At 37.3% G+C, this 123404-nt stretch overlaps 5 protein-coding genes and 1 long non-coding RNA gene across 17 annotated transcripts in view; 2 read left to right on the forward strand and 4 right to left on the reverse strand.

The window, feature by feature from the left end:
* The window catches only part of LOC127946553 (protein disulfide-isomerase A4), a 4659-nt gene extending 3315 nt beyond the window's left edge, over positions 1-1344 (reverse strand). The window contains exons 1-4 of the mRNA XM_052543211.1: positions 1024-1344; positions 650-821; positions 361-566; positions 86-224 (exon numbers count right to left, since the gene is read on the reverse strand). Of these exons, the coding sequence (XP_052399171.1) occupies positions 86-224; positions 361-566; positions 650-821; positions 1024-1114 (608 nt within the window). The 5' untranslated portion in view covers positions 1115-1344. The remainder of the gene's footprint in view (positions 1-85; positions 225-360; positions 567-649; positions 822-1023) is intronic.
* A 13929-nt stretch (positions 1345-15273) lies between these two features.
* On the reverse strand, positions 15274-21007 carry LOC127946040 (sperm-associated antigen 6). Of its 2 annotated transcripts, none has more exons than XM_052542322.1 (11): positions 20175-21007; positions 19872-19967; positions 19124-19290; positions 17834-18023; positions 17542-17747; positions 17303-17476; positions 16826-16978; positions 16019-16210; positions 15770-15886; positions 15518-15663; positions 15274-15404 (listed from the first exon to the last, which is right to left on the reverse strand). In XM_052542322.1, exons 1-11 carry the CDS (start codon positions 20197-20199, stop codon positions 15341-15343), a joined length of 1530 nt encoding a protein of 509 aa, XP_052398282.1. In that variant the 5' UTR covers positions 20200-21007; the 3' UTR covers positions 15274-15340. The 2 variants fall into 2 exon arrangements, with proteins under 2 accessions (XP_052398282.1, XP_052398283.1); XM_052542323.1 differs by having other exon boundaries at positions 17834-18017; positions 20175-20942.
* Positions 21008-22020: 1013 nt separating this feature from the next.
* LOC127946577 (polycomb complex protein BMI-1-A-like) lies at positions 22021-28139 on the reverse strand. 2 transcript variants are annotated; one of them, XM_052543248.1, is made up of 10 exons: positions 27752-28139; positions 25007-25139; positions 24810-24906; positions 24586-24641; positions 24450-24500; positions 24223-24328; positions 23958-24000; positions 23725-23823; positions 23424-23504; positions 22021-23207 (listed from the first exon to the last, which is right to left on the reverse strand). In XM_052543248.1, the coding sequence occupies exons 2-10, from the start codon at positions 25122-25124 to the stop codon at positions 22887-22889; spliced, it is 972 nt and encodes a 323-aa protein (XP_052399208.1). In that variant the 5' UTR covers positions 25125-25139; positions 27752-28139; the 3' UTR covers positions 22021-22886. The 2 variants fall into 2 exon arrangements, with proteins under 2 accessions (XP_052399208.1, XP_052399209.1); XM_052543249.1 differs by lacking the exon at positions 27752-28139 and adding an exon at positions 27131-27199.
* An 8091-nt stretch (positions 28140-36230) lies between these two features.
* Positions 36231-40883, forward strand: LOC127945986 (uncharacterized). 3 transcript variants are annotated; one of them, XR_008150988.1, is made up of 6 exons: positions 36231-36533; positions 37309-37357; positions 37836-37983; positions 38072-38207; positions 38499-38626; positions 39443-40574. It is a non-coding gene; the product is annotated as an uncharacterized LOC127945986 (long non-coding RNA). The 3 variants fall into 3 exon arrangements; XR_008150989.1 differs by having other exon boundaries at positions 37839-37983; XR_008150990.1 differs by lacking the exon at positions 38072-38207 and having other exon boundaries at positions 39443-40883.
* A 14514-nt stretch (positions 40884-55397) lies between these two features.
* LOC127945982 (protein AF-10) lies at positions 55398-104495 on the reverse strand. 8 transcript variants are annotated; one of them, XM_052542208.1, is made up of 22 exons: positions 103439-103811; positions 98848-98927; positions 93759-93884; positions 93167-93221; positions 90577-90686; positions 89482-89585; positions 88270-88363; positions 85287-85376; positions 81874-81969; positions 80583-80895; positions 76918-77568; positions 72140-72312; positions 65880-65994; positions 63693-63765; positions 62162-62334; positions 60556-60747; positions 60211-60284; positions 59565-59896; positions 58608-58631; positions 57698-57788; positions 57162-57383; positions 55398-57074 (listed from the first exon to the last, which is right to left on the reverse strand). In XM_052542208.1, exons 1-22 carry the CDS (start codon positions 103599-103601, stop codon positions 57027-57029), a joined length of 3399 nt encoding a protein of 1132 aa, XP_052398168.1. In that variant the 5' UTR covers positions 103602-103811; the 3' UTR covers positions 55398-57026. The 8 variants fall into 8 exon arrangements, with proteins under 8 accessions (XP_052398168.1, XP_052398169.1, XP_052398170.1 ...); XM_052542209.1 differs by lacking the exon at positions 58608-58631 and having other exon boundaries at positions 103439-103805; XM_052542210.1 differs by lacking the exon at positions 85287-85376 and having other exon boundaries at positions 103439-103804.
* Positions 104496-109063: 4568 nt separating this feature from the next.
* On the forward strand, positions 109064-115149 carry LOC127945983 (SKI/DACH domain-containing protein 1-like). The gene has a single exon (XM_052542217.1). It carries the CDS (start codon positions 111854-111856, stop codon positions 114230-114232), a length of 2379 nt encoding a protein of 792 aa, XP_052398177.1. The 5' UTR covers positions 109064-111853; the 3' UTR covers positions 114233-115149.
* Positions 115150-123404: the final 8255 nt, after the last annotated feature.

Consider the following 123404-nt stretch of genomic DNA (forward strand, 5'->3'; position numbering starts at 1 on the left):
ACACACTGATGCTTCAGAAAGAATGCAAAGAGGTTACATCATGGGGTTGATAAAAATAGCAGCACAGAAATCTAAATGTACAAACCAGGGCGCATAGAACTCCACTAGAATGATATCTGCATTGTCCACCACATCATCAAAATTATCCTTTGTCAAGACTAGGGTGGCCTCTGGAGGAGGTTTCCAGTCTGGCTGGGCAACTTCTTTAACTCGTTCCACAATGGCTGAAAAGTGAAAGTTAAAACCATGCTTGATTAACAATGCACCAGGAAGTCAACTAATGAGTACTTGTTACAAATTCACAGCAAACTGATGGAAATGATACATAATGGCATTGAAATCTATTTTAAGTGCACTCACCATGCTCACTTCGGTCCCCATCATAGTCCACCGGCTCCCCCTTTTTGAGTATTTTGAATGTGGGATATCCAGACACTTCATATTTACTGCTCAGTGCACTAGCCTTAGTGGCATCAACCTTTGCCACAGGAATCGGTGGGTCGTTCTCCTTTAGAGTCCGAGCAATCTTCTCATATTCGGGAGCGAACTGTTTGCAGTGGCCACACCTGAAAAGAGTAATATTTGCATGACCGAGATCTTTGACAGTTGATGACGCATCTCCTACAGTTGAAGAGCAAAGGAAACATACCATGGTGCATAGAACTCCACCAGTACGGTGTCTTTGCCCTCTATGAAGGTGTCAAAGTTTTCATCTGTCAGAACCAGCACTCCATTCTCCTCCTTTACTTCTGTGTCATCTGCATCATCATCATCATCATCATCATCATCATCATCCTCCTCTCCAAGATCATCTGCTGAATCTAAATGTTAACAAATATGAAATGCATAAATCTAAACTTATATTTCATGTTTTCTTGATAATTGTTTTATATAAATATCTCTGTGGTCTCCACAACAGTCTAACATGCAGTGCTGTCCTAAACTAGAATAATGCATCCAGCTAGCTAGCAAGTCCAACACACCAGCATGTCAAATATCAACAACCAGCAGCAGATATCTTACCATCTTTGGCATCTTCTTCTTCGCATCGGCTTGGCAATATGAAATGTGTCAATCCAAGCAGCACAATCAACAGAAGGGTTATCTTCTTCATGATATCTTATCTAATACTTAAGCCTCCTTTAGATAGCTTGATTAGTTAAACCGAGATTCATACACTGCTACCGGTATTCAAATGAATAAATACTGTGCTCGTTATAGAAACGTTTGCATTAAATGATTTGCACAGCTCATCACAAGTCACGCATTATTCTCTAAATGTTTTTTTTTCTTACTTCGCTTCTACACTCCTTTACTTGAACTTGACTGACTTGCCACGTTCTGGTTGGCTGGTAGAGTAAGGACTCGGCCAATCATCGATCGCCACTCAAGTCCGCAGTTCATGCACGTTCAAAACCGCGATTGGGTGGGCTGCCGTGGGCTACAAGCTGATTGGATGGTTAGTGAAAGAGATAAGACGTCTAGGAAGTGTAACTAACTAGGAGAAAGTTATTGCTTTGCTTTCACTATTGAAGTTAAAACGATACAAGTTGTTGTTAATAGGACGTTGTTGAAGTTACGAAATTCACACGTACCTGAATTACGACAGCATAGGTGTTGAAATATAGTAAAAGAGAAAAAGGGGTAGCTATATAAAACTTTTCTTTACTAAAAGTGTTGTTTTGGCAAAAGAAAGTTTACTTTTTAACTGCAAAATTAAAGAAGGTGTCATCCTCATAAATGTCACAATACAAATAATACCCCAAACGTGAATTATAAAACTGCTATAGCATGTCTTTGTGATAGTGGTATTTTAGCAACTTTACACGTTTAATTTCAAATCAAATATCAAGTTTGAGGTATGTAATCAGACTGTGTAATTAATGAACAAAACGCTGAAGTTTCAAAAAATATAATAATTGCCTTAAACACATTTGACTGTCTAGCTCCCTTGCCATGCACTGTATGACTATGTTCACTTTGAAAAGTTATGAGGTTAGAAGAGTGTGCCTTTTCATTTGTGTACTGATTTGAGTATTGAGTATTCATTTATTAGCACATCTATTAATGCTATATAAATATAACAAAATACATACATAGGTTGTATGAATATTTGCTTGTACAATACGGCTTGAATAATTTGAACATGTCCACATAAATATGTCCAGAAAGAGAAATTACTCTGTTTTAAATAGATTTTCTTTTGTTGGCAGGATGAAACAACAGTTAATTTATGAGATCCTCAAACTCTGCAAAGTAAAACCTCTGTGAATAGAAAATAAGATTTTTCCTTAAATGAGTAAAAATGATGAAGTCAAGAGTATTTCTATATTTAATCTGACTTTGTGATTACAGACTGCTTACATTAATGTGGTAATGATGGTCAGTTGACTTGTTGACCGGCTTTGCCAATAATGATTAAAGCCATGTCTTTGACATTAGATATCAGTTCAATGTCAGTCAGCAAATGTTTTCTTTTTTTAGTTTTCTTTGTTACTCTCACAGAAAAAGGTATATTACCTGAAATAATATAAAAAAAGAATCACATCAATGTAAATCAATGAAGATCAGCTTCCAAGTAGAAACAGCTGCTGCCACTGCTTTGTTTAGCCGTAAGGACACATTTCAGGAAAAGCAAATTCACAACAACACCAAGGAGTGATTGAGAAAGCTGTGAATATGTCCATGTTAAAAAAAATTATCTGTTTGCCAATAAACATTATGTTTTTAAATTAAAAAAGCTGGCAGGAAGTCTGAACAAATTTGTTCAATTAAGCCATGTAATTGCATGCAGTGCCATTGTATTGCTCCTGAAATGTGCATCTGCAATTGATTCACATTATAATAGGAATACAATACAGTTAATGTCATAAAGAACTAAACTGCATCGTCCTAGCTGCTCACAAAAGAAGATGTTCATTTAAATTCTTCCTTCTGCAGGAAATCAATCATCTCTGTTTTTAACATAAAGGCATACAAAAGCAGATAAACCACAAAAAAATTGCAGATGAAAACTGTCACCTGTGTAAAAATGTATTTAAAGGTGCTGTATGTAGGATTGACACCGAGTGGTTGAACTACGTATATTGCAGTCCAAATTCCAAATATCGGAAAGGGTTTTTCTTTTTCACCAGGCCCCTCGTCCATCCTCAGATTTGATGCAGGTTGCCAGATTGATGACACCAACAGAAAGGAGCTCACTTCACGATGAATAAAATTCAATACGCTGTGTTTTCCGCCAAATGGCAACCCAGGGTGCTGAAATACAATTGGGCAATTGCTTCCTTTAAAGACACTGTACAGACTCAGGAAAATCTATATAGCCATATTTAACTAGTTGCATGTCACTAACAACACTGGAGTTCACCTGTTTAAATGTCAGGCTGCATTCAGAAGCAACTTAACTCCTCTCCACCCTCCATCTCCCTCATACACCAGCCAACACTGGCCCGGGAAGAACCAGCAGGACCCCTGCACACGGCACAGGAACCAGCTGGGAGATGAACCTCAATTATCATGCCAAAGATGCACCCTATGTACTCGACCCAGACTCTCTGGAGAACTTATTCATTTCAAGGTCAATGTCAAGTTTATTTATATACTGTAGCACCTTAAGAGCAATGTGTGCTGAGCAAGGAGACACTATTATCTCTATACAGAACAGTATTGACCTGCTGATATTATTCACAGAATCATGCAATATATGCAGCAATGGCTCTGATAAGGATTACACTTTCATTCTCATTACTCATGACAATGATTAATACCTTTGCTGTCATTCTGGTTCTAGATCTCATTCCTGTGTGACAGCATATAGAGGAATTGGTCTGTTTTCTCGTTGCAGGAACGAAGCCTGTAGTTTCTGTAAGGAAATATCAGGCTTTTTACAGATGATCAGCACCGCCACATAAAGAGCCAGGAATATTACTGTCAAAATGATTAGTGTAGTTGGTTTTGGAGCTGCAAGACAGGAAGTAAGTTGAAAAACAGCCATACACAGATCTGATAAATGTGGAGAAAGGCACTGCAGGTGTACTGGATAAACTGTGAAACTTCTGCAGATTTCTAGCTGCTTATGATGTTCTCATGTGATACTGCAAATGATGCCAGGTGGTTCCAACTGAAAAAAAAGGACAAAACCCATTAAACAGATTTTTTGTGTTTTTATTATTGCATGGTGCCAGACAATATGGGCCCACAGAACAAATGATTGACACAGTAATAGATATTAAGCAACATTATTAAGGATTAATTTAAAAACTATATGTAAGACCCTCTGAAGCAATTACTAAAACATTTGAAGTAAATAAATATACAAGATTTAAATACATTAAACTTTAGGTTGTTGTTGTTTTTTTTACCACTAGGTGGAGCATTTATTGTATAATCTGTATTAATTTATAAAATGAGTATTTTCAGTTGTATATAAAGATATCAAGAAATGTTGTCTTAAGTTACTGTTTTGGCTTGATATATTTTATATGGATTAAATTTTGTCATGCCAGTAACACACATTTATAAAAAGAAAAAGAAAAAACAGGTTAGATAAATTAAGCTATGGCTTAACCCTACTTTTTTTTTTTTTTTTGGTATGTAAAATTATTTCTAATTTTTCTGTAATTGTGAGGATCATAAAAATTATATTATTTTATTAAGTATATATATATATATATATATATATATATATATATATATATATATATATATATATATATATATATATATATATATATATATATATATATATATATACATACATACACTTTTTAATGTTTTATTTTAACATGTGAAAAATGTATGGACACAACAGTTTGTATGTATGGACACAAATATGGACTAAAATGTTTGGATGTATGCACACAATCCATGGACATAAAAATATTTCACCATACCATGTAAATAGGATTGAGGGAGGAAGATGTGAGCTGTCTGTCCTGTCCAGTGATATATTTTCTGTTTGTTGTATGGATAAGGTGCTCATACATCCTGCAAACAAATATTATAGTTCATATTCAGGCTGACTAAAACACTAAAGACTATCACTGAAATGCAGCTGGCCTGTTAAATTGCACAGTGATGTGTAGGGCTCTCTGAAGGGTCTGTGACATGATGTTTAACTGATGAGTGTTCACCAGACCGTGCAGAATAGTGAACCGTGTATGTAGACTCTGCTGGAACAAAGATAAACACAAATGAGGGTAAACAAATAAAAGGGAAAAGCACATGTTTTTTTGTTTTTCTAATTCAGTCATGCATTTATAGTGTACCTGCACATGTCTGGACCATCGGTGTGGGCCCTGAGCCAGGTAATGATGCAGGGCTTGTGCTGGCTGTTGCTGCTCCATTGCTGAAATTGCATCTCCAGAAAACCAGTCAGGTGGAACACAGTGAGGCCACGTGTTTTCACCACAAAATGAGACCTGTCATCCTTCAAGACTAACACTTCCATAGACTAACACTTCCATGCAAGACACTGCTGCAGCATACACAAAATAATACTATAACAAAATGTATCATTGAACTTACAATCTGCAAAGAGGTGGAAAATATGTTCAAATACTCAATTTAAAAAAATGACTTTATGTAAACATGTTTATAAATACGATTATTTCACTAAATATGTAATTTTTCTTTTAGCAGAACACCCACAGATGTAGCAGAAAACCCCTTCAGTCACTTCAGGCTCAGAGGAAGATATGAATCATGTCATGGCAGGTTGTCTGGTGATTAATACGGAATAATATAGGAATTATTTGCCTTATAATTGGTTGTCGAAAATAAATGAAAATGAAAATATAATGCAGAAATGAACTGATCACATGATAGTTCAGAGATATATTTTAAAGTGAACTTTTTAAAGGGCTTAATTCATAAAAATGTCCTGCTTTTCAACTTCTCAAACAGGAAAGAGATCAGCAGGGCATGTTAATTTCATTTTGTAAATCAGTGATGGTGTAAAGCACTTTGTTTATGAGTTGGTGTCCTTGTCTGGAAGAGAGCTCTGAAGCCTCCAAAACAGCAGACAGGAGAGATACCAGAATATGGGCTACTGGAGGCTTGGACTCATGTCAGAAGAATAAGATGTCGTGAACACGCTGGATTACTTGTTTGGCAATATGAAATGTCACCTAAATCAGATTGACTGTCCCATAGACTGCCAAGTAAGTTAAACTGTCAAAGTCCAGAAAAGTATGAAAGACGTCGCCAGAATAGTCCATCTGCCATCAGTGGTTCAAACATAACGTTTAAAGCGACAAGAATACTGTTTGAATTCAACAAACTCTTGCCCACACTAAAACTATATTCATACAAGAGATCCTGAACACAGGAACACAATTACATCAAGATCAATTACACTATACTTAAAAAAAAAATATATATATACGATTTGCTGAAATGAGTGTGGATTCCCGATCCTGCACTTGGCAGCTGATTCCTTCAGGAACAGCTTGAGTGTGGAAGAACAGCTGGCTTTTCCTTTCCAGCCGCTCCTCAGAAACTGACAAGGAACGTGACAAATTTAGTAATGAAATAAAAAAAAAAGTAAAAATGCAAGTAGCTCATTTAACACTTAAAGCATTATTATTTGTTTGTTATTTCCATTTGTAAAATGAATTTTGATTATGAATTACCAAATCAAGATGGAAAACTCACTTGCAGACACTTCAAGCTAATAAAGACTCTTCAGTTTAAGCATGAAGTCATTTAAATGTGACAACCAAAGAGGATAATTCTGAAGGGAAAAAAAGACAACCAAAGGTTATTTTTATAGTCGTATGTAAAAAGTGTGATCAGGAAAGTTAAGACACAGTTAAATACACTACAACATTAAAATACTAGCAATTAGATCATTATTGCTTTTTTATGCAGAATATAAAAATGTCTACCTGTAGATCTGCCGAATGGGACACCATGATCAGTAATCATACTCTATAAACAGCACCAAAAATCTAATATGAGTGTCATGCTAATCATAGCCTACTGTTCATTATTATAAAAGTTGTCATTTCAGGATGGAGTCATGAACATCTGCAAATGTAGTTCACAAGGTTAGTATTTTATATATTCATTTGTATTATTAGATTCTATTTTATTGCTTTAAGTTGCCAAGGCAGCAGTTCTCAAATTTTTGTTTAGTTTAACTACAATATTGTTTAGTAAAAATACAAAGCACTAAAATAACTAAAACTAAATAAACTGAAACTAATAATATAAAACAGAAGTAGAATAATAGTAATAATAATAATAATAATAATAATAATAATAATAATAATATCACAATAAAAAAAATTACAAATAATGCAACTGAAATGAAAGTGAAATCAGAAAATATAAAAATAAAGTTTAATTCAAAATATTAGCAAAAATTATTGTGGTGTATGTATGATACTAAAATAACACCGGTTACAAGTACTTTAGAATATTGCATTTCATAACAATAATAATAATAATCAGAACATATTATCATACGTCATTATTTTTATTTTATTTATTTATTTATTTTTTTTTTTACCAGTGGCAATCCTGGTGCTGTAAGATTAAAAATAACCAAATAAATATTTTATTATCATTATTAGATTGCCATAAGGCTCTCATTAAGTTAGATAACTAATATATTACCTAAAATATCTATAAAAAAATATATAAATATATCATATATAATATAATATAATATAATATAATATATATATATATATATATATATATATATATATATATATATATATATATATATTGCTTTTGCCTTCAGCGGTGTTTTCCCCAATAATTATTGTGATTATCTAAAAAAACACAATAAATGTTGATGATCTAAAAACAATGAACACCAGGGGGTGTCTAATCTCATTTTACTATACTCGAAATCATCAAATATCAATGCTGTACAGAGCTAATTTTGTAAAATAATAATTATAATAATGACAATATTTTATTATAATAGATAATCTTATTCAAGCTTTAAATCTTTTACATAATTCATTCATTCACATGGTTCTGACTTTAAGACACTGTCACTCTCACCACAGTATCTTACCTGAGGTCGTATCAGTCAATGACACCCTATCTGGGGCTGGTTAAGACCCCTGATACTCCCACTGATCCCCGGACGACTCTGTTTCCCCGTGGAAAGATGGAAGGAAGGGTGCGAAGATGTGATAGTTGGAACTGCTGCGTGGTGGTACGTGTTTGTGCTAGCCTAGGACTTTTCATAACTAATATTATGGTGTTTTCTTGTGTATTATTGAAGTCAGAGTATCTTGTGTAACTGGGGCTGTAAGGTCAATATCATCAGATAAAAGATAAGGAGCTACAGATTCTGGAACAGAAGGCTCAGTCAAATTGGCTGGAGTCTAGGGTGTCAAAGCAAGCTGGGAGAAATGTAAGCTCTCTGCCATTTTGGAGGCTAAACCGAGATCCATACTGCTGCAGAACAGAACTGAGAGAAGAAATAAGAGCAGTTGACTTCAAATCGACCCAAAAGCAAAAACTAAACAATTGTCTTGGTAAATATTAGATGGCTGTGCACTATTCAGTTCCTTCAGTGATACACACTTTTTCAACCTTGATAATAACAAGTAGGTTTCTCAAGCTTTAAATCAGCATATAAGAATGTTTTCTGAGGGATCATGTGACACTGAAGACTGAAATCGGCACAAGATTAAATAATATTTTCAAATATATTAAAAACAGAAAGCTGTTTTTTTAGACTAAACAGTTTTTATTCAAGTTTTATTTTAAAAAAAGTTTTTATTCAAGTAAATGCAGACTTGACTCTTTCAAAAACATTGTAGAAGTATAAATATTTGAATATATTCAGATTATGTCAGTAATTTAAATGTTACCATCAAGTACTTTTATAGCTTATCTGACAGAACAATTAAGCAAAACTGTGAAGTGACAAAAAGATATTACCTTTGCTATAGCTTATGTTCCATAATGAAGGAGGTATTTTGGAAGATCAGTATACAGCCGTCCCATGTCTATGTGTGGGAGGAGCAGTTGTTGTCATATATAGTCTACACAGCAAACCTCTGGAAATGTTTCACTGAATCTGTGCCTCAAACGTCACAGCGAGATGGACAGTTTGATACTGCCACACCTGAAAGTAGCCTATGCAAGCAAAAACTATGGTACATTTATAGAGAGCTAGTTTTTGTTAGTCACATCTTCTAGTGTAATTGTTGGAGTTTAGATGTCTAATGGCATATAGATAACCTGTACCTGTATTTTCTTAGGAGGCGGCTGACATGATAGTTCAACAACAAAGATGCGCTTTGTTAAAGATGCTGAACTCGCCAGGTTGGGCATAATAACCTCTTCTATGTACTCTGCAGTTCTATAGAAAATTGTAAAAAATACATGTACAATAAATGAAAAAAAATAAAATAAATAAATAATAAAACATTCAATGCCATAAGTGACCAACTATTACAACTGGGGGCAAGATTTTGTTAAAAATAACAAAAAACAAGATATAATAAAAATACAAAACCTTATTTATATATATATATATATATATATATATATATATATATATATATATATATATAAATACAAGCCAGGAGGATACATTTTTTACCTGTTATAGACATGATGTTCAGTAAAATAAAGTGCCATTTTTCTCAATACAAAGCAGTTAAACAGAAACGTGAATCAATGAGTGATAATCAAAATTAGATTATATTTATAAAACAATAATAAATATAAAAATTAAATAAATATTACAGATTCAGTAAATAGACACATGTAAAGTATTGACTCAGTCTGCATGAAATATGTTATAATTGAAAGCTCTTTAGCTAGTGGATGGTTTTGATGAAACAAAAACAAAAAGCATTTGTGTGGTGGGAGATATCTCTTTTTGTAGATTCTGGATGTTATTTTTATTTCTGGTCCTTTCCCAAATTGCCAATGAATATATAGAGGATCAGGCCCTTCTGTTACTGCAACTATTTGATGTCTGTCTCTGCTGCATATGCCATGTTTATCAGAAAAAATCCAAACAGCTGTAATACACAGCACACATTCAGAGCAGAAAAGTATAAAAAGCAATGATAAGTTTGTGAGTAGCTTTCCTTTGCAAATGCATGGACCTCCCACCTCGCTTGTGACTGTCTGTAGATGTTGTTGAGGCTTTACCCCGCTGCTTGTCCTCTGTCTCTGTGGGCAGAGGGGCACAAGATGGGATATCCTGATCTGTCTTGGACAACATGAGATTTAAATACTCAGTCCCAGAGGGACACGCTCTAATCTTCCAGCTGGCAGAATGAGAGTAGATTCTGTTCGTCACGGTCGCATTAAAAAATACAAAGGCATATGGTGGGCTATTTTATTCCTCTATTTGTTCCTTTGCAGTTAGTAAGCAATCCAGCAGCAGATAACATTGCATCTATGAAGCAGGTGAGGTATCCCTTGGCCATAACAGATATTATATATAGACCCTGAGGACCAGAGTTCCTGCTAAATGTAATGAAAACCATAGAAAAGTTTTCTTTGCTCAGATTCGGTATGCCTGGAACAAAATACAATACATCTTTTCATATAATGAAAAATGTGAGAATTTACTTAATCTATGTAATTTTATATTAAATAATACACTTCATAATATGCATTATGCATTATATTTTCCAATATATATTTATATATTGTATATTATGTTTTTTTCTTGCTATAAGGGTCTTTATTTAAGATGTGTCCAATTCGGTTTAAATAAATGTAATTAAAAACCCAACTGAATTACAAGTAAGTTAGATTACACAAGGGTTGCTATGGTAAGGCTGACAATAACATGAGACTTCCAGGAGGAGGGGCTTCCCAATCTGGACCCTGTCAGTCAAAGCAGCAAAAGTGTCATCATGAACAGAAGGCCTTCTGCTGCTGTGCACTGCATGCCAGCCAGAGGAGAAGCATCTGTAAGCAAATAATAATAATAATAATAAAACTAAACTAGACATGCTTCTCGACAGGTCTTGAATCAGTGAGTGAGCAAACTCAATCAAAATGATTTATGCTTAAATCTATATGATAAACTCAGATGCTGACATGCATTGAATAAATTATTCTAATTTTCTTGGATGGTCTAAACTAGATTGTAAAAATGGAACTGAAACAGGAATATGTTTGTGTTAAACTAGTGAAATAGAATACAGTGAAGAAATACCACACCACAAAGACTGCTCACTTCTGATTATAGTTTTGCCTTATTGTTTATGCCCACATATTGTTTTGCTGTTGTTAGACAATAAAAGATAAGAGTATTCTTATCTTTACACACATGACAAAAAAAAAAAAACATTTCTAAAAAGCATCCTCACAACTAGGGAATACAATCGTTTAGAGAATAAAATTAAAATTCATTTTTGCATGTTCAGAAACAATGGGGCTGATATTGTAGCTCAAGGGAATATCATATGCATTATTATTATTATGTCATGATTCTATTATTCATTGTTTTAGGTTACCTCACAAAACATTGTAATTTAATTTGAAGTGTAGATTAAAAAGTAAAAAAAAGAAAAAGAAAGAAAGAAAAGAAAAAAAAAGTGGAGGTTCTGTTTGTTGACACTGCGTCGTATCCCATGATGCTGAAATATATTTACCACTGAAAAATCGTGAAAATCTGAATGTCTCTCGTCATTAGTGCGAATGATTTCTTTGTCTGAAGTCGCAGTGAGCAGGTGAATAGGAGGCGTGGCTTGATTGACAGCGTTTCCAAATTATCGATTGTATTGCGTTCATCCCAACCACAACTTTTTTCCTTCTCCTTTTTTTCTGGTCTACAAATATGTTGATTGCTGGAACTTCATCGTTAATCAGTTGCATAGCTTTTGTAAAATCCTCAGCTTGCGAAGGTCCGTATTTCTACCTTTGAATCGCTGTAAGAAGGTTGACACCTTCAAACTGCAAATTCTGCGACTTTAACTTTATGCAAACAACAACGACTGCAAGTTTCACACAGGATAAACAACTTCTGTATCACATGCCGTCACTGTATTCAACAGGAAACCGAAGAGAGTGAAAGAAGACAGAACGAAACAAATTCTCTCTAAATAATCCGAAATACTCCAAAAACTATGTTCGTCTAATAATCATATTCACCAGAAAACGGATGGATGAGCGATTAAACACAGCTACACGCAGAATATAGCCTAAACAAGTAAATGCCGCATATGCTTCTCTCAGTCCATCTTAGCACTTGGTAAAATACTTGGATGGTGTTATGCATCATGAGATTACATTTTGTATTCATACACTGTGTCTGTTTTATAGGGAAATGCCCCTTTGTTTACACATGCTTTCTTGTAGTTGAGACAGAGGATGTGAAAATAGCCTATCTCAGGTGAATGCATGTGTAGAGCCTTCTGATCACTGCCTGTGTGATGTTTTTAGCTTCAAAGACTTTTCTGAGATGGACAATGTCAGTATTAAGTGAGACACAGATGTTTATAGGTGAGGTATGAACACATTGTTAGTGACCCACAACAGTGCTGACCAAGCCAATGGCTACATCCCCCTGAGAAAACAGGAGCTGCCACTTCAAACATCAGCTATGGGGGATTCGTTTCCATGTTCCACAGTGATGAATGAGAGCTGAAGCGGGCCATTGACGGCCAGATTCATTGACGCCCAAGGGCTCAATGGATGACGGGGTTGAATAAAACCAGCTTTCTCTTGTGCTATTACACACTAAATAAGATGTGGTTTGGGGCTGTGTGGGGCCAGCACGGGCAGTGTTTACATGGGGACATGGCAAATTATCAAATCGACAAAGATAAGCACATTTTTTATGAACTCCTCTTTTGTTGTTCCAATTAATTCTACTATTTCCAATTAAATATATCTGCTTATATTGTGTGCAGCAAATCTATTCATCTTACAGAAGCCACTCACATATGTTAATAAGGCAAATTGATATTTTAAATGTATTTTGAATATTATAAGTTAATTTAAAAAGCTTAAAATCAAACAACACAAAAAATAAATGATATAAAAGATGTAACACATTATATATATATATATATATATATATATATATATATATATATATATATATATATATATATATATATATATATATAAATAAAATTGTATAGTCTATTAGTTAAAAAATAAATAAATAAAAATGAAACAATTAAAAATAACCCAAATATAATATAAACTGAGAGCTGTCCTTTAAGTTTTATCTTCTGTTTACAAACTGAGAACTTCCTTTAGACTTTATAAAAATTTAATTTGCATAACTAAGCAGAGACGTAATGGAACAATATCTACCCTGATAGCACAATCTCGTAGACGTCTATTTGACATCTGCATTTACATCTGCAAGATGTATTTTTTAACCCGATCTCATCAACGTTTCTAGAGGCCCAATATGGCATACAGGACAAAAGCGCTGCTCATCTTTGAATGATTTTCTGTTAAATATGCCTACCTCTTAGACTCTTTTTTTTTTTTTTTTTTTTTTTTTTTAAATAATCGGAGGACATTCATATCACGGACAGACTGTCTTAAATTTACATTTATTAATTTAGCTGACACTTTTATCCAAAGCAACTTACAATTGCTATATATATGTCAGAGGTCGCATGCCTCTGGAGCAACTAGGCATTGTTTTGCTCAGGAACACATTGGTGTCTCACAATGAATTCGAACCCGGGTCTCTCACACCAAAGGCATGTGTTTCATCCACTGCGCCAACACCACCCCAGAAGAGGCAGATATAGAAGAGAAGAAGAGGCAGAAGGAAAACTTCTGTTGTCAGTTTCCACTGAATCTACATAGGCTATAGCAGCTTGCAATCTGGCGCACATGAAGGTTTGTGGGTACAGCCTTCTCATTTAAAGCCGCAAGCATATATTATTTCAAGGTTTCATCCTTTTGGCGGTGGCTGAAAGCGCGATGCAATACTGATATTAGTTTGTTCTGATTTTGGGGTAAAAGAGGCAAGTCGTAGATGATAGCCTAGCCTATACTTAGTTTGAAGAAAATAACTATGACAAACCATTCCCTACATTAGATAATATTAAAATTATTTAATTATATTTAAGTTGAAAAATGAATGTCCTGCAAGCAGCTTCTGAATTAGTAGCCTACACATTCAAATAGGCCCGAAGTGATCTGGCATTCTGATTTAGTAATAGTGAATTGGACAAAGCTGTGGGATGGAGACCATGCATAACCAAACTGCCTCAATTGAAAGGTAATCTGACTGAAACCAGAACAAAGAATGAGCTGCCATATGTGTAACAGCTGTTCTTTAATGTGCACATTATATGCACAAATCAGACACCAGGGGCCGTTAATATGTGAATGTGTAATTACCGATGAAAATCAAATTTTCTAGTCCCAGTTTCTCAGTAACGACGATAAGTATTCCCTATACCAATCTTTTATTTTTGCATTTTCATGGGGTAAAATTCTACACAAGTGGAGACATAGACGTAGGCAGCGTTCACACCTAGTGAAGCTCTGTGCTGAATGATCCTGCCAATGAGAATGGTATTAAGTCCCTTGGCTTGAGTCGAGGTTCTTCATGTTGCCAGTGGCCTACAGCAGTTTGAAACTGAGCAGTCTGCTTTTTAGCTCCATGAAGCGATAAAGATGACAGCAATATGCACGACCCTGTGAAGCGTTGTTGGGTATGAATAATTAGTTCCATAATAATAATTACTGTATTAAGCTGACGTGTAGTTTAGGTGCAGGTGAGTCCGTCTGCTAGCGATGCGTTTAGTACTCTACAATTACCTTAGAGCACTCGTAGATCCACGGTGATTATTGAGGTCTGTTGAAGTTAAAATGTTTTTTGGAAAGAGCCCATAATTCTAATAGAAGACAGATCCTTCTCCATAGTTTTAGTAGCCTAGCAATTGTCTTGTTTGTTTCTGGGAAACTCGGCCTTGCGCTGTAAGAGATAGGCTCTTGGGTAGACCTTCGACCTCATTTAAAATGCCTGATAGTATGGTAATTCCTACACTCAACACCAGAACTGAGCAAGTGTCTCAGTAATCAGTCAGACTCAAATGGTTGTGTACAACTGACAAGAGTTTACATAGAAGTATACCTCAAGGAGGTAGCAGGTTCATAATCAATTAATATTATTTTTATTTTTGTTGTTGTTGTTGTTGTTAAACAACTACTACCAAATATACCAAGGATTTTATGCAACTAGACAGATGTTTAAAATATAAAGGTTTGGTTGTCAAAAACAGCAAAGCTCTGAATCCAGAATCCTGTACCACAAATAAATGTAACAAAATAAGATATTTCAGATGAGATTATTGGTATGGTAATTTTATTTTTCACAACTTTTTAAAAAGCATTCATAGTGTTTCAGTCAAGGAAATCACACTGGCTGATAGTTATCAATCCTTTCCAGCAAGATCTCAGAGTAACCAGGTGAATAATACCTGTGAAAGAAGGGCCGGTCAGTGGAACAACAAAAACCATACAGATAAAGTTCATAGCATTATGAATGCACTTTGGTTGGTACTGTTTATTATTCATATAAATGTGTATGAACCTGACAATCTCTTCGGGGTAGCAGCTGTTGATTGCATTGATATATTCCTGAATTGCAGAGCCAGGTTCTGCTTTGATCTCCTGTACTTTCTTCAGACCACCACTGGTGACAAACAATCGGCGTGCCTTACTGTCATGAGGAAGAACCTGTAAGATTGGTAGGAAATAGAAAAGTTTCCTGAATAGTTCTTATAATGATTAACAAATGCTGATCTCATCAAATGTGCTGATGAAAACAATAAGTTCCCGCTACCTTACTGAACTGGCAGATGACATGTTTAAGAACGTTGCTGGGAGCTTCATAGAGAAGAGGCTCCAGTGCTGGGAGATAAGTGCACTTCTGAAGGATGCTCTTCAATGCCTTCTTGGCCTTTTTGAGTACATAAAAACAAATGAGAGAAACTGTTACAGTTACTAAACATTTGACATTAGCAAAAATCATTTTCACCACAATGAGAAACAGTACCTGCTTCAGACATTTTACATATGGGCTGTTGCTTACCTTAACCTGCAGGTCTTCAGAACTTTCAGAGTCCAAATAGAGATTTAGGAGTTTAGGGAACACGTTGGCCACAGCTATAGCTTTTGCATGCTCAGGTGTGTGTCTGCCAATCTGGCCAAATGCCCAAGCTGTGGCTGCTTTGATGTGATCTTCTTGCTCTTCCTCCAGACAGATAGCCAACTGCGGAACTCCCTACAGGAGTGGAAACAAATATGGAATATGGTAATAAAATACAATAATCAAATATGATTCAAATCAGTATTATGAGAGAAGTACACTACTGTTCAAAAGTCTGGGTTTGGTAAATATATTTATTATTTATTTTATTTTATTTTATTAAGTTTCTTATGCTCGCCAAGGGTGCATATATTTGTAAATAATAAAAAATGGTCTATTTTAATATTTACAAAAATGAAATGTATTCCTGTGATGCCAAAGTAACATTTTCAGCATCATTACTCCAGTCTTCAGTGTCACATGATTAGAAATCATTCTATGCTGATGTGAGGCTCAAGAAACATTTCTTCAATTATTATTAAAGCTAAAATGATTGTGCTGCTTAATATTTATATGAAAACCATGACACTTTTTCAGGATTATTTGATGATTAGAAAACAGAATTTATTTGAAAAATATATTTTTAACATCATTACTGTCACTTTGAATCAACTGAATGTATCAGATGAATGTAAAGGTATACATTTCTGCTTAAAAAATCATCCTGACCCCAAACCTTTAAATGGTACTGTACATATGTAGTCAAAATCTACATGAAGTCAAGGTTTAAGAAAAGATGCTATAACAGACTTTAGATACGATCACAGCCATGGCTAGGTTCTCGGAGTGTGTAGCCACATAGCCCAGCATCATGATCCCCGGCAGGCGTACATTCCCTCTGGAGTCCCCGAGGTAGTCAATCACAGCTGCTACGCCCCCCACATTCACTATCATCTGGGAGAGCTGAGTAGGAAACACACAATGCAAACAAGCAAACACGTAAGCCAGTGTGACATTATGATAAACAATAAGTGATGCAGACCAGAAAAGCAAAACAGTTTTGGGCAGGTGAAAAAAATGGGTGATGTATTGTCGTTTCCAATTGTCTGTTTCCTGTGTTGCACTGGTGATAAATAACAGACCCACATTCTCCATGTTTTACAGACTAGCTGCCTCACACCATGTTATTTAAACAGGGGGTGTCAAAGAGCTGACAAAGTGGAGATTCCAGACTTACCCAAGCATCTTGAAATCATTTAGTGGCTATGTTATGTATGTGGTAGGTACCTCGGGGGTGTGTTTTGTGATTTCCCGAATAAGAGTGGCGACATTCTTCCGAACATATTCATCCGGGTCCTTTAGGCAAACCAGTGCGGCAGGGAATATTTCAGCCTCCACCACCATCTCAGCTACGTCTACGGAGTGCTTGGCGATTTGGCTTAGAGCTGAAAAAACCTGCCTCTGTAAAGAGGAGAATCAGATTAAGTCTGCATGTCATTGATTACAATATCTGTAGGCTGCGTCACCTTCAATTTGGCATCTGGGTTAAGGATCATCTGTGCTAGGTGGGCGATCGCCCCTGTGTCCACCACGGTTTGAGCCAGCTCTGGGGAGTGTTTGGCTATGTCGCTTAGAGCGGAAGCAGCAACCCTCTTCAGGGCAATTTCAGGCTCCTGCATGCATAACACGAGCAGAGGCACAACTCCAGCATCAACCACTGCCTGAGACAGCTCTGCACAGCAGGAGAGGAAATGAACGAAAGGAACATTAACGAATTTAGAGAAAGCATTATAAAACGACAGCTTTATGCAAACTTACGTGCATTATGTCTGGCAATGTAGCATATTGCCCATGCAGCAGCCTCTTTGACCCCAGGATCAAACTCCTCCAGGGAGATGACGAGAGCGTCCAGTGCTCCACAGTCCACCACGGCCTGGGCCAGTTCAGGGGAGTGCTTAGCAACAGCCCGAAGCACGAATGCGGCAGCTTTCTTATAGAAACGCTGTGTCTTTCATATCCCAGCAATCCAGAGGGAAAAGGACAAAGCAATTGACCAATAAATACACTCGAATGTTCATGAATCACCAGCAAATCTGCCTTTAATAAACAATTATTAATATATCACATTCTATATCCTTCAGTTACATCAAAGGACCTTCTATGGAAAGTGTTTTATACATATGATGAGGCTTCTCTGACAGTGAATAGCATTCTAACAATGAGTTTTCGGACAGAGGAGAACTGGACCCTGAAGGAGCCTGGTTTCTCCAAAGTTTTTTTTTTGTTTTTTTAATTCCATTTCTGCCACCTGATGGAGTTAGTGTTTTGTCTTGCTACTGTTGTCTTTGGCTTGATTATCTGGGGTCTAAAAGACATCCGTTTGACAGCACTGACACTGTCGTATAAGCACAAAAATAACTTGAACTGAACTTTGTTGAATAATGACACTATCAAAGTGTTCATAATTCATGAATTATTCTGTTATTGAACTGAAATGAAACTGAATAACCACATTATTGTCTTCTTATCACTGAATTGTACTTGTTTCATAACGAATGAACTTATTCCAGTTAACTAAACCAACACAGAACCAACACTTTTGTCTTGCTACAACTGCTTTATAGCAAACTTAGATTTGCCTTATTTGCATCCATTCTGTTATTTTCCTGTTTAATACTGTGAAGCGACCTTGAAACAATCTCTTTTGTATTAAAGTGCTATAAAAATAAATTGATGGCAAAAGAAAGATGTGGTCTGATATCTGGACAAGTTGTACTACCATGAACGTAAAACCTTCCTGATGACACAAAATGTAAATTTTCAGTACCTGTTAATAGTAATAAGTACAGTTGCTGTTTAAAGTCATAGAATTAAAACCAAAAAAACAACAACAGTTTTTTCTTATTCTTTAAATGTTTTGTGAGAAGTATAATGACAAACAGCTCAAAAATATGGAAATTATATAAGCACGGATTGCTTGGCTGACAGTGTCAGTAGTCAGTAGTACGAATATTTGTATTGTGAAAAAGCTCATTTAAGCATGAAGGTTCGACACTTTAACACAAACCTATTCATTCAAATTATAGAGGCTCAGCTAAAGAAACTCACGTTTTGCTCAGCCAGGGAGAACACAAGCTGAGGAAGAATGTCTCCCTTTACTACAGCCTCAGCCAGGTCATCGTTGTAGTTGGCAAGCCTTCCGAGAGCCAGAGCTGCTGTCTGCTGAATAGTTGGGACTGCATCCAAAAGGAGAGGCCTCAAAAGGGACATTACACCTAAGCCAAAGAGAGTGAGCACATTTGTGCCGGGAAGAAAACAGGAGTGGAAAGACACTTGAGAGCAGATGAGGGGAGGATATACTTTCAAAGGTTCAAATCATATAATAAAATATATCTCAATAAAATGTTCTTGTAATCTCCAAAAGAGATCAGGTTAAGCATGAGCATGTGTAGGCTATTCCTGATTTATGAATACTAATTAAAAATGTTAACTTGTTAACTTATTTTGAAAGAAATGTTGTCTGGGAACATTCATTGTACTGTGTTCGGGAGAAAATGAAAGATTTTGATTCAGATCCTTGCACAAAGAAACATTTGCTATGACTTCTTTTCCCCACATTGGTCCTGAGTTTTCAAAGGGTTTAAATAAAAATGCTTCTACTCTACATAGTAGGCAAGGATAAAGCAATCAATCAATCCATTTTGAATTTAGATGAATTTTGTTAAGATTGGAGTTGTAAATAATGTACAATTATATATTTAAATGATTAAATTCGAAATAGTATAAGTATATAGATACAAGCAAATGCCATAACAAACATGCAGAAACCTCCATTAATCAAATTTTATAAACTCACCAGCATTTTGAAGTGTTTCAGTATTTTGTGGTCTTGCTGCAAGATCTGCTACAGTTTGCACAAACTGTGTTCTTGCCTTCTGGTATTGCTCAAACACTGCATAATAATAATAATAATAATAATAATAATAATAATAATAATAATAATAATAATAGTAACGTTATTAGTAATAGAAATAAATTCAATTTAAATCAATTATGTCAAAAAACTGCAAAAGTAAGAAAAGTAAGTCACCACAAGCAGTTTTAATTCGTTTTTAATTTTTAACGTAACAGGCTACCTTAACGGATCTTACTTTCTCACCTTGCAAAATCTGTCGTTGACTCATAGTAATAGGAGTAACCCAAATTGGAGCAAAAACGACAAAAGCAGCGTGAATGCGGCAAAAAAAAAAAGTACGTTTAAGCTTCCATTAAGAAACAGCGTTTGTTGTGACTTTGAGTTTAGAGGAGGCGTGCAACTGTTGTCTTGGCAACAAACCGGAAGTGATAGGCACTGCGTTCGGTCGGTGCGTTTGTTGTCAATGCTTATCTAATGTTTCGTGCTGAAACACATATATGTTCAAATCAGGACCAGTATCGCATGCAGTTTATGCCCAGATGTAATAGCGGGGATTGGATTATTAAACAAGATTCAAAAACGGTCGATGAATGTGGGATACTGGGACAGAGAAGCTGCGAGGGCGAACAGAAGCTGCAGTCACAGATATTAACTAACTACTAGTCTTTTTCTTTCGGAAATCTTCTTTAAATAAGTTTCATAACAGCAAAGAAACTAGCTTGCATCATATAGGTAAAAATTAGTTTTTCGTTGAACAGAATACAAACTTTCCGTTGCGTGATTTACCATTTGAAAGTTGTCGCTCTAGTTTATTATTGTTTAATCCCCATTTTTGGTTGTTGCCAAATAGTTATAAATTCATAATTTTCTGACGGTAAACTGACATATCAAACAAACCGGTTTTTCATTAACTTTAATGCCACGTCTGCCAAAGACATAATGAGCAAGTCTTTTCAACTAATTAGTGTTTGAACACTGTTGAATTTAAATTAAGAACCTGTGGGGCTACAAAGTTTCATCATGACATCACCAGGACAGGGTGACGTGAGGTGAGATTATTACACATTTCGAAAAAGAAACATTCCCAATTTCCACCTCTAAATTCAATCCTAAATTCAGTCAACATCACTGTTATGGATTTTCTTGATTTATGTTTATTCTAGAATAATTTATGGAATTTATAATATTATTAAAGGTCCAACATATTTTTAGCTATTAGCTATTACTAGCTATTATCTTCCTATAACTCTGAGTGGGCAAAAAAAAAAAACCTTGCTAAAAATTCATTCGGACTATACTCATGGAAGTCCCGACACCGGCTAAATGTGCCCACTGAGATATTGCCTTTTTCTACAACATTTCTAAAGTCTTCTAAAGACCATCTCGTCGTAACAGTTTAATGCTGAAACTGTCTACTAACCTATAGTAAATCTGTAACAGATAAACTACATACCCCGTAAAAATAAAGTTGTCATTACATCAGTGTGGCTACATATCAAGTCAAACTTTCCTCGCCTCAATGAGAAAATCACCGGCAAATTCTCCGTTTCTAACGACTGACTGGGTACTTTGCACAAAAAAAGGTCTGACTGGGTACTTTGCACAGACTATAGGTTATAAACTTGTCATCTGTTTGAGATACAATTCGTCAAGTCTGTAGCACCTGCCTCACAATACCTTCTTCACAACAAATGACAACATGAGGTTAAATGTATTAGACCGTGAACAAACCAGATCAACTAGGCGACTTATCAGTTTATCGCGCAAGCATTTAATACACTGCAATCCGCGATAACGTATGTAGGCTGTCTTTATTTGTCAATATAAAAAAAAACTGCTATTCTGTACTGCACCACACTTTCATGTTTATTTCTTGAGGTTTATTCTGCTGAGAGATGAGCCAATACTGGAAAGGAAAAAGGTACCATTGAATACTAAAACGTCAACCTTTTGCACCATAATAGCCATTGTAGCTATAAAATAAATATATTCGGATATTGTGCAAATCCATGAAGATTTTTTGGTTTATATAGATTTCTCTCTCTTTGTAGGCTATGATTCGAAGCAGCATTGAAACGCAAGAAGGCGATTTGAAAGTGTAAAATGTTTTATTTAGATGTTTTACTGTGCAACAGTCACAATACAATAGATGTCAATAGTCTACAATCGACCAATAAGACAATGAACACTGAAGACATCAAAATATTGTCCAGAATGAGAGGTTGGGGGTATAACAGTGCTGTTTGTCTTCTGACAAATTCGTTTATGTAGCTTGCAAGCAGTCTGAGAAATATAGGCTATGTGCATGCTATACAGGACTGGAGCATGACCTCGAGACCAAACTGAGGAACCTGAACCGGCAAAGAGGAGCAAATCACTTGAATTTCCAAGAACTTTGAGTAATAAAAATTAATACGGAGACTACAACTTAACGTTGCATTTCTTCATCCCTTTTAACACGCTGTCCTAATATAGTATTTTGTCCTTTAATTTTGAACTATTATATATATGCATTTTGATACATTATCAAAGGCCAGAATATACTAGGAACGTTTACTACCCCAGAAAAGTAAATGCTTTTTTTAATCATGATTTTAAAGAAAATTATAATACACATGTAAAATACAAGCAACAGATAACGTAACTCGTTTAGGAAAACTGTAGAGCGAAAGTAAAAACATATTAAAAGGTAGGTATAATTCAGTCATTTCTGCATTCTGAACATGCCTCAACCGTCGCTCTGCGCTCCACTTTGCGATCAAATGGGCCTCTAACGTTCTCAGGCAAACCGATATTCCAGCAATGTGTTGAATGAAGCGCGTAATTTTCACTACGTTAAAGTTACATGTAGAATATAACGATAATAATGCGGAAAGAAATGGAACTACATGACACTACGTTGGCATGGAATTAGCTGGATTATATCTGGCGTTGGCTTCATCGTGTAGTCCCTCATCATCCTGACGATGTGGAAGATCCGTTGAGCGCTGTCTTTCGCACTTTGTTACCAAAGCTGAACTGACGATTTGGGCTTGTCATCGTCGTGCCGTTAATAGGATTGGAGATATGGGTGAAATGAGGTTGTGAAGGCTGAACCAGTGTGCTTGGACTCGGTAGTGGTGAGGAGGTGGATGGAACTCCAGCGGGACTGCTAGCTTTCTCGCTGGCTGAGTCGCTTTCAGAGCGGTTTGTATTGTTCACGCCATCTTGTGGATGGGAAATCTTCATTTTTTTACAGCTGGGCCGCACGCGGTACTTCAGAGGCAGCGGTCCATTCTATGTAATGTGCGAAAATAACAGAAGGCACCTTGTTATTGAACGGTGGATGCTGAGCAACGAAAATCCTCATTCCACAAATGAACCAAAAAAAAAAAAAGAGATAAATAAATTACCTGCTTGAATAAAACACTTACCTTGAGATTTAAGACCAAGTGTGTAAAGTAAAGATTCAGCAGTCAGATTTGACAGTCAGAAAAACATTTGAGAACTTACTCTTCTCCAAGTGTAGATGTAGGCAATGTCCATTAATGTGTAGTAATCCTTCAAAGGCTCATCCTCATACATAACTTCAATCTATTAGTGCAAAGAACAATAACATATAAATAATAAAACCAAGCACCAATCAATCAATATCATACCATAATGGATTATGCGGATCAGCAAATAAATAACAGCACCCTCCTCCTATAAAAGTATTATTTGATGAAACACTGAACATACTAAACTTCGACTGAAACAAAGGGATTTAAAAAAGGCCAGAAATGGAAACTAAATCTGCAATAGATCACATTACCTGAAAAGTAGGAGGTATATCCATTTTGCTTCTCAGAAATTTCCTCAAATGCATCACAGTCATGGCAGCAGGGCACTGTAAGTATCTTTTATTATGAACCTATGTTGTTAATAATAAAATAAATTATACACAAATACATTTTGCCGATAAGCTTTACTATTGGTATAATTTGTGTCACCATCATAACAAGAGGAAAAAAAGGCTTTCAGCAACAGCAAGCACTACTTAATTACCTCTTCTTTTTGCTTCTCATCTGCACTGCCTTGCTGTTGGGCCCTGAACAATAAATAGTATAATTGATGTAATTGAAACACTAAATGATAACTTTTCAGGATTCAAATAAAAATGCCTTAACATTAAGATTACACTAAAGAATGGCCACTTCAAATGTATGTAGTGTATTTATTTACACATTTTTAAAACTCTTGTAGCAGCCCAGACAGATAAACTGGCAGAAAAAAATAATAATCACTTGTACAAACATAGGCAATCACGTACCTTTGAACAAAAAACTCAATTGACAGACTGATAATTTCATCATCTGTGATGATTCGCTTGTCTTCATCAGCAACTTCTCCTCGATCCTCATTTGATCCATTTGCAACTTTGAAAAAAAAAAAATCAAATGATGAAATCACAGCTTAAAATTAGAATAAAACGGTTACATAAGAGCCTGTTCAAACAGTTAGCCTAACTTATTTACTTGAGTGCATTCATTTACTTACCATCAACAGACGGGTGTTCAGCATAAAAATCTCTCCTCCGTTTCATTTCATCTGCACAGAAAAATACATTTCCAGTTCAAAGCATGTGTAAATAATTACAAATAATAAAACCAATCTTTTACAGTGACTGACTTACTTTTGAAAAGACCAGGAACCAACTTGTATACAATGTCCTGTAGAGTTTTGTCAGACCTGTGGGGGGAGGGGTCAAATTTTTATTTTTTTATCTAATCACATGAACAGAAAACACAATATACAGAGTTTGAGATAGGAACAAACAAGATGTCTTGATTTTTAGATGATCGCTACTATAAATAACTCTTTGGAAAGATGGAACAGACAGTGATTTTAAAAGGTTACCGAATATTGAGAAGTGGCTTTGTTTTGTGGACCTGCACATCACATATGGGACAGTATTTACTGGTTTCCAGGTACCGGACAATGCACATTTTACAAACTGAGGATCAGAGAAATGTGGATCAGACACATTGTCAGGATGTGTTGCACATATTCAAATAAACCTAAAGAAAATAGAGCAGCACATCTCATATACTCACATGAGTGCAAGCATTCTATGATTGTTGTTGCATCTATGAAATATCCACCACACAAGACACACATCAAATGGGGATTGAGCTCCGTGATCTTGATCCTTGTTGTACGATGCATCGTCATGGGATGGAAACGACCCTGCAGGTGCATCGAAATATGATGACAATTTATCAAAATACGTTTTGCAACTACAAACAACGGCCATAGTGAAAATAATAATTAAGACTTAAGTTAGTATTTATGGGATGTTGCGTGAACTGGCGCAATTTTTAAGTCATCTCTTACACACGGGGCTTCTGTACTGTGAAACGATCTTTATATCGCAGCAAAGCCAGTTAACAGACACAACACGACAAAACAGACGTAACACTGCACAACGTATCGGTCCTGAGGACAGTCTACGTACATGAACTATGGGACGAACACTTCTGACGGTTTCTATAGCAACTAAAGCAGCGTAACATGGCAACGTACCAAGCAGCTGTAATTGAACGTTCCACGTAGAATAGCGTGAACGCGCAAATTTCGAGTTAAGACAAAAATCTCGCCCATTCTATGTTAAAGCGTTCTTTTAAAATTACAGAGGATCTTAAAACCTCGCATAAAGATCTGAAATAAAAGACAATGTTATTGATGATGCTGATCTCCGCTTTTCTTTGGCAGTCTCTCCCTCCTGGATCACTAATGTTGTCGCAGTCGTTCATTGCCCATGAATGCACCTTGCATTAAACTGATAGGCTACCCATTTGACATCATGACTATCGTCATACGTTGCTATGTATGAGGTTAATTTCCGTTTGTCACAAATCCTGTTTTTGAAGCACCTTATTACGTCGGGGCATTCGCTGAGAGCCGAAGACAAGTGTTATGAAGCACTGAAGGAGCTCACTACAATGTGAAAACGATTAGCCTAAGCTAACTTTCAAGGAGGCTAGCGACTACGTGTAGACTTCTGAAACTGGATGAAGCATACCAACAGATGGTTATCGCATTTTATGCATTTTGATGATTATTGTTGTGAGATAATCATGCATTAAATGGTGATGTCATCTAGGTATGGCAATTGGAAATAAAGCCATACACAAAACGATTTTAAGAACACACCAGAAAACCGACACTAATTCGGATTTCTTCACGTGAGTGGAAAACAAACATTATGATGAATATAAAGCCTTCAAGACAACTTTCTAACCACTATACAGATGAAAAATAAGCTAGGCTAAGTCAGCCTGGGCCATTGCTTATTAAATAAGACGTTCATGATTTAACATTTATTTAGTAAAATATCCACCAGCCAAATAGAACTGACAGTGCTGTTTGTTCTCACCACTGCCAAAAGCCTTTCGGTTGGTTATGAAATCAAAACCACAAACTTTTTGAACTCTGACTAGACAAGCATTCTGGTGATGGTGGTGCTGTAGGCTATGTTATAATAAATAACAGGAGGAAATGACCCTTATAGGCTATATGAATTGTGCCACGTGAGAAAGGGCGAGTTTACAAAGCACTGTCTGGCCTATTTCGATTAATACAGGTTACGTTACCACAACGAAAAATCCACCTGATTAAGCAGATGACAGAAGACTCGAAATGTTGACAGACCGTGCTAAAGCCATCAGTATTAGAAATAACACGTCACTTTGCATTTAGCTCTGACATTCACAACCACAGGGAGTCAGAGACATTCTATTTTAAACAAAATTATTTACCCAAGTCTCAGGTAGGCTATACACATTGCGGTTTCTAAATTAAGACACATATGCGCAAATAAAAAACCTTGTTATTCTTAAAAATAGGCTTATAAAGGATTCTAAAACAAGACGCCGACCAAGTTTAATACTAAATTATATTTTCTTCTTGACATGACAAACCACAGGAAGGCTTAGCTTACCTTACATTACATTAGATATATAAATACGCGATTAGCCTTATTTTTTGAGCTTATTATTTTTATCTGAATGGTAAAGTACAGTACTTCGACAAATGTGTTTGTCGAAGTCTAAAGAACTGATAGCCTATAAGAACCATTCAAAGCTCGTGTGAGCCACTGTCTAGAGAAGCATTCTTCAGGTCAGTCGGACAAATGAAAGAAGCTACCAAAAACCATATTCAATACGTTAAATAAGTACCTGAGATCATAAATACTTGTTGTTTTGTCAACCACACATCATCGGTGTCGTGGATGTTTGCAGTCAACAGCTGAAACCTTTGTCCTGTCCGACAACAGGACACGTTTAGGTTACAGTGTAAATTTAAGTTAAGAAAACGCACAAATAGGTACAATTCAACAAAACAATGAGTTTACCCGGTCGTAAACATCATACACATTCCATATCTATAAAATCGGATAACTGCTCAGTGGGACAATAAACAAAAAATCCTTTAGAAACCCGCCTTACATGAACAGTCGACCCGTTTCTACCCGTTTTCGCGTGAACATCAGGATTCATTACAAACTAAACCGTTTCATACGGCCAGAAACCCCAAGTAAACATAATGATGCCAATAACTGAATATCATACAACAGACCAGGAATCATTCTCACAGACAGGTTACGATATTACTATATAAAATAACTCAAATCTAAAAGCACGCGGAGAGACGGAGCCAGTGCTGTGTCCGCGAGCCTGTCAGTTCCCGCATCCACTTTAACACACGTCTCCATTTTACTCTCACAAAAACACAGATTCATGTAGAGCACAGGGTGTGAAATTAGACATTTGTAAGGGAAGATATCGAACGACACATACCTTACTGAGCTGGACCGAAGAGTCGAGCCTGGAGGTGGTTAGACAATGAAAGTTAGGAGTCGATCAGTAGAAAATGAATACGAGCCAAGCGGCCATCTTGAAAAGGGCTGCAGACGCTGTCAATTGCAATAAGAGAACAGCGGAGCAGGGCGCATTTCAGTAATACAAAAAAATCGAAATGGTCCGCTTGTCGATGTGTGTGCTGTGCTCAGTTGCAGATTTGTAAGCGCTCTTGAATGTAGACCTCCCGCCAATAAAACGGCCAGGCTGATGTGCGTTTTCTCTAGGCTAGCGCCTTCAGTCTTCTCTTCGAAAAACGCTGCGCTGATGGTTCAGTGGAAACTGACACCGTCCCCAAAATGGCTTGTAGTTCGACCGCCCAGTGCGTCACGTGATCTCATTCCTTAAGGGTGGCCTGGGAATATGTGTCGGTGTATTCAGCGCTGATCGCGTTCAGCAAATAACAAAGAAATGTGTGTCAAAGTCTTTTTGACCGCAGCCCAGCTTGTAAGGGTTACACAACTGGACAGGTTCTTATAGGTCAGTTTTGAACCGTTTGCAACGTTTCTCTGCAAAAATATCCCTCAACAGCTTTGAAGAATGTAACTCATAACTGAGACATTATCAACTTACCATAATACCCGAGTCACATCTATTCAGACAATAGGTTAAACTAAATAGCGCGAATGCGTTGAGTAAGCAGTTCGTAGATTAGCCAATCACATGTTCAGACATAGTAAGCTATTTACTACCATATAGTCTGCTCTAAATTGATTCATGGTGGTGAATGTAACGCACAGGGCAGTACAATAAGAAGTCTGCGCACGTTCCACTTATGGCCGGGAGTTCCCTAAAGAAAATAAGTGCTATTTTGCTACTACAAATATGACTCAATTTCGCAGGGGAACATAACGCAGAACCTGATTTTACCAAGTGAGACATGTTTTGATTAACCAATCAGATTTGAAGAACCAATTTATAGATTTTGTGAAGTTTATGCTTAAAATAACTGTTTGGTGCTTGTACACCAGTGTCATTAATCTATAATTTCCTCTGGTTTTAGGGATTACTCATGGTTAAGGTTAGGTTTAGGTGTAGGGCTATGTTCAAGAATACATTTTTGGAGTAACTCAGCAAAATCAGGACGTGCGGAACATTCCGCATATTCTCATCAACTTCAACAAATTATATAAAAGCCTGTCCTGGCTCTCAACTTAAAGAATTTCTTCTTTCTATAGCATATATAGACACAATGCATTGTTTTCAGGGGATCCAGGTGTCAGACACTATATATTGTCGCATAGTTGTGACAAATGTCGATTTCTTCGGAAACATGCGTTTATCAACAAAGACAGACTGAGCTTTAAAACATAATTACCCCAAAACAGGTTTGCGGTTTTTATTGTAATATTTATGAAAAGAAGCTACAGAATAGTATGTCTGCAAGAAGAATCCTTTTTCTTTTTTTTTATGTGGCACTGCGTCCTGAAGGAAAAAAGCCACGCTTGACGTGTTCATTTTCGATATTCGAAATGTATTGATCCAGGAATCAAGGCTGGGTTGCCCTCTCGAGACTTTTTGCTGCGTCCTTCATTTTTCCAATCAAATCCTTACACAGTTGAACTTGAAACATTCCAGATTATCCACCAGTAAACACGTGTACATGTTAATTCCCACCTTTAGTATTTCACAAAGTCAAGGGGACACATAAAATTACAATTATACTGCAACACTGTTAATGTAATATAGTCGTATATGCAGTTTATGCGGTTGTCTCATGCCAATTGGAAATAAAGCACACAAAAAATAATTATTTCTTTTAAAGATGCTCAGTTGGTTTTCATCGTAGGCTACCCCTCACAAGCTTTAAGTTTTATGCAAACAAGTTAATAACATTATGGATTAACACCCTCACATGAGAAAACAGCTCTTTTATTTTATTTATTTTTTAATAGGCCTAGTTTATTATTATTATTATTGCATTTAACAGTCAATCAGTCAACCTTGATCATAAAATGAAAATTGTAAAAATTAAAATTTCGGTCATCATTTTATTTTTACGCAGTGACATCCTTCCGGTTTCAAGTCTGTTAAAACTTTTGGGACGATTAAAAAAGTAAGCTATTGGCATATGTGATGTGACCATGATTGAGTGCATGAGAATTTTATGACTATCTTTCGAACAATTCACCATTGTGTCACCCCTACGACAAACACAAGCATCTGTGTAATGACTAAGATAATAAAATTGCTAAGCAGCCTTTTCCAGAGGCAGAAAGCCAAAGCTGACATTTCAGTTTCAGCTATCTTAAAATAAAATTAATGGGTTATATCAATTAATGGGCAGTACCCTAATAATAAAAAAAATGGTTAACTGTTTAATTATTTATTTCAATTGCATCTGTCTGTAGCCTATGTTTCTTTTGACAGGACTTCTTGTAAAATGAAGATGGCCTACAAAATGTAACTGTAGGAAGATAAAATAGCCTCTATATGGAGGCTCTGCTGCTTATAAAATAACATTACTCAAACAATAAAACCGTGTAAGGCCTAGATTACCCAGGCTTAAAAAAAAAAAAAACTTAATCAACGAAGTAGCATAAACCATGTCCTGTTAAATTTTCCTTAATAATTACTTGAGGATAATGCAAACTAATGATAATGCAACTTTGTTGTTTTCAGTAAATACCTGAAGTTGCTCCATGGTGCAACTAAAATCAATTACAGAAGAAGCGCCAGCCGTCTGCAGAAGTAACCAACATTTATTCAAAGTGAAGAAAACAACAACAATTACTGGACATATATTAGCCTAGGCCTATGTATCTACAATTACATTCCTCGGTATTTAAGGAAATCAGGTAGGACGGCTGATTGACTATTCTGCCGAGAAAACAACGGTTATGAGATAATGAAGTATTAGAAACACTAACTAATTAATAGGCTAGAAACCTCGTACCTTTATACAACACTTAAGACGCCATTCAGCATCAGTTATATGGGGAGGACATGTATCAATGCTAAGGACCATAAAGGATTATAGTAAAAAAAATAATAAATAAATAAATAAATGTTATATAAACAAAGCCTATCGCTGCAGACATAGGCTACTTAAAGTTACACACATTTAGATTTTACACTCTGCAAACAGGAAAAGGTCACTACTGAATTGGTTGTGGTAAACAAACTAGTAGGCTAAAATTCCAGCAAATAAACAGGCTACTTATGTAACAGACGTATTTTACAAAATATATATATAAATACAATTTCTCACCTTGATGAGAAAGATTTCAAATGGTCTTTTGCTTTTCTAAAAGAAAATAAATATTTAATATAGCTTATGCAACTGTAATTTTATTCAGAGGAAACGGAACAGTGGCATACAAAACATTGATCAACCTGGAATAAAATATAAAATGTGTCGACTCTCTCATACAAGAACCTGACTTCCTCAAGAAACGAGCTAAAACAGCACACGATATTTTAGAATAAAAGAGTAAAATAAAGTGCTTAACAGTTTTATATGATCTTAAAAATACCATTGATCATGTAACCCAATTGTTGATTTATCTGGATTCTTATTAACATGACAGTGTTTCAAGGTATAGTCTGATCAATGTGCTTCAATTCTGGGTGACCTGAAAAAGATTAAAAATTGCTCTCAATAGAAGCTTTTGTAGGTGGGTGAGACGAGAGAGAGAGAGAGAAGGCTTACAAGAGACAGCGTTGTTTTGATCTGACCAAATTAATCTAACAGTGCTTTGACAATACAAACGTAGTAAGCGTAGGCCTATATACAAAAGGAGAAGAAAAAAAGTATAAGCGAAAAAATAAGAGACAAAAAAATAGCGGATTACTAGAGCAGATGAGTAAATACTGTTGATGAAAGACATGCAGGCTACCACATGAAAGGGTTTGACCATAACCAAGTAAATATGAACGAAACCTTATAAAATTTCAGTTCTTAAAAAAGAATGCGGGTTATCACACCATAGCTAATTCAGCTAAGCGGAGGGCTCTTTTTGAATACTACACTGTTAACGCAGTATGCAAGCCACAGGCAAGTATGTCGAGCACAGTCTGTCAGCCTTTGCACAGCTTTGTGGTTACGTGACAAAGAAGATGTGAAGCCTTGGAAAATAGCATCAGCAACGGACTCCGGCAGTGCGACTTCCTTCTTGTCTGCAAAGCACCGGAAGCAATGCAGCACAAAGAAAAAAAAACCTCAACCATTTCACCTAGAACGCTTTTGCCTCGAGGGGAGACCAGACTGTCGAATGCGACCTCCTTGAATACCGTAAATGATTTCAGGTCGAACACAGTTGGATCGACCAGGGTTTGAAGCCCTTTCATCACTGATTCACTGAAAACTCCATTTTGAGCAGTCTCGCGAGCCTCGGTCACATGAGCGCGTCAGCTGATCTCAGGAGGACTGGAACTGTCGGAGAACGGAGACACTGATTCACGGGGCAAAAGCCTATACTGGCGGTTTTGCGTTATATTATTAACATAGCTATAACCAGGATAGAAGCTCTTGCATATAAATGCTTGTCAACGCGACTCTAGCGAGATTCCGCGCTTCCAGTAGCCTACTGCCCGCTGGTAGACGTTTGTCTGGCGGCAGACGCGGCGCATCCGTGTTTAAATTCCACATTATATTAGAAAGCTTCTTGAGCAGCTTCCTTACTGATTTCTGATTCAACGAATTAAGTGTTAAAACATGTTAAAACACTTGACATGCTCAATTCTGACGATCTCTGGCAGCTGCCCAAGTCTCCTTTGGAAGATAAACCTTAAGTTCCTCTTAAACACTACCTTTTTATTTTACTACAAATTATTTATATATATATATATATATATATATATATATATATATATATATATATATATATATATATATATATATATATATATATATATATATATATTGTTTTACAACATATAGAAAAATCTACTTTTACTCTAGCTGGTAGTTTCCAAAAGCAATAATGGAAGAACTGAAATTTTGCAAAGCGCAAACTTCTTCAATTATTTAACAGCTGTCACTCTCTTTACCATTTATATCCTTTAAAAAGATAAAAGAAATTTCAGATTGTTGTTCAGATTAGTGGTTTATACGTTCTTTAAAACACAAGAAACTCTAAAAACTCAAATTTCTCGTGCGACATCCCGTTGTTATTATATTTTGGCTCTAAATCGAACTTATAATTTGTGTAGTGGTTAATTAAAAATCAGCTTTAAAATATTAATTAATATAAATGTTGCACTAAATTATTATTCCTTATTTAAGAATAACCTTAGATTTTTAGATATAATAGACAAGTGCTAACTATTTTACTGTGTATATAAATACGATTCTTTTGTCTCGTTCAAGATTTTCGAAGCCTTACAATTAAAAAAAAGAAAAGAAAAAAGACAAGGTTAGACAAAAGTTTGCAGATGATCTTCTCTCCATAATGTGGAGAGAATATATGTTCATCAGATTAGTAGTTGTTTAAAGATTATGTTTAATCTTTTAAAAAGAAAATACTGAATGAATGACGACGTCCTAAAGGTTTATTTGTATTTATTTCGTTAATTTTTTTTATTAATTTAAATAAAATATTCCTTTATGTAACCCTTAATGATATATATATTTATTTATTATATTATATTATATTTATTTGTAATAATTATTTATGAATATATTTATTATATAGCCTACAAAATATTTATTACTTATTATTTAATTCACAATTTATAGTTTAATAATATTACATTTTAATGTATTTTTATTGATATATGTCTGGTCAACCATTTTCTTAAACTGATCATGCGATATCAATACATTGTGTTATTATATATATATATATATATATATATATATATATATATATATATATATATATATATATATATATATATATATATATATATATATAAATTAATATTTTTTAACATCGGACCATGCATGTACTCGGATAAAAACATTTTAATTAATCGGGAAACCTTTGCAACTTTATGATATTTGATAAAAGCCTTAGAAAAAGGGAAAAAATAAAGATTTTATAATACGTAGAAGAGTATAGGTGCAGGCTATTTGCTTTATCACCCCGAGGTCAAATGGCTTAGGTTATAGAATATGCATAATGGCCCATATTAACCAGTTTGTTTTAGTAAAAGAAGCAACCCAACTGTAGAAGAAAAATAAAACATCTGTCTATCTGTCTATCGACCTTGTGATTTCAGAGGAAGCTGCTCACAGTCACTTCAAGACAGCATGTCAAACGCTTCCAGTCACTTCTCATAGAAGAATACAACAGGGAAAGTACCAGTAAAGTGGTTCTAAAAGAATTTCAATATGCAATTCAGCTAACTGTAGATTATATATAGTATATATATATATATATATTTCGAACCCTCAAACAGAACAGCGGCCATTTTGGATAAAGCCCAGACCAGAGATTGTGCAACAAAATGGATGTGACGTGCACTTATTAAATGTTTCATAGAAATAAAATCAGATACCAAACAACCAGCTGTTATAGGTTCTTTAGCAGCAAATGTTTAAGAGAAAGTTCATGCTAATTGGGGTATGTTTAAATTAACCATTTGCGCCACTGGTGCTTTTTATTAGGGGGAGGAGATATTTAATAGCCTAGCTATTAGCCTATGGACTGTTTTAAAAATAACAATTGTATTGATTTTCACAGCATACAGCAAAAGCTCTAGTGTCAATAGAAGAGCCTATAGCAAATTATTAAACATAGCAATGCTTTAAAATTACTATGATGTAACTGTAATATACTCTATAAAGTTGAGAGAAAATTGGCAGTGAACAAGGTAAGTGTAAAAATGTTCAAACGAAAGATCAAATATCCTAGTCCAAGCAATTTTATTTCGCTTGGTACTGCAGGGTTTCTTTGAAATGAAAAGACATTGTTTATTGAGGTTACATATTTATGTACTGCTCCTTTTTATTTGAGAAATTTCGTAAATGAAAATTAAAGTCTTAAACCACAATTTGAAGTCAACAAATATTTAGTTTAATATAAAAATCGTTAAATCCCTGAATGAAATTTATGTTTTGACAACGCTGCTCTTAAGTCTCTCATTTAAAGAGAAAAGCAATAATATTCAACAATATACGAGATCCCATATAAATAAACAAAAATATGCTAAACAAAAAATGTAAAATCCATTTTTGCATTTTTTATTAAATCAAATAAATAAATGATTGATTTATTTTGCTTTTCTAACATGATTTTCGCGTGACACATGTTTTATAATAAAGAAATCGTGTGTTAAGCCACGTATTCACAGTCCAGATTACCTTTTAAACGTTTTTCTTTCCTTTTTGAACTTGCTGGGCTTCTGATAAAATACACTTTTATATAACAGCCTTGACAATTTAACTAATCTTGAAGTGACTCTTATTAAGAGAATCTTAGCATTCGGGGAAGACAATATTTAGCCTATAGAATAAATGTTAATTGTTTAAGATAATGATAAATAAGAAAATAGATAATAGTTATAAGATAGGCTAAAAAAATTAATCCAGGAAGAAGAAGAAAATACATATCAGAAACAATTTTCAGTGAGATATAAGAATACTAAAAAAGTTTAAAGGAAGTTTTACAGTTTGTCAATGTTGTACAATAAATTAATGAATTCTGTAAAAAATAAAACAAACTGCAAAACATTTGTTTTGTATGATTTTTATTTTAATTTTTTCTTTTCAGTTATGTCAGAATATCTGTCAGGACATGTCTCGTGAGAACAAAAGCGTCAATCAACTTCAGCATAAAACGACAGCTCTGTCGATCTTCGGTGTAAAGACGGAGAGTTGGCTGCATTGTGAGCTAGAATCGTTCGTTACGTCTCCTTTAAGACACGAGAGGGAAGTTTAGTTATTGGTTTCATGGAAGTTATGTCAGTTCATAAGCGACCACTAAACATGAGCATCATGTTATATTAAATATAAGGATGAAAGGACACGTCTTGTTCTTCACAATGTTCTCTGAATCTTCAATGTAGGCTACCTCGCTAACTCCAGTTGTTTTGGAAATAAAAGTATAGGCTTAAAACTGAAAATGGATATGAAGAAACGTTAATTGTTGCCTCTGTCGGTATGTACACATTTTCATTTCCTCGAGTAATTTTTTTCGAGATAAGAACTTTGCTTTCAAACCACAGGCTTATTTAAATAAGTATGTGATCCCGTCGTCGATCTAAGAAGCTAGATTTTGTGAAGACCTATGTGAATCTTCGAAGAATGATGCCTATAGGCTTAACCCACAATAATCCTGTTTGCTTTGGCAGAGCGTTTAACTCCGGCTCGTGAGGGTTATTTGTTCACTTACCACTTCCAAGACTGAACGTATAATAAAATACACGTTTGCTCTTCTCCCACTGGTACTATAATGAGTTTGCCCCCTCCGTTTTACAAGCCGTTGTGTTGCTTCATCCTGTGAATTGTGGCAGTTTATTAGTGAGTTATGCACACTAAAAAATCCTGGGTTATTTTTTCTACCCAAGTGCTGGGTTGAGCCATTTGGGTAAATTTTTTGGGTTATTTTCTCAGTCTTGGGTAGTTTTTGGGTAGTTCTATGTAACCCAACCGCTGGGTTATTTTCTGGGTCGTTTTCACTGAGAGCTGAATCAATGCACCCCCTCCCCCACTCGGACGCAATAACCCAGCTCATTGGGTCAAATCAACTCCGCGCAGGATCAGCGCAGCGCGGGCTGACTGAATTCGAGGTGGAGGTGGATGCCACACACACGCTGTAATATTTGGAGAAATAAGGTGCGTATCAATATATTTATACATTTGACATGTATTTTTAAACATATTTACACACATAACATAATAATGAGCGAACGAGCGATAAAAAGGCAAAGAAATGTGCGACAACAGTCACGTTTACATGACATTAAATGCACCGCCAGATTCGCTCGTTTTGGTTTGCTGGTAATGCCTGCTGGATAGTAAATACGTTTTCTTCAGTTTTTATGTGTTAAACGACCCTTTTGTCAAAGTCTTACGTTTCTTCTTAACTGTTAAATGACATAATTTACTTCAAAGTCCATTAAGTCAATTAATTTCAATGCCACGAGATCAATGTGATGTAAACGTGCATTCCTTGACTTGCCCATCCCCCATCTTACTGCATGCAGTGCTAAGCCAAAACAACCCAATTTTTGGGTCATCTGTCGCGGGCATATTTTGGATCGTTACAGGAGAAAATATTTTAAAAACAAACTGACTTCAGCCTTTTTTTCTGGTGAAATAAAGGTTTGTATTGGTCTTTTTATCATTGAATCGTTACAGATTGGCAAAAATGTCCCATTCTGATTTTAAATTATCACTTAACGTTATATGATAGATCATAAAGCATCCTGCATTTGCGAGCACCAGAGATAACGTTACCTATTTTTTTTCTGTCTGATGCGTTTCGGTTTTTTTTTTACAATAAAAATACATTTCTAATCATTTATTCATTTAATAAATGTATTATTATTTGAAATCCAGGTAAGTGTCAATTAATCTTGGACTAAAATATATTGTTTTTTCCCCTCAGACCTGCTCTTGACTGTCCGTGGTGGCAAATCCACAGCCTTTAGCTGGAGGTGACACTTTTATCTCATCTAATTTGAATGATTGCCATACATTGATCATAATAAAATGACCATAAACCATAAAAAAACAGCTGTTACTATTATTAAAAAGATCCGGTAACGTTATTGTGGTTATACCCGTTTAGTTAAAGGGTTAACGTTACTTCACCCAATAATCAAAATTATGTCATTAATAAGTCACCCTCATGTTGTTCCAAACCCGTGAGACTGTGAAACTGTCTTCCGAAGATGAACGGAGGTCTTACTGGTTTGGAACGACTTGTGAGCAAATTATGAGCAAAGTGAAATGTATAAGCAGTATAATTCAGGAATCAGTTTGCATGGAGTTTAGAAACATCCAGGATTTACTAGTTAAAGTGTTGAAAAGCTCTGAAGAGTATTTCTGTTTTTATGGAAACTAATCCTTTTACATGTAAAAAATGTTCATAAGCCTCTATTTGATTAACAGCATTGCTATTTCTTTGTCCAGTAGAATCAACCGTATCTGAAGAGAGAGCTGAGGAAATTAAACAATGGCTGAGAAACAACACACAGCCCATCAGCCAGGTGGAACAGTACATCTGAAAAATATGTTTGAGGTCCTCCATGAGTTTCCTCGGCTAACTACCTCAGGCATGGTATGTTAACATAATGTCTTTGTCATATGGTAACATGAGTTAGATTAAGTCTTTTTTGAGAAGTTTTTTTTGTTATTTTTGCTTTTAGATTGCACAGGACTTTCACATTTTACATTAAGATGAAGCCCCAAAACTGTTTGAAAAATGGCTGGTATACTGACAGGATCTTGCTTTTTGTGAGCGAGAAGCAAAGCTTTCATGTACAGCTGAAGAAATGACAGAAGGTTAAAATGTTTCTACAATATTTTGATATTATGGGCCAGATTTACTAATAGCTTTCACCATAGTACTGTCAGGATTACTATAGAAATGCAGTGATGAAAAAAATCTGTGTTTTTTTTTATTTGCATATTGTCAGTGGATCAACAGCACAACTTTACACTTCAGTCTACACTTTTATGGGATTTTGGACTCACGCTAATTTGACCTGTTTAGTAAATCTGGCCTTATATTCTCAATGACAACCCGCTACTGTTTTTACTAGTGTTGATGAATGTAATATTATTTTCCTACAGATGCAAAGGGAAATCTTGCACTAAAGCTATTACCTGTTTTGCTTCTACCTCCACCCTACAAATTTGGCAGAAAAACAGTCCGACCCAGCATTGATGAAAGCAAAAAAGCTTTCATTGACATTCAGCCTGTAAGTACGACTTTACAGAAATTTACTTCAATCATTTAATGACTTCACCAGGTTGAATACACTACCATTCAAAAGTTTGGGATCGGTATGATTTTTTAAATGTTTTAAAATTAAGTCTCTTCTGCTTACAAAGGCATTTATTTGATCCAAATACAGCAAAAATAGTAATGTTGTGAAATATTGTTACAATAAATTAATATTTGCTATTTGAATATATTAAGAACATTTTTTTTTGTGATCAAAGCTGAATGTCCAACATCGTTATTCCAGTCTTATATATAGTAACATGTTGACAAGATATGCTCCATAAGAACTTTGTAATTTAATTTATAATGTATCTTGGATAAATAAGTCTGAGCTCACAATTTTTTTTTCTGTAGATAATTTTCATTACTAAAACATCTTACTGGCAAATTTCTAGTGTCCTAGCTATAATTAATTTTACTAGACAGATAAAAAAAAAGTCTTTTTTTTTCAGTTTCACACTCTAGCAAGTTAAGGTCTTTTGCTTTTGTAGGGCAGAATATTAAATGTAGAAATTAAAGTAAAATTAAAGTATTTCAAGTGTTACCAAAACTCTTTTGACTTGCTTAGCATCCCTGTCAGTGGCTCTGTCAAAGTGGGCCAGATCAAGCTGTAATAATTTTCAGGTATTTTGCCTCATCCAAAGCTCTGCCTATACAAGACCTATTGTTTCTAAAGACTGCTTGATTGAATAAACAGTTTCGAATGAATCCCCAACCCACCACCCATACCCACACCCCTGACACTCCCATTCTGTTTCACCTTTATTCATTTGCATTATCTGTCCTTTAGGTTGGAACAAATATGGTGGAGTACCTCCAGCAGGCTGAAGCATCAAGACCTTACCCTTATGTCCTGTAACTTGAAAATGGACACATTGCGTCGCGGGCATTTGTCATCCTCGCAGGAGAAGCTTTGGAACAAAGAACTATTGTTTAAGGGGAAGTCATGGCCTAATGGTTAGAGAGTTGGACTCGCAATTTAAGGGTTGTGTGTTCGAGTCTCGGGCCGACAGGAATTGTAGGTGAGAGGAGTGAATGTATAGTGCTCTCTTCCACCCTCAATACCACGACTTAGGTGCCCTTGAGCAAGGCATCGAACCCCCAACTGCTCCCCGGGTACCGCAGCACAAATGGCTGCCCACTGCTCCGGGTGTGTGTTCACAGTGTGTGTGTGTGTTCACTGCTCTGTGTGTGTGCACTTCGGATGGGTTAAATGCAGAGCGTGAATTCTGAGTATGGGTCACCATACTTGGCTGAATGTCACATCACTTTCACTTCACTTCATTGGGACAGTAAATGTATGTTTCAAATCGTTTTATGTTTTTGATGTAAACTAACCGAAACATTGTTTCTATATTAGGGAGTTTATTCATAATATTTTTGAGTTGGAGGGAAGTGAATCCCCAACAGTGAATTTTTTGCAATGGGCACTACATTCTTGCAAGTAGATTATAAGAGGTTCTTTGAACAAACAGTGGTTCAAGAACACGAAGTAGTATTTTAGTTTAAGTTTTATTTGCACATGAGATTTTTGTTCTGTTTTTTTTTTGTATAAACAACTGTTTTATTGCTTGAGGAAGAGTATTACTTTATGCGTACTGATTATCAATTACATTTTTATGTAGAAATCTTTTACTGCCAATACGTTGTATTTCATAGATTTATTTTTGTGTTCATTTTGTAGACTTAAAACAACAGGTCCATAATGTAGACTTAAAACAAATGTGCTTTGTAACAAACAGTTCTTGAGGTAAAGTATTTTAGTTTTAATTTCAGGTGCATATGGATTATTTAAAAATAAGTATTTATTTGTATATTTAAAAAAAACCTTGAGGTTTTTTGGAGTTCATGAATTTCATGAGCATATGGATTAAAAATAATATGAATTATTTTTTAAATGCATAAAAAAGTGTAATTACAAAGTGTAATATGCTGAAAGAAAAATAAAGATAATACAATGTTGTCCTGTTTGTTTATTATGTGGTATATTTAATGTTAAAAGGAATAAAAATTCCTTTGAAAATATAACCCATTTATGAAATCAAATTAACCCATTATTTTTGTAAAAATAACCAATTTTTGGGTAGAAAAAACAACCCATTTGCTGGGTTAAAATTAATAACCCAACTTCTTGGGTTAGTTTAACCCCATATGGGTTCTGTCCTATATTTACCCAGCAGTTGTGTTAAAAACAACCCAATTTGGGTTGTTTTTAACCCAGTGTTTTTTAGAGTGTGGGAAAATCCTATGGCTCTTCGTGCCAACCCCTTGCTCTTACTCCTTCAGTGTGGGCACAGTGCCAAAAGTTAGTGTCGCGAGCCCTTCCCCTCCAGTCAACAGTTCTCGAGCAGGTTGCTTTCTATCTCCGTATTAAAACGGTTGGGTAACAATGGGCCGAATGCACAACTTATAATACAAAGTATACACTCAATTAGGCTAGCTGTCAGTTTTAACCTTAAGGAGGGGAGGCCTCTTGTGATTCCGGAAATGTAGCTGACCTTCAAGCTGTTGACTTTTGATTGGTAGAGATAGCAACATTCTGGATGCAGAAAAAAAACAACAACAACATGGTACGGTGTGGTTTAAACAGCCTAACTGTGTTTGTGTCTGGACGTGGTTTCGTTTTCAGAGAGTGAGTCTTGGCCTAGTATGTTATCGATCATAAATATTTAATTATAAAATGTTTTGCCCTCTATCAATCAAAACAACAGTTTGTAAAGATAAAAATGAGTTGTGAAATTTGACCAGGCAAAAATAAATCATATATATAGCCTATATATTTTGAATTATCGCTCATTTAGGGCTATTTTGTCAAAGAGTGGGTTATTCTGAAACGTTTTTAAAATAACTGTCCATTGTTTCCCTTAATTTTAACCTCATTCTATCTAATGGATTAAAATTATGTTTCCTCGTTGCATCGAAACCACGTTCCAAAAATCATTAAATTCCATTTTTCGCGCGGATATCACACGTAGGCCGCAGACCCGCGCGCAGACTAACATACTCGTGATAGAATAAGCAGCAGTGGCCGCTTGATGGCAGTGCTGGGATATAAGTGTGGGCGTTGAGTCAGAAAAGACGTCGTGTTTTTGACCGTAATGGCCATATACTAAGCCAGTGATGAGGGACAATGACCAAACGGCTGGACAGTGGAGAACTGAAATATGGTTGGAATTCACAACCAGCAAAGAATGGTGTTGCACAATCTAAACTTCAGACAGTCCGGCTTGCTACTGTATTGTTAAATTTTTTGACACCAGTACATACCGTTTATTACCGACATATTTGCTTAGTCGCCTACGCTGCCTCAATACTTTATTTAGAATGCTACTTTGTATTATGTCAGTTGAATAATTGATTTGGTAGGCTAGGCAAACCAAAACGAAAAAACTTAAGACGATGTAAATAATAAAAGTTAATTAATTAAGCATTATTAAATTTACTACATTAATGAATTTGAATTTACGAATATAGCTAACCCAAATTTGAAGTAGGCCTAGCATTTTTCTTATTGCTTTAAAAAAAACATTTTGCGTGTTTTCTTCGACCTTCTTATATTTATTTATGCCTATAGTTCACTGAGTTTTTGCCTGTGTTTATAGGTGGTCGTGAAAGTTTGTCAGCTTGGGTTTAAATAATTCAAATTTTAGGCTCTGAAAACAACAATGCATATAAAAGACCACTGAAACACGGTATTCAGAGGTGCTGATACAAATGATAGAAACTTCGTCTGGTCAGATGTTAATGTGGGTTTTCTTTGTTTTTCACCCTCTCTTTGCAGCACTCATCACACGCGCGCGCACACACACACACACACACATTCACATCAATCAGTGGGTTTTATCATGTTCTCAACAAGTCAAATTAAACTAAAATGACAAAGTTTCCTTCTCTATTGAAGCTCTGAGGGGGAGTTCTGTGCAATTCCCCCTAATGCGGCACAAATGAAAGCATTTTACAATCAGGCTCACGCGGACCACGAGCTCTCAAGTTCCCAGTGCCGGAGGTCCGAGCAGCTCTGCGGTGAGTGAGGGATCGGCTTTCATATGCGCGCTTTAACGCAAAACGTTCTCTTTGTTCCCCTACTCCTGCTTAAAACAAATATATGTGCACGAGCTTCTCTTCGAAAAATATTAGATTTTAGATTTTGTAGGTTTTGTTAGTTTTAATTTTGTTGTCAATTTGTAACAGATTTGTTTAACATGAAAACAAATTGACAACAAAATTACAACTGAATTACACCACAAAGATGATGATGTGATCTCTCTCTACAATTATTTCAATCCCCATCTTACAACACCCATTACCAAAGATAAAGTGGAGTGGCTGCCCTCCTTTCTTTTCTCTCAGTAGGCCTCTCCAATGCTAAGCCAGGGGACCAGGGTGCTCTGATTGACAGGCCATGCTTTGTGTTTCTATCGGTCTTTAGAAGTACTCTGCTGCAAACAGACGGATGGCCCACTGCATGCATGCCCCTGACCTGACAACCTCCTGTTAAACAAAACAAGAATGAGCAAGCTACCCATAACACATAATGCTGCATGTTTGGTTTGTCTTTTATTCTTTTATTTTGTTTTAGCCAAAATGGATTAAAAAACATTCTTTTCAAGCTCTATGTTATTAAATTCTTTTTGAATTGTTGATTCTTTTGAAAATGTCAAAAATGTAGTTATTGCCAGACCACAACTAGACTTGACTCTTAATATTTGAATAGTTCTAACATAACTTTTACATACAAGAAAATGCTAAATATCACCTATAAAACACTGTATGGATGTTGTGATTTTAATATCAACCTTTAAAAAGTACTAGAAAATCACAAATGAATAAAATGGATAGTTAGATAATGTATAGGCAAATATCAAGGAATGATTTTTCTCATATACAACTAATACAGGTCAGGCTAGTGCTGCAGTTCCTAGCCCAGAAACAAGCATTTTAGCACTTTGAGTTCTATCAGCCATTGGAATTTTCATTGATTGACTGATAAGATTTTTCTGTAATAAATAGCGTTTGTGGCTAACACAAGCTCATATTTTCATGTTTTACTCAACAACATTAAAATGCATCAGTAATAGCCCCTTTTTTAATATCTTTTACTTAATGCAGTCAATAACAAGTGGCTAAATGGGACAACAGTTAAACACCATCACCCTGAAACTAATCTACGCACTAGTTTGCATCTACAGCCTCGTTGTGTTTAAAATCCCACTCTTGCAAGACTGAAAGGGTTGTCAGAAACATAGTGGTGACATGGTGATTAAAGTCATCTGACTGAGGTGTCATGTATTTATAGCCTAGTATTAGCTTTTTACTTTTGGTGAATGTGTTTAAGTGTTCATTTGTGAAGATTAGCGTGATTAACAAAATAATATGTAATAACATAACTTGTTGATCATACAGCTTATTTTATGCAATACTCAAATGCCCATGGAAAAACTCTATTTGATTTCTGTTAAGGCAATCAGGATGATGCTAACTACTAGTATGGCCTTCAAAAATACATCATCACTGCAGCACTCTATTTAAAACAAACGAAGCAAATGTTTGTGCATGCACTACATAATTTTGTGCAATGGTGCAGCAGTGGTTCCCCTCCTCCTCCACTGGACTGATCCTCTCCCGTGCCCTCTGTGGGTCACCTGCACGCCTCAGATGTTCAGAGCTTCTGTCTGTGTGCTTGGACTAACAGTAGTCCACACAATCCACAAGGTGTCACTTGTATGTCCATGAGCCATACCACACAAATTCAAGCACAGGTGGGTGTGAGGCAGAGGAAAGTGGATGTCATGTTTAAGGGAGAGAGCTCTGAAATGGTCATTATGCCTTAGGCTTCACAGCTTCCACCCGGGATAGAGGAAATCAAACATTCAGAAACACACATATGAGGCAAATGATGTTCTCTAACCATTATATGAAGATTTGCTGGGAAGCATTCCATGTTTTGCAAATATGAGCTGATTTTCGTATTTTGTCATTGTCACATGAGTTTATTGTCAGCGGTCTCCAACAAGGTATTGATCTACAGCTTAAATCTCTCAGACGTTGGTATTCGACGTTTATGTATGTTTATGAATTTAAATGTGCAAAAGCTCTTAGAGTCAGTTTGTTTTTGGCTAATCATATTCTGTTGCCAGATTTGTATTTTTTGTCATGGAGCTGTCACACAATCAGGGATGTCTGTTTTTTTATTTCGGTGCAGTTTAGGTGCGAACTCCAGGAGATCTCTGAAACCTGCTTGCTCTGTGACAAAAGCTGCCCTTTTTATTTCTCCGGTAGTCAAATCCAACATCCCCTCTGACTCAATATCCTTTGCACTTCAGGTATTGATCCTGTACCCTGCACGTGTGCATGCATTTCCCTGCCATCCCTTGTTTGTAAGCCATCTCTCTCTGTCTGTCTGTCAGAGAGCGAGGTGTGATGGAATCTCTCTGTCCCCGTGGCAATGCAGGCAGCACGTGGATTGAGGCCAGTGCTAGCAGGTGCCTGATCTGCCACTGATGTGGCATTGATTCCCAGCCTAGTGTTCAGAGAGTTATGGAAGTGGAAGTAAAAGAAAAAATGGAAGTAAAGAAAAACAATTAAAAAGAGGTGGTGGGGAATGTCAGGAATATAGTTGAAGGTGAATCTGGTTTTAAAACACTAGAGAAAGAAAAAGAGAGAAATTGACCAGGAATGAGAGAGACTTTACACTCTTTCTGGCACAGTAAATTCGGACCTGGCGGCAACGTGTGCAGAAACCCTGTGGATGGAGATGGAGAGAGGCTTTAAATGGAATTTGAAAGGAGGAAAGGTCGAATAAGAAAAAAAATATCAATTTCCTCTGAGACTGAATGGCCTAATGATGATCTGGAGAAGTTTACATTTTTCTCCTAATTGCCTGTTCCCTGAACATGCAGTTCTGTGCTTACGCTATTGGGTCAACAGACCATTTCAATTAATTGGTGGAATATATTCTGTAATGCAGTTCAATCTTATTAGAGAAATTGGTTTTGAAGGAAAAATGTTTGTAGAAATCAGTATTTACTACAAAATTTATAAAAGATCACTCTAATATGTAATTTTTCAGAATTATTATTTCTAATGTCTTTATATTTGCACATTCCCTATATAAAGTTTCTCTGTCAGTGTGACACGGACACACAGAAGTTGCTGTGGAGAATAGCAGGATTGCGTGGCATCTTGATCACCATGGCGACGCATGGATAGTCTCCCCGCCGCACACTCGCTCCCTCCCCAATTCTGTAGTTAAAATGGATACCATAGCAACGGCACACACTGTTTACAATATGTACTCTCACTTCGTCTCTGACTGTTGATGGCTTCAATATACATCTACATTTTTTACAAGCATGAAAGAAACCAGTGAGTTTATTTTGAGATGCAGAGAGTCATTATTCTAAATACTAAAGTGTTCACTTAATTGTTGATATATACCACCAAATCAAGTATTTTGCCAGTTTTTTTATTTATTATATTATTTATTTGTTTATTGCTGTATATTTTTGCTACTGACTGTTTTACAGAGACAGTCAATAAATTTGCTTACGGAAAAAAAAAAAAATAGTAGGATGCTGGCAGCTGCCTGGACCTCACACTGGGTACACTGTAGGGAAATAAATCCCTTAAATCTATTAAATTATGACACCACCGTGCCAGGCTTGGAACCACTCTCTGCTTTAAAAAATCCTTATTAGCTGTAGTTCAAAAATTATAATCAACATGGCTTGAATATAAAATTGATAATAGTAAGAATAATGATGGTAATCATATAAGGGCCATGCAGGGTCTGAAGAGTTGGCTTCATAGCTAAAGCTTCTCATTCTCTGCTCAGCCTGATGGTTAATCTAGCACTATGTCCATCGTAGGGTTCTGCCCCGGGGGGAAAGCAGGGAGGGAGGTGGAGAGGGAAAAAGAGAGGGACAGATATAGAGAGAAGGGTGTGCATCTACAGAGGTTTCAGGAGCGGAGGGGGGAAGGTTAATTTGCACATATTAAAGAGGGCAGAATTTCTCATTAAAAAGAGATTGAAGTTGATATATGCCGGTGTGTGTCTGACACACTGTACATTCCGATTGTGATAAGTCCTTGACATAACAAAGAGGGCCAAACAAAGGCAGCCATAGTCCACAGTGCACTCCTCATTCCAAATGTCCCGTTAGGTGCTGTTAGTTTGGAGAAAATTATCAAACAATTTTAAAGGCAAGTAGAGAAATTAAAAGAGGGTTCTGATTGAACAAGATCGGCAGCAGTTGTGGTATAATGTTAATAACTAATATAATGGAATAATTTCCATTTATCTCTCCTTTTCCTAAACAAAAGCAAGAATCAGTTACAGTAAAGCACTTAAAAGGAACTGAATGGGTTAATCCAAATATTAAAATACGTAGAGCCACTTAGTTAGTTACCATAACAATGTAACAATAATAACCATAAAGCAACTGTAAAATTAATGATTTAATAGTTAATGAAAGTGCTTTTATAAAATTTTACTGATTTTGTTGACTTGATTGCACAGATACTATTTAAACTGAACTGAGCTGGATGATGACATCACTGAATTCAATCATGAACTGCCTTTAACTGAAAAATGAGTGTTTACTATTGTCATTTAGCATTTTTCACACACTATTTTCCAAATTATCACTGTACAGTTGCTTCTGTGTTGTTAAAAGCGCTATATAAATAAAGGTGACTTGACAGAAGGTGTCTATAAGCTTCGCATTTCTGCTTTTAAATTTTTTATTGAATTGTTTTTATGACTTTAAAGAGATTTGAACCTTCTGTCCAGTGGTTTAGGTATTCATGTATTCATATTAATGTCTTATGATTATTTACAGATTTAATTAAAATCATGTATAAAAAAGACGGGGAAAGCAGTTTTTAGGTGTGCACATAATTTAATTTTAGAGAACGTTTGAATTATTTACGAAACCTGAGTAGTATCATTTATTTTGTTTGAAATGCAGAGCTTTGGAATTTATCCAATCAAAACAGCCATTTTCAAAGGACCCATTACCACTCTCCACGAAGACTGTCATTGTAAAGCAGTTATTTCAAATTAACCTCAGTGCTAATCCATGTAAAAATTGTCCCACCATGACTGTAACTAGGCAATAGCAATAGTTTCTAAACAGACACACTGAACCTAGTTCATTAAAGTAAATTAAATTGGGGAAGTTGTAGCCTAGTGGTTAGAGAGTTTGACTCTTTATCCAAGGGTTGTGGGTTTGAGTCTCAGGGTGGCAATACCACGACTTAGGTGCCCCTGAGCGAGGCACTGAACCCCTCCCTGGGTGCTGCAGCATAAACAGCTGCCCACTGCTCTGGGTGTGTGTTCACTGCTCTGTGTGTGTGTGTGCACTTTGGATGGGTTAAATGCAGAGCATGAATTCTGAGTATGGGTCACCATACTTGGCTGAATGTCATGTCATTGTCACTTAAGTAATAATTTGGTCATTTTCTATTACAAGTTATGCAATCAAATCTTAGACGGGCCTTTCTCATATTGTGGGGAAAGGCTATTCCAGCCTGGGCCTCATTGTTTCTGAACTGAAAAGCAGCAGTTCTTTCTCTCGATCCCTCTCCCCGGCCTGAACCAGCTTGATGCTGCAGCTTGATAAATCACATTCACATTCACATTTTGTTATCTTTGGTCTCGGACTTGATTTGGTCCCTGTCTCTCATGTGTCCAACACCTGTATTACAAACTTTGATATCATGCACAAAACGAGTAACAATAAAACATGGGAAGCCAGGGAAGACATACAGAATGTCTTAGTCAGCTAATCCTTCAAAACAAGTGTCCTCCACTCTAAGAATGTCTAAGAACTAAAAGGCAACCACACTCCTTTTTTATCATTTGATTGAGAAAAGATGTGGACTCTGGAGGCTTCATGGTTTAGATTCTGATTTGTGTGCATATTTTCATATTTATTTATGTCATACTTTTCTAAAAGAAAAATGGATTTCCTTGCTAGAACGCCAGAACAAAAAAACACCGCTCCCTAAAGACAGTGGCTTCACCATATAATAGTGACAGCTGATTTTAACTCACATTTCCATTATTAACAAGCTTGCAGCATGTGCGCCTATCACTGCATGTCTCTCCTGATCACAAAATGAATAGCTTTTCTTGTATCAAAAAATTATATGCAATTGACTCCTTCTCTGGGACATTTTGGGGAATAAGATTTAAAGTAGACTGCACAACACCCGCTTATGACTATTTTATTAATTATGATGGGGGCTGCTCAGATAATGAACTGATATCTATTTTAACCCGATAAATACATGACATTTCACCACTACAGTCTGTCACATTAATTAAGTTAATTAGATAATTTAAACATAAATTGATAATTTATCTGTGCTAAAGTGGTTGGTTGTTTTTAAAATTATTTTTCTTGTTTTATTTAGTTTTTCTATAAGGCCTACATATATTACACACTTTATTTAAATAAAATTAGAATACAACAAAACAAGAATATTTTGTATTCATTACCTCGTATGTCTTCAGTATTTGATTTGTTTGTTTGAAGAGCAAACCTACTTTCATTTTAATGTTATTGTTGTTACATTTGATATAAAAACGGTCAACTGTGGTTCTTGACATTACTGTAAAATAATAGTTTGTTGACTGCGTGTTCCAACTGTAGGCCTGACATCGTTAAATCGTGTTGTCGATATTTTAGCTTATTAAAATCTGCATAAAATGTGGTGGAAATATCTCATGTGCACAATGGGAAACCACATCAAGTCTCAAAATGGGCCTTTCCAGCAACTGTTACCTAATAACAACACGAATACAAAGCAAAGACCCCCATAAACACAGATCACCATCAGCAACACACTAAATAATGATAGAAAAGGAAAACAAATCAACCTCCAACTTCCCTATAAATGTTAATAGCCCAATTCAAACATAGTACGTATTTACACATTTTTACAGTAGCTAAAAGCACACGTCTCTTAAAATAGCATTCATTAATTTTACCATAAATGAACATGTTTTACTGTAAATTTTTTGCATGCCTTTCCCGTTAACATTTCTAACAATTCTAGACTTTTCTTAAGAGCTTTAATGTTTAGCAAAAATAACACAAACATTTCTACTACAGCCTATATTTATTTGTCTGTTGTAATAGCCTACTTACATAACAAAATGCACGTGTATTTTTTAATAAGACCTTACCGATTAATTTAATATTTAATATTCATTATTGTCTACATTTATGGATAATTATCAGTGTATGAGCGTGCGCGAGGAGTGTATAGCGCGCTCGCGGAGCTCCTGTTCCTCGCTGCTGTTCGGCTCCGGCGGCGGCGACGGTCAGAGGCGGCAGGGAAAACCAGCACACACCGCTGAGAGGCCTGCTGTTACCGAGCTCGACCGCAGGAGCACACAGAGAGAGTGTGTGTGCCGCGATGCGAGCGTGCAGACCCCGACAGAATGAAAATCGAGAGAAATAGGCGAATTGTTACTGAAAATACACGTTTGCGTTTATATAGGCTACGCGTTATTTATGGATATGATGGAAATCTGTTTATGTGCAGCCTCCACAAAATGAAAAAGCAGTAGTTACGTGACATTATTGATTATAGCGATTTACTTCCAGTGAGGACATGCTTCCTGTGCCGTATGCTGCTGTGCAGATCCCAGAGACAGGGTGACAGGGCAGATTAATGTCACGCAGGGGCTCAGTCCCCCCCTCTGCCCCATGAGGTCACTTCCCTCCGCACTCACGCTGCCTCCAACAGCGAAGATTCACACGATCACTAGGCTACACTACAGAGAAAATTATATTTGTATTCTAATTTTATTTATTTATTTATTTAAAACATTTTTTTCCCTCTATTCGCACTGATCTTGTATTTTTATATAAGAAATAGGCCTACTGCTGTTATTTATGTATTATTTAAACGAACAGATAATTGTTTTCGGGAGACGCCATAGGCTACCAATTGTAAATTAGCTACAGAGGTAAAATCAGTTTAATAGAGGGTTAGTTTTTTGTTTTATGTATCTGATGACATGTTAAATAATGTCTGACCAGACTGCGAGGGTTGTAAAACTGTCCAGTGTACAAAATAGCAGTGTATAGGCCTATTTATGACAATTTACATTTTTGAAATCAACACATAGCCTATTCTACATTCTCTTTTAAATGTTGTTATATTTCATGTTTTGCTTTATTTAAATTTTTCATGGAAATGTTTCCTGATTGTTTGCATTTATGGATAAAAATAATTCAAATGTGGTGGTAGTGGGGTTGTTTATGAAAAAGCATTAATTTGAACAATTTCTTTACCTCAATAGGCTAAATCTTTGCCAAAAAATACAAATATCTGTTTTCTAATAACCTTACAGACCACTCATAGTCAAGTATGTAACAGCAGCATTTCTTTTGTGCTACACAACAAACTGCCTTTGTTACAAACACTCAACAAAATGTGTAACAGCTGGACAAATGTCCCCTTTATTTTGTCTGACATTATTGTATGCCTGTATGACAGCAAATAAGTTGGCATGTCTTCTTCAGTATTGATTCTCATATTTTGCTCTAAACTTCAGTGTGTTTTTCTTGGACCCGTCGGTTTTGGGGTTTAGTGGTGGGGGTGGTGTTATTTCGGAAGAAGAATAAGCTTGTCTGTGTACGAAAAAAGATGTGTCTGAGACCCACTGGGCCACACTGGGACCATTATCCAACAGGAGTGAAACCTGTGGGGGTCCATGGCAGGATCCGTGGGAGGGAGGCAGTGATGAGTTTGGGGGAGGCTCAGGACTGTAGTCCCTGCTAATCTCCCTCAATGGCGGGGGAGGACACATACTGTAAAGATGGAGAGGAGGTGGAGAGTGTCAGATGGGGCCCCTCGAGCCGGCCGAAGAGCCTGAGACACGGTCAAACACAGTTCAGGCCCTGAGCAACTCCAAAGCCTTACTGGTCATAATAATAAATTAATTGAAAATAATTTACGAATCAAATATATGATGAAAAATGTTCTCCTTTAAGCTTTGTGATTTAAAAAAAAATCTAAGTTGTATTCTTTGTTTTTAAATCTATAATATTATTATTTGTACTTTTTACAAACACTGAACGTGTATTAAAAATTTTGTAACACTGAAAAAAGTATTTGAAAATAATTTATGAATCAAAGACATGATCAAGTTTTTTTTTCTCCTCTAAACTTTGTGATTTAATAAATCACAGTTGTGTTCATATTTTTTTTCTATTAAAAAATATTTATAGTTTTTACAGACTCTGAAAGCTGTATAAAATGTTTTAGTAACTCACTTTTTTTAAATAATCTATGAATCAAATATTTGATCAAGATTTCTCTCCTTCAAGCTTTGTGATTTAATAGATCACTATTAAATTTAAACTTTTTGTCCATATTATTATTATCAGTAGTAGAAGTAAAATGTTGTTTATTTTTGTAACAACGTTTTTATTAACACACTATTAAAATAATAATAATAATCATCATTTGATCGAGATTTTCCCTTTAAACTTTCTTATAATAAATCAGTTATATCAATACTGTTTTGTATTTTCGTTTGATTTTTTTTTTCTAATCCTATGATAAGTGCTTTTGTTGTTTATTGTTTGAGATCTACCCTGTAAATCAAACAAACAGTTAACCAAATTAGAAAATTAATAAACATGTGAACAATTAATCAAGCGAACAAATCTGCTAATAATCCCCCCAAATGATTAATGGATGTTTTATTTTAAACACTGAACACACAGCACGTAATATTTATCGTATTTTTTTAAATATTAAATATGGGAAGACTCTAAACGATTATTTAAATATAAACAAACAAACAAATATTTTGATTGGCTACCCAGGAGAGCCGGTGCTGGTGTCCCGTCAGGCCTCTGGCGGACTGATGTTGGACAGGAGTTCAGCTGGAAAACAAGGGGGATGGGACTGAAGAGGGGGTGTGTCCAAACTCCCAAGATGTGAATGAATTAACCCAGTGGAGGGGGGGGGGGTGCAGCTGAGAAAGATAGAGCATATAACATTCAAGAGAGAGAGAAAGCAAGGTAGAGAGAAAGCAAGCGGTGGAGAAAAAAAGAGAGCGAGTGAGAAAGAAAGCAAAGGGGACAGCAGCATGTTTAAACAGCCTGGATGTGACTGACAGGTCTGATAGGGCAAGACATAGGAGGGTGTATGTGAGAGGTGTGTATGTGTGTGTGTGTGTGTGTGTGTGTGGGGGGGGGGGGGGGTCTCCCAGTCTGACTGGGAGAGAGGAAAGTGAGCTATTAATTACTGGAGCAGAAGCAGATGTAACAGAATGGTGCCTGAACAGCTGGAAATCATCAGCATGAACCAAACAAGAGGAGAAATAAAAGTGGGTGGGGCAAAGAAAGAAAGAAAGAAAGAAAGAAAGAAAGAAAAAGAAAGAAAGAAAGAGAAAGAAAGAAAATGGATAGTGGGATGCATTAGATGCAGATTGTAAAAGCAGAGAGTGGGATATTTGGGTTTGATTTAATAGTAGTAATATAACAATCATCTGGAAGGATGTTTGATTGGCTTTTAATCCTATTCAGATTGTCAGCATAAAAACAGATTAAATGACAACTGGATTTTGATGAAGAACCAAAAACAAGAATGCGGCATAGAAATTGTTATTGCTATTATCATATATAGATATATTTTATAAACTGCAGTTGTATTTACAATCTGCTGTTTGAGATCTACCCTCTAAATCAAATAAACTACAAGCTAGAAAATCATGCAAAAAACAACAACAACAACAACAACAAACAAACAAAAAATGAATAAGCCCACAAGCCCTGCTAATAAACCCACAAAATTATTTATGTATTTTTTAAACACTAAACTCTATTTTTCCACAATATGTAGTCACATAGTTGTCATTTATCACTTATAATTACACATTTTGAGTACTAATAGAAAAATACACACAATACACACACACATATCATACATTATTAAATTAGTTACAACAACATATAATAACTTTAAATAACATTAACATCTAGATACAGATGAGTACAGGAACAGAAAGAATAGGAAAAAAAAATAAAGAAGATAAATAGTGTAAGATTTCTGTTTACAAAAGTGTGCTCCAGTTATTCACCTCAAACATTCGTCTCATTCTCTGAGCAATTATCAGTCAATTAAACCTTAACATCATAAAACTAGTCTCTGCCTCCCCCACATTTTTAAAGACACGGTGTCTTTAATGACATAATTAATTAGCAGGCTGGAGCCCAAAACACACATTTACATTGTGGTCTAATAATATTCCTAAATTTCAATTTGACGTGGTCATTCGGGGGTTACAGTTCTGGAGAGAATGAGAAAGAAAAGGACTATAAATCAGTCACCTCCCTTTCCAGATCTCAGTTAGCAGCTTTTGTTACCTGTAAGCTGAATCCATTCCTTACAGGCAGCAGAGGGGAAAATGAATCGTCCCTAAGGATCTTGAGTGGGTTTTTTTTTTTTAAACCTGGCTCACCCCCTCCAGTGCACCTGGTAGAGAGCGAGCGAGGGACACACGGGCTTCTGTGGCTCCTATCACCCCATCTGCTCTCTGAGCGGGCATTAACACAAAGCCATCACTAACTGTGTGGGGAAGGACTAAATAACAAAATATTTGATTTATCACTGTCTGGAATAAAAATATTATTAGAGGCTTATTGAAGAACTCAGATTTAGGTCATAAAAGAGTTCCTTATTTAATCATGGGAATAACGCGACGGCGCCCCACAGAATGTGACGTTTTACTAATTTCCAAGAAGGCTTATTAAAATAAAGCGAAGATTTTTCAGATGTGTGAATGCTGTCACCGGCCCCATTGTGTGCGTGCCGCTGCGAGCGTATCAGGCTGGGGTGGAGGGGTCAGGGGTCAGAGGCCGGTCAGTAGTGTGGACAGCTTGATGAAGCTGAGGGGAGAGAGGGGCCTGCTGTTCCCACAGCAGGAGCGCTCAGAGCTGGGCAGGGACAGTGGGCAGATCCACGGGGTCATGCTGAGAAATGGGTTCCACTCACCAAATAGCAAACACAAGGACAGAAAGCAGAAATATGGGGTTCTTGAGTGTCTGTTTCCTTGCTCATAATGGAAGAAGTATGCATGTCCAACACAAGTTGTATAATTTTAACAAAGGTAAAGGGTTCTTAATTTCACCAAGGCATATTTCGTTCAATCTCAATTCAACCTTCACATGGATTTAGTTTTTGGCATCTTTATCAGGGCTGTGATATTCATGCTTATGGACTGATGACGTGTTTCCATGTTTGTTTGTTTTTTATAATTTCAGAATACAAGTTAAAACCGCTGTCTGAGTTGACATATTTCTCCTTACCAATGTATCAATATCAGTCTGCATTTTTGTTTTCTTCATCTTTTTGTAATGCACAAAGGTTTGGAATGATAGGAGTGTGATAGAATTCACATTTTTGGTTAAACTATCACTATATATTATTTGAAAATATTAAAAACGTATAATCTAGAAGCACTTCACTGGCACTGAATGTAAAGCCTTCTCATTTTAACCAGAGAGATCTGTAACTGGAAAACTTGTCTTGAGTCAGTATAACCATAGAGTCATTCTTTTAATGAAAACTGGTTTCCAAGTTAATTCTAGCATAATTTGTTAGCACTTCTTTACAATTTAGAGGTTCAAAAGTATACGGAAATTAAGTAAAAACGAAAAAATTCCTATGCTAAAATATATTTAAATAAAATAAAGCACTGCAAGATGCAAGAATTGTAATAAACATTTTAATTTCACTGAAAAAAAAAAGCTCAACACTACAATCTCAGTGTTCAGAATTTCTAAATATGAAGCAGGACTCGTGGATTCACTTCTGATGTTTTAAATACAAACTTTAGATTTTGCATAATTTCTGTACAGATACATGAGAAGGTGGACATTAAAACCACATCAATAAAACCAAACAAAAAGTCCCTGCACATACAAAAATAAATTAATACACTTTATCCAGTCACCAGTTTTGTGGAAAGCCTGTTGGAAAAGATCAGAACACACCGACAGTGATTTGAAACAGTCCTTCACACCAAGTGAATCACAAATATGTATTTACAACAGAAAAGAGGTAAAAGTGTGCTAAACTAAATCTCATTTATTCTGACAGCTTATTCTTACTCCAATATGCACCTGTAGATTTATATAGCAACAAAAGAATAAAGGGAAAAACAGGTGTATTTACAAGACCACAAAATTATCAAGTAGGATTTTTTCTTTAGAACTTCAAACACAAGACATGTTCATCAAAAAGTTAACAAGACTCAAAAAAGGTAAGAATTGTGTACAGTAGTATAAAAAATGTTTGCGAGTTGAGCATTACAATATATCACCTGGTGCCCAACATGCAACAAATGCAAATAAATAAAAAAGGAATAATAGAAAGTTGGATTCAAAAAAGTATTAATGCAGCACAAAACATTTGAAATCAGTTTTTTTCTTCTTCAGTGTAGTCACTGTGCAGGCAGAGATCTCTGGGACTCTCTGAACTGGTATTGCCTGAGCGACGCAGATCGGTATTAAATCTTTTCAGAAAAAAAATGGATTGACTGGAGGAGAAAATAAAAAAGGAAGGGGAGAGAGAGAGAGAGAGAGAGAGAGAGAGAGAGAGACTGGCAGCGTCTCCAGCGCGCGGCCCCTCGCTGAGAAGTTGGAGATCGGGGCCAGGCACTTGGGTCCAGGGCCTGGTCTGTGTGTCCTGGCTTGAGAGAGAGGTAGTTGCTCTTCAAAGAGTGCAGCAGGGTCAGTGAGACCTTTGGGACGCCTCCTCAGGGGAAGCTCAAGATCAGGATGCAGAGAAGGCCTTCATGGTGCACAAATGTCTGATCTCTTCAGCTTTGAAATATTTGACGCCTTTAAATCCAAAGACGGACAAATATGACAGGTTTTTATTGAGATTATCATTACACGTTTCTGGTTAAAGGGGTACAGAGAGGTAACAGTGGTGAGCAGATACTGTTCCAGAAGCATCTCCATCTTACAGTCCCCATCAGAGACCTTCATCTACACTTTCCGCTCAAATCGACTCGCACCAGTGTCATTTGCAACACACTGGCCGGGTGAGAGAGACCGTGTGTGTGTGTGTGTGTGTGTGTGTGTGTGTGTGTGTGTGTGAGCCTGTCTTTTGGCCTCCATGGGTTCCAGTAAGTTTACAGCAAGGGATTTACTAAACTCAGTGCAGCATGTTGTTTGCCAGGTGGGCATTAAACTGGCGCATGTGTGTTTATATCAAGGCTGGTGCTGGTTTCGTGCGGTGGGTGAATGTTCAGGTTTTGCTGCTCAGATTGCAAGCCTCTGGGCAGATGAGAGGGATCCAGAAGACAGCCCTCCTCCAAAATGTTGTTTTCTACATCAGGTCTTCTCCTGTCCTGTCACAGACACCGCCTTCTCTCCCAGTCTCTGAATAAAAAACACAAGCACAATTTAAATTGGTGATCCTCAAAATTTATCAAATAAAAAATGTAAATATATATTATGCATTAATACTTTTGTCTGTTTGATGGTGGCAGTGCCGGCTCCAGTTTTAGGAGTGTTGTTGTCGTTGTGCATGGCGAGGAAGGGGTTTGTGTTGACGGCTGGTTGCGTGGCAGGCAGGAGGCTGTTGATTGGCAGCTGCTGTAGCTGGATGTCATTCTGCTGCTGCTGCTGCTGCTGTTGTTGTTGATGCTGCTGTTGCATTAACTGATAGAGCAGAGCCTTCTGCTGTTCCTAAACAGACAAACAGAGTATGATGAGATGTCTAGAAGAAGACGGCACACCCACAGACTGCCCACGGACCGTATGATGCATATTGCACAAAATAGTGGCAAGAGTTTCCTCAAAATAGTAATCCCAAGCTCCCAGGATGCGAACATAAACAGTTCTGAGGAAGAAGCCATTGTGATGTAGGAGAGTTGTGTTGCATTCAATCATCGAAAGATGAGGTGTTTTGTAAACATGCATCTATTTTGAGCTCTTAGAATCATGTATTATATCAAGACTCTAAGGCGGTGTAATGGAGTGTGTGTTAGTGCTTCTCTTACTGGTATGGTCTGCTGAGAGCTGAAAAGCTGCTGTAGTTGGTGCGGATGAAGGAGGATCTGCCTGTGCTGGTCGCTGAAAAGCCTTGCTGCACTGCAAACACATACATAAGCCCTCATAAGAAAATTACATTTTCAGCATTTCAAATGGCCACACAAATCTATTCCATGTTAAATAAAACCCCTCTGTATGCTAAAGTAAAGAGACTCTAATCATTTCTTGCTTAATACATCTGAGATGATGTGAAAGATGCCAGATCTTCTTATGATAACTGATCTCTCCCCATAAAGGGCAGGTGTCTCGATACTGGAAACCACGATCAGCAATGCAGCGATTGGCTGGCGGCAAGACAGAAACCTAATGACATCATATAGTCAAAAAGGACACCTGATAAAAAGCCTGACATTATCTTAAGAATAAGAATAAATCTTTCAATGTGTAAAACCGGCTGTGTCTATAGTATTCGAGATTACACAACATTATAATATTATTTTTTCATTAATTAAATTATTGTCCCTGGATCAGTGGGGTACTCGTAATAGAGTAGCAATGGCTGGGATAGATTTAAAATGTCAGTTCCAATTAAAAAGGTGCAATCTAATGCTATTTACATGAAATAAGCCTGCTCCCATGCAGGTTTAAGATTACGGACCTGTTGCAATGACACCAAGTCCAGGATGAGATTCAAAGAACCAAATAATCCAAGATCATGCCAAATCAACAATATAAAATAACTGGGTTCTCCTCCTGTTCTGACCAGGAAGGCTGTTTAAACTGGAACTTGCTTTGAAAACATCAGAGGTTCAATCTTAAATACACAGTTTAGTTTTAGAGGCAGACATGCCGCGCACACAGGCATAGCAAGAAAATGAGCAAGTGAGAATGAAAAAGGCAAAGCTGGCCGATCCTCACCTGGTTTTCACAGCGGTCAGGCTGCTGCATTCCAAAGCGAAAGCAAAAGAGAGATCGAGAAGCAGAAGAAATGAAGAAAATATGAATGCATCACACAATGCCAAGCAATATGGATGAATCTCACAAACATGTCCATATTTCAATAAAAATAAAATAATAAATGAAAAAAATGTTTTCATTACATTAAAATGCAATATATAAATACACCACAATATATATTTCATAAAATTAAGAAAATAATTATTTTGAACAGTATCTGAAATATAAAAAAGCTTGATGTCAGTAAGATTTAAGCAGCACAACTGCTTTCAACAAGAAACATAAGGCCAGCGACTCACTGGATGCGTGGCGCAAGCGTCTCAGCCGCGTGGCGTGTCTGTTTTTAATTCGGCTCCCATGTTAACAGGTTAGAGCTTACAGACCGCCTGCGTGAGACGTGCGTCTCAGGAAAACGCGTGCATGCTAGAAATAGAACCGACGCCTATTTTTACCGTGACACGCGCGTGTTGGAAGCGTTTCCAGGCAAAATATAATAGCAAAATGTGTTTCAAAATGTCATTTTGTACACAAATACATATTAATTCATGATATTTTGATATTTGAAAGTCTATAGGTTGACATAAATTCTGATATAAATGTAATTTAAAAAATAAATAAATATTATCGATTTTCAAATATTGCACCTGTCAAACATAATCTATTTCCCCACCAATACTTTTGACGGTGTCCTTTATCAGTAGGCATAGGTGTAGGTGTGTAAACAAAAGTTGATAGTTGAAGTAAAATATGAACGGAGCAAATTTCTTCATCACCTGCCAGTTTATTACTAATCCAGACTGTGGTATCTTAACCCTGAATCAACCAGCGCCTCCCCCTCCCTCCAAAAGTAATAAAACTGACTATTTAACAAAAAGGACTCTCAGTGCAAAGTCTAATGCGGCAAGTGCCAGTTTGTACCTGTTACTGAGACTGTTGGACATGGGCAGGGATGCGCTGGTAGCTGCAGAGGGATGGGGCAGGGGGCTGCTATTCTGGGCCAGGCTGGGGGAGGTTTGGATGACTCCGTTTAGGGCACCCACGATGGCCAGGTGGTTCCCCTGCAGAGCGCCCATCAGACCCGTCACCCCGGCTATGGCAGGCAGGGACGAGTTGGCATTGCCAGGCTGGACAGCCACCCCGGCCATGCCGACTCCGTTCATCTGCTGCTGGGGGGGACTGTGGGCCGCAGACGGAGGGGTGGAGAGAGAGGACGTGCTACTTTCGCTACTATGGCCACCAGACAGGGGATCCTGAAGGAAAGAGGAAGAATAGAGAAAGCACAAGAGCATGTGAGAGAGAGAAGAGAGGTCAACGTGAGAGAGGCGCTTCCTGTACCTGTCCAACCAAATAGATCATCATAATTTCTATCAGACTTATGCTACGAATCATTTAAACATCATACAGCCACCAATTATCCCATGAATCTGTAATTACATACTACACCATCACATCAGTGCAACACACTCGACTATGTACAGATATACATAATATAACACTTGACTCAACTAAAGATGTGCTCAGTCCCAGCAGATGGCATCTGCAGAGCAGGGGTAGAGGAAGTTACCTGAGTGGGCAAGGGTTGAGAGGACTCTGTTAAAACACTGCTGCCTAGCTGAATGCTCTTGCTGTGCAGCATGTCTGGAGGAGAGAGAGATTTTGCAACTTGACATGAATGCGGAGACCAGATTAGCTAGAGTTGAGCTGGGAGAGGAGCCTCTGTGAGCAGAACAGAGGGAGAGGAAGGGGTCGTACGGGGGGGGGGTGAAAGGTGGGCTGGTCTGCATGTATGTGTGATTATGTGGATCGGGGTGGGGGGTGTTTGGGGTGGGATTAGACTGTAACGGTCCAGATGGAGTGTGTGAAAACTCTAAGGGTAGACAAGAGGCATAAGATAGCATGCGTGTCTAACCTGGATGAGTGTTGCTGGGGTACAGAGGAGAGGAGGCAGTGGTGGCCGTGGTGCTCGCGGGGGTGAAAGGCACGGAGAGCTGAGCGCTCAAGAGCTGCAGTCGTTCCTTCTTCATAGTAAGAGTTCGGATTTGTTCCTCCAGACGCCGGTTTTCCACCTGCAGCTGGTGCAGGGACTTCAGCATTCCCAGAACTGGACATAATAGCGCACACACACACACAAAACATACGCATCAAGTTTTGACAGCATAACAGAAGTGGTTACAAACCACCGAGAAGAAGTCTTTGAGAAGCAGCGAGCCCAATACCACAAGCGCAAAAACTAGTTTGGTACACGTGTGGTTCAAGACCTCCAGAAAAAACGACAATGCCAGACCTCCGCTCTTGGAAAATCACATGGCACTGATCGGTGGCCAGCAAACCCGAGCGAAATGCGAACCAGATGCACTGTCACCGAAACCGCGCAACTGGTCTCATATCAGCGGTGAACAGAAACACAGCCGTCCTACCACTTCCTGCTCCGTGCGCTTGTCAGACTTCCCAGCATTGCCAGAAGAGCCTCTATCACAACAGAAACAGCTGCTGCTCATTCACACAACTGTGACACTACAAACCAACCTTCTGCTACCGAGAGATACGCTAACCTCCACACTAGAATTACTTAGCTGATCATGAAACTACACAAGTTACACAGACAAAATATAAGTAATGAAGCTCATAATTACTGTGCTATTAACCAATACTTTAATTGCTTACATTATGGAGACAGATGCACTTACAGGCATCTAACAAGCATATTATTTGACTGACATGCTGTAAATAAACGTTTATGATGCAAGTAATTATTTTCGGTTTATATAAAACATTTTTGAGTAAAAGCAATAGTCCCAAGTTTATCCCTATGGACCATGAAATTAAAATGGACAAATTAGACTGAACATAAATGTAACAATTTTCACAAGTAAAGCCAAATTTCAATGACCATAATTAATAAAGGCTTTTAGCATAGCATATTAATGTGAAATTAATTTAAAATGCCTTTTGATATCTCTACAAGCTTCTCTTCTAGAATATGAAATTATTATAACAGGAATTAGTTTAGGAATTAGGTGCTAAGGTGTTCTGGGTGGTTATGTACTGCCCCAGGACAAGAGTCAACCTGCAAGTCTCTATGACATCCTACTCTCTAAATCTGGTGCTGCTTTTCGTTTAATGCAAGTTCACCAAATTTTTATTTTGATTATCTTTTTTTGCTCTTTTATCAGGTGAAAATCCTAAGTCTCATATCACCATGTGTTCATTCCAAAATTATCCCATGGGGTTTTTCAATGTTTAAGTAAAATAAGATCTATATAACTTTATGATACTTGGACATTTTGTTGCATAAAGTGCATTCACTCGCAATCCAAACTTAAGTAGTTAACTTAAACCTAACTGCTTCAAAATTCACATTTTCAAAATGGGTACATGTAATGTACATTGTAGAGAGATGGTTATGTGAAATCTACATTGTAAATCTTGAGAATTAGATGTCCAGGTTCAATAGTGTATACAGAAACAACAAGCATCATTATACACGTGAGAAAAATAAAATAAAATCATCTCACCATCTCCCTGTGAGCCCTGTTGTAGGAGAAACTGCTGTCCTTCGTTCCATTGGCGTTCCAGCAGCTGGTCGATGCTGGTGGCCACCGGGGGCAATGCATCCGAACCAGACCCGAGCCCCGGAACCAACGGACCTGACGAGTCATACCGGACATGAAGCCCACTTACCGGAAACCTAAAGCCATTTACAGAAAACAAGTGAGATATCTATACACAAGTTTATCAAACATAGCTCAAATAGTCTCATCATGCATTTAACATGGAAATGCATATCAGATCTGTTCACAGTGGTACAATTCAGGTTATAAATAATCAGCTTTCGCTTACAAACACTCAATAGACTAGACTGCTGCTATAATAACAACACAGTTGAACTCCTGGTCTGGCGTCCTGCCTTCAGAAGCAGATGCGCTGCTCAGTAAAGCCAAACAGAGTTCACAGCTTGATCAAGTGAAAGAGCCTGGGCCTGCCTCTCTGACACCATAAATCTCAGTACGCACTTGTTTGGACAGACAGCGATCTGTGTTATTATGAATACTTCCAGCTCTGGGCTCTACATCAGGGCTCTCGGGTGAGTGGGAATCTGTCTCTGAGGTAATTACGGCTGGGCTGAGATGTGCTCCTCAAGGCAATAAATCTCCAGCACAGGACTGTGAAGCCATATCCTCCTGCATGGCTGCTCCGGTGCGGATCACAGAAACGGCACATACAGATACTCGTAGTTAATCTGAAGATGGTGCAGAACTTTCCCCAATGCGATTCATGGACTAGAGACATGTCGTTGTTTTTTTAAGTTTACATTTTTAACTTCAGCGTCATGTTTTTAAAACGCTGTCTTGTGCTCCAAAAGACGCAAGATGTGAGATCCGCAGGCAAATACATCTGTCTAGCACATTGACATGGAAAAACAATCGAAAAGCAACAGAATGCAAAAATGTTGTTAGTGTGAACGGCTTCTTGTACCTTCAGTAATGAAAAGGCTGCCATACAAATAGACAAGCTCAGAGTTTATAGCAATATTGTGCTAAATGCATTTCTCAAACTCACATTACGACTAAAAAGACCAAATTGATCTGAAAAGTTGAAAATAATTTTTAGTTTATATTAATATCCATAAACTAAAGCAGCAATCAAAGTACACAAAATAAACCCCCTTCTTAAATAACAGAAGCGATCTAAATGAAACAGAAAATCAACATACCTTTTCAACCAAACATATTATATCCTTTTTTGTGCAGTATATATATGCTTCCGTATAAATCCATTTTATATTTAATCACAGCGCAAAAAAGGCTACACCTCAGGTTACAGAAAATGAATGCAATGTTTCTTTCTGCGTTCGAAGACATCTCTGCCACGTCGAACTCTAAAGCCGGTTTGTAACTGCGATATGGACAACAGCTGCGAGCTCAAAATGCACGCTGTTCTGAAGGAGAGAAACTGACTGAGTGAATAAGTGTGTTCTGTGGGGGAGGAAGGGAGGGCGAGCCTGGAGGAGGGGAAGTCTAGCTCTGGAATGTAAATAGGACTTACCGAGGGGAGAGGTTTGTCTTTGGTGAGTTTCCTCTTCTGGAGAAGCCGAGAGCTCCGTCTCCTAGCTCCTGATCTGAAAGGTAAACAGAGAGCAGTCGATAAGGAGCCGGCGTGAAGATGTGGGCGTTAGAGGAGCCTGGGAAGTGCAGGGACAGGCAGCTCGACCCAAAGTGAGCCTGGTAGCCATCTGATCTTCCTCACAGAAATCCATCTAGAGTGGTCTCTCTGCCGGCTCAGCTTGCACACTGACACCACTGAGAGTGTCACGGAGTCACCTCTCTCTCTCTCCCTCCCTCCCTCCCTCCAGCTCTTTCTTTCCTGTGGAGGCTCCCTTCACCCTGCCTGCAGGCCCCATGCCAGACACTGCTTTTCATTTTCGGCAGTGAAAGTAATGAATCACATATGCGCCTCGCCAAGCACAACCCCCTCCCTCTTTACTCTCTCTCTCTCTCTCTTTTTTTTCTCCCCACCCCCCTCTAGTCACAGCTAGCCAATCCCATTTTTCTCTTCCTCCCAGCATCCTTCCCCTTGCTTTTCCTTTTCCACCCCATCTTATTCTTTTTAACACTTCCCAGCCCACTACCACCTAGACCACAGGCGGACTCCAGTGGGGGGGTATGGGCACATCAGAACGAGCCGCTCAAGGTCTGGTCTGACTTATTATAGTGCTGACCTCTTGCCTGACCCTGGAACAGCCCCGGGGCTGCAGTGCAGACTGGAACCGAAAGCATCGGGTATCACTTTACAAAAAAAAAAAAGTGCTCTGCTAAAGTAAACAAGCCTTGTGTCACAGCCTCAATGATAATATTTTACTATTTTTTTTTTATTTTTACCGTTTTTTTTTAATTTTTATTAAAAGAAATTCCAATATCTAGACAACAGAGTGGCCAACCGATGATAGATACCTGACATTAAATGACATCAAATTTGCTGAATGTTTATAAAATATTTATTCAAAAATGCACTAAAAATAAAAAGTACACGTATATTACTACCATTAATTTATATTATACATTACATAATAAAGTAGATTAGATATTATAATAGATTTACATTTAGAATAGGTTTATATCTTTTTTTATACTTATATACTATAAACATTTTACACAAATTTACATGTGTGTGTGTGTGGGTGTATACACTCAACCACTCAAAAAAATATCTTATGCTGCATTTATTAGATCAAAAATACAGTAATATTATAAATTATTATTATTGAAAATGAAAAACTAAAATCTATTTTAATATATTTTAAAATGTAATTTATTTCTGCAATGGAAATTGATTATTTTTAATATTGAAAACAGAAATAGAAAATATTTTTTTAAAAATGCCTTCATCACTTTTGATTTAACACATTCTTTTGAATGAAGGTATTATATCCTTTTTTTTAAATCGTACTGACTTCAGAACGAATATATATCAAAATGTTGACACAAGCCAAATTATCAGCCCACTCAATATGCGCCCTATTTTAAACGTGCTGCGCTTTAAACTAATGCAAGATAAGAACTGGGCTTATGCTAATAGCATGCAAGCTTTGCAGTCTCGAGCGATGGTCTCTTTAAGGACGGTGTTCTTCCCCCTATTGTTAGTCAAATGACCCCCTGACCTCTGTTTGAGGAGGAGGGCATGACTGATCCATTATTCCTCAAAGGCTGTGTTCCCCCTTTTTCCTATCTCTCTCTTGCTTTCAACTGGCCCCCACCCCAACCCCCATGACAGGGTCCTGCAAGCCCATTCGCTCATGACTGAGCCCCCAGGGTTTAGGCAGGGTCCGGGGAAAGTGTTGAGAGGTCCGGGATGGAGGGAAGGAGAAGGGAGAGGCTGAGTGTAAGGTAAGCCTGCCTCCTAAACCCAGGGCAATCCCCTCTGTGTCATCACTGCGGTCATTGTGTAGATTAATGAAATGTTTGAGTGGTAGCACGCTTCATTTAACAGGTATGCACACTTTCAGCTTTCTTTCCTGGGGAGAGTTGTTCTCTGCCTCTCCCTCTCTCTGCGACCTGAGGAGGTCAGGAGGGGGGTTCAGCTGACCACACATTCCATATGCACAGGAGAGCGGAGAAAGAATAGGAGGAAGAGGAGAAATGGGAGAAGCAGGAGGGAAGGATTTGAGAGGGTAATCCTGTGCCTATGGGAGGTACCGGCTAAAGATCAGTGTGGTTCCTCATCTGTGTGTCTCACCTGCTGGGGAGCCCTCAGACTGGGCGATCAGTGCAGCCATGGCAGAATTGGGATTCAGCCTGTTTCCGAACATATGGGTTGGCGCCAGGTTAAAGGATCCCGGGACAGAGTTTGACTAAGGAAGAAACACAAAAGAAAGAGAGTTAGACTATGGAACACTATCAAATTTCCAAATGCTGATTGAGTGCAAGCATGTGTCTCTAATTGTGTGCATATGAATGCCAGCAAGAGCGCTGAGCCAAAGAGCTGGATGATAAAACTCCATGTCAGCTGTATTTCCTGTGAGCCAGGAGAATTGGCTGAGCCTGCAACAGCAGATCCTCAGCCCTGAACAACATACACACCATGTGCTTCTGGAGCTAATTATTTAATCCAATTACACCATTTCCCTAATAATGGGTGGGATTGGTTTCGGTGTTGCTTCTGAGGTAGCGGTATATGTGCAACAACAAACTTGGTGCATGGTGGAAACCACACAAATGTTCACATGATTTGGTCTTAAATAGCACTTTTGCAGTGGAATAATGTTGTTAATAGCAGGGAACTGTTGGGAAAATTGAAGAGGTTTTATTCTAATTTTATATAAATATAGATGATTACTCCTATTTATTCCAATTTACAGACTACACTTCCATTTATTCAGCAAGGACACGGTATATTGCTCAAAAGTAAAAGTAAAGACATTTATTTATTACAAACGATTTCTATTTTAAACAAATGTCAATTCACCAAAAATCCTAAAAAAAAAATGTTTCACATCTTCCACAACTCAATTAAGCAACATAACGGTTCAAAACAGGTAATAACAGTAAATGTCTCTCGACCACCAAATCAGCATATTAAAATGATTTCTGCAAGATCGTGTGACACTAAAGTCTCAAATAATGACTGCTGAAAATACATTAAAATCCAAAATTAAAAAACTAAATTGCACAATATTACATTTTTCCCCCCATCAAATAAAGATAGCCTTGATCCTTTAAAAAATAACAAAAAAAAGTCATACAGTGCTTATTTTCATCAAATCAATAAATTCTTTCATTTTTCTTTGCTCGTTTTAATCTACATCAAGGCCTTACCTGATCCAAACAGAAAATAACGCTAGCTGAAATTACAATGTATTGGATTTCTTCTGGTTACTGTACAATAACGTCTTTATGTGTAACTTAAGGACTTCTGACTCTATTGGACTGAAACCCATTTAGTGGAAATCACTCCTACAAATGACCACTGAATAGACTATAAAAATAAACTATACAATGCCAACATTTAAACCAACCTTGAAAACATGCTTCTTTTATGCATCTTATACTAAGAAATAAAGGAAGTAAAAATGTCATTTATGGTGCTAAAACATGGAGCAAAAGGTACTTAAATCCTAAACGTGACACAGAATTTAAACTGCCTTAGCTACAAAAAAAAAAAAAAAAAAAAAAAAAAAAAAAAAACAACAACTTGTCTTTAATAACAATAAAAATGGTCTTCAAATTCTTTACATTTTATGTCTACAAAAAAACAAAAAGTGATATCCTACATTCCCCGGGCCCCTCATGGCCCCTCAGGCCCTCCCCATTCCTCAGACTCCTCTTTCAGTCCGTGTGGAGAGAGGAGGAGCATGACCAGTGTGAAGAGAACCCCTCATCCCACTACACAGCTCTCTGTCCAGCCTGTCAGCCCTCATCCCGTCAGCGAGCTCAGCTCAATGCACCCGCACAGGGAAAACAGGGACAGCCAGATTGTTTGAGGCTTAGGGCTTTCAGCACCATTGTGGAGGTTAACGAAGACTGGGACAGAGGTTGGCCTAGGGGGTATGCGCTGGGGTCATAGGTCACTGCTGCACTGTTTGAAAACACTACATTTTTTTCATCCAACCAATCCACAAATGGAGAGTTAAGTGAGGAAGGAAATAAATATCTCAGGGATGCTCATGCTGACAGAATAAAAGATGAGTGTTTGATACATTATATTCAACAAAACATGATGTTATGCATAAAAATAAAAAGAATTCCATTCATGACCTGATAAAGTTTTAAATGCATCACAGTTTACTGATCTTCTGACTATAACCTAGTGAAGAAAAAAAGCTCATTGTATTGTGTCTCCTATGCCATAAAGCTTAGGACTGATGGGGATATTTGCAGTCATGTGTTAGGAGGGGCTGGTCCGCCGGGAGCCCTGCAGCATTAAGGCCATCAGTGGGTCTACTTCATCTCCTAATGTAAGGCCACCCTGCCTGCAGAGAGGGCAGATCTGCACAAACAAAGCCCTGTTGCCTGGAAACTACGGGTTGCTACAGCAGCGCAAGTCAAGACAAAGATGCTCAGGAGAGCGGCAGCGATGGTACTCCGTCTCTAGTGCGCTTCCAAAGAGCTCATTTGGAGCTGCGCTGGAAGCCTGTAAGAATGACTTGACTTTATTACTGTCATCTGAACACATGCAGTAGTCCATCCATGTGTGAGAGGGATTCTTAAGTCACTGATTTATGAAGATATTTATACATAATTCTTTGTAAACATTTATTCACTATATCCATTCGCTTTTAAAAGCACTGTTCTTCCAAACTTTCTATTCATCAAATAATCCAGGGACATGTATCACAGTGTAAACTAAAAAGCAAAAACGTTTCAACATAAGAATTGTTAGTGTTATCGTGTGACAGTTATGCCATTTATCTCACAATAATGTCATGTCTGTTTATTTGACCACACATACTGCTCAGACTAGTGATCAGTGTTGTAGTCGAGACCAGCTCATTCGAGTCCGAGTCCAGATCGAGTCCAGAGAGGGTCGAGTCCGAGTCAAGATCGAGTCCAGAGAGGGTCGAGTCCGAGTCAAGATCGAGTCCAGAGAGGGTCGAGTCCGAGTCAAGATCGAGTCCAGAGAGGGTCGAGTCCGAGTCAAGATCGAGTCCAGAGAGGGTCGAGTCCGAGTCAAGACCGAGTTCAGAAAGGGTCGAGTCCGAGTCAAGACATAACATCGTTGTACCACTATACACATCCATATAACCTTTCTAGTACAAGTAACATTACTGTACCACTATACCTGTAAATGATCAACTGTAACAGCTTTTACATAAATTTTAACCTTGAAGTTTAACTAATGACTGCTAATATCCTTACAATGTCTTGGATTATGTGCACTTTAGGTGTTGTGAAGATTACAGAAGGCCATAATTACTTTTCAAAAAAATAAGTGAGGAGACCATCCTGCTACCCAACCAAGCACGATGTGGTCTCATGATCAATCCACCCCGACTAAAAACACTCTCTACTGGTGCAGAGGAAGCGGGGACTGACAACAGTCACCATTTTATTACTTTCTGTAACAGCAACGGCTAATCTAATGCTAATTTCCCTGGATGGTGGGTTTTAATGCACGGTAAAATACACACTAGTCCAAGTTTTTTTTAGTTACGGAGGGCATACACACAAGAGCCGACTGACTGTCCAGGAAAATTTCATGCAAAAGTGTGTATGTGCCAGGGGAAGAAAGCTGGATGAAATGCCATATAAGTTCAATGCATTCTGTCAGACATGTTTTTGGGGGGAGATGATTAGTGTTGAGACAGTCTGTCTGTGTCTGTATTCATTATATAAGTTTATTAAACGATATTTGTTTTTTTTCTGTGACCATTTTGTCCTACTTTGTAAAAATAACACAGTTAAGAGAAATAATGTAGCAATGTGGCTTCCTGGAAAGCGGGATCACTACAGGCGGATGGCAGGAGGGTAACTTAAGGCCGGTGACACACTGGCTGCGTGGCGTCTCTGCTGCGTGCCAGAAGCGTAGTGGCTGCTTCGCGTTTTCTGTGTCTTTACACACCAGAAGCGTGCCTGCATGCGGCGCTTGGCGCGCTGCTGCGGCTGTGGGAGACATAGAGGGAGGGCGCCGAAAAACCAGGCTCTTGTCTTCATGACAACAATATCAACTTTATTTATTTATTTTTTTTATTATTATTTTTTTTTTACACACCTACTGATAGGACACAGTCAACAGTATTGACGGCACAATAGAGTATGTTTGACAGGTGCAATATTTGAAAATCGTTCATTATTAATTTATTTTTTTAATTACATTTATATCTGAATTTATGCCAACCTATAGACTTTCAAATATCAAAATGTCATGAATTAATATGTATTTGTGTACAAAATGACATATAAACATATTTTACTTTTTTGCCTGGAAACGCTTCTAACATGCACGCGTGTCGCGTGAAAAATAGGCGTCGGTTCTATTTCTAGCATGCACGGGTTTTCCGCGCGTCTCGCGCAGGCAGTCTGCAAGATCTAACCTGTTAGCATGGGAGCCGAATTAAAAACAGACACGCCACGCAGCTGAGACGCTTGCGCCACACATCCAGTGTCACTGGCCTAACGTCTCACGTCAAAAGAAAATCACCAGTCATTGGATGTCTCAAACATACATCAATTTAAATAAACATTAACATACAGTAATAATCATGAAATATTTTGATTGGGACTCGAGTGGACTCGGGCATAAGTCCGATTCCTAATATGTTAGAGTCCGAGTCAATACCGAGTCAAAATGCACACGAGTCCATGACAAGACCGAGACCATTAAAATACGGTCTCGAGACCGAGTCCAAGACCGAGTCCGAGTCTCGAGTACTCAACACTGCTAGTGATATCAAAAAAGTGTATTAACAAACAGAATCGAAACATGGCGTTTATTCGATAAGACCATATACTTAAGAAGTCAGAAATACCCTAATTGTCATACAAGAGCTGAAAAATTAGATCTGAAGTGACACACTTTACTTGTCACACTGAAATGTTATGTATCATTGTTGCCCAAAGATGGTACCACAATGCTATAAAGTAGGGCTGCACAATATTGGGAAAAAATGACATTGCTATATTTTAATTTTATTCAATATATATTGCGATATGAAATCTAATCTAATTTTTTCTTACAAACAGAAATGGGGTGAGCACACTTACATTCTCATTTTAAATTATTTAAACATAGACACCATCGTGTCAGTTGATTAATATGTGCGAGGGAGAGAGAGCAAGACAGCGCTCGTGTTGTTTGGAGATGGTCAGCGTGTGGCCGGGGCTCGCTCTCTCTCTCTTTCTCTTTCCCTGTCTCTCTCTCGCGCTCTCTGCCCTGTCAAACTGACAGGACTTAAAAACACAAGCAAATTATAAACTTTCACTCTATGATGGTTAAGCTGTGCAATTAATCCGCGAATCACATTGGTCAAGGGCCGGGGAGCAGCTGGCCTGTACAGTTAATGAATAACAGATCAACTACGACTGTGACTATCGTGGATTCGTACATCGCGATATCGATGCTTAAACGACACATCGTGCAGCCCTACTATAAAGGAACACAATTTGTATTGTATTGTAAAGATAGCCTCCCTCATACTGTTAACATACTGTTGCGATTATATAAATATTGCATTATCTATCACAAACTCTGGCACTTGCGAACCAAACTCATTTGTTCTGTAGAAGGAAAAAATCCTTCACAAAGAAAAATAGGAGTTACTTAATATATAAATAGCTGCACCCAACATTCTGAGCCTTTTTGGAGTTACTATTTGTGCCATGAACATGCTCAAACAGCATTTATCTTGATAAAACTGGAGCAAATTAGCACCAGTACAAAGAAGATAAGTATAATTCTATTTAATGGGTTAATTTTGTAAGAGATGATGTATAAAGAATATGTGTGTGCTGAAAGCTCTGTGTGATAAGCAGTACAATATTTGTTCGCAGATGTTGATTTTTTTTTTTTAAATCTAGTTATGGACTTTTTGCATATACACGACTATTCAAACATGTGGTGTTAGTAAGATTATAAATTCTTTTGAAAAAAATATTTTATTCTCACCAAGACTACATTTATTAAAAAACAAACAAACAAAAAACCTAATATTTTCAAATATTATTACAATATCAAATAATTTATTCCTATGATGGCAAAGCTGAATTATCAGCAGCCATCATTCAGCCTTCAGTGACACTTGATAATTCAGAAATCATTCTAATATGTTGGCGCTCAAGAAAACTAAATATATTTAAACAGTTTTAAATTTGAATCGAAATAAAAGCACCTTAAAATTTATTTTAGCCTGGAGTCACATTTTAAAGCTTGTGATAATTTTAATCTTTCTTATATTAATTTGCCCATTTCACCAAAAACAAATCTGCATTGAAATAATCGAACAAACATATACAGAGTGAGCACTGAGCATGAATATGTAATAAGGTCCATTAAACACTTACATGTGTGGATGAGGTGCTGGTGAACGGGGCGGTTGGGGGCAGCGAGGTGAGAGTGGGCATGGAAGTGACAACTGACTGATGAGCAGGTAACTCTGAGTTGGATCCGGACAGAGACCCTCCAAACACCGCACCGGGCAATGGGCAGGCTACATCACTACTGCTGGGGTACGAACCTGCAGAAAGACAGCAATTACAGCAAATGATTAAAGTGAAACAGCAAATTTTCACTGATAATTGACCCATTGGCCAAACATTCTCTTTTGGTTTTCACATAGTCAAAAATAACATTGTCTTGTTTATCAGCAGGAGATCTGGCATAGCAACTTCGGGGATGTTAAACAAATAATTAATTCTGCAATTACGGGAATTACGCAAGGATTTCAATACCATCATGCCCGACCTTATCTCAGACAAACTGACCCAGCTCTCCGCGCCCACCTAACATATGTCAGTGGGTCACCAGCTTCCTGACAGACAGGCAGCAGCTAGTGAGGCTGGGCAAACTCACATCTAAGACTTTCATGACCAGCACTGGTGCCCCTCAGGGATAGGTTCTCTCCCCACTGCTCTTCTCCCTGTATAAAAACGAATGCACTGCAAAAGAGTGGACTCCCCTCACTCACCATGAAGAGCACTGTGACCGCAGTGGAGTCATTCAGGTTCCTGGGCACTCACATAGACTTCATTGCTAAAAAAGGACCAGGCGAGGTTATACTTCTTTCGCCAACTGAGTAAATTAAACCTGGTTTAGGAGCTGCCGAAACAGTTCTACTAGGCTGTCTTTGAGTCTGTCCAGTGTTTTATCTATAGTTGTCTGGTTTGGTTCAGAAACCAAATTAGACATCAAGAGACTACCCTGGATAGTCTGGACTGCTGAGAGGATTACTGATGCCCCTCTGCCCAACCTCCAAGACCTTTACAGCTCCAGAGTGAGGAAAAGGGCTGAGAGCCAACTCTCTCTCCGAACTGTTGCCTTCTGGTCAGCGCTACAGAGCACTGACCACCAGAACAGCCAGGCATAAGAACAGTTTTTCCCACAGGCTATATTCATCCTGAAAAATTAAAAGTCCATCATAACTGACACGTTTATAAATAGCCTCTGGAAACTGCACATTGTGAACTACATAAACTGTACACAATACAATTCTGTATAGTGCATTATTATTACATTTTCTATTTTTCTTATATCAGTGTTCCATTTCATTTCGTCTCTTCTGTCTAATTCCATGTATGTCTGCACTATCATGTATGTTTGCACTGTGTGTGTACTTCTGCACTGGAAGCTACTGTCGCCAAGTAAATTTCCTTGTGTGTGTAAAACCTTGGACACCTGGTAATAAAGCTCTTTCTGACTTCTGAGTTCTGAAATCAATGCAGGTTATGAACTGTTATCTAGTGGTAAAAACGAAGTTTTAATAGCTGTAAGGGCAACCTCTGTCCTCTAATATACCTTCACCAGTTATCCAGCTTTCTTTCCTACTGCCCCCGAGATGAACTTTGTGGACTTTGAATGTCTTGTCTGACCAGGCCCTTGTCACAGCAGACATCGAGAGCAAGCACAAAGCGTTTTGGAGTCCTCTCAACATCCACTCTACATCCGCCGCCCGGTGACCCAGAAAACAGTTCCCTCAATCTGTTGACTCACTATTTCTTCTGTAAAAATGACTGAGGGCTTTTCAGGCAGGCCTGGGGAGGAGTGCAGCCCATTCATATTTATGTGCCGGTTCATGACATGCACGCTGTTTGTTGTTGCTGTTGTTTTATTTATTTTTTCCCCCTTTTCTCTCTCCCTCCTTCCCTACCACCATCTCAAATAAACCCAGCTGATGGCCCAGGCTGACCCAATGCAGGAGCGAGAGAGGCCCCCTTGCCACACAAAGGAATGAATGGCTCACGGCAGTCTACATTCACTGGTGAAACAAGGAAACATTGTTGGGCGGAGAAGTACCACGTGAAGCATTTACAATACCAAGCTCCAAACTCCACATAGGGCATAAGTAATCAAGAAAGGAAGCCTGGATATCACTGTGGCACGTTATTCCATTTAATCACAATTGGTTTTAGCTTTGGCAGATTTGTGAATACCAATGGCTACCTTGGCTCATTAATGATTAGATTAATCTTTAAATCAACGTGTTGAGCTGGTAATCTGGTTAATAATTACAATTTTAGGAAAGGTCAACCAATGGAGCATTTGATTAGAGGTTACAAGACATGAGCGACCAAACAAAGCAAGGACAAAGATCCTGTTATCTGGTGCAGATCGAACCCCCCCGATCGATAAGGACTTAACATCTCCTCCTGAAACCCCCCTTATCAAATCAGGGGAAGAGAGGGGAAATTTCAAATTAGATTAGCCAGGATTTCAAGTCAAACCCCTGTCTCCTCTCTCAGCAGAAAATCCATGCGAGTTCAGAGGGAGGTTAATGACGAGGCTCAGAGTCTGATAAGAATCCCAGCGCTTTCTTTACAGCCGAAGAGAAGAAAGCAGGGACTGATTCGAGGTATTGTTGCATGCTGGCAGAACATATTTAGGCCTTTGACGTGGCAGATGTTTTTAATTTTAATGTGGTATCTTGAGCAGTTATCAATGTCTTGAAATGTTTCGCGTTGGGTTACTAGCTTCAAGATATGTTCTATCACAAGCAAGCAGTCGGGGTTGACATCTCTAGAGCATGCAGACTGAAAGCGAGGATAAGTTATAGCGCATGAATTCAGTTAATGCAGCAAATGCATGCACTGCTCAGGATGCCTCCATAGTTTCATCCCGAGTAAGAAATCCAGGGATAGAGGGATATATTGAAATTCTATTTGTATTAGGTTGTTCCAAATCTGTGCGACTTTCTTCAGAGGAACATAAAAGATATTCTAAAAACGTCTCAATGTTTTGTGTCCATGTAAAACTCAATGGGGTCCAAATGTTGACTTTGAATGTGTGAAAAAAAAAAAAGAAAAGATTTTTCAAAATCAGCTGGTTCAAAAAGTGGAAGAAAAATCACACACTGTAACATGTTTTTGCATTTAAAAATGCAAGACGCAGGGCAACGAAAGCGAAAATGCAAGGTCTAGAGACATTGTTTTAAAAAAGTTGAACTTATTTTAACTTGAGTCCCATGTTTTTCTCCCATGAAAAACCAGCCATCCATAAAACAGAGAAAAAGGAGCTGGGAGCCACTGAGGAAGGGTGAAACAGATGAGATGGAGCACTCTGCTGTAGCCCTGCATTAGCCATGGCTAAATATTTACAGTCCAGCCAAATGCCATGAACAGGTGAGGGCTGCGATGGATGGGAGCACAAACAAACAAAAAACCCATATGGCCTTGAGAGAAGGGATATGGCAATAGTGAGATGGTAGATAATAGGAATGACAGAGAAAAAGACAGACCAGAGTATCCAAGTTCTAATCAGAAGGAAAGGAATTGAAAAACAAACAACAAACACACCCGGATTGTTGCCAAGCAACAGGGCAGCGCCAAAGATAAGGCCCCTTTAACATTGCGTACACAAAGCACTTAGCTTAGCAGGTGAGAGAGAGAGAGAGGGGGAGGAAGTGCTTGCAAATGAGTGAGGAAGAATGGTGTGACCATGTATTTATTCGTTCTGGCTCCAGATCAGTGAGCGGGAAAGCCAGTAGGGGTCAGGGCATTTCTACACACTATCTCAAGCCGTCTCACTCTGGATCCCGAGAGAAGACAACATCAGGGAGGAACAAATACAATTTGAACTAATTGCCTGTTAGGGGCTCCTTCCCTCCTCCAGCTCCCTTGTGCTCAACAGGTTAATGTGGATCTCTGTGGAGATTCAGAGGGCCACTCTTAGCTCTCAATCAGGTAGGAATGAGGAAGCACTTTAGAGAACCTCCATCCACTTTTACCCTAATGAGCTTCAGCACAGACCAAAGCAACATCATGCTGGTTCCCAGGCCTCTTTTCGAGAAGAGCAGACCTCAAATGGATTCCTTTTATTTATTTTTTAATAAACCGAGATGGAAAAAATTCAGGGAAAGATTAAGATGAATCACATGAATTGAACAATGCGATATTGAAAAGATCCTCCATGTGTAATTCCTGAAAAATAATTATCTCAGATAGACCAAAACATGGCAATTTATAATAGCCTATGTTTATAAGGTTCTATGCACATTTATGAATAAGAGTCCGTGAACAACTGCAAAGGTAAAAGAGCAAGAGAAAGAAAGAAAGCTAGAAAAGAACTAAAAATTTAGATTTAGGAGTATGCAACATATTTAAAAAGACAATCATGGCAGACTTCACATGTAATTTGAAAGGAATGAAAATGAGGAATTTGAGAATTACATATATTTTTTTGACTTCATTAGCATTATTGTGGTTTCATGTAAGCATCATGAAAACACAAGGAAGAAATGGATCCATCCAAGTGCAAAATTCCTGGGTATTTAAACTCTTGACATTTGGTAACCACAAGCATTAAATCTTGTTGAGCATTAAAACTTGTCAATGCAAGATAACAGAAATGTCAAAAAAAAACTTTCAGGGTAACCTGCAAGACAATATCATAGATGCCTATTCTTAATTGTGAGAAACAATTAAAATATGATTAATTTTGCAGCCCTAAATCATTCTAATGCCCCGTCGTTCTTATAGTCCATAACATGAAAATATATATTATTTACTGTTGTTTTAATTATATGTGCATCCCTGGTGTGCACAGATGAATAATTCACAATAAAAAGATTCCATTTGAATTTGACTGAGATCTGTTGTTGATTGTAAAGCACATATTTTTCTCTGCTCACCTGGTCCAGCAGACGGGGAGCTGACAGTCATACCCTGTAAGCTTCCATTCCTGAGGAGGGATGGGGACTTCTGAATCCCCAGACTGCTGCTCCCAGCACCCACTGCTCCCACACCTCCTGTACTGCTGACTGCACTCCCGCGGCAGGCCGTGGTGCTCATAGAGGATGGCGAGGGGGAAGTGGATGAGGGCATTGTGGACCCGTGCTCTCCTGTATCAGTGGTTTTACTGTCCTGGGTGGTGAAGCACGGTCCATACCGGTTCCTCCAGTTCCCTCTCTTCTTCTTCTTCACACCATCCTCACCAGTAGACGAAGACGATGTCGCAGAAGAAGAGGATGAGGAGGGCTGGGGTCTTTTGTAGCCTGCCGAGGCCAGGCCTCCTAGCTCTCCGGGTGGGTGACAGTTTTCGTAATGCTTGCTTGAGCTGGTGCTTTGGGGGATGGATATCATGCTGAAGGTGTTGAGAGCCACCATGCCTTCAGAAGCTGCATTTTCTGCACCACCCTTCACGTGACAACGGCTAAAGGATGGAGGTGTGTACGAGTCACCGGCTCTTAGGCTGGGATCAGAGAAGCTGAGGAAATCAGATGTGGGCTGGACCACAGACCCACTAGTGGCTGATTTATTGCTGCTGTTGCCTAATAAAAGACCTGAGAGAGAAAAAGGAAGACAAAGATGAAAGCACACCGTAATATCACAACCACATTGACAGAGAGACAGCATAAACCAACAGAGAGGTGGCACGTGGTCGTAAAACTAAGACCTTTTCGCAGCCACAATGTTTTAAATAGACAGAAACACAACATAGCTGGAGCACCGCACTTCATCATCTTTACTAAGAGCTTGTAACGCAAAACAAAAACTATAAATTCTGTGCAGAATAGTTGAAAAACTTTTACCAAATTAAACGCTAGCATCCAAAAAAAAAAAAAAAAAAAAAAAAAAAACTATATATATATATATATATATATATATATATATGTATTTTAAATCTGATTCATTCCTGTGATGGCAAACTTTTCAGTCATTACTTTTACTTACATAATCCTTCAGAAATCATTTGAATATGCAAATGTTGTGCGCAGGAAACATTTCTTATTATAAATTCTGAAAAAGTTTGTCATGCTTAATATGTTTGTTCAATTCATGATACATATTTTTTGATGACTAGAAAGTTCTAAAGATCAGCATGTATTTAAAATAGAAATATTTTAGAACATTAAAAATTTATTTACTTTTAAATAATATAATGCATCCTTGCAGGAAAAAAAGTACTAATATCTTTTTAAAAATCAGTGCCCGGTTGCATGAAATTCCTTAAGCTAAGAAATCCCTTAGATATAAGGTTAAGGGTACCCTAATACCTTTAGTGAAACTTGGGTTGCAAGAAAAAACCCTAAGGGTTTCCTCAAGGAACTTAAGGCTGTTATTAAGTTTTCCCCCTTAATTATCTAAGTGTTCCCTTAAGTGTTGCTACAAAGTCCTTAGTGACCATTTCACCTTAATAAATTTAAGGGACCAAAACAGCTCCCCTAAGTCAACTTAAACTCAAAATACGATGGCTGATTTAGTGTTAATTGAAGAGGAGGAAATACCAAGGCATGTTTTTAATGATCGTAATAATCCCTTGGAGACGATGAATGGTTGATGAAAGGCTGAAAAGTATTATTATTACTATTATAACCACTAACGAAAACAATAATTGCCTTTTCGTCCTCTGTCCAGTTCGGTTTACGTTTTTTTGTTTTCTGTTACGTTTGTACTCTCCATAACAAAAATATATGAATACAAGTGTGATTTTAGCAAGGGTTTGGCTTTGTGCTTCGTTATGTTCTGTTTACTGTTAGAGGTAGTAACTATAGCAACCGCGGCGATCTTTGCCGTTTGTTGTCAGAAACTACTGTGAAACGCTTCGTATAAACACTTAGGTAAGGGTGACAGTTAAGAGGTTTCTTGCAAGGCTCTTAATGAAATCCCTTACCTCAGGGAATTTTTCTCCCTCAGGGAAACCCTCACTTAAGGAGTTTCATGCAACTGGGCACTGACCGTTTGAATGGTAATGTACTTTAGCAATTTCAAGTATTTTGTGAATAACTAAATTTAGTTATCCAAAATAAATACCAAAAAAACCCTCTCCAAAATGTGGAATGACTTGACAGTCATTTTTTATTTGTCCTGATCCATTAATTTATTTTAAAAAAATTATTGACTTGACCAATTTCATAAGCAAAAACATTTTTGAAAAGCACGAACGATTAAGGTATGTACTATTAGATTCAATGTGTAAGGAAAATTTTACTTGGTCACACCACATGAAATTAAATGTAAATATTTTGCTGAAATTTCCAAAACTATTAAACCGACATGTATACAAACGGTTTTAAGTTTAAATTAGATTTGGAAAAGATTCTCCCTTTTCTTATCAAGGATCTGGTTAAATCTCCACGAACCCAGAAAATAACCTACAGAACCTGAAATCAGGCAATGTCAACATCTTCCACACCTAGGTGGGCCAGTCAAACTTGCGGGAAGCCAAACAATCAGGTATGTAGCCAGGCAAGAAGGGTGACCCAGATTTAGGCGTTCAGGCAAGGACTCGTCCTTTAACCAAAGCCAGAGAAACTCCGCCGTGCATGTTTTTACAGCTGTGGCAGGAGGCTTCTGAGCCTTTACTTCCCAATTTTACTACGCAGTCTATCTCTTGAGCCTCCCGCTAACATTAAAACATGCGCAGAGCTTGCATGCCAGTTAACACATCTCCAAAATAAAGCAGTGTCACAACCAACAGATAACTAGCAGCATTCTGTATTCTTTCCAAAACACATCCATGAAGTTCTTCTATATCTTATCGCTGGATCCTAGATTGAACACTGCAAGAAATTTACTGTCATTCTTCTTTGAAGACAAGCTAAAAATGTGTGAAAAGAGAGCTGAACTTTAGCAAGTGAGCCACAGATCAACCTAAACTTTGTCTGAAAGAATATTTGATTTTATCTGCCTTTCTTATATCAACAACAGCAAGGTAATTCACAAATTCAGAATTATAAACAGCTTAACATATTTACAATAAAACAGTCGTATGGCTCACCGACCCTGGATCTGTGTCGGGTTTGTCACAACAGCCCAGACAATATCACATAGTCCCAAGCAGAAGGTTAGACTCATAAATAATCACCACCATCTTTTGATCTCATTGAGAAAACACTGTGTTGTTTCTTCTTCCAGGGTTCCTTGAAGTTTCCCTTTAACTCCAGCGAGGAGGCCCCTGCCGTACTTTGACACATTAATGATTAGTCTCAATTTTCCAGACGTGACCTCTGCTTCAATCACTCCATCTCACGGCTTGATAGCAGAAAGGAAGGGAACATGCGTCTCCTCTGACTCACAAACTACCCTCATAACACACTCACAATACACAAGAGACGCCACCCACGACCCAAACGGCTCTTAAAGACTCGCCGCTCCACATTGCAGCAGCAGCCAGTCAGACGACAGTCCTATCACACACACACACACGCGCCAAGTTTATGTCTTCTGGCTTCCATCCAGCCCCGTCACAACAGACTCACTCAAGTCTCTCACACGTCGACACAAGACTTGAATCTGGCAGTTGCGTTTGAGAACATGCTAGTGAAAGTGAAGCTGGTATGTTTGGAAGCCTCACCTTGCTGAAAAGGACTGGTTGAGGAGGGAGCGGTGGATGACGTCGCTGTGGTGACCACAGGGCTGTGGGGTTTGCCCGGCGCTGACTTGCGGCCCCTGGAGCCGGAGCTTGAGCTAGTGCCGTGACTGCTGGACTTCTTGCTTTTGCCATCCGAGCTCTTGCCATCAGAGGAGCTGCCATCCTTGGAGCTGGAACTGGAGTGAGGTGGAACTTCCTGGAAGTTGGCATTAGTGAAACGACCTCCGCTGTCGTCCAGACGCTTCTGGGTGGAGGTAATGGAGGCGACACTTCCGCCAGTGCTGCTGTTGTAGCTCTGTGGCCAAGAAGAGAAATTCACATATGACAAAAATAAATTAATTAATAAAATACAATATAAACTAAAAAGTGCACACATGTACATATATACATTATACATACACACACACACACACACACACACACACACACACATATATATATATATATATATACATATATATATATACACACATACATACAAGTATATGTGTGTGTGTGCGCGTGTATGTATGTATATATAAACAAAGAGCTGAGTAGTAACTGATTACATGTAATCTGGATTACGTAATAAGATACCAAGAATTAAGTGCTTGTAATTGGATTAAATAACATTTTAAAATACTCTGAATCAGACTACAGTTACGTTTTTATCGATTACATGATTACATATTATTCCTACAACAGTAAAACATTATTCATAATTTATTGATTTTCCCCAATTCCTCTTTTTCATCTTATAGATGTTCCTTTCTGAAGTAGCCGGCTGCTTACATCTACTCAGAAAGTCTTTCAGTTTTGTGGACATTACCACAAAGACCAGGCAATACCACCAGCTGTCTACACAGCCTTTGATTGAAAATAATTTATGATTTATTCAAATGTATTGCAACGATTTATTATAACTGTACATTTCTATGATTTAATTGATTATTAGCTTTTCATTAAACTCACAAACCCCCTGCAGTTCCTTTACAACGCCCAGTTAGGGAAACATTGATGTAATGTTAAATTCACCTCATGATGTTAATAACAAATGAAATAAATGTTCTTCCTCTGTATTTTATATCAATTATGGTACAAAATTATCCTATTCAAATCAATGTGACAAGTTAGGTCAAGCGTAATAAAAAAGTAGTCTGACTATATTACCTAAAATGTAGTGGATTATGATACTAATTACAATTTCTGTCAAGTAATTTGGAACCATTAACGGATTAAAATGTGTAATCTACCCAGTTAATAGAATAAAAATAAAAATCATCCATGAACTCACCTTCTCAGAGGCCACCATCATAGCTGGCACCAAGGAAGGTGACATTTCCAAAGACTTTTTGTGCTTTGGTTTGTGACGATCTCTTTCTTTATGTTTCTGTGCAACAACACAAACAACAACAACAACATTAAATGAAGATGGTACCGCAAACGCTTCGACTAAAGCCAGTAGAGCTTGGGAAGGACTTTAGCCTACACTGTCATTTTCTGAAACAAAGAAAGAAATAGAAATAATGATTCTGAACAAGTCAATCATTTGCAAGCAGTCTTCAAACCCAGCAAGGAGAGCCCCTTGTTCTGTCCATTCAGATCATCACATAAAGAAAAAAGAAAGATGGGTAAGGTTTCACACTGCAGGCCTGACCAGAGTCTATTGCTGCTTAATTTACACTTCGGTCTAGTGCCGTGCTCCGCACAGCTCGATTTGCGCTCGAGAAGCAGGAGCGTGAACAAATTTACACCTCACACTCCAATCGAACACCTCCAAACTCTCGGTTTCTGTTCTTAAGAGTGAGGCTGTAAAAATATGCAGTGATCCTGAAACATTCGTAGAGAATATTTACACATTCCCCACTGGAGCGATATACAAACGTCTAGCTTTTTTTTTTTTTTTGCCATTTCTGCCATCTTCAAGCCATTGTCTAAAATGGACAATTATTCTGAACATGATAATGGTTTACACTTCTCCTCAGTGCAAGAGGCGGTGACAATTCCAAAGGCCCTCAGGCTAAAGTTTTTCAATGAAAATGAAAATGAGTTTCCGCTTCCTGCATATACTATTTTAAAAGCCATTTTCTTAAAATGGAAAAATCGTACAAACTTGAAATGAAGGTTTTGAATAAGCACCCTGGCAATTTTTTGAAGTGTGTGGAAAAAGATTGTATTATATTGAATACTCAATATATATTGATTTTAATTCGCAACCTACATATCCAAATGTCACTGTTTTTGTTATGCTTAAAAATCATTTGCTCATGCTCTAGAAGAAATAAAATAAAATCGCAAACCAGTTTGCAAAGACAAGACTTCAAGTAATTAACTTTGTTCCAAAAGATGTTGACAGGGCAGGTGTTTTCGTGAGATTTCTTTTTTTTGTTTTTAATAAAAAAAATAATTTCATGACACTACTTGGCTTTATGAATGGAGAAAAGAAAAATACACAGTATAACATTCATTTTATTTCCATCAAATAAATAAACTGAAACTTTATAGATATGCAGACCCTTATGTGATGACAAAACGCAGGTATGAACTGCTGTTTACTGGTCTAATTACAATTCTGACACAAACTTCTTGCAAGAGTTTGACATAAGACGACAGCTATCTTAATTATACAAAGATGAATAGTTCAGGCAGAGGACACAGCAAAAGAGAGAGAACAAAAAGCCAAGACATTTATCATAACTGATCAATTCCTTCAGCAGATTAGTGATATGTAGGAAATCTCTTACAGGATGAACAAAGACACGACTCCAGAAGCTTCAGGCTAAGTATTAAAATTCAACTATGTAAATTAATAAATAAAATAGATCTTCAAATAAAAAAAAAGTTTAAATACAAAAGACACTAATCATCCAGAAAAACAAAGCTAAAATGCCAAACAGATCAGAATTTAAGATACGTGAGGAGGAAGAGAGATTTTCTTCCCAGATGCCGTTCTCGACAGCTTCTCGGAGCACATTTGAACCAGCTGCAAATTGAGAAGCTTTTAGCCTCTATTGTTGTTTGGCCCTTGGGTTTGGAATTAGCTAGGTATACATCTGAGCCCCCCGACCTTTGACCTGGGAATGTGGAGTAGGGGGGGGATGGGCCCCCTTTGCTAATGCAAATCAGGCGCCGTAACAATAGCCATGGAGGAGCACAGAACACTCCACAACACCATCTTCAAGAATACGGCTCCAACCGGAATCACTGTTCACATCAAGCCCTCTCAGACGAAGAAGTTAAATAATCAGAATAATTCTGGGAGAAACTGCTTTAAATGGCATCTCATATTGAATCTTTCTCTAGCCTAGATTACACAGGCCGCAGTCTGTCTTTGAGCAGCTTGACAGAGCACCATCCACTCCATTTTGAGAAGCATTTCCAATGCAAACTCATTCAAACCAATTCAAATAATTACAGAATTTGTGTCATAACCAACAGCCTCGATTTCTGACCCCCACTGCCCGCTGTAAATGCTCATCTGACTGTTTTGAGCTTTCAGATTTACATTAAAATACATGAATACATACCTTTCCTTGCTCCACATTACATTAAAGTGATTCATAATTACTGAAATTGTATATATATATATATATATATATATATAAAAAATGTGCATGTGTGATTCCACACTTAATTAAATTGTAACTTTATATGTAAGTTGGTAAGCTTGCAGAAAAGCCAAAATAAAAAACCATCATGTTTCAGAAGAATTACATTTTTTTGATTACATTTCATTAGATTCGATTAGATTAAAAATTTCACGACTAGAAAATAACTTAAGCAGAATTATTAAATAACGAAGACAAAAAAAAACTGATAATAAGATGTATAGTAAACATGTGAAAATAAATAAATGTAAATTCTTCCAACAAACATCAAAAACTAAAAAACAAAAAACACACCAAAACATTTAAAGAAATGTCAAATCAACAGAGTCATTTCAATGACCCGGGTCGCCTAGAAATAAGGCAAATAATGCAAGCGATTGCTGAATAAGATGTGTGGGAGCTGCTAGGGACAGGCAGAAAATGATCAATGACGATGGATAGATGTGATGAGCTCCTCCAAACGTTTCACACTATGAGGTCTGCTGGATGAGTATTTCAGATACTCCCATTATTACAGCAAGAAGAAAAATACAGACAGAGGCACAATCGAAAAAAAAATTTCACTCAGATCGGATGGTCTTCTGCTGTTACGTACACATTTATTGATATGAGGTCATATTACAGGACGTACACCTAATTGAATTAGATGAGAAGCGGACAGGGTTAATAATGCTACATATTTCATTCGGTACAGCTGCGTATAGAAAATTAGTGGAACAAATGACTACACTACCTATCAATACTGATTAAATGTACTTTTTGGAACTAATGGCCATGACGGATGCTTTTCATTGAATACAGGACTCTTTATGTTGATAATTTGTGGCGGCACCAAAATACTAATCACTCTGAGTGACAAAAGGCACTGTTCTCCCTCCTGTGGCTTTTAAAGCTTTGTGGGATATGAAAAGTGTGCGTGAGAGGGGCGGCACAGGGTGACGGTGGCCCGTGCAATTTAACCAAAACTAATCACAGCGGTGCATATTTTGGATAAACAAGAGTTTTGGTTTTGTACGTTTACCTCATAGTCTGAAGTCGTGAGGAGGGGGGCATCAATCACACATGGCAGGAAGTAAGGTAGATCTGGAGGCTGCCTTACCTTCTTTTCCTTGTCATGGTGCTTATCCAAAGAGTGAATGGAAGAATCACTTAAGCTTTGAGCCCTACTACCACGGCCTTTGCTCCTTCTCTAAAAGGTGAAAGAGGAACTTCGAGTTACATTTAAAGTCTGTCGAATTATCTTTTGTCCCCTATTTCCTAATTCTCTCCTTTTCAGCACCAATGAAAACAGCCCTTACTGAGACAGGAAAGGAAACAAATAGAAGACAAAATCGGAGAAAACAAAGAGGGAAAATCACAACGTATTGATAACCAATCAAGATATTTTTCTATTTTGGTAAACTACGCCGTCAAAAAGCAGCATGCATTCGAATATTTTGGGTGGTTTGTTTATTTTAACAGTATGGCAGCATCCAAGGCTATAACTTTCAATTATATTTGATTTCTCCATTAAAAAAAAAAAAAAAATCAATCAACAAAATTCTCTTACCAACATTACCAGCATTCAAAATGACCAACTTTACATGTATTCTCTCAACACTATTTCAATTCTTCCTAATATTTTTTCTCAATTTATAATAATTATTTTTTCCCCTTATTTCTTTTGAAGTCAATGGTCTCTAATGCTGGTATTGTCAACAAATGCCACATAGAAACCTCAGGTCACAGAATGGTCTTCGTTTACCAGCAGCCCACTGAAACAAAGGCCTACATGGAAAGTCAGCAGTTAGAAGCCAGCTACTGAACTATTAAACCAAGAGACTGTGCTGATGCTGTCAGTCCGTTAACATGGAGACAGAGACATGATGGTGACAGAGACATGGTACATCTTGCAGAAACATCATGCTGTCATGTACGATGAATGACAACAAATAAAACTAGCAATGTGCTGTCACTTTATTCCAAAAAAATAAAATAAATAAATAATAAAAAATATATTTATAATAATAATAATAAATATATATTTATATATCTTCATTATATATATATATAATTGGAAAAAATTAAAGCTTGTAGCCATTGTAAACTTTCCAAATATTAATAACCCTCTTAAAAATAATATTTTACTTTAAATGTAACTTACTCGTGTAATGGCAAAGCTATTACATTTTATTCAGGGTCCAATGATCCTTTACAAATCATTCTAATATACTGATTTGGTGCTCAAGAAACATTTTTGTGCTGAACTGTGATATTGTTTCAGTATTTTTTTTTTGATGATTAGAAAGTAATAAAACACAAAAATCTCTTTACTGTCACTTTTGAACAGTATTGTACATTTATTCATTTGTTAATCAATTATATAAAAATATACTCATATCGGAGCAAACAATGATGCTAAAGAGTCCAAATAAAAATATGGAGAAAAAAAACATCACCTGTAAAATATTAATGAATAAATAAAATCATAAGAAAAAAAAAATGCATGAAATACTCCAGCATCTAATGTCTGAATGAAATAAAACGGTGTATACATAAATAAACAACACGGTCCCTCCATCCTCGACTCATTACAATCCCCTATGAGAACATCACAAAGCCCCTCACTCAGAAGACCAGCAGAGGACTAGCAGTATCTGAGAAGCCTTTGTTGAGTGGGAGGATAGACACACACACACACACACACAGAGCACAAATCTGAGAAGCAGCAGGGAATTGTGGCTCTAAAGCTCAGCGTAGCTCTAGGGCTGGAGTGGGTAAAACCCCTTGTCACACATACACACACACGCGCACAAATCCACAAGTACACTGATGACCAGGCGAAGCTGGACAGGAAACTACAGGCGGTTATGCTGTCACCGAGAGCTGCCACTGGGTGATGGGAAGGAGAGGAAAGGAGAACCACAGACAAAGGTCCAGTGAGTTGCTGTTGATTGACAACGAGATTAAGGGGTTAAAGGGTTTGAGGGAGATCGAGGTGGGACGGCAGAGGCCACTGGGGGTGGACAGAGGGGCTTAAGCCACAGCTCAGCTTTCAGCAGCTGTAATTGGACCAGGAGTGCGAGACATTCGAGAAATGAGAGATATTCCAGATGAGTGAGTGTCTTTTTCAAAAGCCTGCTGCGTTCACGTGCGATTCTGAATGTGCAGAAAAAGCTTGAACTAAGATGACGTGGTCACAGTGATGAGATCGACATGATTCAGGTACTGGCAAATGTAAAAATCAGTTTGAGTGCTTCGGAAATGCATTAGAGACATGAAGTATACCTCAGTCTATGGAGCACTAATGGCAAATTTCACCAACTATGAGCATCAAATACTAACTCAGTAGTCAAGCACGTCATTTATGGGAAAAACAACATGTACACATGTTCTGAGGAGTCTGCGATCTGTAAGAATTAAAGGTTTTTGAAATAAAGGATGCATTTATTTCACCAAAACACAGTAAAAACTAACGATTTCATATAATTGCATTCTATTTTCATGCATCTTACCATATAATTTATTCTTGTGATGCAAAGCTAAATTTTTAGAAGTTATTACTTAGTATACAGTGCATCACGGCCTTTCAGAAACCTTTCTAATGAGCTGATTTGGTTATCAAGAAACATTTCTTATTTGTAATAACAGCTGAAAGGTTGTGCTGCTAAATATTTTTAAGGAAACCGTATATCTGAGTAGAAAGCTCAAAAGAACAGCATTTATTTGAAATGCAAAACTTTTAAATGTCTTTATGTCACATTTGATTAATTGAATGCACCCTTGATGGATAAAAATATACTTTCTTTAAAAAAAGAATCATGCTGTCCCCAAACTTTTGAACAACAGAGCATGTATACGCATCCGGACATCTTGTGAAAACCACAAGATACTATACATATTACACATTCTATACATATACGGTATTGCAACTTTTATTTATATTCAGCCTGGACATTATTAATGCCTTCATTTAAAATGACAATTTCTCTAATGTCATCAATCAAAAGCATAAAAGCTGTGGGATCCACACCAGCGAGGCTTTGTGCCAGAGTGTTATAGTTAGTACAGTATGGTTTAAAAAAAAAAAAGCTGATTCTTACCAGTTTGCTGTGATGGTACTTGCAGTATCCACAGTATTTCACATTATCAGCATCTGAGCCCTGTTCTTCACACAAAAACCCAGCAAACTGAGCGCTACATTCAAAGACAAAAAAAATAAAAAACTTTAGAAAGATTGTACACAATGCATATTAAAAATCAGTAATATTTAAACTATTTTATATGAACTAAAGCAATTATCATATTGGCTTCAATCCATTACAGGCAAGTCTGTTGTATTTAACATGTCTTCCTATTCATTTAACAGATGGCATTATTAAGGACATTAACATGCTTATGAGGACATATAGCTGGAATGTTAGGTGTTTGCTAGGGGTGTCACGATTTCGATTTTAAATCGAAATCGATCGAAATTAAGTCACAGTCTCAAAGTTCGAATTAAAAAATGGAATCGTCGATGCTGCCACGCCCCCATGTTGCGTCTGGTTACTTGCCAAGCGGAAAAAAACATGTGTTGAAGTGCTGCGAGTCAACCTCCTCTAACAGCCACTCAAAAGATAGCATGGCAACTGCAGATGCAGGAGACCCATCGACAGAACTCGAATCCCCTCCTCTTTCACTGAAGTCCCTGGTGTGGAAGTATTTTGGATTCCCAGGAGTTATGTTGACAACGTTCGCGTTGTCGACAAAAAAACAACAGTTTGCAAGCTGTGCTATGTGCGTGTACCATATTCTCTCACTGGCAGCACGACTAACATGGCAGGGCATCTCCGCAGGCACCACAAAAACATTTTACAGATTTATCTGTTAAACCAACAACTACATAAACTACTCTTCCGTCTTCATTTGGAATTAAACTTCCAAGCAACTCAACTCGTGCAAATGCAATTACGCGTGCGGTAAGAGTATTCATAGCCGCGGACATGCGACCTTATTCGGTGGTGGAAAACTCCCTTTTTAGGCATTTAATTAGCGTGCTAGAGCCACGCTACGAAATCCAAAGTAGAACGCATCTCACAGCTACGGTGATTCCCTCCATGTACAATAATGTAAAAGAGAAAGTTTTTGAAGGTCTGAGCAGCGCACATTTAGTTGCCTTGACTACAGATGGCTGGACATCCAGAGCAAGACAGAGCTTCATGACTGTCTCAATGTAAAAATCGAGAATCGAATCGAACCGTGACCTTAGAATCGAAAATGCAATCGAATCGAGGATTTGGAGAATCGTGACACCCCTAGTGTTTGCAACTCACCATGTAACGTGAAAGGCTTGTCGGCAGCCATGTTTGTTACATGTCATGCATGCTCCAGAAGCAGCTTTGCTCTCACGGCCCTGTTCCTCACAGATGTAGCATGTCTAGATAGGAAAAAGGAAAAACAAAAAAAATCGAGTCAAAATGACTCTTCACATATAGAAAGTAGATATTATTGTATATAATGCATGGCTGCATTGCCCACAGCTTGTTTAGCATGAAGGCTCTACCAGTTTAACAAGTCTCTCAGAAGCCGCTCTTCCCAGCGCCTCGATTATAAGGCAAGTGATGACCATGTCATTTTAAATTGGATCACAGTGAGGATTCAATTACCAACAGAGCCGAATCTATTTTATCCCAGATTTTAAACCCACTATTTGAAGCATGAGATTAAACTTGGCTCCATAGTCCTGCGAGTCATCAGACACACCACTGAATCCAAATCTTCTAAAATACTGACTGTATTATACTTATCTACTGCACTGAAGGGCATCCATAGAAAACAAAACATAATTTGGTTTTCAAATGAAAAATGAAAGAATGGTGTCGTGATGGCGCATCCCATTAGTACTTGATTGAACATTGTTTTCTTTCCCCTCATGGTTGAGCGAAAAAGTTTTAAGCTAACATCTAAACATTTGGAAAATAGAATTATTATTGAGTTTCAGTGATGCACAGCGATCCAACCGGCAGTAGTAAAAACCTTCACCTACAAGTATTTAATATACACATTGAATATTCACGCAATTAAATATTAACAATTTACATGACTTTCAATACTTTTCTCCTCTGATATTTGAGGATATCCATTAATAAATTAATTTTGTTGGCTCTATTCATTTCAGACCATTAAGTGTACATTTTCTTTCATTCAGATTTGGTGCAGAATTAATGGCAACATACTATGTTTATCGAAGATTGATAAATGTAGCACTTAGTCCATTGAGCAAACAGATTCACAGTATAGACCTAAACTCCTTACATGCATACTGTTTACAATGTTGAGCTGATTTATGAGGCTCTTATGTTGAGCCTTTGCTTTCCTAGTGATATCCAGGCTATCAGCGTGTGTCTTTCAGTGGACACAGAACTTACCTTATTATAACGTTCATGAGGGACAGACTGAAGCACAATGGGCTCCATGGTGGATACGTTGGCGAACTCCACTTCAGGGATGTAAAGAGCACAAACCACATGGGCCCAACCTAAACAAGACATGACATAAGATCAGTAGATGATGAATAAAGAAGCCAAGACTGAATTATTTTATTTCTGTGCAAAGTTGCTGTGAAAATGGAACTGGGTTTAACAGAATAAAAAAAGTATATATATATATGTATATATAAAAAAAGTAAAAAAAATAAGTCAAAATTTATCAAGATTATTATAATAAATGGATAAGTGAAACACATTTTTTAATTAATAATTGTATAAATTAAATATAAATGTAGTGATTTTATATATATATATATATATATATATATATATATATATATATATATATATATATATATATATATATATATATATATATATATATATATATATAGACACACACACACACACACACATTTTTTTTTATTAAGATGTTAAAAGAATGGATAATGCCACATAATAACACATTTTCTGTTCAGTGCATATGGGGCACGGTTGGCTTCCTCCACAGTGTAGAGAAAAGAAAAAAAACACACTTTTTAAAGCATGTGGGCTGAGTGTGACCGCAAAGATGAAATACCAAGGTCTGGAAGAGGCAGAGGCATATTCTCTCCTGCCTAGCGTCTGGACCAAGTGTTGAACCATAGGGTGTCAGTCACAAGCACAATACACAAATATTATATCATAATTTCAGGCTACTACTAAACTTTTTCTCCCACATCAGATGCCTTTTACCCAAACTGCAAGGATTTTGATTTGAATATGACCATATGAATATGACCATATTCTGAGATATGTTTGTCAGAAAAGAGCAGATGCTATAGATATCACAATGAAATTAACCAAATGAGCTGTTTATCCAGCGTGAGGGCACAATAACAGGCCTAAACTTAAAGGTGAACCCATGAACTGTCTTTGACCCCAGCCTAAAGGGATAGGGAGGTGGGTTTTGTTGTTTTGAAGTCCCTCCAAGAATCCAGCAGAAGCCTATAAAACCAGGCAGTAAAACCCAAGCACACCCCAAAGAACTTCTAAAGCCATCAGACAGAAGGGTGGCACACTTAAAAAAAAAAAAAAAAGAAAAAGAGAATTATTTGCCAAAACGTTCTTTAGCTGAGCATTAGGTACTCAAATAATCTTGTTCTTCATATTCTACTTAGAAAGAATAACTGAAAAACTTTTGACTAAAGCAACAACTAAACAAAAACTGAAAGGATCAACCTGGTCTATGAACTCTTCCATGTGTTCAATTTTTTCAGTTTGCATAACTTCGCAGAAGTAACACCTGTAAAACCCTCTCCATGTGCTGGTCTGGTCACTGCTGCGGAGTTTCACTCCTCAGTTGGCCGAAATGTATAGATATCTTAAAAGCACATCACAAACACCTCCATCTCACTTCTGGTTCAAATAAATACTTACTAAAATTTATGTTTCAGAAATCTTCACTCCTACTCATAAATAACGACAACACGTGGAATGTTTATTTCAAAGAATTTGAAAAGGTTACACAAATTTAGAGCTAAAAAGAGATGACATGGTCTGAAACATTTAAACCATAAGCCTGGGGCAATGATGTTTCCCCTCATAGCCGTTAAACAGCTCCCCACCCCTAAAGATGGGGCATGGTCCCGTCCGCAGCTGTGTCCCGTGCCGTGTTTACAGTCTCTGAGCTGCCCTTGGCGTGAACCCGGAACATGAAGAAGAGGAGACTCCTCTTAGCCCCACAATGACCCCGCTGAGACCGCCCACCCATAAAAACAAGGTAAGAAAGACAGACACACACTTCCTAACACCCTTCGCTCAATTACTTAACTCTTGGTTCATTTAAAAACAGTTTAGGTGCATTTTATAACAAAGAAGTGTTAAAAAAATAGGCCTGAACTCTGAATGCATTTATTCGTCGCAATATTTTCCTGAAAGCCAAAATACATTTCATTTGTTGAGGTGAGACATATGAAGATATTTTGACTAATTAACAGCTTATTGATGAGATTCTGTTTTAAACCCTTTTAACAGCAAGGTTTCTGTGATAATTAAAACTGCCAGAGGATAGCAGTGAAATACTCCATACAAGAGGAAACCAATGCACTTTCATTAGAGGCATAAAAATAGAAAGGTGTCATCCTCAACAGAGCATATGTTCTTCTCAAGGGCTTCCATCATTTTATCACCTCAATAAAACTGGGCTGGCTTACCCTATTTAAAAACAATGAGACTTTTCTTGTTGTGGAGGTAATAATACATGTCCCATATAATTGTTAATCCAACAAATGGTTTAATTTTCAAAGATTTTATAAATTATCTTATCTGTTAAACACATGAAAAACCATGAAAAACATAAAGCCAAATAAAGAGCAGTACAAACCAGTGCACAGCCCTACATGTTTGTATCCTTTACGCTACTGGCCTATATTTAGCTACAGAGTGACTGCAATATATTCTTGTCTACAGCATGTAAAGCTAGAGATGGTTTTTCCATCTCAGAACAAGTGCAAAATAAAAACATTCAATATAAAGTTCCATGTCTTACCTCCATTATCTGTTCGCTTCAGTGCTCCATCTTTGTGGGGACACAGCTCGCACCTCTGTGAAAAGAAGAGAAATACATGAATCCCCAATCCATCCGACCAGCTGCAGACCAGACACAGCTCTGAAGGCTTTCAGAAACTCTACTTCTGACATGGACATCAAATTAAAGCAGAGTTTAAGAGTTAGACATCTTTTTTTTTTCTTTTCTTTAAACTAGAGAACAGAAAATCTTGGCAAAACTGTAGACAATAGTTGACTGGAGCAGGAAAATATCCCTGAAGAGCTGCTTCTGTATTCAAGAATAAAATAGGATCTCTTGTGCTATAGGAGAAAAACAGGATTAGATAACATTTTTCTGAAACCCTGTGAATATAAGTGGAATGATTGAATAAAGACAGCTACTAGCCCTTTTGAACAACGAAAACAAGAGATGGTTGAAAGTGTCCTAAAGAAATGGGTAATGACACATGGTGTATTACACAGCATATCATGCATAAACACTATGACATTTCACTCATCTTTAAAGCCTGGAACAGGGTTAGATACTGGGGCAAAACATTGTGCTTGGAACCATGCCGTTACTTGCCACATACCACTATGTTCAAAGTTTTTAAACTTCTGCTCAGTCTGCTGTCCTCCTCCTCTTTGTTACAGGTGGTGGACAATCCTCCTTCTTCAGGGGTCTGCCAGCTTGGCTTTCTCCCCCTCCACCCTTTAATCTTTGGGGATGAAGTGGCAGAGCAGGGCACAAATAGGAAAAAAAAAATTGGCTTATTTTTAGTAAGTGGAGGAATGAGGACAGATGTAGAAATTCGGTTTCAAAACTATGCTTTGGGAATACAAAAAAAAAAGCAAGTTTTAAAAATGCTCCAGTAAGAAATCTTCCTGATAGTGCAAGCGATGATTTTCACAAATCTTGGCTAGAAGCGGCAAAAAGGCCACAAAAATATTACATGACAAACCTGTGGATAATAATGGGGAAGTCCTGTTTCTTTTCGGAACGAGAGCAGTTGGCACAGAAAAAGGTCTCTAACCTAAAGGCATTATGTGGGATGCTTGTTTTGGCATGTAACTGGATCTTTCTACAAAAATGGGCACATAATTAGTTGTAACAAGTTTCCCCTTCTTGAGACTAGGTTGGGTATCATTTTTTTTTTTTTTTTTATGGTATCGGTGCCAAATCTAACCTTTAAAATGGTACTCGTGGCTTAACCGATACATTAAAAAAAGAGCCACAAAACAACAGTGGGTGACAAAGCAGTGCTGCACAATTCGGGGTAAAAAAACAAACAAAAAAACAAGATAAATCACAATTTTCCTGGTAAAAAAAACCCCAAAACAAATAATAATAATAATAAATACTTCTGTACATGATGTTAATCGACAGAAACTACAAACATAAAATAACAGAAGTAATAAAACTCATGACATGCCTGGAGAAGCCTAATATGGACAAAAGTGATCCAGCTGTCGGTGCAGCAGATTAAAAAGTTGATAGAAATGCTCTGAATGATTATGACAATATATGGTTTATCGGTGTGCTTAAAACCATCTCCGGTATTTTCATAATAAAAAGGATATTTATAATCCAAAGCTAATTGCTAAAAACTTTATTACAGTATAAAACATTGCTTCATTGTGTGACTTCAGATCGCAAAAAATCAATTGACTGTCAAACATGGTGCATCCCTCTGCTTTCGAATGTATTTCCTGCGTTTTGCCCATTACACACAACTGTTGTAGATGCATCACCAGAACTGACACTTATGTTTCATAGCTAACTGACAGCTCACACAAGTCCCATGCACAGCCATCAAAATGCTGAGCTCTAAGGAAACGGATTTAACTGCCAACTAGGACTGGGACAACGCGTCGAGGTTATCGATCACGTCGACGCAAAAAATACGTTGACGCCAAATATGTGCATTGATTCGTCGACCTGTTTTTATTTATCTAAAAAACGTTTGCAAAACGTTTACCTTATGTGCGCTGAATATACGCGATGGCCGGATCAACATTCTGTTCAATGTTATATAACCAATCCAGGGTTTTTTCTGCGCCGGCTTTTTTAACCCAAGCTGCGCGCGCACACTCACAGTCTTTAAACAACACGAGCGCTTCTTGCTCTCTCTCTCCCTTGTGCATATTAATCAAAATCATTAAACACGATAGAAAAAGGGCGAAACACCAAAGTTTCACGCACGCTCGCGCACTCACAGTCTTCAAACCACATGAGCGCTATCTTGCTCTCTCTCTCTCTCTCTCTCTCCCTCGTGCATATTAACCAAAATCATTAGACACGATAGAAAAAGGGCGGAACGTCAAAGTTTCACGTGGAGCATCCGGAGATATATTTTTTTTCTCCATGACAGGCTGCTGGCTCCCACTGTTATTTATATTTTTTTTTTGGAAAAGCACTCTCTGTATTAGCTTAAAGCCCTCAAGTTTACATTGGTTACTGTATTCTTTCAATTGCTCTAAATAAGTATTTTGGGTGACCTTTTTTTATTGAATGCTAGCTCAAGTTGTTGTTATTTTCATCTGAAAGAAGAACTTTTTTTCCGTAAGCTAGGCCCTATGTGTTCAGTAAGCTTGTTTCAGTAAGCTATGTGTTTTCAAGGCTTCAAGGTTTTATTGAATGCTATCTCTATACAAGTGCAAAGTAATGCATTCTTAGTCAGTATTTTATTTTGTGATTTTAAGAGCAATAAACATATATTGCAATTTTAAGGAATTCATGTTTTCTTTACCCCAACCACCATCATCTATTTCCAAGTAGCGGAATGGCATTGTTTTTAAGCTACAGAATGTTTTAAGAAACAGTGATTATTTAGGACATTGTCATTGACTATAACACATTATAAACATACCTTTCTTTTAACAGATTTAATCTCTCTCATTGTGTTGGATGATGGATTTAAACTAGGGATGCACTGATGTATCGGCTGCCGATTTTTATCAGGCGATTTTTACAATCATCAGCATATCGGCTATATAAGGAAAAAGGCATATATAACAAACCGATGGTTTATTAACTTTGTGAAGGTACGGAGCTGCATAATGTCTGTTGCAAAATCCTAGTCCTGCTGTCTGCACTTTAATGCTAATCAAATAACAAAAGACAAAATATGGCACACTATTCTTGACCAAACCTTTGTAACTTTCAAAAGTGTAGTGGACATCATCATCTTTATTAAATTTATTGCATCCATTTTCACCCCCCCCCCCCCCCAAAGAAAACCCACAAAACACAACACGATTATAAACATGCAGTGAATTACACAAAAAACGTATTACAACTAACAGTAAACAAACAGATCTCAACAAACTTTAAATCCAAAGAACTGTGTGCTTTCATTATCTATATAGCCCTGTAGACTAGAAAACCCATCAAAATAAGTCCCGCCTTGGTAAAGGAAATCTCAGATTAAACTTAGAAAAAATATTAAAATGTATACAAAAACAAATTAGACATTTTTTGAAGTCTGCTACAACTGAACTTTGCTGATTTAAAACATGACCAAAATACTATCATTTTGATGCCACAATTTCAAATAAGAGAGGAAGTGACAAATATCGGTATCGGCCAAGAAGTGTTTGTTAAAATCGTGTCGGGCGCAAAAAAATTGAAACAGAAATTCAGTGCAGTCCCGTATCGTGATACGCAACATATCGTGGCCTCTGTATCGTGATGCATATCAAATCTTGACTTTGCTGGTGATACAAAGCCCTATTAGTAATTATTATTACTTGATACAAATTGCTCCACAAATGGCCAAAACAGTGATTAAATAAATAAATAAATGGAGAAAAAAAGACATATGACCTCTGAAGCTAACTTAACTTAACTTAAACTTGAGCCTGAGCCATAAAGAAGCTTTTTGTACAACTCAACAATTCTGATTTTTTTCAGCTTTAAATATTTCAAACCTCTCCCCATTCAGACAAGTCAAAAATGTTCAGTGTAATACCACATTATTAAGTCTGATAACATCTGTTATACATATAGGCCAAGAGACCTGCCAAGCTTTATTGTCTTTACATGCATGTGATATACATACAAACCAGGTGTTTGTTCAGTGTGATTTCTGAATGGTTATGTGGTTTTTATAAACATCTTAACTGCAAAAATCTGAAAACTCTAGCATTCTTAAAGATCACACAGAGAAACTGCAGTCTGAGAGTTTACACATGGACAACCTGCTTCATAATTATATGATATGAATGCAAACATAAAAATACTAACATGAATCTAAGGTATAAATAAAAGATCATGATATAAAATATTATGAAAATATGATTGCAACAACCCTAGACCAGACAATGTAACAAGCAGCATTCATTTCAGACTATACTGAGAATTTGTTTGCAGTAAACAAGTGACAAATTCAACACTATCCCAGAGTGCAACAGTGTCATTGTGAATAGTGATGACTAGAGTGACAGATTCTGTGCTGAACTGACTAGTTCATTTGCTTCTAAAAGGTCTAAATAACAACTAAAAAGTGCATTCAAACTAAATACTGATAAAACGTTAAGAATCTACTTATTTATAATTGTCTAATGCATTGAAATGAATTGAACAGTCCATATGTAAATAAGTGATGTCATAACTGTTCCATGTGCCTGATGCATCATTAAACGAATAGTTCACCAAAAACTTTAATTTAGTTATCATTTAAAACAAAAGGAGAAATTTAAAGAAATGTCCCACTCACGGTCATCCATATAATAGATAGTGAATAACGAGCGACCAGAGTGAAGCTTTTAAAAAAGATGCAAAAGCATCACAGAATGGTCCCATGCAACACGTGAAATATATTCTGTGTTCTGGAGGTATACAATAGAGTTTGGTGAAAAACTTAAAAAAATATATATTTAAAAAAAAAAAAAAACCTGACCTTCACCATTGGTTTCTGTGCATGGCTGAGCTTTCATGAGACTGTAGTTCACTCCAGGTCACCCAGAAAAAGCAATCAAGTTGTGAGAAATCAAGATTAATAAAAACATGACACAAAATGCAATCCATGAACAAACTGTGTACTGCGATATAGTCTCATGAAGGCACAGCCATGCACAGAAAACAATGCCCAAGGTCAGGATTCTCATTAAATAATAGATTATACTTTGGTTCGTTTTTCACCAAACTTGGTAATCCCCCAAAACACTTGGAATATAAGGCATCTGTTCCATGGGACCATTCTGTGATACCTTTATTAAAAGTTTGACATTGGTTGCTTTACGCTGACATTATGGATGAGCATGAGCGTTACATTTCTCCTTTTGTGGTCTGAAAAAGAAAGAAGGGCATATGATGTTAGAACAATACAAGGGTGAGTAAATGACTTATTCTTTTTTGGGTGAATTAGCAATAGCTCATGGAAAGAACTTCAGAAAGGATGAAGTTTGTCCATGCATACATTGAACTGGCTGATCACAGGGAATTTCACAGAATGCCTAAATGCCCACTGAATGCCTGTCTGACCTTCTGTCCTGTTTATTATAATATGCCCCTTATGCTAGCTACCAAAGCTTTTGAAGTGAAATCTAGAAGACCAGTTCAAAGTATCAATTCTAAATAATATCATCTGTCAAGTGGAAACTGTAAACAAACCCACAATATACAAAAAGAGGGGTGAGATCTGGACTATAACAGATTTGTATAAAGATAAGGAAACTCACCACCCTGGCAGCACGTTCCTGTGATTCACATTTCCTGCAGAACCAGGGGCCTGTGGGGACTTGGACAATTCCATAGCAGGCTGAAACAACAGGAATGAAGGACATATGAGTTGAAGAGACTTGCTTCCAACTAGGGCTGCATGATAAATCGCATGCGATATTTAATGCGCATCTTGTCAGTAAAGCTGGTTCTGTAATCTCCATCACCTGTGTGCTTTCACATGGAGCAGCATTAACTACACCGAGCCGTTGTTAACTGACAAGCTGCGCAAAAGCAGGATCATGTTTTGCGTAGCTTTCCTGTGAACAACGGATAGTAAGTGTTGTTAATGCTGCTCCATGCGAAAGCGGACAGGTAATGGAGATTACAGAACCAGCTTTACTGACAAGATGCGCATTAAATATTGCATTCAATTTAGCGTGCAGCCCTAAGTGGTCATAGTTCATTGACAAGCCACGCAAATTCGCATTCATAATCTCGGTGTAGTAAAATCTGTTCCGTCGGAAAGCAATTAAAATACCACATTTAATAACATGTTTTTACTCCAAAATCCACTTCATAATGTCAGTCGAATGTTTGAAATAAATCCTTCTATGAGATGATGTGGCATCTTAAATAGAATAAGATATGCAACATATTTCATAGTATTCTAAGCAGTGATAAAGGCTAGTAATGTCAAGCAATACTACGAGGCACTAGAGTGTGGTCGTTAGACTGTACATAATAAGGTGAGTGCTTGTCTGAAGTAGTAGTTAGGTTATGGTATAGGGAACGCATGTTTCTTTGTGGCTACCTTGAACTGCTGATCTAAAAAGTCCTAGTTGGGAAAACTTTGGTTTTAAAATCAACATGCTTATTTTAGAATGTGGGAGGAATGCTTATATTTTTTTTTTTTTGGTATTTCTATTTTTAGAATAATTTTCCTTTTACCTTCTCATTTTATTTTCTATGCTGTGTTTGGATACTTGGCAAATAGTTTATTTTGTTCAATCGGATACCATTTGGTGTGGATTTTTTGGAGATTTCTCTGTGGAGTCTCATCCATCTGCCAGTCGAAATTGTGAACGCTAAAGCAGAGCAACTTATTTCAATGCACTCAATGTTTTTCTTCAGAATGAATAACTTATTTTATCATGGAACGGATTATCATTTCTCAGATAAGATCTCTGAGACCATTTATTTAGTGTAAAATCAAAGACAAGGTATTGATAATTTTTTAATGTTTCTTATATATATATATATATATATATATATAATATTTTCACTTGAACATATTTAGCATTTGAGGAATAAAACACAACAAAAAGAAATACTGTTTGCTTGAGTTCATAAATCCCTTTAATGATCTCGTGGTGAACCCTCATTTGTGGCTAATCTATAAAGATAACAACAAAAGTTACAATGGAGCCCTACCATTTTTATAAGAGAAGTCACTGACTTCTTTCCACAGATGGGATACAGCTTAAAGCATTTCTAATTCATTCCTATGGTATATGATGGAAATGTTATGCCCCTTACCATATTGTGATGCCATGTGTCCCGGCTCGATGAGACAAAACCAATAAAACCCATTACCAATGAGGTATTTGTTGCATCAGGTGGGGACATAATTACTGATTATAATGACTTATACTGACTTTTTATACATTGCATTGAATATCGCACAGAGTAAACATTAAATAATTTATGATTGGAGAAACGACAACAAGCGCTACTCTACACTGCTCAAAAACCAGGCGGCAAGGAAGTCGACCGGAAGTTGAAGTCGGCTGCGTGCTGCCATCTTGTAGCAGAACTTCACTTGCGTTAGCAGTCCCATTGACTGCCATTCATTTTGGCGTCACTTTGACAGCGAATAACTTTACATCTGAGGCGTTTAAAGACTCCGTTTGTCCTTTATTTATTTCTAAAGATACACGACAATGTATAAAGGGCTCCATTACCTTCTATGTTACATTATGGCCCCGTAGAAACAGTTTTTGTAAAAAATAGGCTAACGATTGCGTCATAACCACTCGACTCTCTGTGACAGGAGGAGAATCTCGCAGGCAATTAACTTAATATGCGTACTAGCGTGAAATTTTAAAATACTATACAAAATAATTAACCAGAATACTTACTCCTGCTCACTCACAACAAAGAACTCCCCGCTCAAGCTCGCCATCTCTGCAAGATTAACGATGGCAGTTTGCACGCACAGCTACTAGCAGATTTACATCTGTCAGACAGGTTGCTGACGTCGTCAAGCTTCGTTTGAGTCTGCGCGTCAGAAACGGAAGTGCTAAAAAACGCTAAAAATGGGCTTCAGTAGTCTCAGTTGAGTTCCAATGGGGTCGCTGTGTCCATTTTTTTTACTGTCTATGCTCAAAACTCGTGTTTGAATCATCAGTGGCAAATCATTTAAATATGAAAACATACTTACAGGCTGCGATTAAGAAGCGCCAAACTTTCCTTGCAAAGTTGGAACAGCCCCACTTTATAGAAACAGTCTGTAGACGGCATTGTAGGCTACTTTCCCAGGTTCAGGAAACAGTCCTCCAAAAAATGTGCTGCGCACACATCTGAATATTTGGATTGAACTATTCTGGTACAGTGTTAACTTAACCACTGATTTCTAGTTGTGTCCCATTTTGGAATGCCAAACAAAATAGTTTCGCTTTCACACCGAAACACACAGCGTCTTTCTTTGCGTGAACATTTGGCCAGTGTTATGCATGTACACATGTGGGAGTGCATTTAGATGAGGTGCTTTAGGAAGGTGTGGACGAGTCTTAACTTTTATAAAGAATATTTCTTTAGGGGTCTTATCTATTCACAAACAGCGTGTAACACTCCAAAGAGAAAGGAAAACTTGAAATCACATCACATGACCCCTTTAAGACAATCTCCTCCATTCTGCTCTATGAATCTTGTCTTCCGCTAATGCTTACCGGAAAACCAAAGTCCGCTCAAATTTCTATGTAGTATACTTTTTCCTGTTTGCAATAGCACTACTGTGCTGTAACATGCTGTAGTACTGATGTACTGGGCAAAACTGGTAAAATGACACTACCCTCTCGTGATTCTCTGCGCTCATGCTCTGATAATAATAATAGCTTTGTAGGATTATACATTATTTGGATAATTAGTAAAAAAAACTACAAAAAAAAAAAACAGTTATATCCGCTCTGTTGCACAGAACTGAATAAAGATAATATTGATATTTATTATTATTTTCTCTCTGATATTATTGTGATACTCTGAATAAAAGTGTGGTTATTTTATTGGTTTATTTTTTATTTTATTTTTATTCACTATCATTAAAATTACAGAGTTATTTATAACTTTATAATTATAAAAGTTACTCAAGATATTGAGGAAGAGTGCAAAGAGAATATTTTCTGCTCCACTTAAATTTGTTGCATGTTTACTCAATTTTACAAACATACATACATAAATATATATACAAATCTGGAAATAGAAAAACTAATCATTGACTATTTATTTTTATTGCAATTTCACACCCTAAATAAAATACTATAGATGCATACAAGAATTCCAATCTTTGTTTCAAAGTTATTTTTGAGTAAATGCAAATAAATATATGTTTCCACTTATCAGAAAACGATCAGTGACAGACGACAAACTAAGCAAATGTTTTTCAGCCAAGGTCATAATAGACAGCCAATATAAAAACATTACAAAAAATCTCTTTACTCCAGGCTTGTCAAAACACTAATAATAACATCTGTCTACTCGACAACTTGACCCTTTTGTACTTGATCATCTTCTGTGACCTACAAAACAGACCCCGAAGAAAGAACCGACAGCAGTTGACACCAATTCTAGAATATTATGAATCCAAACTGCTGATATCAGATATTCATATAGTGTGAATAGATGTATCAAAGTTAATCATTGTATGAATGACAAAACAATTCTTAAAAGATTTTAACAGACTTAAATCATGTCATGACTTCAAAGAAAGGTTTTATTAATAATATGATTTCTTCTTTACATCTAATACAAGATAAAAGTTGTATTCGCATTTGTTTGCTTAATTTTTCTCTTTCACTTGTCTGCACCAATGAGTTTCCAACAAGCACAACCTTCTTGGAACCAAGATACTTGTTAACTATTTTGGTGAACTGTGTCATTTGAAGCGTCATACATCCTAAAATAACACAAGACAAACAACTACACGCATAGAAACCAATGAAGATCCCGGAAGTTGACAGCTTTGCTGACTAATGTTAGCCACAAATGAGTATTATCAGCCATGCTGTTACAACCTTGTAGCGCTCGTGCTAGCACAACATTAGCATTTCAAAAAGCCTACGGCAAATCGTTGCTTCACAACAAACGTCCCACCTTAAAACACCAAGAATTAACCCTTCAAATATTTTACATTTCTTAACTACCATCCAAATAACAGACATTCTCTCCAGCGGTAAAACTTAGGTCACACTGACTGTGCGGTAGAACTAAGCTAAGCTAGGCTATGTTGTGCTAAGCTAATTCCCTAAACACAACAGAGGGAAACTTATCAAAACATCAGCCTGAAATAACCCGTCCTTCAAGAAAAATAGGAGCGTAGACGTTTATATTTACCTTGATGGACGGCAACGTTACAGCCGTGACCGTCGCAGTAGACTAGAGGGTTTTCGGCCCAGCCTCTCTCATCCGAGCAAACGCAGCAGCCTCCGATCATCTCCTTCATATTACTCGCCGAGTCGTCGTCTTGCTCAGCCAGATACAGCTCGCTGGATACCATCTACCATCAGCAGCGCATAAAGACCAACAAAAAAGCGGTCGGTCGTTTGTCTCACGAATCCCTATCTCCCTAGAAAACCGTATTTTATGTCCCATTTCGATGAAAAGCCATATCTAATTTTATTGAAGGCGGTATTTTTTTTTTTGCGATATGAGGCGCGTGTGCGCGCATGCGTAAAAAAGCCGAATAGGGGGAGGCAGCTAGTTAGAAGAGGCAGGGCTGTTTGATCCACGCGGCGGACGCCATAGAATTTAACTGCGAGCAGCTACAGTGCACTCGAGTAAGGTATGATTTTAGCTATGCCACGGGCCACGGCCTGCAGCGTCTTCAGGTTAACACAGACGAAACTTACAAGAGAAGTCTAACATAATATAGGCTTATCTCTGTAGAAAAATACAATTTAAATCAACGTCTTGTACATTTTAATGCCCTTGGAATGGATCATACTACCTTCGAACTGGAAGCATACCGGATTAGCCTGTGATTTCTACTTCGCAGGGCGCTTACGGTCGAAGTGATAAGAGAAACATCCAATGTGTGCAGACAGTGGTTGTACGCGAGGACTGGACTTTCTGTAAGCAGGTTCTGGTTACACAAGTCAAATTTATCTTCAGAGGTTTTCCTCGAAATATAGGCCTAATCCATATAACTTTTCAAACTTTATAAATTGTACATATCTCCTTTATTTAAACGTTCTGGTAGATGAGGCTAAATAAATGAATGATACATACAGTGTACGTTTGAGCTCAAAATTATAGTGTGCTCATTCTCAACCATTCTAATAACAGATGTGTAGGGAATCTCGGATTAAAGAAGAATTGTTTCGTTCTTTTTGTATATTTTTATAGCCTAAATGCTGAATACAACTGGCAATTTCACAGAGGAAAAATCAATTAAATGGCCAACGGTATAGGCTATGACCAGTTTGGCAAATTTTAGATGTTATTTTCATCATTAACCAAAAGCTTATAGCTTTCCGTTCATGTGGGTACATTTCCGTAAATTTAATGCTGCTTTAATGCTGTGGGACCATGAAAAACAGAAGTAGATGCCTTAAATTTTAAGAGAAATTAATGAACAAATTAACACAAGGCCTAATTTAAACCCAATTCTGAATCGATTGTTTTGACGTAGACCTTGACCCAACCGATTCGGAGCCCCAACGAACCTGCAACAGTTAAAAACGTGCCTTCTGTGTAAATTGGGTTAAAACGTCGCTCATTAATATGAATAGCCTATGAAAATACTTTAAATTCTAATGTTGACTTCTCCTCACATTTAATTTCATCCCATTCTAGACAAACAGGGGCTTTAAAGTACACAACATTAAGGATAGAATCTTTTTATAGATGACACGAATTTATGAATGTTAACGCAAAGGCAGCTTTTGGCGTTTTTTGATCAGGTCAGTCTAAAATGTCCATAATCTTCCTGCATGCGAATTATTTATCAGCATAGCCTATGATTCACAACCCTTACAGCATTAAATGAACTAGCCTACGGAGTAACATATAGATATTTCGACCTGTAATGATTTCCATCAGAATTCTTTCATATGCTTGTAGGCAAGTTCCCCACCTGTTATTCAAGATATGCCCAGCAGACAATACCTTCTCAATTACTTAAATTAGGCTATTTAATTTTACACATGGAGCATAACGTTCAAGTTTTCATAATACGAAATACATTATAAATTTTTATACGAAATGTTCTAATATGAAATTTTCTAAAATTTTTCTAAAAGCCTATAGAATTAGGCCTTTTGGTGGGGGTGGGGGGGGTATCTCGCTTCAGCCCTTTTTCACAGTATTTTAGCTGTAGCCTATGAGTCTTGTGGTGGGGGCAATGTTGATTTTCAGTGTTGTGATCCTTTACAACACCATGTTAAGTTCAGCTAATTGAGTTGACATATAGGATATACGCAGCAATCATTTTTTCCCTTGATATTATCATAGCATAAGTGAACGTCATATAACTACCGATATTCTGCAATATGATATTCTTAGAAAAAAAAACGATACGATTTATTAGTTGATGATAGACAAAGCTTTTAAATCAAACTGTGTTATTGAAAGTATATAGACTTTTTAAATCTGAGTTTACGTTATGCTGCTTCAAAAAAAAAAAAAAAAAAAAGTGAATTTGAGACCCGAATTGCATCCAAAACGGGTGATGCCTTAATAGCATCATACTTTAATCTGTGTCTAATCAATACTGTATCTGCAGCAAGAAACATCTTATCTGATGAAAATATTTAACATAATATTTCATATGCACATTTTTAAATAGTACCTTATTTATGCTTATTGCTTTTTTAATCATGAAGGGTTTAACGATTAAATATTCTCCCGTAACGCAAGGCGTTAAGGTCTGTGACGATGCTCCAGATCCGGGGCCGTAATAGAAAGAGTTTGCCTGTAGCACGAGTTCTCTTTTGCGCAAAGACTTGTGGGTAGAGTTGTGACGTTCGCGAACGAACCGATTCTTTTGAACGGCTCATAAACATGAACGATGGGAGCCGAGTCGCGACTGGAGAGGAGCCGTTCTTTCTATCGTTCTTTTTTCCTATGCGTGTTCATACAAATGAGCTCCGCCAGGAGACAGAACAGTTATAGGGGGAGGGGCGCACCCAGCGCAGGCCAAGCCTTTATAGCGTGATGATATTAGTTATTAGTTGTGCATGCATTTACATTGCATTTTGTGTTCGTTTAAAACTTATTTTAAAATCATTAAAAATGTTATTTTGTGATACTGTACTTGTATAGAAATGTTTCACTAAAAGCTGTTTTCCACAGACATTCATTGCAGCCCACTTTGTTATTGTTCATTGACTTGAAGGGGCAAAGTTTACAGTAGTAATAGTATGTAGTATGTAGACATTTCCATTTTATTTATTCTAATTTTATCTACTTAAAAAAAAAAAAAGTTTTCTATCAAAATGTTCTTGTGTGATAACAATGTTCTTGTGTGGAAGTGTTTGTAGTAAAAGCTGTTTTGCACAGAAATTCATTGCAGCCGGCTTTGTTTTTTATGTTTATTTGTGAGTAGGTATTGTATGAATAACATAAGTCAACGTAGTTTTACACACACACACACACACACACACACTTTGTACTAAAGGTAAATCAAAATAATGATGTCACTGTCTAAGCAGAGGGATTTGTGCAACCCTATGGAATATAGTCGACACATGAGAAATGAGGTAATAATCAATATTTCAGAATAATTCAAACTCAGATATTGGTGTGTGATATCTGAGCTTTAATTATTTGACTACAAATCTCACCTCATAATACCTCCCAGTGATTATTTCCAGGATAAACTGAGATGCTCCCAAGCTGGCTTCTTAAAACTGACTAAATATTTAAAAAGAGCCAAAAGAGCCATTCTTTTGAACGGCTCTTTGAAAGGAACGGATCGCGAAGATCCGGATCCCCTCAAAGAGCCATAAATCCCATCACTACTTGTGGGTAATTCAGGGGCAGGCACATCCACATGCAGATATGACACGGCAGGGAGAAAGGTTATTTCAACCCACCCCCAACCAACTCACTCTGTAAATTCAAGTTGCATGTATCAACTCATACGTTCTGAAAGAAGAATGCAAACTAGGTTATATGAGATGGGAAGGAACTATTTATGTTGTATTTATGACTGCTTTTAATGCTTGTTTCAGAAATGTAAATGGAGATTCGTTTTGAGTTGAACAGGGGTTGTTTAGAGCGAGTCGTGTATAAAGTGTGCTTCATGATTTTCATAGACACGATAGAATCTCTGGGCTCACACTCAGTCATGAGAATGTTCTGTGTGTGTAGGCTACAAGAGAGATGTGTTTATCGCCGTTTAGGTATAGAAGGTATTCGTCCCATGAGAGGTTCGCATCGTGTTATTGAACGTCACTCAACATTTATTACATCATATTGAAAGCAGATTTCAGACTACTAGAATTTTAGTGCAGCAGCCATGCAATGTTTTCCTTGTGCTAGAACTTCAACAGGAGATATATATATATCTCTTTACATCCGCCTTGACTTTATGTAGGCTAGCTATGCCAATTTATCTTGCATGCAAAGAAAACATTTTACCAAAATGTCAGCTAAACAGTTGACTAAACATGCAATGAATTTAATTACAAAAAAGAAATAAAAATATTCGAAACAGCTGAAACAATTGTGCTTGCCCGTAGAAAATTACTAGACAACTTAAATCCAAATGAAATGTGCTCTTTGTTCTTCTATAGCTCGCGATCCTTTGCGAAAAGCATGCGCACATTTACTAAACTAAACGATAAATGGGTTGCAGTGAGCTTTTTATTTTTATGTCACTAGACGTCTTTGCCATGCTGTTTGAGACTCCGCTCACGTTGTAGTGAGGTAGCCCACGCGGACCCCCTCTTGGCGTCCGTCACGTTTGAGGGTCCAGGGCCTTTATCATGATTTCACTGCAATAAATGAGACCAACTATCAACCGTCTCAAAATAGAAGCGACAAAATCATAAAGATTAATTTATTCTCTTAATTAAAACAGGCTTAATTACGCATGTGAAAACAAGTGTTTTATTCACAAATCATCAGCTTTATATAAATGTATTGGAACAGCCTTCTATTATTATTCTATGCTAATTCACCAAATAAATTTCTCACTGACTTGCAGTTTATGCATGGCACTATTCCTGGTGATCAAAATGAAACTGCGTTTGTGATTGTTGTCAGATTAACTCAGCTTCGTAAATAGGAATGTTTTGCTTTAATTTATTTGCATCCCATATATAATTAATAAATCCTGTGTGTGGTATAAATATATTTAAAGTCGGATCCCCAGGGGTTAATCTGCATTAGAAGTAATTATATGATCAGTGATTAATCTGGTTTAATCCGATGTTCTAAAAGTGATCAACTTTACGATAAACCTTAAAACAGGACAAAACATTTCTGAAGGCAAACCTCTCAACTCCTCAACCACGACGATGCACACTGGGTCAAAGATCAATCATTATCACTCATGTCACAATTGAGGTCTGTTCAAGCTGTGAGGTTTCAGAATCAAAGGACCAGGACCTGCGTGTTGTCTTTCAAATGATGTGTGCCCCTCGGATAAAAGTTATAGAGAGTTCAGCAGAGGTTGGAATAAAATTCAAAAACCAGTATATGCGGAGAAAAAACCCGAAATGCATATAATGCAGGTCCTATATTATTGGAGAACATTTCCCTTCTTTAAACAGCCTACATTTGTTTACTGAATGGCAGAACAACTACTTGTTCTTAGAGGGTAAATACACTCTACAAGTGATAAAATAATGATAGATTAGCTACAGCATAAAATAAACGGTTATAAAAGAGTTAACATTTTTATTTTCTTTAACACACACATACATACATATATATACACACACACACACACACACACACACACATATATATATATATATATATATATATAAATGTAATTTTTTACAAGTAAAAGGGTTTTATTTAAATTTGCAGACATTCGGGCTTATAAACAATTTATTTGCACTGGCAATGATAATAAGGAGCTGATAGGACTCAACGCCCAATGGTTTAACAGGTTTATCCAACAACGACTCATTCTAAAGGTACCCTGAAGAGACATACACTCCCTTAAAGATCTTTATGAACTGGAGTCGATTTATGTTACCGCCCCTTGCGAATCCAGTGAGGTGGGATCGCGTACAAATGTCGATGATGAATTTGGTACTAAATGGGATGTGTTGATTAACATGAACCACTTCCACCACATAAGCCTGTAAGCTCTCTGTGCACGCCATAATCTCCATCAGCAGCAATAACTTGAGAATGGCGGCATTTTTAATAGATCCAAAATATTGTCAAACTTATTTCAACCAATAGCCATCAATTAATATATAGGCTAATATGATGACAAATAGAATTTACAACTAAAACGTTTATGTGCGTTGAAAACACCGTCAGCAGTAAAGTTCAATCCCATAATACAGCGCTGGCTTGTTCAATCCAACCCGATCTCAAAACCCCTAAACCTAAACGTCACTGGGGTTTAGACAAATCGTATAAAATCGTACGAGTGAGGTCGTACAAATTCGTATGAATAAGCCACCTCGTAAAATACGTACGAATTGGTCGTGAGATAGTGGTTCAATTCAGTCTCGTTTGCTTTTTTTCATATTAGGCAAGATGTGAAAGGTGGTGGCAGGGGCAGGTCTTTTGCATTCAAATCTTGGAATGATTGAAATTGCACAATAAAATGAATTGTCTATATTTATTGTAGAACATTCGCAGCAAAATATCGATATTTTGAGTTTTTAAAAGGTTGCAAGGCATACGGCCGCCCGGTTATGCACTGCATAAAAAATATATTTTTATGTAGAGGATCAACAACGAACACCAATGGAATTTTGGAATACTGTATCAGGAGTGTCTAGTGTTTCACAACATGTTTGTAAGTTTTACTAAGAGGTTCGAAAAATGTGCATGTGCATTTCAGATTAAAAGGATTTTGTGTCGAATAGCCTAATGTATGCCTGGAAAGCGGTATTGTACTGTTAAAATGACTTTTCTCTGTTCATTTTCCTTCCTCGCCATTGTAAAACGGCATATGTCTGTACACAAACGGGGGAGGGGAAGTCTTTGCTTGTGAAGACCCGTTATTTTCTCTTTCACGTTAGTATGACGTGGGATGGAGGCCTGCCTGATCTGTGAAAAAAAAGTGGACCGCAGAAAGTATGGATAATTTGTCTTTTTAACTCGCTCACACTTATTATGTATTAGAGCATGGTGATTAACATAGGCATACATTCTTTTTTTCTTCTTTTTTTTGTGTACACTTGTGTTTCTTGCATTCTTAGCTCCTCTGACAACTCATATATTGATCTACAGTTTTTGTTGCAGAATTTGAATACGTGTATTAAATCGCAACTTGGAAAAATCTCCGAAGATTTCTCAAAGCATGGCTAATACATTTTTTTTTTAATTCTGCACACATGCAGTTACTTTAAAGAATGTGCATGAACACATTAACACATATAGGCCTATCTCAAGCACACAAAATGACTAAAAGCATTAGCTGAGTTAATGTATAATGTGATTTATGTTGATTACAGATGCAAAGCAAAATCAAAGAAATAATAAAGCACTATACACAATTGTTTTCGACTCTTTTTTTTTCTTCTTCTTCTGAACGAGTTTGGGGATTGGTAAAATACCATCATCGATATTTTCATTCGGCTTTTAACTTGCCACTGTTAAAAATGTTTGCTTCAAATTCTACGTTTGATCTCGGTTTAGTCAAAATGCTCATCTCACTGAAATCAATTGCATGATTTGCAGAGTGTATGATATTTTATGATATTTACAAGGATATAAAAGCATTTAAATTAAAATGCAATAATAACATCACGGCAATGTTTAATATGTAAAATAAATTTTAAAAAGCACCACATCATTGTATTTGCTGCCCAACATACCCATCTGTCAGCATTAATATTTTTTTTCACAAGCATAACAACACAAGTTGTAACAATACTCCGACAAAATGACTAATATTAATTTCTAAGCATGAATTTATCACTCGCGAATTATTTGCGCTAAAAGAGGTGGGATTACAATAGTATGGTAATTAGCTAGGGGGTGGGGTGGGGGTGGCCATGGGTGGAATATCCATTTTTATTGCATCACCTGTCAGTAACGTCCAATCAGCGTTGGCTTTGGAGGCATTAATTGATGAAGGTGTCTCCGGCCTTGCTCTGTTCCCACTGTCATTTTATTTGTGACTAAACCAGCAACGGTAATAGCGGCTGCATTTTGGGTTCTATTTCTCTGTCTCTCCCTCTCTCTCTCTCTCTCTCTCTCTCTCTCTCTCCATCTGTCGCTCACTTCCTCTCTTTTTCCCTTCCATAGTCTCCTCGCTTTTTATCCTTCTCCCTGGCAGTGCTGTTCACCTTCCTCTTTTCCTCATGGCCAGATGGGAAGGGAGCTGAGGGAGCGCAGGTATACAGGAGCTCAGACAGGCAGCAGCCGGCCTGTCGGCAACATCACACACATTCCATCGATCATGCAGTGCTCAGGTCAATGGACTGATTGTTTTCATTCAAACAGGCCATTTCATTTTTATTTCTCTATTTAAAACTTTTTGTTCACCACGCAGTGTGGACATGTCAAATCCCACGCTGGACCGGTCAGCAGAATGCCTTGAAATAAAGCAGCAGCAGTAAAGCTACTTTAAGGACATCCGTCGCTCTAAATGTTGGAATTAATGCAATGAAGAAAATGGGGGACTTGGAATCCGGTTTTGAGGAAATGCAAGGTGTAAAGCTGGGCTATTTGGTTATCAAAGGCAAACAAATGTTTGCCCTTTCTCAAGTCTTCACCGACCTCTTGAAAAATATCCCGCGGACTACTGTACACAAACGTATGGACCATTTAAACGTGAAGAAACATCACTGTGATTTGGAGGAACTGCGAAAGCTCAAAGCAATAAATTCTATAGCTTTCCATGCAGCTAAATGCACTCTGATTTCAAGAGAGGACGTGGAGGCACTGTATTTTTCATGTAAAACTGAGCGGGTATTGAAATCAAACAAAAGAAGGGAAAAGAGAAACAATTCCTCAGAAAAAATGTGTGATGTCAAAAGCACCTCTGCAAGAAGTGACTTTTGGAGAGAGAAAGTTTGGTTGAGTTTGCATGGCGTTCCTCAGACTTTCTCATTCAAAAACAAAGCTGTTCGACAGGACCCTGTCCCTCGCACTCACTTCGATCTACCTCAAATTTACAGTAAATCCTTCTACCGTGACTTCCAACCGGTCACGAAGTCGAAATCCACACCCTTTAAAAACTATGAAACCGATCAGAAACCTGACAACTGTGTGGCTTTTGATCAGAAACGTACGCTTTTTCGGCACGTTGTGAATCGGCAGCCGCTGCTCTATCAGTCCGCCATTGCAGCGCAGGCAAAGCACCAAGGCAACGCAGACCTACTTTACAAAAGGAAGAGGAAGCGCGAGAGCAGCGCGAGGCAGTTTTGGCCGAGGAGCAGACGAAGCCATCAGGTTTTGGTCGTCCCAAAGTGCTGTAAACCAAAAGTTCCCAGTGGATCTTTGAGCCAGTTTCACCTCGAGCATGGATTGTACGTCGATCCTCGGCACACCGGACATTTTCAGGAAAGCTGCTGCAGCAGCGACACGGAATCTAGCTCCGTCTCAGAACGGGTGAACAACGATTCGGATTTCGGGTCGAGTTTCTCAACCACCAGCAACTCCGGGACTTCAGATGAGGAGGAGGAGGACGACGACGACTCTCTGTCGGATTCTTCAGATGTCAGTAGCGATGAAGAGAGCTCCTCTCAGTCTGATTCGAGCTCTGTGTCTAGTCAAGTTTCAGTGCAGAGCATTCGTTTCAGGCGTGCAAGGTTCTCCAGTCTCAACACAAAAACACCTCTACTTTTACAGCCAACTTTTCACTACAGGCCTAATGTGCAGAACATCCCCACTAGCCAAGGAATAAGTACTTTGGATTGTAAACGAACTGTCAAAATTCAGAAATCGGACTTTACATCACCCACAGATGGTGATGCTGTGAAAGTCCAGAAGTTCTGCCCTGTGCGGATATGTTTCCCAGATTTAGAGGGCTCTGAAGCACCATCACGCCTTGAATTTTCAAATGATCCAAAGACAACAGACTGTGACGCTTTCAGAATTAAAGACACCGGGCTTACACCTAATGCAAATGGAAACAATACATTTCCCCAACAAAGAATAACGGGTTCTGCAAACAGATGCTCCCAAGCCTTGATCTCCCACGGTGTTCCGGACAAAGAAATAACGGGTTGTGCGTCTTCAGACAGCAATCTTTCATCAGCAACAAATTCCAAGAGGGAAGCAAAAACTTCCTTCAAACTGCCTTCACCTCTAAAACCTATCAAAACAGAGACCGAGGAGCCCGTTACTACATCAGGCTTTAACAATAAGGGCAACAGGGCTGTAAAAACGCCACCATTTTTACTCAGCAACGTGAAGATTAAAGTCGAGGACACCTTTGACGAATATGAATATGCAAATCAGTCTCCGGGATATCTATGTAAGGATAATGACGCTGATGATCAGGGCATCAGTGATAATTTAAAGGACACTGACCATTGTAAAGCCACAGAGAGCTCTGTCCAAAAACACCCTGCTTGGAACGAGGAATCAAGAAGCACTTTAAACTCTCCTTGTTCCGAGGAAAGGGAATCCAAGAATGGTGCAAGGGTCCGGAAAAACTACAGAGCGATGCTTTTGGGTAAAAAATCTGAAAGTGTGAGGACATCAGTTGCAAAAGTTGAACGGAGCCCCCGTGCTGCAGGAAAATTTGCTTGCAGTGAGGGATCGAACGAAGACTGTGCGGGCGCGAGCAAACGCAAACGAGCGAGCCCCAATGTAGCGTCCCTGAAAAAGCCCTTTAGATTGATGGCGAATTTCCCCTCTCCGTCGTCTCTTGTTATCGGGAGCGATGGAGATTTGAGTCCCGCTTACTCTTTTAACTCTCTAGGAAGTAACCAGCTGCCTCTTCGTTCTCACCCAGTGTGGAGATGGCAGCTCGGTCATTCAGTTGTTCCTCCCCCTCCAAGCCACAAATTCAGGAAAGCCTCTGTTATTCCGTGAACTGATGTTTTGAGCTCGGGTGGAAATGTCTTAAAACCGTGACAAGAACTGATTGCCTTTAGTTGTTTTATTTGTTTTATCAGTTTTCAATGTAAACGTGTTTGGCCTGTTGTTATGCAGGGCATACCGCCCTCATATCACGGGCTGCTCTATCCATCGAGGTGTGAGACTCGGGAATAAACGGAGGTATTTATAATAAACTGGTCTAGCAAAAAAAAAAAAAAAAACACTTGTTTTTTTAAATGTCAGTACTGACATCGTGGAGCTGTTTTTGACCTGTTGAACGACTCTCAAGGAGCACATGTTGGCTCATTTTGCATGCAGGCAGGGTTAACCATCTCATATAAGAATGGCGTTTTAGTAATCGTCAGGTCTGTCTCAACTGAAATGTTGTTTTTAAAACATCTGATTTTTTTTCTGTATATTTTGAGCCAATGTTTTGTATTTTCCCTTTATGCTTCATCTATATACTGTATTTCTGAATTACTGTAGGCCGATTATTCATGCCCTTCTTATTTATTTCATGTGTGCTCCAATTGTTGGCGCCTGGTGTTCACGCGCACGCAGAGCAGCATAACTCTCACGGTAGGCCCAACACAATGCCCCTCTAACTGACAATCGAGAGCTGTTTGATTTGCACGATGTAATAGAGGGAAAAACGCCAAATCAAGCGCCTTCTTTACCACATTCATAGCTTAAGGTATAGAACAGCTAATGCACAAATGTACCATGCATTGCACTTTGCTAATGCCCATTAAGGTGAATCAGTTACGTATGTTTTTATATTTCGATTTTCTTATGCGAAAGAGCCATCGCAAGTTAACCCCAAAAAACACACGACCTTTTTTAATTCATTAATTCTTGGTGCTATTTCCAATATGCTCTTTTGCTTTTGAGAGGAGGTTTATGTTAGTCGTTCATTGCCGGTTTAAACGGAGCGACATATAGGCCAGACAACTGCAAACAACAGTGTTTTTACATACATGACGAAATCAAAGAAAAAAGACCTTGGTGCTTAGTTTAGTATACACACATTCTGGTCAGGGTATACTTAGTAAATGTTTATTTATATTTGACTCAAGTAGCCTTGTCCTTTTCAGTGTTTTGATTGTATTTTGCTTTACTAGGCCCACATTTTCCAAGGATATATGGATTATCTTGGCACTAGAAAGCATAATGTTGAAAACATTTAGTGTTCCACTAGAGTAGCCTACCCTGCCCCATAAATGCCTTGTGATGAATGTACTGTGACTTCCCATATTTGTTTACTTCAGCAAAAGCAGCCTGCCTCCAAAACAGGCATTTAAAAGCAAATTCTAGCCTATCTGTGATTGGATCAGACAATTAGATAAATTCATAATTTTGGGATTATAAGGGACAGAAATATTAAACTGCATTTTAATTTTCTACACAAAAACATACGGACATAAATGAGCACAGACTGTAGATTTGTCTTAAGCAAGGCTAACGGGTTCACGTGATTCTGAGAACAAATGTAATAGACTTTAAGGTTATTTAACGTAGGCCATTGCGTGTAATGTTTTGATTAACGTGTACAAGTGGGGATGGACATTTTGTAGCCTATTGAGTAAAAATACATCGCTTTGTGAATGTTCCAATATGCGATATGGCCTGACACTCTTGACAGGTGAAGGGTTAAAATATAGCCTAGGAGTTCTATATTTTTGTAACATGACTATTTAATGTCTGCTCTCTCGAGCGTGTTTGTTCCGTTCTGTAAAGTGCACTGCGGACTGACAGAATACCGATGTCGTCCCGACTTCAGAGAAAACTAGCCAAATTGAACCGAATGTAGCGCACACATCACAACCCCATTAAGTTAAAGAAATTCATGATGAACAGAAATGGGAAAATGGGCGGTGCCTCACTGTAAACATGGTCGGTTAGGAATTATCTGGTCAAGGTGGACTTTTTTTTATCTTTCTGCTTTTGCTACAATACTTGAGGTCAGATTTTGACATGATTCTTTTTTTTTTTTTTTTCTTAAATTGAAGTCACTGGTTGTTTATAAAAATGCATATTTATTTTTGTGATTTTCCTGCTTTTTGTATACCATTGTTGTATAGGATAAATGCACTCGAAATGAAAACTTGAAAACGTGAGGTGGATTTTGAAGCACTTTCTTTTACTTTTTATCGTGAAACTGTTCATTAAATATAGGCTACATATGAGTGTGATGTGAGATGATCGTTCATTTTTAACTTTTAACTCTTTAGGATATCCATTGTTATTATAACCGTTGTATGTCCCTTTCTTGGGGTAACTTGCGGTTCAAGCATATGTAAAATCAATCTTTGAGATTAGTTGTTTATTGTAAAGAAAAGTATTAATGTGGGGGAGGGGCTGGAAACCGATAGTCTCGTGCCCTGCTATACACGCTATGTCCTCAAGCACATTACTCAACCACACATGAGCGCGCTTAGCGTATACAGGGTACTCTAATTAAAGAAAGGAAACAGTAAAAACAAGTTACATTACTATGTCTCCATATCATAGTTTGTGTAACTTGCATGAGACAAGGCAGCATTATGTGTTTGGTATTAGATATCTTTAAGATATTACGACCAGCTCTGCTCAATAGAAGCTTCTTCGTCTGATTTCCTTTCTCCAAGGAGGGTAAGATTGAAAGCAGAGGAGCAAGAGGAAAAAAGGATTAAAAAATATCAAAAAACTAAACCATAACAGCGCACGATTAGCCAGAACTTAAATGCATTGCAGCTCCAGAGTTCCTGGTGAGGCCTACGTTACGTCCTGAGATATAAGGGACAAATCAAATTGTTAATTGGGTGATATAAGAAAAACAAGTGCTAGTCGCAGAAGCCACTTGTTTGTAGACCTTGGTAAATGTGGGGATAGTGGGGGTTGAAAGAGTCGGTGTCCTTCTACATTACATGTACATTTTATATGTATTACATACTATTTAATTCAGCCAATTTACCTTTTGCGCCATTAACGTGCTATATTTAATTGTATGAAAGTGGTTCATATCGTTAACGTTTCAAAAATGCATCACACGTTTTATACAGTGCGTCTACAATCGGAGTTTTGGGCCATTAAATAAGACAAATCTAAAAAAAAAAATGGCTATTTAATAATAATATATTGTTTATGCTTTACTATGTGCACATAAGCTGTTTCGTCCACAAGCAAAATAAATCTGCCCTCTAAAAAAAGGTGGCAACAAATCTGTCAGACAATAGAAACACAGCGGTACAGCAGGACCAAGTCAGTAATCTTGTAAAATGAATAGTAGCCTAGCCTAGGCTATAGCTAAAGTGTTCGTGGGTAATAATAATGATGATTAAAAATAATCATTTAATTAGGCTAACTATAATCGCTTAAGCAAAGGATTTATATAAATAAGTGTTGAACACGGCTAGACTGGCTGAATCCATATGTTTTTTGTATTATTTACAGGTAGGCATATCAAGTCGGTGTGAATACGGACTTTAAAAAAGGGGGGGGGGACTAGTTTAGGACAGGCCACATTCTAGAAACTAGAAATAGTAATTAACAAATAACACAGCGAACATACTTCACAGCGAGACGAATCTTGCACAAACATAGACTAGTTCATTTCGAGGCCTGACTTCGCCGAATGGACTAGAGGCTTCATTCACAGAATTCAAACAGGCCACCATTAGTCTGTTCAAAAGGAAAAGATTTTCGGTCTCCTAACAAATGTATGCTCGATCTGTCGTTCTGTACTATAGAAAAGAACTAACCTAGAAATTAGCCCTAAGATGTATGTAGATGTAAAAGTATTTTGATGACTGTTTACGGATTGAACCTTGTAAAAGTCTTATGACTGACCGACGAATTTAACTGCAACCCTGTTGTGTTTTCATAAAAAAGTAGAAAACCAATCCGAATTGCCAATGCAACCAAAAATAATCCCAATAATCCACACAGGGGCCATTAGTAATCTTAATAAATGACCTAGGTTTTGCATAAATAGTCTATGCTATTAAACACTTAACACTTATTAAACACTGTAACCTATTCCATTTACTGACTGATAGTTCAAGAATAGTTCGCCTCACATTTAGACACGTGGTTCAACCAACAGAATAAGAGGCCTCATGGAAACGTGAGAGGAAAATAACAATGTTACTTTATGAAAAAAAAAAAAAATATTTCACCATATTGTTAATCCCCAAACAATACAGCAGTTCAAGTTGACAAATTGTTCTAATTCTTTTTATTCCAGTAAATTATTCGAGAATGAAAACCAGATTGCAATGAGATCTTTTAACGGTTATTTATACACATATAGCGAGATGACCAGTTACATTTTATGAAATCATAAACTGTCTATGTATTACATATAGGCAAGGGAGTGAGAGAGAGTGTTTGTGTGTGTGCGTGTGTGTGTGTACCGTTAAAGGATCTCATTGCAATCTGGTTTTCTTGACACACACCCACACACCACACACCACACGTATAGCGAGATGACCAGTTTCTGAAATCACAAACTGCCTATATATATATATATATATATATATATATATATATATATATATATATATATATATATATTAGTGTGTAGCCTATATATATTTATAGAGAGAGAGAGCGAGAGAGTCGTATATAGGCTAGCCTAGGCCTATAGCAAAACAACAAAACAAATCCAACAGGCTAGACCGTCCATTGGACTCAGTTTAAAACGATAGCCTATACCACCATCCTTGAAAAAAAAACAGCATTTGGATGTCAGATGTGTCTGAACTTGCGTTATATATCTCTTTTCTAAAGCAGTTATCAGAGTAGCCTATATATCTTAGCTGAGGGAGAAACGGGAGAGTTAGTTTTAAACAATGACATATCTGCATCACCTTTACTCTGAATAACTGCGGTCCTCGTGGTAAGAGATTCCTCCGTTATCTGCAGAAACCAACGCCTATCCTGACAAGACCACTTCCACACAAAATCCAAAAAAGTGCTTACAGTTTCTGTTTCAGACAACGACAGCAAAAAAATATAAGATACTATGTTTAATTATGCAAATAGAGTATTTCTCCGCTGGTCTGTATTCATCAATCATAGGCTACTCTCAAAATTCTCACCTTAGCCCACCTTATGGTTAACCAGCAAATGTGCAATTTTATTTTCAACAGCGTACCTAGAAAAAAATATTAGAATATTATTATATTCTGTAAATATTAGAAGAACTATACTTCACAATTTAAAATAATAATAATAATAAAAGTAATAATAATAATAATAAAAGTATATATTGACCCTGTGTCTGAATCCCCAGTCAGTGAGGAAATATATTTTATTCTTTCTATTCTTTTCACTCAAAATCTTAGTAATCTGTTATTTGAACATTTGAAATTGACTCTTATTTTTTCTTACAATGATGACTTAACATCATAAATTGCTTATAGGGTATATCAAAACAAGGTATGAATGAAACAAGCTCATACGGATTTAAAAAAGCCCCACCCATTAATATGAAAGGAACATACTGTCACAGCATACAAGTTAAAATAAATACTATTTAAAGTATTGTATATCCATGCATTTAATTCGTTTTTTAATCATCAATAAGTTATGTCAAGCTTACATTTAAGATGCAAATGAAATCATAATGGCGACATGGGTTTCGTGTACATTGTTAAAAATAACTTTCAAAATGTATTTTCATGGAGACAAACGACACTTTTATTCCAGTATATATTGTTAAGGTTTTCATTAAAAAATAATTGCTTCTAATAATGTCAAGTAAATCAGACCTCCGAGTCTTACAACAGCAAAAGTAGGCTTAAGTCATGACAATGATTGAGAAAAGAACGTAAATCAAATTAATAATTCATCAAGTAGATAATGAACAAACAAAAACAAAATCATGTTCATGACGAGGACAGTTCGAACTAAAGTGTTAAATATCAATTCATGTGTCGTAATAATTAGTGATAGCCTATTAGAAAAACAATTCGTGACTTGGGCTGCAGTCAACCAAATCATTAAATCCAATTATTTTCTTAAAGAGCAACGTTTCTTTCAGAAACACTCGTAAAACAAGTCACTAATCCAAAACAACAAGCTCCCTTAACAGCTCCATTAGATGACGTGCATCTTTCATGGCGCTGATGAAAAACGAGCTGTAGGTCAGTCATATTCAGCTGAGAGCCTGCCTAACAATTATGACCATTATGAACAGGTCACACATTAGAAATGATCGGTTTAAGCACACTAAGAGGTTTAAGCACATTAATATAACAAGGTAGGCTTACACTTATATAACTAGGCTATATAGGCTAATGTAATCTCCAGTGTGATTTAATGGTAACGTGGATTTAACCAACTACGATCTTTTAAAACAAATCACTTTGAGTGAGATATAGGGTATTATCCCAGTAGACTGCCAAAGGGAATTAGCATTTTTAAAAGATATGTCTTTAAAATGAAAATAACCATTTAGAAAACAGACAAGCATTTCCCTCAGAAAAGAATACTAATAAAGTCACCTGTCCCATGTGTGCAAAGTGAAATAAATGTAGCATTTAGAGCTCTTCAGTTACAACGATTGTGCAGGTGTATTTGTATTGTCAGAAAACAATTTTGTTTTGGTTGAAAAAAATAAAAAGAAAAGAAAAACCGTAGCCCACTGCAAGCCTGCATTGGCGGCCACATGGTGGTTTTCCGCACAGCAGGCTACGACAGAATAGCCTTTATTCCGTTAATTTCTCTCGGTCTGTCCGTCCTTAGGCAAATATACAATATCAATAAAAAAGGACTGGATGTATTTAATGCATACCCTCTGATTCGTCACGGAAAATAGGGTTAACCGCAAGCCATAACCACGGCGATGCGATATTTTATTTCAGAAATAATTGTATAAATATTATTGTAACGATTAATGTTGACCCCAGTCACTACCAAACCCTGACGATGTGCCTTATAGCTACCCGAGAGTAGCAAAGAACGAAAATGTCGAAATGTACAGGCTTGTTTTTTCTTATCGCTGAGGAATTTGAGATACCAGGCAAGTTATATAGTATATAAACGGTGCTTTTTAAATATTCTCCCAGCTAGCCTCAGCTGTGAATGTCTTTATCAATATAAAAGTCGACTAAAGTAGTCTATTACAAAGAAGTAAACAGGTAAAAAAGCGAGCAGCTGAGGAAAAGCCGATGCCGAGAATAAGACGAAAGGGTGGTCGTAGGTGAGGATAGAAATTACCTCATAAAACAATACCCTCGGACACGAAACTCATTCTGCCAACTGTGCTGTGAGCTATACAAGAGTTGCGTGGACTTAAATGATAAAATACTGGCGATGTCTCGCATTGTTTGAGTAAGAACAGAAGCGTAAGAAGTGTCAGTTCTTAAAAACGCGGTTCGCTGATGTCTCGTGTTTGCGCGTGCTGTTGGCGCCCCCGCTCGGGCGGGAAAGTGTGGAGAAGGTTCTCTTAAAGGGGAGGACACGAGGATTTAAGGTGGAATGAAGAAATAACTACCAGCGATCTTGATCTCCGGTAAACCATGATGCTAATTAAACAATGAGCGAATATTTGGCTAAGCCTATTTCTCCTAAGATGGTAAAAATTTGGTTTCCCTAAAACAGCAAAATCGCGTGGGGGTCTTTTATTTTCCATATTTTATGTTATAGACCTTATAAAATATGATAAAATAAAATGATAGTAAGCGGTTTCTGACATGCATGCTTGTAAATGTTATACAGGCCTAATATAGGCTAAAATACATGTTCTGTATTGATAAAATAAAGAAATAATTCTATTTTCTAGAGGACAAAAAGAAAGAAACAATGAAGCGACTGAGGTTAGGCTTTTTTGGCGTAAAATTACTTATTATTATTTATTTTTCATATCTGCTGTTTTGTTCTATTATTCCATTAATGCGTGTGATTGGCAAATGGCACGTGAAACGTATACAGGCTACGAATACGGTTCTGTGTAAGCTCCGTGAAGTGAACACGCAAAACAAATGAAAAGTAATTTCCGATTCTAGCAGTCGGTGGAATTCGGTGGATATTGTATATAAGAGTATACTTTTCTCCCAAAAAACAAATAAGGTCTCACAAATCAGATTTATGTGAAGGTTGCTTAAGTGGTAACATTATTCCTCCTGGGACTGGGGAAAAACAAGCATAACTCTTGTCAAGGAGCCAAAGAAAATAAAGAATGATGGAAAAGTATAGCATTAACCTTATGCTTTTATTTATTTAAAAATAAAAACCTTACTTGGTCCAACAATAGATTAGCCTACAAAATAGTGTTAATAAAGAATGAAGCCTTTCTGATATTTTCTATTTCCCGTTCTCCCTCTGGTCCTTGTCCCTCATACAAATGTTGATATCTTGTTGATATCTTATCTCAAATGTTGTACGATGTTTTATTGTTTTGAACAATGAACCGTGTTTCCGAATTTATTTCGAATATTTAGAATTTAGAAGAACCTGTCTATTTCAGAAACGGGTGTCGATGTGACATTTGACCCTGGCCTTTAAAAATCGTATTCGTAATCGTAAATTCAAGTTTAGGGTAGCCTACTATTTGTTTTAATTATTATAACAATTTCCACCTATGAGATATTGTTGCCTGTTGATCAGGTGCTGAATTTGTGACTTGAGTGGTTAGATGAGCAACCTCTGAAGAATCTCCACTCTCAGCTGTAGCCTTATTTAAACACATTATTAACCTCCAATAAGTGAGAAGAGAGTTCATGCACGAATTTTTCATGTTCCAATTGTGCTGAAATGTCTTTAGTATGAGCGCTTACTGCATTCGCTGGTATTACCAGTAGATATTTCTTCATTAAATTATTTACACAGAATGTTTCACGTGCTTTACAAGTCATGAAAGATAAACACACAAACCACATGCTGGACTGTCTCCCACATCATGTCCGTTTTACAACGTTTTCCGGGATTTTGACGCCAGGTTTTTATTTTTTATTTTTTATTTTCAATGCTTCATGTAGTAAATCATGATGAAGGTAGATTCCGCGAAGCCAACTTTTCAATTGGGAATAAATTAACCTCTTAAGACCCGGCAGAACATTTAACGATTTTTTTTTCTTCATTTTATTACATTGTTTAGAGCACAATAATATTTAATTCATAAATTATACATCGGAACTCAATTTATTATAATGCTTTTAAATAGAAAGACATGAATGAACAA

The sequence above is a fragment of the Carassius gibelio genome, chromosome A24 (assembly GCF_023724105.1).
Source record: "Carassius gibelio isolate Cgi1373 ecotype wild population from Czech Republic chromosome A24, carGib1.2-hapl.c, whole genome shotgun sequence".
Lineage (NCBI taxonomy): Eukaryota > Metazoa > Chordata > Actinopteri > Cypriniformes > Cyprinidae > Carassius > Carassius gibelio.

Bases quoted from the DNA above. Each gene is read 5' to 3' on its own strand.
- LOC127945983 (XM_052542217.1), top strand. From the start codon at position 111,854: ATGAAGAAAATGGGGGACTTGGAATCCGGTTTTGAGGAAATGCAAGGT.
- LOC127946040 (XM_052542322.1), bottom strand. From the start codon at position 20,199: ATGAGTCAACGACAGATTTTGCAAG. The intron at 19,291-19,871 runs GTGAGTTTATAA...TCTTTGGCTTAG, and splicing joins TGAAACACTTCAAAATGCTG to GTGTAATGTCCCTTTTGAGG. The intron at 15,887-16,018 runs GTAAGCAACAGC...GTACTCAAAAAG, and splicing joins CTGAAGACCTGCAGGTTAAG to GCCAAGAAGGCATTGAAGAG.
- LOC127946577 (XM_052543248.1), bottom strand. From the start codon at position 25,124: ATGACGATGCATCGTACAACAAGGATCAAGATCACGGAGCTCAATCCC. The intron at 24,501-24,585 runs GTAAGTCAGTCA...TTTTCTGTGCAG, and splicing joins GGTTCCTGGTCTTTTCAAAA to ATGAAATGAAACGGAGGAGA. The intron at 24,329-24,449 runs GTAAGTAAATGA...TTTTTTTCAAAG, and splicing joins TGAACACCCGTCTGTTGATG to TTGCAAATGGATCAAATGAG.
- LOC127945982 (XM_052542208.1), bottom strand. From the start codon at position 103,601: ATGGTATCCAGCGAGCTGTATCTGGCTGAGCAAGACGACGACTCGGCG. The intron at 93,885-98,847 runs GTGAGTTTCCTT...TCATCCCCAAAG, and splicing joins AGGAACGTGCTGCCAGGGTG to ATTAAAGGGTGGAGGGGGAG. The intron at 81,970-85,286 runs GTAAGGCAGCCT...GTTGTTGCACAG, and splicing joins ACCATGACAAGGAAAAGAAG to AAACATAAAGAAAGAGATCG.